The sequence below is a fragment of the Lactuca serriola genome, chromosome 5 (assembly GCF_051521515.1).
Source record: "Lactuca serriola cultivar US96UC23 chromosome 5, Lser_US96UC23_V15, whole genome shotgun sequence".
In the NCBI taxonomy this organism is placed as follows: Eukaryota; Viridiplantae; Streptophyta; class Magnoliopsida; order Asterales; family Asteraceae; genus Lactuca; species Lactuca serriola.
Window position 1 is genome coordinate 323,988,762 of NC_136412.1, and position 144,179 is coordinate 324,132,940.

The window sequence follows — 144,179 nt, forward strand, 5'->3', positions numbered from 1 at the left end:
CAACTAATCTCTACGGGGGTTATCACGGTTGACTGGGTGAAGTCAAAGGATAACATTGCAGATCCACTTACAAAATGCTTGAGTAGAGATGTAGTCTATAAGTCGTCAAGAGGAATGGGACTAAAGCCCATGAATGAATAAATTCATACGAAAGAAACCTTACCCAGAAGACCGGAGATCCTAAGATCTGGGTTCAAAAGGATAACCTAATTGTATGAGTGAGGCAGGTCACTGTGGGGGGAGTTAACATTCTTCCTAGTCCATTCCTTCATGTAGTGACAAAATTAGGCTAAACATATTGTTTTTAATGATTCTTGGAATCACCTATGTGAAAGAGAAGTGGGGTCGCTTCGAAGGGAGTTATAGGGGCAAAAATTCCTAAAGCTCTTGCAGAACCAGGTTAGTGTTCATGACCAAAAACGAACACGTCTATGAGGATATTGTTGGATTAGTGTCTAAGTCCATAACTATTTTGGTATGTACTTGACCCGATGGTGCATGGTCCTTTTGGGTTGCCTTCACCAAAGCAACTTGATAGGATGAATTATGGAGAGAAATGATTAAATATGATTTATTAATATATTAAGGGAATAATATATTAAAGGAGAAATCATATTGTTTAATTAATATTAGTCAAGAATTAATAAGAATTAAGTTTGTGGCTAAAAGACATTAATTAAACTTAAGGGACTGCAACTGTCAATTGTATGATAGTTGAATATTAAGCTAACGGACTCCATATTAAAGGAATGGACGAATTCTATGGGGAAACCCATTAGAAATCGTCTTATGCCTTTAAGGAAGGAGTCCATGGGTTGCTTAGGGCTTAAGCATCCAAATTAGGGTTTCCTTGTTAGTTAACCCTAATAGCCTCTCTATTTAAAGTGCCCTTAAGCCCCAAAAACGTGGGGAAGACTCCTTCTAGGGTTTGTACACGTTTTGGGCAGCCTCCTCTCTCTTCTCTTCTTCATCCTCTTGCTCTTGGTGTTTGTGAACCATTAGAGGAGTGACATTTGTGACTCTAAGCTTTCTAAAGTCATTACAAGGAGGATTTGAGATTGTTATTGCTACATAACAATCAAGGTATGATCTAAACCCTTATTCATATGTTATATTGATTATCATATGCTATATCTAGGGTTTGAAGCATTGGATGAATCGCATGTACAATAGAGAAACCTAGATCTAAGCATTAGGGTTTGTATGAGTACATAGGATGTTCTTATGGCTAAAACCCATCAGTGGTATCAGAGCCTTGATTGGTTTCTATTGTATTGATGCCTTGTATGTTTGTTCAAGTTGTAAAATCGATTTTTGGCCCCCTGCCTGCTGAACTCGGCGAGTTGGCTCCTACTCGGCGAGTCCATAGAGGAACTCGGCGAGTTCGAGCGTCAGAAGGAGGCAGTCTCGGGATTTCTTGCTGTTTTACTCAAAGATACTTGCCTTAACTGTTATGGGTCATTAAAATTCGAATTTTAATCATATTTTGAGTGTATCCTTGATTAGACAAAAGATAATTACCAATTGATTAGATAATAACTTCCTTATTTGATTAAAGTTTGATTATTTGTATTAATTGGGTAACTTATCTTGCAAGAAATTAATTTGAGGTCAAATTAGATAATAATTAGATTAATTGTTTAATTTAAGTTATTTACTATTTGATCCTTGTGTTTTGAAAAGTTTCAAGACTTTCCCTCAGGTTTTGGAATTTAAATTTTGATTAAAAGGTTTGATTTTGAAATATTTAAATTCTAAACCATTTTGAAATGTTTCAAAACTTGCCTTCAAGTTTTTGGAATTTAAAAGTTGATTAAAAGTTTAATTTATGAATGTTAAATTCTAAAACCCTAGTATTGTTTTGAAAAGTTCATATCACACCCTTATGGTTTTATTAATTAATTAAAGTGTATAATTAAAAGAGGTTTAATAAATCCATAAAGTTTTGGTTCACAATTTAATTAAATTTGACCACATAGTATTTTAAAAGTGTAAAATACACCCTATACTATATATAACATTAAAAGTCTAATATTATATATATGTATGACTAAAAGTCAGTCTTACCGTTAGTAGATCTCATTCACGAAGCTGGTCTATAAGGAGTGTTTAAGGAAATTGCCTATAAAATGACGATTGAATGGGTATCCACTCTTACCCACCGCACTCTTGAAAAAAAAATATATGTTATATTAAAATATTCAAGTACTTAAAGGAAACTATTTTATAATTCGTGTCTATTGTATTTCAAATAAGGAACCAATATAACTGATATTTACAATTTTATAAAAGTTGTCCGGTGTGTAATGCTATTTTTTTTTTGATAGTTTAATATTTTATATGATCTAGGGAGTATTTTTAACACTAATGATTTTGTTAAGAAAGGCCTTTTCGGGACGAGAAAGAATTAAGTTAGGAAGATTTGATCGGCCGGTTTCATTTTTTTTTTGAACTGGCAAATAAAATAAATAGATAAACAGACATCTAGCAAGTAACTAGAAGATGCAGAATGAGTACAAGTAGAAGAAATAAAACTGAGAGATTACAAACATGAAAATGGATTACTACACCAATTATGCCACACCATATTAGAGTTTTCCTTCCTATTTTTCATCCACAAGAACAATGTGGACTGAATGATATCAGCACATTTAGCTGGGGGCGTCTTGGAATTATGAAACACCCTATCATTTCTTTGTTTCCAAATACCCCAAAGAGCACCATAACAAATCCCCAAAAGCAACCTCCTTTTGCTTTGATTATTCGACCAATTGTTGGCAAAATACAGCAACTCGACCACGGTTCTTATTGGGGGCATCATCACACCGCACCATTTAAAGATTCAACTCAGTATTTCAGTTGCATATTCACACCCAACCAAAACATGATCCAAATCTTCCTCCCATTCATCACAAAGACTACATTTTATATCTCCCACGGATACCCCACGTTTTACTAGTGCTAACTTTGTTGGAATTTTTCCCAGCCATGCCCTCCATATAAAGCAAACCACTTTTACTGGAATTTCACGAATCCATTCGAATTTCCTCCCGGAAATAGGTAAGCTCCTATCCCAAATTTTTCGTAGCACATTGACAGCAAAGATGCCATCCGAAGTCAGCCTACATGTCCAAGATTCAACTGCAAAATTTGGTTGTTTACATAAAATGTCCTCAGATGCTATGTTCTTTTTTCTCAGCTCTTTACATACCCCGGCAATATTTTTCCAAGTACCTGGTAGTCGATTATTAGCATAATAGTCATCTGGTTTTGAGTTCAAATTATGTATACCCTTAATAACTGTAACGCCCACAAATCCGGGCTAGTCAATTTAGAGGCAATAGGGGTCGAAAACGACTTTTCGACAAAAGATTATTTAGAATAAATAATCTTAACCAAGTTGTAGTATATGTCACGAGGTTTCCGTACATATAAAGAACGCCGAAATCCGAGTTATAACGAAGAAGTTATGGCCCGTCGAAGTTTTACGGCAAAACCGACACGACACCGGGAAGCGTAAATAGTGAATTTACGATAGAGCGAGATTTAGCCTTAACAATCTAAACAAAAGTTGTAGAATATGTTAAACTAAGAGCGTCGGTAAAAAGAACGCCCAAATCTGACTTTGTATGGGGAAGTTATGATTTTTCTAAGATTCGGCTTAGCAATGCACGGCCCGAAACTCGAATTTTAGTTCGAGCGGTTTTTGGCTTACGCGACCTAAATGAGAGTTGAAGATCTCATTAACAGGAACTCAACGGTAAAAATATGGACGAAAACGGAGTTCGTATGAAGGAGTTACGAATTCTTCGCGGTCATTTAACAGTCTAAACGCCTCCTACAGTTAAATTTGAGATCGGTCGAGAATTAGCCGACGGAGTCTAAATGAAAGTTGTAGATCTTGATTTTACCTACGCGTGGATATAAAGAACGTCGAAAACGGAGCTCGTATGCGAAAGTTATGATTTTTCTAAGTTCAGAGGCTGATACGCGATAGGGGGTGACGTGGCACCACCAGAATTGACACGTGGCACCACCAGAAGGCCACCACATGGACCAACTCGGCGAGTCATGACTCAGACTCGACGAGTCCATCAGATTTTACACTATAAATAGAGGTGTCGGGTCTAGCCTTCTCTTCACACCTCCCAAACTCACTTTCTCTCTCTAGTTTCTCTCTCTAGCCTCCCTAACCCCCCTAAAAGCCTAGGTAAACCCCCTAGCACCTGAAGGAAGCCCCGAGGCTCCTAGAGTCCCGAGAAAAGAGCCTTTCGGCTCGGGAACGCTGCTCCAGTGAAGCCCGGTTTTGCGAAAAACTCGCTGTAAGTGAGCTATACCTACCCTATCTTTAGTATAGCTTATGTTTAATATAGTAACATTATTAGGAACTTATAATGAGTATTTGGGCTATTATTATGAGTTATATTGAGTGTTATTTAACGCTTATATAATAATAATAATAGCTAGACTATTAGTTTGTTGCGGTTATCATTAGACTAAACCCTAGTAGTATTGATACTAGGTTTTCTCGAAGGAAATTGTTTTGAGAGTATCGAAGCGCTGTTCGAGTGTTGAGTCACCACCTACTCAGGTGAGTGCATGGTCCCTTTCATCTTACACATAGATATGAAGTATTTTAATATAAATTACGTGCTATGTGCGCATATTGTTTGAATACTTGTTGTCTATGCTGGATGAATGATTTATACATGTTTTAAATGATTTAAACTGTATATTTATTTTATATCTACAAATATGTTGGGATAAAACATGGGTAGATGAAGTAGTTTGTGAGTGATGAAATAAAATTATGAGAGATAGGTGATGATAATTAGGTGAGGATAGATAGGTGATTATGAATCGGTGATGTAGGATACTACGACCTTGTCCGACAATGTGGAGATGTAGTCATCTACCAGACTATAGATGGCAACCACGGACTATTATAGACAACCCCGTGGAAACACCAGCAGGCTAGTAACCTGTAGGTGATGAATTACGAGTTCAGGCGATGTTGCAACTACGTATTCATGCGATGATAGTCTAACCCTTATTATGATGTACGAGTCCAGGCGATGTTGCGGCTACGTATTCATGCGATGATAGACCAACCCTTATCATGATTTACAAGTCCAGGTGATGTTGTGACTACGTAATCATGCGATGATACCCTAACACTTGCTAGACACATATTGAGGGAGTAATCCCCGGATTAGTATTGTCCATGCAATGTAGGCGATGATCCTTAGGTAAAGTTCGTAGGAACAATCACATAAGGAAATACGATGTAAGGAGATGAGAAGTAAATATGATATAGGAGATGACCCTTGAAATAATATCTTTAGGGAAGACTAAAAGAAGATAATGGGGATGGGTAATTGGGTTGATTGTTTGATTGTTTAAACATAATAACTATATTATTGTGGGTTGAAAACCCTATGTACTCACCAGGTTTCCCAACCTGACCCACTCAGTTTATTTACATCACAGGTGATGATATGAAGTGACATTACACTGAGAGATTTAAAGAGATATAGATCACTAGTGTAAATAATTGTAAGTTCTGTTTATGCTTATGTTTCTGTATTAACAATGACATCCCAAACGTTTTAAAATGAAATAGATACGTTTCTTCGAAAATGTTTTAATAACGTATTTATCATGATTTTCTGGGAACAAATTCCGCAACCTTTTTATAAAACGAAGTACTCTGATTTTTATAAAGCATAAACAAAATCGGTCTTTTCTGGCCGTGATAATTGGGGATGTCACAATAACCGCAGCCCAAATTGTTGATGCTCCAGTCCTCAATCTCCACCACCACTTAACCATTAAGGAGATATTCAAAGATTTGATCGTTCCCACGCCTAGCCCCCCAGCCTCTTTAGATGCAGTAACAATATCCCATGCGACCCAGTGGATCTTCTTTTTGTCTCCAGAATTTCCCCACAGAAACTGCCTTCTAATGCTTTCTAGTTTGTCAATCACCCCTTGAGGTGCAACAAATAAAGAAAGAAAATATGTGGGCAAATTCCCCAACACCGATTGCACCAAGGTCAGCCGGCCCCCGAATGAGAGATTTTTGGACTTCCATTTCGATAGTTTCGCATGAAACTTATCAATAACGGGACTCCAATGTTTAATAAGATTCATGTTTGCCCCTACGGGTACCCCCAAATAGTTGAAGGGTAGTTTTGCCGGTTCACACCCGAGAGATCTTGCACGCCTTGTAACCTCTTGCGTGCTTACACTGACTCCAAATACTCGTGATTTGTTGAAATTCACCTTTAAGCCTGATGCAACATGAAAGCAATGAAGAATTCTCGGCAGATTTTTGATATTATCCTCCGACCACTCACCAAGAAATAACGCGTCATCCGCGTATAGTAGATGAGATATGACCGGCCCTCCATTTGGAATTTTAATTCCATTAAAAACACCTCGTTCACAGGCTGCCCTCATAGATACCGATAGTCCCTCCATAACAATGATGAAGAGAAATGGGGATAGCGGGTCTCCTTGTCGGACACCCTTTGTGATGGGGAATTCATCCGTCGGGCAACCATTGATGAGTATTGATGATTTTGCAGATTCCAGACACCCCTTAATCCATCCTCTCCATATGTCTCCAAAGCCCATTGATTTCATATTTGCATCCAAAAACCCCCAATTAATAGAATCAAATGTTTTGTTAAAATCGGCCGGTTTCATATCGCTTTACTTTATTAGTTATAATTTATATATTTATTACCAAACTAGTTTATAACCCGTGAGAGCCACAGTTATAAAATTAATTAAACTTTTGTATTAAAAAATCAAAATTATTAATCAATTATTTTAAATAAATTATTACTTAAGAGATATTTTTTAGTTATATGAAATTATAATCGTTGATTTAAATAAATACGTGGAGTTATATCATTTTATAATTTACATTAATTTTATTTTATTTTTTAATCTAATGTTATTAATTTAATATAATTAAAGAAAGAAATTTTAAAATTTAAAATTTAAAATGAAGAATCAATTATTAATTTAATAAAATTAGAGGAGAAATTTAAAATTTAAAATTTGAAATGAATAATTAATAGGTTGACAAGTGGCATGATAAATGATATATAACATTAATGAGGGATTCTAATTGCATGCCACTTGTCAATATGAGATTAAACCTATTCTTTTATTAAAATAGGGATTGTATGATTGTCATTTTACTCAAAAATAATTTACTTTTGATGTTTGTTTGAATTAAATGTATACGATGAGAAAAAATGACAAAAGAGACAAATAAAGTACTAACCCCTAAATCACCAAATTGACTTTAAAACCTGAAGCTAAATAAAAGCAACGAAAAAGCCTAACAAGACACCCTTACATTTATTTCTAACAATTAGCGAAATGAATAACAATGCACGTATTATAATTTTAGAAAATATATTGAATAAAATAATACCCGAGCTAAGAGAAAGATACAGCCTGATATAAGTTCTCAATTCAGGTTGCAAATTATGAGAGCAGATAGTTTTGAATTTTTAAAAGAGAGGGATCTGAAAAGTAAAAAATAAAACCCATACAAATATATACAGTTATAAGTTTTCACATCTAAGGAGATTTTTATAGTTATAACAAATCAAACAATTCAAAACAGATCTATTATGTGATTGCTGATGTTGAAAAGGATTAAAACAATCATAATTTTATGTTCAAAACCAATGTTATTATGAACTCCTCTAGCAAGGAACTATTATGAAGAACAATGCTACACTAGCACCAATTAAAAAATCAAAATCAGTCTAATTGTTCAGAAGAACCAAATATATCAAAACCAATCTAAACGTTATAATAAGGTGTAACAATTACAATTAAATATCAAAGAACAAAAAAGAATAAATATTCAAAATCAATATGTCAATTTGATTAATCATCGCTCCTTCTATATCTCTCATCTCATATCTTTAATTTCTGATCCATTTAGAGTAAACATTTTGGGCCTGATAATACCAAACTATCGGTCTGTAGGCTATAAAATATACCCCCTCTGTGATTGATCTGTGGTCATGGGCCGGCCCTATACAATGATTATAATCTAGAGGTGCACAAGTACACGTTTTAAACCGGTTACTTTTTATTGAAAATCGGTTTTGGTTATAAGTGGTTCCTTTTTTTTTAAAAGTGGAATTGTGTTAAAAAATCAATTTTTTTGGTTAGAAAAATCGGTTCGGTTTTCTTCTTTTAGAAAAGTTGGGAAGAAAACCGGTTTCCAATATTAGAACAAACAAACATACTAATACCCAACGGTTCGGTTTTAACCAAACCGGTATTGGAAAAATCGGTTTTAGATAACTCGTTTGGTTTTTTTTTTTCAAAATCAGAAGAAATTAAAAAGAAAAAAAAATTGTGGAAGATATGGTGGATAACCTATGGACCCATGTTCAAATCTTGGCACCACTCAGCCTTTGTGGTCATGGAGGTTCGCATGCAGTGACTCCAGGGCATGAGGCAAAGCCTCATGTTTGCAGCAGGGGATTAGTCGGTGCGCGAAAGCTGACCCGAAAACCCTCGTTAGAGAAGTTCATTTTCCAAAAAACAAACAAACAAACAAACAAACAAACTATACAACGATACTAAAACCTACACTAACAAGTTAATATGTACAAGAAATATGTGATCATCGAAGCTCAAATTTTTTTATATAGCTTATTGGTTTTAAGAGTCTCTAGATTTCTTAACCCTCAGAGACTTTAGAAAAATGCAATGTTTTTTATTTTCAAATTATTTTGAAAATTAGACTTTTCATTCAAGAGAGATTTGTTCACAAATTTAGGGCCTGTTTGATTATGGTCTGATTGGGTCCGGTCTGACAAAAATATCTTACCCGGTCTAGTCTACTTGTTTGATATATCTTGATTTCATCTGATCCGGTCAGTATCGATTGACTCAAGTCCCTGACTTGTTTCGCCAAAAAAAATGTTGACTAAAGAAATAGAGTGTTTCCACTTTGCCCCTATCGCTTCTACTCGTCCGCATCCCCATCACACATCTTTTGCGCATCATAGTCATCTCCGTTCATCTGCTTCTTCCCTTATCATCGATTTTTTGAATATCAAATTCCGAAAAGCTTTACATATCTATGGGAGATTTGTTGTCGTTTACATGTTCTCGTTGTTGTGAATCTTAGGGTATATTAAGTATTTGATAAGTAATCAAATATTTTTGTTAAATTGTTTTATCATAAGATTTATGTTTGTTTTATCTCGAGTACAATTCAAACCTAAAACCGAACTGTTTTTTCCCTCAAATTTGAAAGAACTCATATTTATATTTGTATTTTTCAAATTGAAAAGATGAATTGATCATGGTGTAATTGAGATCCAAGAAGTTTTAAACAACTTATAACAAGATTTGGTGCCATTATTTAAACTTCTTGGGTTCGGATCGAAAAGATCTATTTAGCATTAAGGAATTGATATTAAATGTATTCATTTCTATTTAATATTTCTTTTAACCATTGCATAAAACACAAGTATAAAATCATTGCTAACAAGACAGCAGGGGGACTAGGAGTTGGATCGATAAAGGCTTTCAATACTGCTTTGATCATTAAATGGTGGTGGAGGTTCAGATCGGAACCTGAGTTGATTTGGGCAAAAGCAATTTCAAGTATGCATAATCTGGCGGGCAAACCTGACCACATCTTTTCTTTAAAAACTCTGACCGGGGTTTGGAATAATATCGCGTGCTCACAAAAGGATTTGGATAAATACGGAATTACTCTTGGGATGGTGCTTAAAAATCAATCAATGAATGGGGGAGTGGATTGGAGATGTCCTCTCACAACCACAGGAGACTATCAGGTCAAAGCTTTGAGGAAAAAATTGGATAATTGCATTCCAGTTAATATTGGAAGATTTGAATGGGTGAAAGAGGTCCCGATTAAAGTAAATACTTTTATCTGGCGTGCAAAACAGGGTCGGATTCCAACTACAGAAGCTCTAGTGACAAGAGGGGTCAATGTGAATTCTACAACTTGTTGTCAATGCGGTGATGAGGAGGAATCACCGGACCATGTGCTGGTTCAATGCTCGCATGCTCAAACGATATGAAACTGGATTTTAAAATTGTGTAATGTCCAACTGGCAAACTTTTCCTCAATTCATGCTGTTCTTGATTTTGCTTCAAATTGAGGTAATTGTCCGAAAAAAAGAAGGAGGTTGCTAGGCATCTGTGTTATGCAATTGTTTGGAACATTTGGAAATCACGGAATGAACGGGTGTTTAACAACAAAAGGATGCATCCATCTAAAGTGGCAGATCTTATTATTTCTACAATGTACACTTGGGAGAAATGAGGGGCAAAACGGAAGCAATTAGATGGTCTGAATGGTGTTTAAACCCTGTCATTGGGTTGTAGTTCATCTTGTTTTCATTACATCTGTTTCAATTTTCATTGTATGTTTTTCCTAGCATCTTGCAGGGGAGTCCCTCTTTATTAATTTATATATTTCATTTGCTGGTTCAAAAAAATATATAATCTATCACTAGGTTGGGTTAAATGAGGAATAAATGATCGAATGCCAAAATAAAAAGTTGTGCACTAAGAAGGTGGACACACATCACCACCGGTGCATATATAAAAAAGAATCCACCTTTTTTGTTTTAAAATTTTTATGATATATTTATTTATTATTGAAAAAAACGAATATACCAAAATTCATAATTTTTTATCCTCTTTTCCATGAACATTTATATTTATATATAAAAACAAACTTTTTTTCAAAAAAAAAACTTCGTCTTATTTTTTTTTATTTTTATCGAAAAAATAACTAAATATACAAAAAAATAATACTTTTTTTGTCATAATAGACATTTATATAGCAGTAGCAATATGAACCTGACTTACTATTTCAAATTTTGATCATTTACAAATAGAAATAGAAATCAGGACAGATACCAGGTAAATAAATACCATCGGGTTTTATAGGTATACCCATGGGTATCGGGTATCTATTTATGATATTAGCAAGTTAAAATTTACTCATTGAATCTTCCATCGCTCAAAACCCAATCCATAATTATATTAAAAAATGACTTGCTTCTTTTACTAATTCCACTTTTAACAACATCAACAAGTTTACAAATGTTACACAAACTAATCATCACCAAAAAAATATTATAATTTCCGAATTTTGTGATAAACTAATCAAGATCATGAATATTAAAAGCAATATAAATTATATCTATTTTCATAATTAAATAGTAATTACATAAGAAAAACATCTATTTATAATATCTCGTATAATATTTTAATATAACTATGAAATCTTATATATTAATAATAAAAGTATATTTATCATAAAATATAAATGGTTCGTAAATGAGACTCCATATGGGATCTAATAATCGAGCGGGAATAATTCTAATACAACAACCATCTTAAACTCGTACAAAATTGTTTTAGAAAATATCTCATACCCCGTCTCATAACCATTTACCTTTCCCAAAAGTTTTGGGTTCGAGTATTTTTTCTATCCATATTCTCAAATTAATTTAGTGAAATTTATAAGTGAATTAGTTGTTTACACATCTAAATTCGAATAAATATTCATATTCACAAGTGAATCGAAGTATATTGACTTGTAATTTTATTTTACATCAACGTTTTAATAATTCATAAATTAGTTTTATAAGATTAGCAAGTGAATTTATTCATAATGTGAATCTGAATTATATATAATTAAGTTTTTAACATTCGCAATGTGAGTCTAGCTAACTATTTTAACACTTATATCATTCACAAATAATTTTGTGAAATTTACAAGTGAATTACTTGCTTCCAAATCTAAATTCGAGTAAATATTCACATTTACATATAAATCAAAGTCTATTACTTGTAATTTCATACTATTTCAATGTTTTAATTATTCATAAATTAGTTTTGTAAGATTCGTAAGTGAATTTATTCACATTGTTATAAACTGTATATAATTCAGTTTTTAACATTAACAATGTGAATCTGATTAATTATTTCAACACTGTGATCTTTTACAAATTAATTTAGTGAAAATTACAAGTGAATTATTTGCTTCACATCTAAATTTGAATAAATATTCACATTACAGGTAAATCGAAGCATATTACTTGTAAGTTTATATTATTTCAACGTTTTGATTATTCATAAATTAGTTTTGTAAGATTCGAAAATGAATTTATTCACATTATGAATCTAAATTGTATATAATTCAGTTTTTAAATTCTTAAAGTGAATCTTACTTGCTATTTCAATACTTTGATCATTCACAAATTAATTTAGTGAAATTTATAAGTTATTGTTTTCACATCTAAATTCGAATAAATATTCATATTTGCATGTGAATTAAAGTATATCTACTTGTAATCATCATATCATATCATAGTATACTGTAAAAGAAAATATTTTTCCTATCATCATATGCATTTAAAACCTCAATATGCATTTAAAACCTCAATGACCTTTCAATGTCCAACTTAATAATTGGTCTATTAGTTTAAAATATGTTATTAAATGCAAAATATTACTTTTTATTGGTAGACTTTTAAAATGATTATTATAATACACTTAATTGTTAATTTAAGTATTATGTTAAATTCAAAACATAAATCAAAATATGAAATAAGCTTTAAAATGTATTAAAATACTATTCTTCAAAATATTTAAAATGGTTTATGTGTTGTAAATATAGAATGACAAGTCATATTAAATAAAAACATAAAAAAAACTATTTTTTGTTATAATTCATTTTTTTTCCAAATAAGTGGTTTTTAATTAAATAACATATTATAAAGGAATCAGTTTCCTATCACCATATACATTTGAAACCCGCATGACCTTTCAATTTCCAACTTAGTCTATTGATTTAAAATATGATATTAAATGCAAAAAAAATGGTAGACTTCTAAAATGATTATTATAATACAATTTTTTGTTAATTTAAAAATGATGTTAAATCCAAAATATAAAATAAGGTTAAAAATATATTCAAACCAGAGGGGATAAGAATGAAGAAGCATCTGAGATGGTGAATCGGTGGAGGTATTGTAACATCCAGATTTCAAGGTCTGTATTTTCTATTATTTATTTTGAGTATAGGAGAGGAACTCAACGAGTTGACGCCTAGACTCGTCGAGTTGGATCACGACTGATGACTCGGATTAATGAAGGGACTCGACGAGTCGGAAGAGTGGACTCGACGAGTCTGTGCTAAGGTCAGAAACCCTAAATATCCGGGCATGTGCCTTATTTAAGGGACTTTATAGCCCTCATTTGCGGCTACTAGTCCAGAGAGAGAGAAACCCTTGAGAGCTTGAGCGAGTTGTGTGTGAGAGAGAGAGAGAGAGAGAGCTATTTTGATCCTTTTTGGTGTGGCTTTGAAAAGTAGAAGGTGTTTCCAGCAAGAGAAGGTCAAGGGGTTGCTATTCTATGGTTTTTAAGCTTAGGTCTTCATTGTTGAGGTAATAAAACGACCATTTCTTCTATTTTGTATGAGATCATTAAATATAGGGTTTTCTTTACCCCCTTTATTGGCTTGAATTGATGCATATGTTGTCCCTTTGAGTGTTAGACTTTGGATCTGGACCTTTAAAGGTCTAGAGAGCATTATCTATCATGCTTTATGTTGTTCCATGGAGGAAATGAACTTAGGTTGCCATTTTAGAAGCCATTTCACCAAAAGAAGCCTTGGGTGCGTTGCATGAGTGTCAAGATTTAACCTTTACGTGATTATTGGTCATGGGGAGGTCAAATCTATAGGTTAGAGAAGCAAATCTGACCTCAGAAGGTCATTTGATCATTGCTATGAAGGGAACTCGTCGAGTCCATGAGGGAACTTGATGAGTCGAGTCGGGTTGCCCCACGATTCATTTCCAGTGGTAACCCGTCGAGTAGAAGGATCACTCGACGAGTCGAGTGAGGCATTACGAGGATTCAGAGGACACGCATGGACTTACCGAGTCACATGAGTGCACTCGGCGAGTCTGGTCAAAGTTTGACCGTTGACTTAAGTTGACTTTTAGGGTTTTGGTCAACATTTAGACTTTTGGGTCAGGGAGGGGTAAAATGGTATTTTACCCTTCTATGGGATTGTAGATAGAGCAACCTAGTCTTTGGGAGCTGTTATTTATTGAGGAAATTGTTTATGTGGTTAGGCGGAGGCTAGATCAGTAGTTCGAGTGTGAGATTATCCGAGTTACCCGAGGTAAGTCTTCTCACTATACTTTACCTAGAGTGGTATCTATGTGTAGGCCGGAGGGTCTTATGTGTTATGTGTATGTTTGAGATTATGCGCATTATAATATATGTATGCTATGTGTTGTATAGCCCGAACCGGAGGGTCCAACAATATAGACCGGACCGAAGGGTCCAACGAGCTATGACCGGACCAGAAGGTCCAACGAGCTACGGGACTGGAGGGTCCCGCTGAGACACATCGACCGAAGGGTCGTACTGTGATATAGCCTTGAGTGGAGTATGTGTAGGGTCTTATGTGTTATGTGTATGTTTGAGATTATGTGCATTATGATATATGTATGCTATGTGTTGTATAGACCGAACCAGAGGGTCCAACAATATAGACCAGACCGAAGGGTCCAATGAGCTATGACCGGACCAGAAGGTCCAACGAGCTACGAGACTGGAGGGTCCTGCTGAGACACATCGACCGGAGGGTCGTACTATGATATAGCCTTGAGTGGAGTATGTGTTGTATGTGGTATTTTGGGGAACTTACTAAGCATTTATGATTACCGTGTTATGTGATATGTGTTTCAGGTACCAACGAGGATCACGGAAAGGCGTCGGCATGAGTCGTACACACCGAGGGATTTTATGTATTGAGATCTTGGGATTTGTTTTATTCGGATAATATGTGAATCTTTGGATTTTTGGGATTTCTTTATGAATGAAATTATGTGTTTAAAATGAAAAAATGTTTTGAAAATTTACGTTGTTACAAGTTGGTATCAGACTCTTGGTTTGAGGGATTCAGATGCATCTTCGGGCGTATCTGAACTCCAACTGAGGATTTGAGAAATTTTTCACAATAAAACAATATTTCTAAAAGAGTAAAAGGTTTTGAAACGAGCAGAACAGAGCAGTGTGTACGATTAGCCAGCGCCCGTACAGTGATTTCCCAAAATACCCTTACATTATGTGTTATGAGATATGATATGATATGTTATACATGCTAGAGTAGGCTAGGGATTCATATTAGGACTAGAGTGGCCTGATTTGTGATGCCTTAGCCTTAGAGATTACTGCTACTATGAGATGCTTCAGAGTGAGTATGTAGCAGCGAGGAGCTTACGAGAGGTCTGCTGGAGAGTAGCCTATGCATTGCAAGATTAGAGTACATGTGATATAGGATCCTAGGAGGAGGACTTGGGGTGTATACTGATGCGGTGAGGATAGTAGTATTGGGCCCGTACTACTGAAGACACCGATCAGTGCGCATTCCAAGTAAGAATCCTTAGGGTACTATGGAGCAAGTAGGGTTGAGTTATCGAGTGCGAGTACACTCGAGCGAGTCTGTGATATTTCAGAGACATCATTGTTGGGACACGCCACAGACCAGAGACAAGCGGCTTGAGTGACGAGGAGCGTCGTCAGATGATCCACGATGAGGTGGCAGTGACTATCTGCGCAGAGATACCAGAGATGTTTGGATCTATCAAGACCACCTTGATTGAGACGTTTGACGAGAGATATGCAACACTTACTGAGGTTGCGGCCGCTACAGCTACTGCGGCTGTGGCTGCTGCTAGACCTCGGGGGGTGACTCGTTGCGGTTTCGGGAGTTCAGCAACACGAAACCACTAGAGTTTGATGGGACGCAGGATCTGATTGCTGCGATGAGATGGATTTCTGATATTGAGGGATGTTTCTATACCTGCTCGTGTCCGGAGCATTTAAGAGTGTGGTTCACACTAAACCAGCTTCGCTTGGGGACGAAGGACTGGTGAAAGTTTGTGACGGAGGGCTTCTCTACTGCAGAGCTTACTGCGGTGACTTGGGAGAGGTTCACCGTGATGTTTCGAGATGAGTATGTTCCCCCTGTGGAGAGGGAATGTCTAGCCCAGGAGTTCTTATCCCTCAAGCAGGGAACTGAGTCTGTGACAGTGATTACGAGGATGTTTCATGAGAGGGCGTTTTTTTTCCCTGAGCACGTGTCTACTGAGTAGGCATGTATGAGCCGGTACTTGAGCATACTGAGGAGGGATATTCGTGAGTTTGTGGCGAACTTGACATACCAGACATTTGCTGAGCTCCAGGAAAATGCCTGAAAGAGGGAGATTGAGTTGGAGACTCAGGTTAGGGAGGAGGCCGAGTCTCAGAGGAGGGATAGGCGACCGGCGTAGGCTCAGCCGGCAGCCAAGCGGGCAAAGCCCGCTGATTCGAGATCTGGGGGTCCGAAGGGCCGCACTTGTGGGAAGTGCGGCAAGACTCATGAGGGGGTGTGCAGAGCTGGGGTATGCTACAAGTGTGGGAAGGAGGGGCATTTTGCGAGGGATTGCCCCAAGGGATTCTCGGTTTGCTTTCATTGCAACCAGACCGACCATCGGAAGGCCGAGTGCCCACAGCTGCTGCAGGGACCAGTGCAGGGATTTGCACCTGTTGCCAGAGCTACCGAGACCCGAATAGTGAAGGCCGAGGCACCAAAGGCTTGCGGGAGAGCTTTCCTGTTGACAGCGGAGGAGGTCCGCACAACGCCCGATGTTGTGGCTGGTATGTATTCTTTCATCTATTTATTTTGAGTTTGAGATATTGTGCTTATATTATGATATGCATAGGTACTTTTCTTGTGAGTTCTATACCTGCTTTGGTGTTATTTGACTCGGGTGCGAGTCGATCTTTTGTGTCGTTAGCCTTTAGTCAGCACATCAGTATCCGTTAAGAGGCGTTGAGTCGACCTCTACGAGTTTCCATAGCTGAAGAGCAAGCAGTGTATGCCACTGATGTGATTCGAGGATGTGTACACAAGATCTTCGGTGTTTAGTTCCTGATTGAACTGGTCCCGATTGCGATGGGGGGTGTTTGTGTCATCACAGGCATGGACTGGTTGAGCATATTTGGAGCGGTTATCGACTGCAAGCGTCAGCTGGTGACCATACGAGATCCTAGTGGGGGAGTTCTTACGGTGTACGGCAAGGGTACCCGTTCTGGGTCAGCGTTTTGTTTGGATGCTAGAGCGAGGCAGTGTCTACAGCAGGGCTGTAGTGGGTTTGTGGCCTATGTGATGGACACACGAGTGGCCGTGGAGAGGCCGAGTTCGATTGATGATGTACCAATTGTGCAAGAGTTCCCGAATGTTTTCCCCGAGGAGTTGTCGGGTGTGCCTCCCGAGAGGCAAGTGGAGTTTCACATCCATTTAGCTCTGGGAGCGGCGCCTATTGCCAAGGCACCCTATCTCCTTGCGCTGCCAGAGATAAAGGAGTTATCCTTGTAGCTTCAGGAGCTGCTGGGGAAGGGGTTTATTCGACCGAGTAGCCCGCCGTGGGGAGCACCGATCCTTTTTGTCAAGAAAAAAGATTGTTCACACCGGATGTGCATTGATTACCGGGAGTTGAACAAGTTGACGGTCAAGAACCGTTACCCCTTACGAAGGATCGATGATCTGTTCGATCAGTTGTAGGGAGCATCTTGGTTCTCCAAGATTGATTTGAGGTCTGGATATCATCATATGAGAGTGCGGGATGAGGATATCAAGAAGACGGCATTCAGGACTCGTTATGGGCATTACGAGTTCGTGGTGATGCCTTTTGGGCTCACCAATGCACCGACGGCGTTCATGGATCTCATGAACAGGGTGTGCAGGCCGATGTTGGATCGTTCAATGATTGTGTTCATCAATGATATATTGGTGTATTCAAGATCCAGAGAGCAGCATGAGGAGCATTTGAGAGAGATTCTCGGAGTTTTGAGATTGGAGAGGCTTTACGCCAAATTCTCCAAGTGCGATTTTTGGTTACGAGAGGTCCAGTTCTTGGGACATCTCGTCAACCAGAATGGGATTTTGGTCGATCCGGCCAAGATTGAGGCTGGGATGAGATGGGAGGTGCCGAGATCCCCCATCGAAATCACGAGTTTTCTGGGGTTGGCCGGCTATTATCTGAGATTTATCAAGGATTTCTACAAGATTGTCGTTCCTCTCACCAGGTTGACCTGGAAGGGCGTGGCTTTTAGTTGGGGTCCTGAGCAGCAGGCCTCATTCGAGACACTTCGCCAGAGATTATGCGAAGCCCCGGTGTTAGCCCTTCCGGAGGGGATAGAGAATTTTGTGGTGTATTGTGACGCATCGATATCGGGGTTGGGTGCGGTGCTGATGCAGAGAAGGAACCTGATAGCATATGCATCGAGGCAGTTGAAGCCTCATAAGACAAGGTATCCCACCCACGATCTGGAGTTGGAGGCAGTCGTGTTCGCCCTCAAGATCTGGCGTCACTATTTGTATAGGGTTCGGTGTACCATATACACAGACCACAAGAGCTTATAATATTTGATGGATCAGCCCAACCTGAATATGCGCCAGAGGAGATGATTGGATGTGGTAAAGGATTATGATTGTGAGATCATGTACCACCCGGGCAAGGCTAACGTTGTAGCCGATACCCTAAGCTGTAGGGCGGAGAGTGCCCCGATACGAGACGTTTGTATGAGGTTGTCGGTGATGACTCCGGTGTTGGACACCATTCGAGAGGCCCAGGCAGAGGCCGTGAGACCGGAGAACCGCAAGAGAGAGCGGGTGATCGGGTAAGTATCTGAGTTCGTTACCGATAACCGAGGGCTTATGACGTTTCAGGGTCGAATTTGGGTGTCGTTTATGGGCGGGGCACGCACCATTGTGATGGAGGAGGCGCATAGGTCGAGGTTCTCGATCCATCCCGGGGCCACTAAGATGTATTTGGGCCTGAAGAGAGACTATTGGTGGCCCTGTATGAAGAGGGATGTTGCGTGGTTCGTTGAGAGATGCTTGACCTATCGCAGGGTCAAGGCCGAGCACCAGTGTCCGCACGGCAAGTTGCAGCCACTTGAGGTTCCCCAGTGGAAGTGGGAATAAATTTCTATGGACTTTATCACCAAATTGCCAAGGACCGCGAGGGGTGTCGATGCAATTTGGGTGATCGTCGACCGGATGACGAAGATCGCTCACTTCCTTGCTATTAGTGAGAGCTCTTCTATAGAGAGACTGGTAGAGTTGTATGTGAGGGAGGTGGTATCGCGGCAAGGAGTACCGATCTCGATTGTGTCAGATCGACATGTATGTTTCAGTTCCAGATTCTGGAAGAAGTTCCATGAGGAGTTGGGCACGAAGCTGCATTTCAGTACCGCTTACCACCCACAGACGGATGGACAGAGTGAGCGGACAATTCATACGCTCGAGGACATTCTTCGAGCATGTGCGTTGGACTTCGGAGGAAGTTGGGACACGTATTTGCCGTTGGCTGAGTTTTCCTATAACAACAGCCACCATTCGAGCATTGGTATGCCTCCCTTCGAGTTGTTGTATGGGAGGAGGTGTCAGACTCCCATCTACTAAGGAAAGGTAGGGCAGCGAGTGATGGACAACACTGAGATAGAGCTTCAGAAGACATAGCAGATAAATTAGGTCAAGCAGATGTTTTTAACAGCTCAGAGTCGCCAGAAGAGTTATGTGGATAGGCGGCGGTCCGAGCTCGAGTTCCAGGTGGGAGACTTCGTACTCCTAAAGGTATCTCCTTGGAAATGAGTGATCTGATTCCGGAAGAGGGGCAAGCGAGGACCCCGGTACATTGGTCCTTTCAGGGTGACCGCTAGGGTGGGCAGGGTAGCATACCGTTTGGAGCTACCTGCGGAGTTGAGCCAGATACATGATACCTTCCACGTGTCTCAGTTGAGGAAGTGCATTGCCGACGAGACGACAGTTGTACCGCTAGAGGATATTTAGGTGGATGCGAGCTTGAATTATGTTGAGAGACCGATAGCAATCCTGGATCGGAAGATCAAGGTTCTGAGGAACAAGGAGGTACCCCTGGTTTAGGTCCAGTGGCAACATCGGAGAGGGTCCGAGCTGACTTGGGAGCCGTAGTTCGAGATGAGAGAGCAACATCCTGAGTTGTTTGCAGAGCGAGACTTCGAGGGCGAAGTCTGATTCTAGTGAGGGAGAATTGTAACATCCGGATTTCCAGGTCTGTATTTTCTATTATTTATTTTGAGTATAGGAGAGGAACTCGACGAGTTGACGCCTAGACTCGTCGAGTTGGATCGCAATTGATGACTCGGATTAATGAAGGGACTCGACGAGTCCGCCCTGAGGTCAGAAACCCTTAATCTCTGGGCATGTGCCCTATTTAAGAGACTTTATAGCCCTCATTTGCAGTTGCCAGTCCAGAGAGAGAAACCCTAGAGAGCTTGAGCGAGTTGTGTGACAGAGAGAGTTATTTTGATCCTTTTTGGTGTGGATTTGCAAAGTAGAAGGTGTTTCCATCAAGAGAATGTCAAGGGGGTTGCTATTCTGTGGTTTTCAAGCTTGGGTCTTCATTGTTGAGGTAATAAAACGACCCCTTCTTTTGTTTTGTTTGAGATCATTGAATATAGGGTTTTCTCTACCCCTTTATTGGCTTGAATTGATGCATATGTTTTCCCTTTGAGTGTTAGATTCTGGATCTGGACCTATAGAGGTCCAGAGAGCATTATCTATCCTACTTTATATTGTTCCATGGAGGAAATGAACTTAGGTTGCCATTTTAGAAGCCATTTCACCAAAAGAAGCCTTGGGTGCGTTGCATGAGTGTCAAGATTTGACCTTTACGTGATTATTGGCCATGGGGAGGTCGGATCTATAGGTTAGAGAAACAGATCTGATCTCAAAAGGTCATTTGAGTGTTGTTATGAAGGAAACTCACCGAGTCCATGAGGGAACTCAACGAGTCGAGTCGGGTTGCCTCGCGATTCGTTTCCAGTGGTAACCCGTCGAGTGGAAGGATCACTCGACAAGTCGAGTGAGGCATTACGAGGAGTCAGAGGACACGCATGGACTCGCCGAGTCACACGAGTGCACTCGGCGAGTCTGGTCAAAGTTTGGCCGTTGACTTGAGTTGACTTAAGTTGACTTTTAGGGTTTTGGTCAACATTTGGACTTTTGGGTCAGAGAGGGGTAAAATGGTCTTTTACCCTTCTGTGGGATTGTAGAAAGAGCAACCTAGTCTTTGGGAGCCGTTATTTATTGAGGAAATTGTTTATGTAGTTAGGCGGAGGCTAGATCAGTAGTTCGAGTGCGAGATTATCCGAGTTACCCGAGGTGAGTCTTCTCACTATACTTTACCTAGAGTGGTATCTATGTGCAGGACGGAGGGTCTTATGTGTTATGTGTATGTTTGAGATTATGTGCATTGTGATATTTGTATGCTATGTGTTGTATAGACCGGACCGGAGGGTCCAACGATATAGACCGGACCGCAGGGTCCAACGATATAGACCGGACCGGAGGGTCCAACGAGCTATGACCGGACCAGAGGGTCCAACGAGCTACGAGACTGGAGGGTACCGCTGAGACACATCGACCGGAGGGTCGTACTATGATATAGCCTTGAGTGGCGTATGTGTTGTATGTGATATTTTGGAGAACCCACTAAGAATTTATGCTTACCGTGTTATGCGATATGTGTTTCAAGTACCAACGAGGATCGCGGGAAGGCGCCGGCATGAGTCGTACACACTGAGGGATTTTATGTATTGAGATCTTGGGATTTGTTTTATTTTGATAATATGTGAAAAGTTGGATTTTTAGGATTTCTTTATGAATGAAATTATGTGTTTAAAATGAAAAAATGTTTTGAAAATTTACGTTGTTACAGGTATTAACCCCAGAGAAGCACGTGAAGAAGAATAACACTGATAGGAATCTGATTGGGTCGAGAAGCGGTGAAGCTAAGTAGAAACAACAGGTGTCCACCAAGATTATAGAAAATGACAAAATATACCCCTAAAAGAAACATGCCAGGACTTTGAAATCAAACAAAGACAGAGGACGAAATCTGCCAAAAGCTTAGGAACTTCACTGAGCGTTGTCCCTTTTTAATACGAATGTTTATTTAAATAGTACCAAAAAGTATGAATTTTAATATATATTTTTATATTTTTCGATAAGAAATAGACTTATAGATTAAAAAAAACAACAAAGTGAAGTGAGTATTTTTTTTTTTTTTGAAACTTTTTATATATCAAAATGGATGTCAATGGAAAGAGTATAAAAAATTATAAATTTTGGTATATTCGTTTTTTCAATAAAAGATTAGCCATAAAAAATAAAAAAATAAAGAAAAAAAATAAAGAAAAAATAAAATGAACTTTTAATTAGGATTGGTTCATTCAGCTCCACCGTACATTAAGTTTTTATTATTCATCATTTATCAAACTTCTTAATCCGAGGGCGTTCAAAAAAATATTAAGAAAATATATATTTCTTAATCGGAGTTTTAAAACAAAATAAATGAGGATTTTGCATATAATCTTATTAAATATCTAAATATTATATTTAGCCAACTTAAAACCTAAATATAATATTCACCTTAATCGTTTAAAATATCGTATCTGCCTATATATATTTTTTTAATATTTTATATCTATTATTTTATATTTTAAGATAATTTAAATTGATAATAATAATAATAATAATAATAATAATAATAATAATAATAATTAGATGCGTTCCCCCCGCGCTGCGGGGGTTGGAATGTATTGTTTTTGTGTACATGTATAGTAGATTGTCTTAATTGGTAGCCACAGTTAAGTATGTTGCTGTTTTCTGCAATTCGCCCTTTTATAATTTTGATGTTTGAAATAATAAAGATGAAGGACATTTCCCTTTGCGGAAAAAAGTATCCAAATTACATAAAGCTAAACATTAAAATGAGAAGACATTGGCCTATTTTACTATTTTTGTTCTTAGATATGCAAAAAACCCAGTAAACATCAGTCCAATGAAGCGCATTTTGATGAAGCTGGTTATGAAGTCACATAATCTTACCAGATAAAACAACAACAATGGTCTCCTCCTTAGCAAGATTGCATCCAAATATCCCTATGGCTCCTATAAAGGTTATGCAAATCATATTTAAATAGTCCCATAATTAAGATATAAAAATTATTAAACTAAGGAAATTACATCGTATGGTTGTTGCTGTTGGGTTTTGGTCATAAGACATCCTATGTGCTCATACAAACCCTAATGCTTGGATCTAGGTTTCTCTATTGTACATGCTTTAAATCCAAGACTATAAACCCTAATTCTAGCATATGGAAATCAATATTAACATATAATTAGGTTTAAGATATTACCTTGATTGTTATGCAGCAATAACAATCCCAATTCCTCCTTGAATTGACTTTGGAAGGCTTAGAGTCATAAGTGTCACTCCTCTAATGGTTCACAAACACCATAAGCACGAGGATGAAGAGGAGAGAGGATGGAGGCTGCCCAAAACGTGTTCTAACCCTAGAAAAGAAGTTCCCCACGTTTTTGAGCCTTAAGGGTTCTATATATAGTGAGACTATTAGGGTTATCTAACAAGGAAACCCTAATTTGGTTGCTTAAGCCCTAAGCAACCCATAGACTCCTTTAATCAAGCCCTTGGATGATTTCCTTATGGGCTTCCCATAAGAATTCATCCACCTCTTGATTTAAGACAATCCATGGCCCAAATTGCAATTATCTTATAATTACAATTCCAGTCCCTTAAGTTTAATTAATCTCTTTTAGTCACAAAACTAATTACCAATTAATTATTGACTAATATTAATTAAACAATATGATTTCTCCTTTAATATATTATTTCCATAATATATTAATAAATCATATTTAATCCTTTCTCTCCATAATTCATCCTATCAAGTTGCTTTGGTGAAGGCAACCCAAAAGGACCATGCACCATCGGGTCAAGTACATACCAAAATAGTTATGGACTTAGACACTAATCCAACAGTCTCCCACTTGGATAAGTCTAATAACTATTATGCGTATGACTTCAGATCCTGATCTGCAATCGTAGCTTTCCAAAGCCGCTGTCAACTCTGATCCTATCAGATACGCGTGTCCTTAGACAAGGGATCATATATTCCTCCATTCTAGATATCGTATGAGATATGATTTCAAATCATTCTCTTTGTACTATATCTCGATTTCCGATTTATGACGACTGACTAATTGAACAAATCAAATTAGCCCTAGCCCGGCCGAGCATTTACGTTTGTCATCACAAAATCATCGAGGGGCCCAAAGATATCGCTTTTATCCTACCTTGGATAAAAGGAACGGATAAACTTTGATACAATGCTTGCTTGCACTTACTCACCGAATCACACACAACAATATGTTTTATAACACCAAGTTACTAGTGCGTTTACATATTATCAATGTGCAACCGATTTGCAAGATACAACTCATATATCTCGGTTTCAAGAATATAAGATGTTATCGTCTCACTAATCACTCGTGATACAATTTCATGGAGTGATCCAAGTGAGCGTGGGTTTAATCCAATGCTCAAATCATATTCATAAGCACTCATGAACGTTGCAGCAAACATTTGCTTATGTCTAATACTCCTCTAGACAATCCACACACCAATTCACGACAGTCTTCATTCATATCTACTTCCAACATATGAACGACTGTGGCCCGTTTGAATAATTCAATTATTCTGGAAGTCAAAACATGCAAATGTGAAACACAAGAATAATACTAATCCCATATTGCCTCAACCCTTTGAGTATAAATAAAACACCTTTTATTTATCACTATATCGATTACTCATTATTTGTCGTTTCGGGTAATCAACTTCTTACTTGAATTACAACACTTGTCCCATGCTCCTAGCATGCACACAATGTTTACCTATGGTTCTTACTTTGTGAAATAGATCAAATTGAACACATTTCCAATATCTCATTTCACAACTCCAAATCCTTTATCATAAGTGTAAGAATATCAAATTCTTGCCACTTATAGAATATGTTAGATTCTAACATTTTATGCAATGATCCTTTTGTAATGTCACTGCACCAAAGTCACAAAGACTATTGCCAATGATATTACAAAATCTTCTATCGGAGATTGTTACAAGACAATTCCTTAGATATGATGTCTCTCACTCAAAGTACATTCCTTTGAACATCCTTTTGCATAAAAGTTTCTAATGTAGACATAGATTTTTCAATATTCAATTCCCAATATGGATACGCCTCCATATTTTCCATATGACAACTTATTCTTAATAGAATCTTATCTATTCGTAATAATGTCGATATGGTCCATCCAATATGAAAACATTTCCATATTTTCCATATGACAACTTATTCTTAATAGCATATTTTCTATTCATAATAATGTCGATATGGTCCATCCAATACCATGCTTCCAACTACTTACAAGCGACCAATCCTCGTCGAACTTTGGATTGTCCTTTGATAGTTGTTTAATTACTTTAGTCAAAACCGATTCTAGTCCCTTTTCCCTCTAAATGCGCTAGACATTTGGAAAATTTTAGAATGGTCAAACATTAAAGCATTTGCAATCGATCCTATACCCGAAGCGTATGGGACACGACGCATAATGTTTTATTTGCTATGTTCTCAAAATTCAAATTGTGAAGAGGAATGTCGTAATCATAATCGAAATTTTAAAAGCACACTATATACCTTTGACTAAATCTATTAACATTCCACAACCTAAGCCTTTAGATTTGAAATGAAGCATAATATTCTCTCCCTTAATTATAGCAAAACAACCTTTCAACTCTTACAACTTTGCAAAGTATGACTCTTGTTTTCTATAATTAATATTGCTAACCTTGCAATACTTTCCTTAATAATCATACAATCATAACATTTATGCTCCCACTATCATGATGATTATTATAAAACATAACACTTATGCTCCCACTAGCTTTGACATGTATTCAGAAACAGCTTAACTTTCAGAAAAACAATGCTTATTGAATTTCTTAAGTTCATGTTTCTAATACTTAGTGCTTTGATAATCTTTTATCAAGTTTACTTGAACTTATACACCTTTGCCTTAGATAGTTCATATGTGTGTCTAAACAATTAAGACTAATTGCCAAACCTCACAATTCAAATTATGGAAAGGGATACCATAACCATAATCGAATTCGAGAATGCAATTTTACAATCACTATCTTCTTAAAATCTTTCTTAGTGAAAGCATTTCCTCACAATCATTTTCATGAAGGAGGAAATCTTATGACACTTAGATTTAAACGGTGTATTTGTTCCTATCCATGTGAATTTGTCAAAACCAAATTTTACGACAAATTCAAACTCATATGGATCGAACTTTCTTGATCTCGATTTCTTGCCTTTATGGTAGCACAACTGCCCACCATGTCTTCCAAGTAGTTAAGCAGCTCACCTTTTCTTATCAATTTATTTTCCATTGATCAAGGTCCTTGCCTTTTATGCATTCAAATGAGACCTCATAAAACTCATATGCATAATTAACTCAATTGGAACAGCACAGAAACAAAATAATGTCAACACGATAGGTTGTAAACCTCAACTCGTGTGCTAGTGATGATCGATTAAGGTTTATTTGATTTGTTCTTGAAACCTTTCAAGACCATTAAGACTCCCACTGACTCCTTGACATATAAGATTCTCTTGTCAATAACCATTTCTTGACAAACAAATATTCAAGAGTTAGTGTATCTTTTATTAAAACAAAACACTTCATAACTTTGGTCCTAGTTGGTCTTTGTCTTATCCAAGACATCACAACTTTCCACAATTGATGAATGTTATAAACCTTACTTTTTCACTCGATGTCACAATCTTAACTTTAAGACTTGTTATTGGAACGAAGTATGATTGACTTATTGATTTAACTATTTCTTCAATTCTTGATTCCTCTTCTTAGACATACAATTGTACTAAGACTCATTTAGAGGATCAATTTGAGATATGGTTCTTAATCATTAAGACCTATCATAAAGCATATAAGGTACTCTCCCTTCTTCTTAGAATGGAGAAACTTTTATCTTTCTGCCTACTTGATTCTTCTTATTCGTTTTGCTATTGATCTAAACCCTTTAATCAATTTAGAATTACACTTAATCTTGTAAGTATAATCATATTTACTAAACCATTAGTAAATTATGACGAATATCTTTGTTACTCTTATGGTGGACTTGATCAACACGCAACTTTGTGTGCTCGATCTCCTAGTACTTCACTTGACACTTTGTCAACGAACTAGTCTAATTTCCAAATATGAAATTTCTCATTCATCATGCAACCAAGTTGCGTGATTCCAAATTTCTGTCTAATTGAAACTTGGGCGATGAGAAACTCTCCATATTTGGTAAACTCTCGACTTTCCATAAATAACATAATAAGAACCAAATCTATTATAGAAACATTTTAACATCAATTTTTACACACGCCATTGCAAGGATAAATAAATAAAATTTAAAATCAAAATTCATTTTATTGCGGAAAAATTTGTCCTTACAATGCAACTCATTGAAAAACTTATGCTAATACATCTTTCTTAGCAATCTAACTCTAACTCTAAGTAGTAGCTTAAGAATCTAATCTTCGAGAAATGCGATCGAAATCCATTCCTTCATGGTTAGATTCTGCTCACTTCTTCCTTTAAGCTCCATTTCTTTTCTTCGATTCTACAAAACATCAATTGTAATCTTATCACATTATGTATTAAGAATCTAGAACAGAAGCTTAAAAGAGTTAGTTAGTGAATTTTACCTATATTAGAGCCATACGTTTCGACTCTCCCATCTCTTAGATCTCTTAGGTAAATGGGGCAGCTTCGTCTCCAATGCCATTTCTCTTGGCAATAAAAGCAAATTCACTCTTTTGGAACATGACATGGAACTACTTTAGACATTGCCTTTCTCTTATGATCAAACTTTTCGATCATAGCATGTCTTTCGTTGCCATTGTCTATATCCATAGAGGTCTTAAATGCAGATTCACCAATCAACTTTGCTTTTCCATTGCGCCAAACCATTGCTAATTCAACATCAATAAGCATATAGGTGAGATCTATAAGGGTCACGTCGCTGTTCATCATATAGTACTCTCTTACGAACTCACTATATGAGTTAGGAAGTGACTAAAGAACCCAATCAACAGCCATTTCCTCACAGACAACGGATCCCAACATTCTTAACCTATCAATGTGTGACTTCATCCCTAGGATGTGTGCACACACCGACTTTCCTTCTTTATGTTAACTTGCCAAAAGGGCTTGAGTGATCTTGAACTTTTCAAGCCTTTGAACTTGTGGGTTAGGGAGAATAATTGGAGGAGGTAGAGGAAGTGAAACATGATTTCTTGTTCCTCGATCGAATCGTGGAATATCATCTTCATGTGATGCTACTATTTTGAATTAAATGGAATAATAAGATGCTATTGAAAGACTTATTTCTGGAAAAGTATTCATTAAACTGAATTTTACCTTTTGTGTTGTTTCATGAGAATCCTAAACCTGCAACAAAATAAGAAATTGATTGAGAAGGGAACCATTCCAAAACCAGAAACGTACTATAGTTGAGTATATTTATACAAAATATGTGTTACATTTCAATTATGTAATTAAAAAATTTACAATTGCTTTAAGTGATGGAAATTATTGAGCTGCTAACCAATGTTTGTTGTGAAGTTTACTGTCACTTAGGTAAGTTCATTGCAAAATATCAACAAAATATAGTCAAATAAATCAAAATAAAGCAATAGTTTTCCTAAACATGGAAGAGATGACTATGTTTTTCTTACTTGGTGATGAGATGCATGCTATAGAGAACCATGCCTCTTGAATCCCCAAGTGACTATTTTTTAATCATACTGAATAATTAAAAGGAAATATGTAAAAAGTCAAGAAGCATGTAAACCTGTAAATAAACAAATAATTTACCTGTAAAAGACCTTTTACATGGTCCGTATTGGTGATGAGATGAGCGCTATAGAGAACTGATACGTCCCAGGCTGGAGGATCAAGATTTGGCCAGGTTTATCAAAGGCGTGGCAAGAATATCTCAGTTTAGGATAATTTTGGTTATTTATGTTTAGTCTTTATCTTTTTATCTTAGTCTTTATCTAATCTTTATCTTTCTTAGGTGGTGTCGATATCTGTTATTAGTTTTGGAGTCAGATTAGGTTTGATTGTTTGGTTGGTTAGCTGGACATTATAAATATTGTTCCTTGGGATCTTGTTGATTTTGGGATGAAATTAATAAAGACCGAGAGGTATTAGGAGTACCCTATGACTCGAATAACAGGTTGGGTTCTCAGGTTACCTGGGATCATATTAATTGGTATCAGAGCTGTTATCGGTTCTGATGACAGAAAAACTGGAGGGAAAGGGAACCAATGCCGAAAGGCTTGCTGTGCTTGAGGGGGCCCTCAATCAGGTGCTCGATGCATCTGAGGCTCATCGCTTGGAGGTGGCAACGCAGATGCAGGTGCTCACTAAAGCCGTTTCTGAGTTGACTGAAGCAATCAAGGGACCAAAAAAGAAACACAAGAATTCTTACCACAGTTCCTCTTCCGATTCAGGGGGGAGTGACGATGAAGATGACGAGGGGTCTGACAACTCGGATGACAGTGCTGAGACCAAGAAAAAGAAGAAAAAGCGGGATCCATTGCTTGATTGCCAGAAACTGTAGATTCCTGTTTTTGATGGCGCTGATGTTCACGGCTGGGTTTACAAGGTTGAACGATACTTTGAAGCTCATAAATTAGGAAAGAAAGATCGTTTGCGGGCAGTGGCAATCTGCCTTGAGGGTGCACCGTTGTCGTGGTTTCGCTGGAATGATGCCAGGAAACCATTCCGTTCTTGGGGAAAGTTTAAACGAAAGCTTCTTGAAAGATTTCAAGGGTCGCGTGAGGGCAGTGTTCAGGAACAGTTCTTGGCCATCCAACAAACGGGGACGGTACGGGAATACGTGGATAGATTTGAAGGGTTTGCAGGGAAACTACACGACATTTCAGAATCGATTCAGGAGAGCACATTTATTAAAGGTTTGAAAGAAGATGTGCGTGCAGCAGTCAGGATAGCAGAACCTAATTCCTTATCTCAGGCAATCCGAATGGCCATTAAAATTGATGAAAATAGGGTTGGGGGGTTGATCAAAGTGACAAGCAACGCGTCTAGATCCGGTTTTGGCTTCCAGGGCAAGTCTAACAACTCGACCGCTGTTGTAGTAACTAAGAAAGAGGATAACGCATCGGGGGGTTTAAGAGACTAACGGCCACTGAGGTCACTGAAAAACACGCAAGGGGTTTATGTTTTAGGTGCGATGGAAAATTTTCACCGGGACACAAATGTCCTAGTAAAACTCTACAGGTTCTCATTGTGGATGAGGACAATGCTGAAGAGGAAGAGTTGGGAAGTGAGGAGAAGGTTCATTGCGATATGGCGGAGGTGTCTCTTAATTCCGTAAGCGGTCTCACTCCACCGCGAACGATGAAGGTGAGAGGGAAGATCGGGGACAGGGAAGTTGTTGTTTTGATCGATAGCGGGGCAACCCACAATTACGTGTCCACAGATATAGTTGACGAGCTCACCATTATTGTAACAGATTCTGGTCCAGTAGGAGTTAAGTTGGGTAATGGGTTAATAGAACGTAGCCATGGTTGCTGAAAGGATGTTCTTCTCGACTTACCGGAGGTTAGGATTGTGGAAGAATTTTTGCCTTTTGAATTGGGAGGGTTAGATGTCATATTGGGAATAAAATGGTTGCAAACGTTGGGTGACATGACGGTAAATTGGTTGGAGCTTCGTATGCAATACTGGGAAGGGGATCGGCTGGTAACTATCAGGGGTGACCCAAGCTTATCATAAACTATAGCCTCATGTAAGACTCTTCACAAGTTAATACAACGTGAAGAGGAAGGATATTTAGTCCATCTTAAGGCAAAAGGAGTGGTGCACACTCCTGTCATGATGTCGGGGTAGGTTATGAAGGTTTTGGAAGCATTTCAAGATGTTTTTGAAATGCCCAGTGGTTTACCCCCTGTGCGTAGCAAAAATCACGCGATCATTTTAAAAGAGGGTACCCCGGCCATGAGCGTAAGACCTTATCGTTACCCGCAAGCACAGAAGAATGAAATTGAGCACTTAGTCCAGGAAATGCTAGATGCAAGAATTATTCAGCCAAGTACTAGTCCTTTCTCTAGTCCCGTGTTGTTGGTGAAAAAAAAGATGGAAGTTGGCGTTTTTGTGTGGACTATAGAGCACTTAATAAGGCGACGGTTCTTGACAAGTTCCCAATTCCCGTGATAGAAGAGCTTTTGGATGAGTTGCATGGGTTGGTTATTTTTTCAAAGTTAGATTTAAAGTCCGGGTACCATCAAATACGGGTGAAAGAAGAAGATGTTCATAAAACTGCTTTTAGGACTCATGAGGGGCACTATGAATTTCTCGTTATGCCTTTCGGGTTGACCAACGCCCCCGCTACATTCCAGTCACTAATGAATCAGGTATTCCGACCCTTCTTGCGGCGCTTTGTACTCGTTTTCTTCGACGATATTCTCGTCTATAGCAGGTCCCGGGACGAGCATGTGCATCATTTATCTTCGGTACTACTAACATTGCGAGAGCATAAACTTTTTGCAAACCGGAAAAAATGTTCGTTTGCTCAGAATCAAATCGAGTATCTAGGGCATTTGGTTTCAGCTGAGAGTGTATCGGCTGATCCCTCGAAAATTGAGGCTATGTTGGAATGGCCGGTACCGAAAACGCTCCGGGAATTACGTGGGTTTTTAGGGCTAACAGGGTACTACCGCAAGTTTGTCAAGGACTATGGAAAGATTGCAGGACCACTCACGGATCAGCTCAAGAAAGATAATTTTCGTTGGAATGAAGACGCTTTGCAAACTTTTCAACAATTAAAGTCTGTGATGACCCGTGTGCCAGTTTTGGCCTTACCGGATTTTACAAAAACTTTTGTGGTGGAAACTGATGCTTCGGGTGTTGGCGTGGGGGCGGTATTAATGCAGGATTCTCGCCCAATTGCTTATTTTAGTCAAGTTTTGGGTGCTCGGTATCGTCTAAAATCTGTTTATGAGCGCGAATTAATGGCAATTGTTTTTGCTATCCAAAAGTGGCGACCTTACTTGCTGGGGCGGAGGTTCGTGGTTCGTACGGATCAGCGGAGTTTAAAATATTTGTTGGAACAACGGGTCGTGGCTGAAGACCATCAGAAGTAGCTTTCTAAACTCTTGGGGTACAGTTTTGACACCGAGTACCGCCCAGGGCGCGAGAACAACGCAACTGATGCTTTGTCAAGAAAAAATGGGGTTGAATTGTTAGAGTTGGTATCTGGTTGCTCAGTTGATTGGGAAAGGTTGTGACGAGAGGTTGAAAATGACCCTGAATTGGTCAATCTCAGGGAACGCGTCATTTCTGGTCAACAGGTTCCGATTGGGTTTTCGGTAGACAGCAAACGACTGTTGTTTAAGGGTCGTTTAGTGTTAAATCGTAATTCTTCTTGGATTCCACGGTTATTTCATGACTTTCATGGGAGTTCAGTGGGGGGTCACTCGGGAGTTCAAAAAACTTATCGACGGATGGCCCGGGAGCTGTTTTGGACAGGGATGAAGGGTGATATATCGCGCATCGTGGCAGAGTGTGATGTCTGCCAACGGCAGAAATACTCTACCTTGGCACCGAGTGGGTTGTTGCAGCTCCTTGAATTACCTAATAAAGTTTGGTCTGAAGTTACCATGGATTTTATTGATGGCTTACCTAAGTCGGATGGGTTTTCTGTTATATTTGTGATCGTTGATAGGCTGAGTAAATATGCCCATTTTGTTCCTCTGAAACATCCGTATACTGCTCTTACAGTTGCGTCGGCATTTCTAAGGGAGGTGGTCCGGTTGCATGGTATTCCGGACTCCATTGTTTCGGATCGAGATAGAGTTTTCTTAAGCTTGTTTTGGCGGGAGCTTTTTCGGTTGCAGGGCACCAAACTTAAGCGAAGCACGACTTACCACCCGCAAACGGATGGCCAAACCGAGGTGGTAAATAGGTGTTTAGAAACCTATCTTCATTGTTTTGTGTCAGATTCGCCTAAAAAATGGGCAAGGTGGCTGTCTTGGGCGGAGTTCTGGTACAATTCCTCTTTTCACACTTCCACCAACACCGCTCCTTTTCGGATTCTCTATGGTCGGGATCCTCCCCATTTGGTTTATTATGGCAATTAGCGTACTTCTGTGGGTTCTGTGGAGGCGTATTTGGAAGAGCAGGATGCTGTACTGAAAGAGTTGAAGGGGTTTTGTTATGTGCTCAACAACTGATGAAGGATAAGGCGGACAAACATCGCAAGGATGAAGAGTTTGCTGTTGGAGATCGAGTTTTTCTCAAGCTCCAGCCATATAGGCAGCATTCAGTGGCACGAAGGGTGAATGAAAAGTTGTCTCCCCGTTACTTTTGTCCTTTTGAGGTGTTGGAAAGGGTGGGTCGTGTGGCTTATCGTTTGCTACTTCCTGATTCCTCAAAAATTCATGATGTTTTCCACATTTCTCAATTAAAGAAAGCTATCGGGAATCGGATGGTTCTTCCTCAGCTGCCTGCTACCTTGACTGCTGATATGGAAGTTTTGTTGCAACCAGAGCAGGTGGAGGGCCTTCGTGATGGGGTTTTTAATACGGTGGAAGGATTTACCGACTTATGAGGCGACGTGGGAGCTGTTTGACGATATGATGCAACAGTTTCCTGCTTTCCACCTTGAGGACAAGGTGTCTGTTTGGGAGGGGAGTAATGATACATCCCAGGCTGGAGGATCAAGATTTGGTCAGGTTTATCAAAGTCGTGGCAAGAATATCTCAGTTTAGGATAATTTTGGTTATTTATGTTTAGTCTTTATCTTTCTTAGGTGGTGTCGATATCTGTTATTAGTTTTGGAGTCAGATTAGGTTTGATTGTTTGGTTGGTTAGCTGGACATTATAAATATTGTTCCTTGGGATCTTGTTGATTTTGGGATGAAATTAATAAAGACCGAGAGGTATTAGGAGTACCCTGTGACTCGAATAACAGGTTGGGTTCTCAGGTTACCTGGGATCATATTAAGAACTATGCCTCTTAAATCCCCAAGTGACTGCTTTTTGATCCTATTGAAAAATCAAAAGGAATATGTAAAAAGTTATTTACCTGTAAATGACCTATGGTCTGTTTTGGGGTTCTTTTTTCCTATGATGATCGAGTGTTACTTGAAACTCCAAACCAAATAGTTAAAAGTTGAAATTGAATGAAATTAAAAGAAAATGAAACACAAAGGAGTAGTGGGCGTCGACCTCATGGGTCGATTGTCTCTTCAAGTCTCTGAGTATCGCCTTCCTTGTTGGGGTTTTTTTATAGCTTTTTTTACTATGTGAAAGTGTGTACCCTTTATAACCTTTACATACAACAGGCTTTGTCAGCCAGCTAGTGTGTCACTGCTTATGATTTTAGATTAAGTATCGGTGACGACGTACATTTTCGTACCGAATACGCTGCAGCTGAGGTTGAAGAAGGGGTAGAAAATATATGAAAAAGGAAAGCGCTTTCTATCATCATAAATAGAAAGTCATAAAAAAAGAACATTAATAGGTTATCCAAAAATTTAATGGAACTTGTAATGTGTAATACAACGCTCCAATCAACCTTGTAGCTTTTTATAGACAAAAATAACAATACTGACCACATTTTGAAACCTCCAAAAGCAAGGAATACAAAAAAAAGGAGCAATACCGTCTCATTGGTTGCTCTTGCCCTACATTTCTCATCATCTAAACCATAAAATAGGTCTTACATTAGAATATAATCAAACAAAAATATATATGATAATGATGAAACTGAAAAGAAAAAAGAACTTCATCAAATTTGAGTTATCTCTTCATGAACCCAACAGTACAAAATCTCACTTACTGCACACTCCTTTTGCAGTGATGTTTGTCTTCCTATTGAAAGTTAAAGTTGTCAAATTCGAAAGACCTGGAAAAAAATTAAGATAATTGCAACTCTTGTTTCCTTCAAAATAAATAAATAATCAACATCGATAATAATGTAATGATCATTAAAAACTCATATTAGATAGTAGCAGGGGAGGATTTAACTTGTGCGGTGGTGGGAGAAGACCTGAATCACAGACGACACACTATAATCTTCAGGGAGCAAGCGAAACATGTAGATTACACCAATTCACAGGTTGAGTTGGCCCCAACTTCACATATTGCTTCCAAACTCCTGGTTCCTGATCAACATTGCATTTACCACAAATAATATCTCCTCTTCCTTCACAATCTGTCATCCAACCAAGATTGGATTTAAAAAAAAAACCAACACTAAAAACATATAAATCATGATATTTGATGGGTTATTTATCACCTGAGCATTTGTTGATGGATTCTGAATGGGGGATTTGGGCACGGGATTCTTTTTGATGAGTGAATAGAACTGGGAATTCTGACCTTAAATCCAGTTCCCAAACACCAAGTTCAGGGCCTTTATCTTTTCCATCAATGTTGTTGTTTCCATGATATGGTTCTGTTTCAGTGATGACTTCTATTTCTTCAACAAAAGTCTCAAGGGCTCCAACATAGACATTGCAGTCTTCAATAGAATGGATCTTCCATGTTCGAGCAGGCCTGCTTCCCCAACAGCATCGGTGGCTAACATGGTTAATCAGTAACTCACGTATCTCAACCTCATCCAAGATTTGTATGTATACATATAATCTCATAGAATTATGTTTAAAGTTATGTGAATTAAGGATCAAATTATATCACAGAAGCAAACAGGGTAGACTGTATACCTATGAGCTTGATGTTCAGTTTGACCATATTGTCCTCCATAGCCACCCTGGTATGGAAACGGTTGCTCTGCAACAAAAGTGGATAATTTCAAATGTGGGTGTCATTGGTCCTTATTAAGTAAGAGATAGTTGATAAAAATTATGTGGAACAGACTTTAATGATCAACTAAGCAAATAAAGTTCATGTTTTGATACAATCCACATTAATTTCAGGTATGGTAGTAAGAAGCAAGAAAGATAAGGAATTATTCTTGAAAGCAAGGTGGTTTAAATGTTTAATATATCTGAAAAGTTCATAGAAAGCGAACGATGGGTTCCATAAAAGATGATAGAAGAAAAAGTTGGAGTGACATCATAAAAAGAAGTTTAGAAACACTTTTTTAGGTGGACGGTTCATCTCTTAAAAGAGCTTATTTGTGTTCTTTTTGGAAGGATTTAGCTTCTTTTACTGTTGGGTTCCAATTTAGATCCAATCCACATAAATCTTTTTCCTAAATGTTTTAAGTTTGGCTATGAAAAAGGGCATCTCTAACTCAGATACAAAATTACAGCAATATTCAGCTACAAATGATGAGACACAAGTTCCTACGATCATCATATAAGGCAGACACGTATCTGCTTTGACAATCTAAGATAATCATTGAAGTTGAAACACATACATGATGTAAACCGGATAAAATTCTAAAGCATTTGACATATACTGTACCGGGAATATAAGGGGGAGGCTCTGGAGAACTCATCAAGGGGGCATGTAGAGAAGCAGGGTAACGATCAGAACCGGTAGCAGCCGATCAAATTTTGTTCCTCCAAACACTTAAAAAACCCTAGGAGATGAAATGAGACAATGAAATGGAAAATCGAAGAAGCATCCGATAAACAATAACAATGAAGATTAGTAGATTAGTAGCTTACCAATGCAGAAACTCGTAAATCGAATGATGTCGGTGGAGATGAAAGGAGTTGGGGTAATACCCCCAAATTCGCCAGGACCGCGCTTCCGACTACCATCACTGGCAACCGATATTGTGACACCATCACCAGAAACAGTCGAATGACACTTCTTTCTGTCTCCCTCTTCGATGTCCTGCAATCTCTCTATGTCGGTCTATTCCAGTTGCGGGTACAGCAAGATCAAAGCCGTTGGAGGCGGTAGAAAAACTCACAAACTTGATTATTAAGGATAATGTTAATATGTAACATTATCCTTACATATGTTGATTATTAAGGGCTCAAGAGTTCCATGAGCACCGATGTGACTTCCATCAACCTGAGACATGGCCCAAAATCACAATACTTTACAAACAAACGTATATAGATAATTCCAAGAACAATTATTAAAGAAAAATTAAACGAATGGAACCTGCAATTTTCACACAATCTTAAACAACAAACTTACTCACGGTCACCTAAAAACACAGTTAAGTAAAACCCCTATTTCTCTCTTTTTGAATCAACTGGCTTGATAAGAAATTGCAGAAGAGGGGAGCGGTGGTAACATGGCCATCGGTGTTAGAGACAGGGCACCTACCCTCCCTCTCATCCGCCTGGCTACTTCCCCCGCCAATCGACTACTGTGAGGCGGTGTAGATGGGTGTCAATGAAGGATAGAGGAAGCCGATAAGATTAGCTACCGGAATTCCAAAGCACGACAGCGGAAGTGAGATGAAGCGGTGGAGGTCAGAACGGAAGCAAGGAAAAACATACTTGGAGCAAGTTGAAAAACGGATCAGTCTGGATCGGTGGTGAAGATAGAACCGAGAAGCGGTGAATACGAAGAGTGAGAACGGAAGGGTAATTCAAAGTACCAGAAGGATAAGACGATGAAATCAAGGCGGTGACCCTGCTGACATTGTCATATCCTAATATGATTGGGTTACAGGGGCGGTGACTGCAGATAGAAGTTCAAAAATGGTCAAAAAGACCCCCGAAAAAAAGGCATAAGAAAGTCCGAAGATGACAAAACAGCATAAACAGAAGGACCATTTCTGACAAATTAACCAATTCCTACGCAAATAACTGAGGGACCATTTATGTCAATCCACTCTACCATAGCTAAGGGTAGACAATTTTAATAATAATAATAATAATAATAATAATAATTAAATAAATAAATAAATAAATAACTAAATAAAAACTAATTGGACCATATTGCACTTACTTCTTTAATCGTGACACAAAAACTATAAAAATATATAGTGACAGATTACACACCACCCTTATCTTCCACCATCAACATTTTGTTTTGACCACAAACTAAATATTAGTCGCTTAGAGGAAAATTTTATTTTTTACATTTGCATCTTATATATATATATATATATATATATATATATATATATATATATATATATATATATATATATATATATATATATACATTTGCTTCAAAGATGTTTACTATCATCGGTTTTCTAACAAAATGGTAGTGTTTTATGTCCTTAATGTACTTCGATTTTGGTAAGTCTTTAAAAAATTTACAATTTTGCTTATGCATTTTTGAAATGTTTTTTGGATTAAGTATCAGAAATTCTTTGTTTCAATGTTTATGCTCTAAAATAACTATCATTTTTGTTGGTCTACTTGTTATATTACATTGGGTTTAAAAAAAAGTTTATATTTAGAGGGTGTTTGGGATTACTTTTGAGATGATTTTTGGTTTTAACTTTTCTAAAAAATAAAAAGATGGTTGGGAGATAAAGTTCTTTTTAAAATAACTTTTATAAAAAAAAAAGATAGGTTTTCAATAGTCACGAAAATATGACTTTTAGCCTTTTAAAGCTAAATTACACCAAAAAGTTAAGAAATACAACTCAAACACTTTTTAAAAACAACTTTTTTTCTTTTGCCTTCTCAAAAGCTAAATCCAAGAAGAACTTTAAAAAAATAAATAAATAAATAAATAAATAAAATAAAATAAAAAAAAGTTTTAAGCTCAAAAAGTAATCTCAAACACTCCTTGTGCCTCCAAAGTCTACCACTTTAGACATTTGTTTCGAATATGTTCTTCAAATTTTAGATTCCAAAATGTATCATGTCAATATTTCTCCTCCAAAGTAACATCATATATGGTTCTCAACTTGTTAAAAGTCTATTCCTAAAAAAGGGCATGTGTGGGAAGTATGTTCAAACGTTTAATAGAGTTCTTTTTTATAAGTGGAAATGACGATTTTTCCAAATAAAAACACAATATGGGTAGGCATGATAAAGGAGAGTTATGGTCAAAATAGTTGCTTAAATTCACCTATTCGAAGTGGTCATGGTTCCTTGGTGGAGGTGGAAATTCTTAGATCGGCAAACTGCCTTCAGGACCAAGATGGTAATCTTAATTCTTATCATTCAAAGCGCTGTAAACGAACCGAACAAACACGAACGTGGCTTGTTTATATTCGTTTGTTTAAGTTAGCCGAACAAATGAACGAACATGAATGGATAAACGAACGAGTTTTCTTGTTTATGTTCGTTCGTTTAACAAATTGCATTGTTCATTTTTGTTCGTTTATGTTCGTGAACATGCTAAACGAACGATCATAAATGAATAAAGATAAACAAACATAATTCAAACATATATGAACATAAATAAACATATAATATGGTAATGTAATCAAATACAGTTAAATATATATGAATATTATTAAAAGAACTTATATGAACGAACATAAGCAAGTGTAAACGAACAACATAAACAAACGTTTGCGAACATAATTGAACGAACAAGATCATTGTTCATGTTTGTTCGTTTAACTAAATGAACGAGAATTTGTGTTCATATTCGTTCATTTATTAAATAAACGAATATAAACGAACTTCCCGCCGAATGGTTCACGAACAGTTCACTGAACGTTTGGTTCGTTTACAGCCCTATTCAAGAAGGATTGGGGATGGCAAAAAAACTTGGTTTTAGGAAGATATGTGGATCAAAGACAATACTTATCGGTAAACTGCCTTCAGGACCAAGATGATAATCTTAATACTTATCGTTCAAGAAGGATTGGGGATGGCAAAAAAATTCGGTTTTACGAAGATATATGGATCAAAGACAATACTTAAAAAAAAATTTCCCAACGATTTTTAGGTTATAGCTTAACTGCGTGGGTGCCGAAGAGGATCCCAATGGTGATGATAGGTAATTGGTTGTGTCGGGAGCCTTGTGGTGATGATGAGTCATTGTAATGGGTTTCTATGCATTTCTTTAAAAAAATGGAGACGGAGTGTCAAGTTTTTCGATAGATTAAAAGATAAAGAGCACTTATTGCTGGATGTAGGGTTCTTTATGATGGAGGTTAGGTGGAGATGGGAGATTACTCGGTTCCTTCAAATAAGGTATTATTGATAAAGAAAACACTCTAATTGTAGGTGTTAAACCAACCGGATGAACATTTTGATCACGGTTAATGTTTTCCTTTGAAAAATGTTACTCAATAAATTACTAAAAATGTCGAATCTTTTGATCATGGTTAATGTTTTCATTTGAAAAATGTTACTCAATAAATTACCAACAGTGTCGATTCCGGATAAAATAGGTTTAGATGTGGATACGACTCTTTGAGATATTTGCAATGAAAAAAGAGAAAAGTATGAATCACATCTTCAAATAATGCTCGATGACGATATTTGGAGTCAAATTTCTAGGCGGTGGGATTTAGATATAAACATTATATATACCTCCATTAGTTGGATAATCTAAGGGTCTTGAAGCATCTGTGTCGATAATGTCATTAGTACAACTTGTTGGAGAATTTGGAAATTTCTTAACGAAATGATTTTTGGAGTAGTGAAGCCAAAGAAAGTGAGGTTATTTCATTACATTGTCTCTCACTCTTTCTTTTGGTTGTCTACTAAGAATGCTAAATTGAAATTAAATTGGGTAGGTTCTTTACAAGGGTTGTGTTTGACAAAAGTAATTGTTAGCTGAAAGCGGAAAACTGTAACTTTTATTTGTTATATAAATGTTTGGCAAAAATAGCTGGAAACTTTTAAAATATATAAAATTACATAAAAGGACAACTGATTATATATATATATATATATATATATATATATATATATATATATATATATATATATATATATATATATATAAGGGTAATTATGAAAATTGATTTCAAAAGCTCAGTAGCATTTTTCTAAACGCTACATGGAGTAACTTTTAGATTTGGAGTGTTTTGTTTAAACTAAAAGTTAAACGCTCGTACTATCAAACGAAACTTTTTGTTTAAACTAAAACATTTTGTCAAAAGCTAAAATTTAGAAACTCTCAAATGCTTTAAAAAACTCTGTGTCAAACACGCCCAAGATCGTATTAACATTTTTTAATCTTTGCTAGCTCATTGCTTGTATTTTTATAATATAATTTTGTTCCAAGAAACATTATAATCATGAATGATATCATTTTGGAAAACAGTTTTAAAAATCTTCTTGGAATTTCAGAGTTAAAAATCATGCATGTTAACTCGCATGTTCTTTTGTTGTAGTGATACATGCTAGTAATATTCGAAGAAGCAATCTAAAAAAAATCGCCGCTTACAAAGAAATAAAGGCATTAATTACACATTTCCTGCCGATCAATCAATAATTGTTTCGTTAAATTTTTAGTGCAAAATCTAGTTAACGGTTTGTCTTTACTCTTTAAGTATACTATATTTCGTTATATTAAAATGAAATTAATTGTCTTTGTTTTTTCATAGGTACATGTGTCGTATTATGTATTTTTTAAATGACGGGTATGATATCTGAAGTACGATAACAAAAGATAACAAAAACGTAAAATACGCAAACATAAACATTAAATTCGATGATACATATATCTATCCTAATAAATGAAGATCATTTTGTCAAATGTCATCTTCTCATTAAATTTGCCACATGTAATTTTGTAAATTTTTTGATTAAATTTAAATCCACATGTCATTTTGTGGTTTTTTTGAATTAAATCAATTAATATGTCACATAATACTAAATTTATATATGTAAAGTATTAAATATATTTAATGTGATAATAAATGCAAATAATCTTAAAAAATATATAAAATATATTAAAATACATTGAATATGATAATAAATTTAATGAATATGACAACACAATCAATGATATTATGGATAATCTTTTAAATAGTGATTCTATTTATTAATTAGTTGAATATGTCTTTTTATTTTGAAATTTTATTTTAAAAAATTCTTAATATTTAAACTTTGATATGTTTTTTTTAATCAACCCGTGTAATACACAAGTTTCACACCTAGTTTTGTTACATATTGCAATAGATTTTGAATAGATTTGAAAATTTTAGAAAGTTTAACGGAGACAACGATTTTTCACGATCAATAAATATTTTCCTAATTCTGATATCATTTTCAATTTGGTTCACCACTTGAAAAAGTTGAGGTCTTCTTTATATTAGCATTTGATATCCATTTTGTCCATAATCTTTATTTCATTCTTAATATTAATAACTTATTTATTCATTTTGGATCTCTTCTACGAGAGCGGATCTATGTGTCCTAATTTCATAAGGCTTTCTGAGTCCCTTTCTTGGGCTTTTTCACAGCTTTGCATAGCTTCGAATATATAATCAGGCATTATTAGTGGAAGTAGCCCATCATGATAAAAATCCAAATGAACAGGGTCGACAATGTAAAATGCGTTAAATATTGCATTCTTCATCTTTAGAGTGATAACTGCCTTTATCGATAATGCAGGAGCTTGTAATAATTTTCTTTTCTTCTACTTCTAAGATGGCTTAGCAGACATTTTTTTTATAACAAAAAGAGTAAACTAAATTACTATGTTTATATTTCGTGTGAATCATGCTTTAGTTTTAACATATTTATATAGTAGTTTACATAACATGTTAGATGTGAATTCATAAAAAGCTCACTTAGGTGGGGGTTGAGGGGATTCATAAATGTCAATGTTAGGTGGGGTTGAACTGTAACACCCGTAGATCCGAGCTAGTCAATTTAGAGATAATAGGGGTTGAAAACGATTTTTCGACAAAAGATTATTTAGAATAAATAATCTTAACCAAGTTGTAGAATACGTCTCAAGGGTTCCGTACATATAAAGAACGCCGAAATCCGAGTTATAACGAAGAAGTTATGGTTCGTCAAAGTTTTACGGCAAAACCGACACGACACCGGGAGACGTAAATAGTGAATTTACGATGGCAGACTTTTTAGCCTTAGAAATATAAACAAAAGTTTTAGTATACGTTAAACCAAGAACATACAAATAAAGAACGCCTAAATCTTATTTCGTATAAGTAAGTTATGAATTTTCTAAGATTTGGCTTAGCAGTGCACAATCCGAAACTTGAATTTTAGATGGAGCGGTTTGTGGCCTACGCGACCTAAATGAGAATTGAATATCTAATTAATAGGAACTCAACGGTAAAAAGACAGACGAAAACAGAGTCCGTATGTAGAAGTTATGAATTTTATGCGGACATTTAACAGTATAATCTCCTCGTACTGTTAAATTTAAGATCGGTCGAGAACTAGCCGACAGAGTCAAAATGAAAGTTGTAGATCTTATTTTTACCTACGCGTGGATATAAAGAACGTCAAAAACGGATGTCGTATGTGAAAGTTACGGATTTTAGAAGTCAAAAGTGTGCTGTGCGAAAATGGGTGATGTGGCACAATCTTGGCCATTGCTTTCTCACCAAGTCTTTCCACTAGATGGTGACATGTGGCACCAAGTTCAACCATTTTTCACCCTATAAATAGAATCCCTTCCACCCTCATTTTTTCACACCTTTCTCATTCTTTCTTCTCTTTACTCTATCTCTAGAACCTCTCTCTAGCCCTGAAACCCCCCGAAAAGCCTAGGGAACCTCCCTAGCACAAGGCGGAAGCCCCGGAGTGCTCGATGGCTTCAAGAAGAAGAGCTTTTCGGCTTGGGAACGCTGCTCCAAGCAAATCCCGGTTTTCTATAAAACCCGCTGTAAGTGAGCTACGCCTACGCTATTTTTAATATAGCTTTTATTTAACTATAGTAACGTTATTAGGAACTTATAATAAGTACTTGGGCTATTATTATGGGTTATATAAGTATTTTTTAACGCTTATATAATAATAATAATAGCTAGAATATTAATTAGTCTCGACGAATAATAAACTAAACTCTTAGTGGTAATAATACTAGGTTTCGTCGAAGGAAATTATTTTTAAGAAGCGAAGCGCTGTCTGAGTTCGGAATCACCACCTTTTCAAGTGAGTGCATGGTCCCTTTCATCTTACACATAGATATGAAGTATTTTATATAAATTACGTGTTATGTGTGCATATTATCTATATACTTGCTATTTTATGTTGGATGAACGATTTTATACAAGTTTTATATGATTAAAACTGTATATGTATTTATATTTACATAATATGTTGGGTAAAACATGGGTAGATGAAATATGAATTGGATGATGAGTTGATAAATGATATAGACCATGAGGTAAGGGTGAGAGGTGGACGATGTGAGAAGCCTTGTTCCCAAATGTTGGCCCCGTCATCTAGCAGAGTATGCATGACAACCACAAACTATTCTAGACAGTCCAGTGGAACACTAGCAGGCTCGCAACCTGTAGGTGTTGTAAACGATGTGTTCACCGGTGTACTCTAAATACCCATTGACATGTATTGCGAGTGGACTCTCGAAAATGATACTATCAATAAACGAGATAACCCTAGCAGTTGTGCTCGAAGGACAATACTGGCAACTGCGCCTCACATAGAATGTCACAATTCTGGCAGTTGCGCCTAAGTGATAGAACTAGCAGCTGTGCTTGACATTTGTGTCATTGACAACGATGGACTTCGTACCTATTCCTTAGGATAATCCTTAGGAATGAATGAATGAGAAATAGCTGATTCTTAGGGTAGATCCTTAAGAGTAAAGAAGATAATGGGGATGGGTAATTGCGTTAATTGTTTGATGATTAAACATAATAATTATATTATTGTGGGTTGAAAACCCTATGTACTCACCAGGTTTCCCAACCTGACCCACTCAGTTTATTTATATCACAGGTGTTGATATGAAGTCACATTACACTGAGAGATTAAGGAGATATAAATCACTAGTGATAATGAATGTAAGTTCTGTTTATGCTTATGTTTCTGTATTGACGATGACATCCCAAATATTTTAAAATGAATAAAAATACTTTTCTTCAGAAATCCTTTGATAACGTATTTATCATGTTTTACTAGGAACAAATTCCACAACACTTTTATTAAAAGAGGTACTCTGATTTTTATAAAGCATAAACAAAATTGGTGTTTTCTGGCCGTGAAATTGGGAATGTCACATGAACAGATTTATAAATTCCAATGTTAGGTAGGAGAGGTAGGTGGATTCATAAATTCCAATGTTAGGTGGGAGAGGTAGGTGAAGTCATAATAGAGTGTTAGGTGGAAGAGTCATGATGGATTCATAATAACAGTGTTAGCTGTGAGAGTTGAAGTACAAAACGTAAAATCGATAACATAAACATAAAACTCAATCACATAAAAAGTAAATAATCATGATTGTATTGACATATAAAGTATATAATTTGATTAATAAACATAAAATGCAAATGATTTCGTTGGTGTTATTTCAGTGGACTTAATGACCATCACTTCACTTCACTGAGCATTTCCCATTCATACGGAGTTGGAGGAAGATGCATCACTTCAATTATGTATGTAAATTGATAAACCACATACATGAATATAAAATTAACAAAATAGTACAAATGTATAAACCCTAATGATTATAGGACCATTATCACATCACTGCAAGATATACTAGAGCGTTGCCATTTTCAATATGTACTACTGATATCACATAGATTGACAACATAATTATTCATGTAATTATGTACTTAAAACATGTTGTTCTCGATAGGGTATACCTTGTAAGGTCTGTACTTGACCATCTTCCTTCGAACTACCATTTATACATAAAGAGTGATTTCATAATAAAGTCTTGTTGCAAAAGATATTAGGAGTGTCCTCATACAATGCTAAAAGGTAGTTATATGTCGATGTTTATATATTTACCTTTTTCATCACAATCTTGAAAATACCAATATTGCATTAAGAAATAGAAAACCTCAATGAGCATTGTTACATTTCATTTTTCTATTGGTAACGTGTACATGGCATCAACTATATCAAATGTCATTATATTATAAGGATCGCTATGAAAAGACACGATTTCCCTATCATAATCATTTTTGTCAAGCCATTCATGTTGACTTTTAATTACATGCTAAAGCCTAGCCGAAATCTCTTCAAAATAAGACGGTGTATATGTTTTGCACATCTTATGTTGCAAACTTTCCATTGTTCAGTTTTTTCGGTCCTAGCTCGCAAGTTCATAATGAATTTCTGATAACAAGTCTTGTGATATGCATTTGATAAGACATGTATAATGGTCATGTAAGTAAACTTAGCCACATCACATATTATGGTTAGTTCCTCAAACTCCCAAAGGCATTCCTTTACCCTTATTAAAAACTAGTACCACAATTCCTAACTCTCTGTTTTGCCTACTTTATAGGTTGGTGGCAGGATTTAGTGGTGTATGTCGATGGAAATTGTTCAAAACATATTATCTTAGTAGTTACATGTGGGGGTCGATGGCTATGAAGATCAATGATCACATGCAGTTTAGAAACATCTTAATCCATAAATTAATGGATCATCGGTCACAACAATATAAATCAAACTAGTGTTGTATTAAAAATGAATCTTACCACGCAACCTGATGCCACAAATAAGAACTCAACCAATTAAATTCCTCTTTCTTGACATGGTTAGTTGTTCTGGATTGGCGTTTTCTAGAATATAATAATATACTGAGAAGCTAGAAAAAAATTATTCTTGGGTTCGGTTAGATAAAATCATTACAAACAAAAAAAAATTAGTTGGAGTATGGCGCTTGAGAAAATTTTGCCAAAATCTTAACCAGTTAATATGGTTCTGCTTGGTTAAAGTGGTTACAAAAATTCTTATAATAAGGCTTTCTATGGTTCTTCATGATGTCATTGGGATCGAGAAATATGTGTTTCTTAAAGGGAATTATATTTTTGGATGGGCCTTTGATGGTTAACGAGCATGTTTCTTGGTTCAAAAATAAGAAAAGGAAACTCATGATATTTAAAGTGGATTTTGAGAAGGCATATGTGTTGATTAGTTGGGAATATTTGGATAAAGTTATGGGTTCTTAGGTTTTGGAAACATGTGGAGATCTTGGATTAGAGGTATGTTAAAAAAATGCTCCATCTTCAGTTCTTATAAATAGAAATCTGTCTGATGAATTCTAGTTATTTAGAGGGTTGAGGCAAGGAGACCCTGTCTCTCCTTTTCTGTTCATTATTTCTATGGAAGGTCTTCATATAACAATGGAGGATGTTGTGGCTGAGGGCATGTTTTGGGGAATTACTTTGTATTTTAGTAATTTGATGATTTCTCACCTTTTCTATGCGGATGATGCTTAGTTTTTGGGTGATTGGAATAAGCAAAATATTAAGAATCTTATTCGCGTTCTTTGATGCTTTTTTATGGTTTCGGGTTTAGGATTAATCTTCTTAAATTAAATTTTTTGAGTGTTGGGGTGGCTCAGTCTTAGGTTGCCTCTTTGGATTACATTATTAGGTGTTTTATGGACCAGATCTAAGCTTTGGAGCTCTTGAAATCGACGATAACAACTTAATCCCTTAAGCTGTTGGAATCTCAGCTCCCACGGCGTGGCCACAGGTCGCCACGGTGTGGTGACTAGGAATTTTCTGTCTATTTGATCACATGAGGACCACGATGTGGCCATGGAAGGCCACGACATGGCGGTTAACTAAATTCAACATTGGCCGTTGACTTTTAGTATAGGTTGACTTTTGGTTAAATTTCTATTTTTGGAAGGTAGACTTAGGGTTTACCTTGTGTGGATTCTTAGGGGGTGTTTAACACCCATCTTTGGCAGAGAGATCTGTTAGCTGTGGTCGGTGCGACATTGAGTTGGGTTTTAGTTGGCTTTTTGACTAAGGTGAGTTTTCCTCACTGTACTTGTGGGTCGAAGGCACCAATGCCGGGCCACTGGATTATGTATCCCGATATATAGGATGATGCTATGTCGGATATAAGTTAGACTGTTATATCTGTATGATTATCTGTATTTTTTGGCTATTGAATGTTAATGTATATGCTGACATGTTATTGTTATTATTGGGTTGATGCGGTCCTGCTTTGTGTTGAAGGCCAATATACCCATGGCGGTCCAAAAAGACTATAGGCCCTACGAAGCGGTCCAGTCAGGCCGAAGGCCAGGAGAGCCGTCCAGATAGGTTGTAGGCCCAGTGAGGCGGTCCAGTTAGGCTGAAGGCTTGGAGAGCAGTCTAGATAGGTTATAGTGATAGGTTGTATACAAAAGAACAATCTTATGTGCTCATACAAAACCGTAAAGCTTGGATCTAGGCTTCTCTATTGTACATGCAATTCATCCAATACTTGGAAACCCTAATCTAGCATACATTGAAAAATGAAAAACTATAATGAACTAGTTTAGATGATACATTTCAATAGTTGCAAGAATCCTTTGATCTTCAATAAGCTTAGTGTCACAAGTGTAACACCTCTAATGGATCACAAACACCACAAGCAAGAGGATGATGTTTAGGAGAGAGGATGAGAGGCAAAAGTCAGCTCTAAGCTTCCAAGGGATCAAGTGGCTGATTTTGGTAGCCTTAGGGGTCCTTATATACTTGAGCTTCTAGGGTTTCAGTCAAAACCCTAATTGGATGACTTAGGCCCTAAGTAACTTGAGAACCTTCTGGAATAAGGCCTCCTTGGACGAATTTAAGATGGACTCCTCCTTAATTTCATCCATGCCATAATCCCTAAGGATTCACAACCCAATATCAACTATCACACAATTGACAGTTTTAGTCCCCTTTATTTAATTAATCTCTTTTAGCCACATAATTAATTCTTAATTAATTCTTGACTAATATTAATTAAACTATATGATTTCTCTTTTAATATATTATTCATATAGTATATTAATAAACCATAATAACCTCTCTTTCTCCATAAATCATCCTGTCAAGTTACTTTGGTGAAGGCAACCCAAAAGGACCATGCACAACCGGGTCAAGCACATACCAAATATAGTTACGAGCTTAGACACTAATCCGCCAGTATCCCACTTGGATAAGTCTAGTAACAATAGTGCAAGTACAATCGAATTAGTAATCATAGCTCTCAAAGACGCTTTCGAACTCTGATCTTATCAGTAACCCGTCCTTTAGATAAGGGATCGTATAGTCCTCCGTTCTAGATATCGTTCGGACAATTACATGGAACATAGTTATACTTATTGTCCAGTAGTTTGTTTCTCGATCTTTGATTCGCCTGACATAGAACTTAATTGAACACATTAACTCAGTCCTGACCGGGCCCGACACATAAGTCAAACCAAATCATCGAGGGGCCCAGATATCACTTTTACCCTCTTAGGATAAAAGGAACATATAAACTTCGACTTATATGCATTTACCATTTACTCATTAAATCATACACAACAATGTGTTTTATAACATCAAGTTACTGATGCTTTTACGCATTATCAATGCACAACCAACTTGCAAATAATAAACCATATATCTAGATTTTAACAGTATATGATATTATCGTCTTGCGATCACTCGTGATAAATTCCATGAAGTGATACCAGCAAGCGCGGGTTTAATCTAATGCTCAAATCATATTCATAAGCACTCATGAACGTTGTAGCAAACCTTTTCTATGTCTAATACGCTTTAGACAATCTACAAACCAATTCATGACAATCTTCTTTCATACCTACTCCTAAAGTATGAGCGACTGTGGAATGTTCGGATAATCTTATTAGTCAGGAAGTCAAAACATGCAAAGTGAAACAATAGGTAAACAATCAACATAAGACAGTAACTTTACTTATAAATAATACTCCTTTATTTAATCATCAAATGTCAATTACATTTATCTATTACATGTTTCGAAGCTATCTAATCTAAATTAATATTGTCCTTCAGCACGATGCTCCTAGCATGCTACAAGTGCTTAACCCTGCTCAGTCCCTTCGTAAGGGGATCTGTTGGGTTATCCTCCGACGATACCCTCTTCAGTATGAGGAGTCCCTCTTCCACCCGATGTCGAATAACATGATCTCTCCTGTCGATATATCGAGATCTACCACGATCCCTCGGTTCCTTGGTCAAGGCAACCACTCCTTTATTATCACAGAAAATTTCCATGGGCTCCTTTATGGCTGGCACAACTCCAAGGTCTCCGATGAAGTTATTCAACCATATCGCCTCCTTTTACGCTTCGCTCACCGCTATGTACTCTGATTCACACATTCAATCAGCTACAGTCTCCTGCTTGGAACTCTTCCAAGTTACTGCTCCCTTATTAAGGGTAAAGACCCAACCTGACTGCGAACGGTAGTTGTCCCTGTTGGTCTGAAAACTGGCATCACTATACCCTCGCACCCTTAAGTCATCACTCCCACTGAGGACTAAAAACCATTCCTTGGTCCTCCGAAGGTACTTAAGAATATTCTTGACTGCGGTCCAATGTGCTTTGCCAGGGTTCCCTTGATATCTGTTGACCATGCTCAAAGAGAAGGCCCATCAGGGTGAGTACAAGTCATCGCATACATGATTGAGCCAGCTGCGGAAGCGTAAGGTACTCGAATCATCTCTGCTATCTCGACTTCGGTACTCGGATTTTGAGTCTTACTCAACTTGGCATTAATTTGGATTGGTAACTCCCCCTTCTTGGAATTCTCCATACTAAAACGTTTTAGTACCTTGTCCAAGTAAGTATTTTGACTAAGTCCTATCAGCCGTTTACTTCTGTGTCTCACTATCCATATTCCTAGAATATAGGCAGCTTCTCCGAGGTCCTTCATAGTGAAACACTTCCCAAGCCAGGACTTGACTTCCTACAGTATCGGGATGTCGTTTCCTATGAGTAGTATGTATTCGACATACAATACGAAGAAGCTAACTATTGTCCTACTGGCTTTGACATATACACATGATTCATCCTCGCTTCAACGAAAACCAAACTCTTTGACTTTCTCATCAAAACATAGATTCCATCGGCGAGATGCTTGTTTTAATCCAAAAATGGACTTCTCAAGCTTACACACTCTATTGGGGTGCTTTGCATCGACAAAACCCTCTGGATGCCTCATGTAAACATCCTCAGCCAACTTTCCGTTAAGGAAAGCGGTTTTGACATTCATCTGCCATATCTCATAGTCATTAAATGCAGCAATGGCTAACATCACCCTAATAGACTTTATCTTTGCAATTGGTGAGAAAGTCTCATCATAGTCAACTCCGGGAGTCTAAGTAAAGCCCTTCGCAACCAATCGTTCCTTATAAGTGTGTACCTCCCCATCCATGTCGGTCTTCTTCTTGAAGATCCACTTGCACCCGACCGTCTTATGACCTGGCACATTGTCAACCAAATTCCAAACTTGGTTGTCATACATGGACTCAATCTCGTTGTCCATAGCCTCTTTCCATTTCGCATACTCCGGGCCTGCAATGGCTTCATTGTAGCTATTAGGTTCATCTAAATTTATTAGTGTACTATCACTAAGAAAAGTATCACCCTCACTTGTTATATGAAAATCATACAACACAGGCAAAACACTAACTCTACTGGAACGTCTAAGAGGTAAGGATTCGTCAATCGGTTCAACCGAAGTTTCCTTCTCGGGTTGAGCGCCAGTGTTAGAGGTTCCTTCATCGCTCGACTCTTGAAGCTCTTCAAGATTGATTTGCCTCCCACTATCCCTTTAGCTTATGAGTTCTCGCTCTCGGAAAACCCCTCTCCTCGCAACGAAGACAACATTGTCACTTGTCTATAGAAGAGATATCCAAAGGACTTGTGTGGGTAGCCGATGAAAATACACCACTCACTATGAGACTCGAGCTTTACATGAGTCTCTCATCTTATGAAAGCCTCGCAAGCCCAAACCTTGATATGTGCCAACGAGGAAGCTTTCCCTGTCCACATATCGTGAGGTGTTTTGGCAACCTTCTTTGTAGGGACTAAGTTAAGGATATGGGTGGCAGTCTCTAAGGCATACCCCCATAATGAGATAGGTAGCAAAGCACGACTCATCATGGAAAAAATGATGTCTAGTAAGGTTCGATTACGCCTCTCAGCCATACCATTCAACAGTGGTGTCCTAGGTGGCTTTAATTGTGAAACGATCCTGCATTCCTTGAGGTAGTCGTGGAATTCAATACTTAGGTACTCTTCTCCTTGATTGGATCGAAGCATCTTGATTTTCCTGCCCAACTGATTCTCCACTTCTTGTTTAAACTCTTTGAACTTTTCAAAGGTTTCTGACATGTGCTTGATTAAGTAGATAGACCCATATCTGCTATAATCATCAGTGAAAGTCACATAGAAGCGGCTCGAATCCTATGTGGTGGATCTAAAGGGCCCACACACATCGGCATGTATGAGATCCAATAAACACTCACCCCTTTCATAAGTGCCAGTGAAGGGTGACTTGGTCATCTTTCCAAGGAAACAAGACTCACACATGCCATCATCCCTAAGGTCGAATGAATCCAACACTCCATCCTTTTGGAGTTAGGCTATGCATTTCTTGTTGACATGTCCAAGACGACAATGCCACAATCATGCTTTATCCAAACTATTGGAAGAATCAATACACAACACATCATTTCCTACATTGTCTACAACCATCAGAGTTTCATATATTCCATTTCAAGGCAATGCTTCAAAATAGAAAACACCATTAAGATAAGCATTAATAGAACCCTTTTCATTATCAAATGAATATCTAAATCCTTGTTTATACAAACCATGAAAAGAAATGATGTTTCTTGCCATTTCTGGCGAATAGCAACAATTATTCAAATCTAGTCCTAATCCATTACTAAGCACTAAAGAGTAAACTCCAATCTTGTTGCCAGGCGATGATCTTCTGTTCCCCATGATCAAATTTATCTTCCCATGCTCTATATCCCTATTTCTTCTTAGGCCCTGCAAATCAGAACAAATGTGAAAACCACATCCTGTATCAAGAACCCAAGAAATAGCATGTGATGAATCATTATATTGAATAGTATAAATACCTGCGAAGGACGGCTTGATCTTTCCATCCTTGATATCTTGCAGATACTTTGGGCAACTTCGTTTCTAATGCCTTATTTTGTGGCAATGATGGCACTCTGCATCCTTGGGGTTGAGTTGGGTCTAGCAGAACCAGCCTTGGTTCCACTAGAAGATGTGCCATCTTGGGACTTTCCCTTATAGTGGCTCTTTGAGGGAGCCTTCCTCTTCTTACCCTTTCCTTGCCTAATAGCCAAGACCGGGGCAACAGTAGGAGCAGGAGTTTGTGTAACGGACATGTCCTTGAGGTTACTCTCGGCATTCCTTAATAGACCTTGCATCTTGCTCAACGTGACCTCCTCTTTGTTCATGTGGTAGGTCATGCGAAACTGGTTGAAGCAGGGTGGCAGCGAATGAAGAATGATGTCAATCGCCAACTCTTCATCGAAGTTAAAATTTAACTTCAACAGGTGGTCAACATACCTCTGCATCTTTTGCAGATGAGCAGTGACAAACTTTCCGTCTCTCATCTTGGTCGTGATCATCGAAGTGATGATCTCGTACCTCTCTTGCCTCACACTTTGGTGATACCTTTCAACCAAGTCCTGATGCATTTCGTAGGGATAGAAGTCCTCGTAGGACTTTTGGTGTTCAGTAGTCATTGTCGCTAGCATGATGCAATGGAATTTCATGGCATCACGCTCATGAGCCTCGAAGGCAGCGATCTCTTCGGGAGTGGCAGTGTTCATGTCCACCTCTTTCAGCTCCTTGTCGAGGACATATTCTTTGTCCTCGTAGCGGGTGACCATCCTTATGTTGTGGATCCAATCGTTGAAGTTGTTTCTGTCGAAGATCACCCTCCCACATAAGTTCATGAGTGAGAATGAGCCAGAGGCATTTGAGCCGGAAGCGTTGTTGTTCAAGTTCGACATCTGAAAAGGAAAATAGAAAAAGTTTGATTAGATAAGAATCCCCAATTAAACACCCAAATGAAAAATTAGGGCTAGGATCCAATAACATTATTTTCACTCTAGAAAAGGAATGCCTTAATCTAAACAACAGATAATTTGAGGTAAGTGAATTATGATTCACTAATTTCCACCATGGAAAACAAATTAAAACTAAGTTTTAAATGTATTGAAAACTCCTAGATCTTTTGAGATTCATTGAATTTTTCAATGGCATGTTTAAGTCTCGATATGACCCTCAAGTTTGTGACTGGGATACCGAGGATCACAAACTGGATGTGAATAACCATGCAAATGTACATGGTGCCCCCAATGTTACAGTCACCTAATCGTCATTCCAGTTAACCACACACGCTCCATTGATCTATGAAAAACATCTAGTCACCCTTTTCCACCTTTGCTTAGAGCCAAATTAATGTGTCAGTTAACTACACACGCTCCACTAACGTCTTAGCAGGGGTACAAAGCGTAATTTCATGAAATTGCATCAAATTCACTTTTGCCTAAAGTAACTAAGATTGGGAATTTTATAAAAAAAACATTTAGTTACTTTATTAATTCATTATACTTTTAATGAGGAAACGTTTTCCCGATCCTACCCGTTCGGCTAATAACCCTCCACCAATCAAGGAAGCGGTGGGTGAGAGTGGACACCCATTAAACGACCATTTTATAGGCCATAACCTTATACCCCCTTATAGATCGGTTTCGTGAATGAGGCGTACTAATGGTAAGACTAGCATTTAAGTTATAGATATATATTAATTATTCTTATAATATTATAATAGCATAGGGTGAATTTTAAACTTGTAAAATTCTAGGGTTTGGAATTTAATAATTTCAAAATTAAACTTTTAATTCAAAAATTAAATTCCAAAACTTGAGGGCAAGTTTTGAAACATTTCAAAACAAACTAGATCAAAATTCAAATAAATAATTAAACAATTAATTATGGTGATTATCTAATTTTGACCCAATCCATTTTTATGTAAGATAATGATCAAATAAATTCAAATAATTAACTATTATCTTATAAGGAAATAATTATTCAATTAATTTGAAAATATCTTTTATTTTGGCAAGGATAATCATCCAAAATTAATAAAATTCGTATTTTATCAATTAAAAACGATTTGGTAATTATCCCATAGCAAAATAGGCATAAAATCCAGAAAATCCCTCTGTCTAACAACCCGACTCGCCGAGTCCCCTTATAGACTCGTCGAGTTCATCCTACTTGTCGAGCCAACTTTGGGACTCGCCGAGTCTGTCAGGCAGAAGACCAAAAAAAATCGATTTTTCAAGCATGAATGAAACACAAAGCATCAAATACAACAGAAGCCAATCAAGGCTCTGATACCACTGATGTGTTTTATACAAAAAGAACAATCCTATGTGCTCATACAAATCCCTATAGCTTGGATCTAGGCTTCTCTATTATACATGCAATTCATCCAAGACGTGAAAACCCTAATCTAGCTTACATTGAAATCGAAATCTATAATGAACTAGTTTAGATTATACCTTTCAATGGCTGCAAGAATTCTTTGATCTTTAAGAAGCTTAGTGTCACAAGTGTAACACCTCTAATGGCTTACAAACACCACAAGCAAGAGGATGATGTATAGGAGAGAGGATGAGAGGAAAAAGTCGGCTCCAAGCTTCCAAGGGATCAAGTGGCCGATTTTGCTAGCCCTAGGGGTCCTTATATACTTAAGCTTCTAGGGTTTCAGTCAAAACCCTAATTGGATTATATAGGCCCTAAGTAACTTGAGAACCTTCTGGAATAAGGCCTCTATGGCCGAAATTAAGATGGACTCCTCTTAATTTCATCCATGCCATAATCCATAAGGATTCTCAGCCAAATATCAACTATCACACAATTGACAGTTCTAGTCCCCTTTATTTAATTAATATCTTTTAGCCACATAATTAAATCTTAATTAATTCTTGTCTAATATTAATTAAACTATATGATTTCTCTTTTAATATATTATTCATATAATATATTAATAAACCATAATAACCTCTCTCTTCATAAATCATCCTATCTAGTTGCTTTGGTGAATGCAACCCAAAAGGACCATGAACAACCGGGTCAAGTACCTACCAAATATAGTTATAGGCTTAGACACTAATCCAATAGTTTGAGTCGCTCAGTTTGAGTATCGATTGTTGAGGTATTTGTCAGCTTGTTGTATAGATTGATATATATAGACTTGGATGGGCAGTTGCTGATCGGTCAATCAATTTGAGAGTTTGGTATGTTTAGTCGCTCATGGACTTTGTCCAGTAGTGTATTGGATCAATGGCTTAGTTGTCAATGCAATCTCGATTGTCGGTCTTTTTGTTCATCATCAATAGTAGAGAGTTTTTGGAACTTTCAAGCTGTATCAGTTAGAGTTCAATGGATGCGTTAACGTATTGTCAAAATCTATACATTATACATTTTGGTTTCTGGGTATGGGTACCCTCAATGCTTGGTTGTAAAATTATTTTTCATAGCAAGCTCAACTTTGTCAGATGTCCTTAGGGTAATGGAAGTACGGATGTTGTGGCAGCGTTGTTTAGTTTTTCAGGTGTGGCTTTGAATCTGCGCAAAATCCAATTTTGTTGTGTCGCATCGGCACGATTGGTACTTGGATTGACTCGACAAGGGTTTTGATAACATTCTGATGACTATGGAAGTTTTATCGAGCCAGTGGCATATTAGTAGGATTTGTTGATGGGTTTGAGCCATAAGAACATTCCTATGTGCACATACAAACCCTAATGCTTGGATCTAGGTTTCTCTAATTGAACATGCAATGTATCCAAGACTCTGATTGATAGATCTAATGAAAACATTCATATCATAACACATGAAATCAGATCTGAAAGTTTACCTTGAATTGCTTGCTTGAATCTTCTTGTCCTTGAAGCTTAGAGTCACAAATGTCACTCCTCTAATGGCTTACAAACACCACCTTAGCAAGAGGATGATTAGAGAGAGAGGGGAGGGTAAGAAAAGTCGGCCAGGGTTTCTTCAATCACAAGGGTGCCGATTTTCTTAGCCTTAAGGGTCTATTTATATTAGTGAGCCTCTTAGGGTTTCACCCTTAAACCCTAATTGGATAACTTAGGCCCTAAGCAATCCAATCTCCTTTATGAAAAGCCTTGGACAATTTCTAGGCCTTTCCTAACCCTAAAATCGTCCACTCCCTTATACACAAGGAATTATAGCCCAAAGTACAACTATCATACAATTGACAGTTTATGCCCCTTTATTCAATTAATCACTTTAAGTCACCAAATTAATTCCTAATTAATTTATGACCTATATTAATCAAATAACAATATTTTTATTCCTTATATTATTCTCATAATATATTAATAATATTTCTTCTCTCATTATAAATCATCCTGTCAAGTTGCTATGGTGAAGGCAACCCAAAAGGACCATGCACAATCGGGTCAAATACTTGCCAAATATAGTTGCAGCCTTAGACACTATTCCAACAGTCTCCTACTTGGATAAGTCTAGTAACTATATACACAAGCATAATCCGATTAGCAATCGTAGCTCTCAAAGACACTGTCAAACTCTGATCTTATCAGTCATGTCCTTTAGATAAGGGATCGTACAGTCCTCTGTTTAGATATCATGCGGACAATTCTATGGAACCAATTGTCCAACAGTTGGTTTCTCGATCTCAGATTTATTTGACATAGAACTTAATCGAACGCATCAATTTAGTTCTGACCGAGCCCGACATATAAGTCAAATCAAATCATCGAGCGGCCGAGATATCGCTTTTCCCCTCTTAGGATAAAAGTAACAGATAAACTTCGACTTATATGCATTTACTTATTCATTAATCAACTATACACAACAATGCGTTTTAACATCAATTTACTAATGCGGTTTCGCATTATCAATGTACAACCAATTAACAAATAACAAACCATATATCTAGGTTTTAAGACCATATGATATTATCGTCTTGCGATCAACCTTTTCATCACATTCCATAAGGTGATTCCAGCAAGCGCGGGTTTGTTCCAATGCTCAAAACTAGTTCATAAGCACTCATGAACGTTGCAGCAAACTTTTGCTATGTCTAATACCATTTAGACAATCTACACACCAATTCATTACAATCTTCATTCATATCTACTTCCAACATATGAACGATTGTGGACAATTTGAATAATTCGATTATTCTTAATAAACTCAATTATTCTGGAAGTCAAAACATGCAAAGCGAAACAATAGTTAAACGATTAACATATGACAGTAACTTTACTCATAAATAATACTCCTTTATTTATTCATCAAATTTTAGTTACATTTATCTATTACACGTTTCTAATACTATCTAATCCAAACTAATATCATCCTTCAGCCCAATACTCCTAGCATGCTGCAAGTTCTTAACCCTGCTCACTCCCTTCGTAAGCAGATCTGCTGGGTTATCTTCTGACGATATCCTCTTAACCACGAGTTGTCCTTCTTCTACTCGATGTCTAATAAAGTGATATTTTCTGTTGATATGTCGAGATCTACCATGATCCCTTGGTTCCTTGGTCAAGGCAACCGCTCCTTCATTATCACAGAAAATTTCCATAGGCTCCTTTATGGCAGGCACAACTCCAAGATCAGCAATGAAGTTATTCAACCATATTGCCTCATTCGACGCTTCGCTCGCTGCAATGTACTCTGATTCGCACGTTGAATCAGCTACGGTTTCCTGCTTGGAACTTTTCCAAGTTCCTGCTCCTCCATTCAGGGTAAAGGCCCAGCCCGACTGCGAACGGTAGTTGTCCCTGTCGGTCTGAAAGCTGGCGTCACTATACCCTCGCACCTTCAAGTCATCACTCCCTCCGAGGACTAAAAACCATTCCTTGGTCCTCCGAAGGTACTTAAGGATATTCTTGACCGCAATCCAATGGGCTCTGCCAGGGTTCCCTTGATATCTACTAACCATGCTCAAAGCAAAGGCTACATCAGGGCGAGTACAAGTCATAACATACATGATTGAGCCAACTGCGGAAGCGTATGGTACTCGGCTCATTTCTGCTATTTCAGCTTTGGTACTCGGACTTTGAGTCTTATTCAACTTGGCATTACTTTGTATCGGTAATTCTCCCTTCTTCGAATTTTCCATACTAAAACGTTTTAGTACTTTATCTAAGTAAGTGTTCTGACTAAGTCCTATTAGTCTCTTACTTCGTTCTCCCACTATCCTTATTCCCAAAATATAGGAAGCCTCTCCGAGGTCCTTCACAGCGAAGCACTTCCCGAGCCAGGACTTAACCTCCTGCAGTGTTGGGACGTCGTTTCCTGTGACTAGTATGTCATCGACATACAGAACGAGGAAGCTAACTATACTCCCACTGGCTTTGACATATACACATCATTCATCTTCGCTTCGTACAAATCCAAACTCTTTGACTTTCTCATCGAAGCAAAGATTCCATCTGCGAGACGCTTGCTTAAGTCCATAAATGGACTTCTAAGGCTTACACACTCTATTTGGATGCTTCGGATCAACAAAACCCTCTGGCTGAGCCATGTAAACATCCTCAGCCAACTTCCCATTAAGGAAAGCAGTCTTGACATCCATTTGCCAAATTTCATAATCATGAAATGCGGCAATATCTATCATCACTCTAATAGACTTTATCTTCGCAACTGGTGAGAAGGTCTCATCATAGTCAACTCCAGGAGTTTGAGTAAAGCCCTTCGCAACCAATCGCATCTTATATGTGTGTACATTTCCATCCATGTCGGTCTTCTTCTTGAAGATCCATTTGCACCCAACGGTCTTACGTCCGGGCACATTATCAACCAAATTCCAAACTTGGTTGTCATACATGGATTGGATCTCGCTGTCCATTGCCTCCTTCCATTTTGCAGATTCTGGGCCTGCCATGGCTTCCTTATAGCTATTAGGTTCATCTAGATTTATTAGTGTACCATCACTAATATACGTGTCCCCTTCGGTAGTAATATGAAAACCATAAAACTGGGGTTGAACTCTAACTCTTTCGAAACGTATAAGAGGTAAGGACTCGTCAATCGGTTCAACCGGAGTTTCCTCCTCGGGTTGAGCGCCAACGGTAGAGGTTCCTTCATCAATCGATTCTTGAATCTCTTCAAGCTCAATTTGGCTCCCACTGTCTCCTTGGCTTATGAGTTCTCGCTCTCGGAAAACCCCTCTCCTCGCGACGAAGACAACATTGTCATTCGGTTTATAGAAGAGATATCCAAAGGATTTCTGCGGGTAGCCGATGAAAATACATCGCTCACTACGAGGTTCGAGCTTTTCGTGAGTATCTCGTCTTACGAAAGCCTCACAACCCCAAACCTTGATATGTGCTAACGTGGGAGCTTTCCCTGTCCACATCTCGTGAGGTGTTTTGGCAACCTTCTTAGTAGGGACTCGGTTAAGGGTATGGGCGGCAGTCTCTAAGGCATACCCCCAGAATGAGATAGGTAGTGAAGCACGACTCATCATAGAACGAACCATGTCTAACAAGGTTCGATTATGCCTTTCTGCCACACCATTCAACTGTGGTGTCCTAGGTGGCGTCAATTGTGAAACTATTCCACATTCTGTGAGATATTCGTGGAATTCAAGACTTAGGTACTCTCCTCCTCGATCGGATCGATGCATCTTGATTTTCCTGCCCAATTGATTCTCCACTTCATTTTTGAATTCTTTGAACTTTTCAAATGTTTTTGACTTTTGCTTGATTAAGTAAATATACCCATATCGACTATAGTCATCGGTAAAAGTCACATAGAAGCGGTTCCCATCCTTTGTGGTTGATCTAAAGGGTCCACATACATCGGTATGTATGAGGTCCAATAAACCCTCACCCCTTTCACATGTGCTAGTGAAGGGTGACTTGGTCATCTTTCCAAGTAAACAAGATTCGCATGTGTCATCTTCCCTAAGGTCGAATAACTCCAACACTCCATCCTTTTGGATTTGGGCTATGCACTTCTTGTTGACATGTCCAAGACGACAATGCCATAAGGATGCTCTATCCATACTATTGGAAGAATCCATGCATAAAACATCATTTCCTAGGTTATCTACAATCATAACAGTTTCATAAATTCCATTACATGACATTGCTTCAAAATATAAGACACCATTTAGATAAGCATAAATTTAACCATTCTTATTATTAAAAGAAAATCTAAATCCTTGTCTAAACAAACCATGAAACGAAATGATGTTTCTTGCCATTTCTAGCGAGTAGCAACAATTATTCAAATCTAAACATAATCCATTACTAAGCACTAGAGAATACACTCTAATCTTAGTCACAGGCGACGATCTTCTGTTCCCCATGATTAGATTTATTCTTCCACGCTCCACATCCCTATTTCTTCTTAGCCCCTACAATTAAGAACAAATGTGGTAACCACACCCGGTATCGAGGACCCAAGAAATAGCATGAGATGAATCATTAGATTTAATTGTGTAAATACCTGCGAAAGACGGCTTGATCTTTCCTTCCCTGATGGCTTGCATGTATTCTGGGCAGCTTCTCTTCCAATGCCCTATTTTGTGGCAATGGTGGCACTCTGCCTCCTTTGGGTTAGGGTTGGGCTTAGCAGGATCAACTTTGGTCCCACTAGAAAAGGAACCATCGCGGGACTTTACCTTGCGGTGGCTCTTAGATGGAGCCTTCCTCTTCTTGCCCCTTCCTTGCCCAATTGCCAATACAGGAGCAGCGGGTGGATTGGGAGTTGGTGCAACAGACTTGTCCTTGAAATTACTCTCAGCAACCTTTAGGAGACCTTGGAGCTTACTTAGGGTGACCTCTTCCTTGTTCATGTGGTAGGTCATCCTAAATTGATTGTAACACGGAGGCAAGGAATGAAGCACCATGTCGATAGCCAAATCTTCCCCAAAGTCAACATTCAACTTGCGAAGACGATCGACATACCTTTGCATCTTTTGCAGGTGTACGGTTAGAGATTCTCCATGTCCCATTTTAGCGGAGATCATGTTAGTGAAGATCTCGTAACGTTCCTGCCTCGCATTTTGATGGTATCGCTCCAATAAGTCTTGATGCATCTCGTACGGGTACATGTCCTCATAGGACTTTTGGAATTCGGCGTTCATTGTGGCTATCATGATGCAATGAACCTTCGTCGCATCACGTTCATGAGTCTCAAAAGCAGTCATTTCAGCCAGAGTAGCGATTTCTGGATTGATCTTCTCGAGCTTCTCGTCAAGGACATACTCCTTGTCCTCATAGCGAGCAATCGTGCGAATGTATCTTATCCATTCGCTAAAGTTCGTTCCATCGAAAGTCACCTTTTGGCAAAGGCTCATCAATGTGAATGAACTAGCAGCAACGTTGTTCGCGTTCGACATCTAAAATAGAAAGGACAAAGATAGATTAGAATTTGAATCCCTAATTATCACCCAATAAGAAAAATTAGGGCTAGGATCCAACAACAATATTTACATATTAGAAAAGGGATGCCGTAATCCAACATGCAAACAATTTGAAGGTTAGTGAATGACGATTCACTAATTCTCCACCATGAAAACATAACCTTAAGTTCTAAATGTATTGAGAATTCCTAGGTTTCGATGAGATTCATTGAACTTTTCAATGGCATGTTTAAATCTCGATATGCCCCTCTCGTTTGTGACTGGGATACCGAGGATCACAAAGTGGGTGTGAATAACCATGCAAATCTACACAGTGCCTTCATTGTAACAATCACCTATTCGATGTGCCGGTAAACCACACATGCTCCACTAAACTATGATAAACAATGAATCACCCTTTGCCACCTATGCTTAGAACCAATTAGTGTGACGGTAAACCACACACGCTCCACTAACTTCTTAGAAGGGGTGCAAAGTGTAATTTCATGAGATTGCATCAATTCACTTTTCCTAAAGTAACTAGGATTGGGAATTTGAAAAACATGTAGTTACTTTGTATTTCAATATTATACTTTTAATGAGGAGATGAGGTTGCCCTATCCTACCCGTTCGGCTAACGACCCTCCACCGATCAAGCAAGCGGTGGGTGTGAGTGTACACCCATTAAGCGCCATTTTATAGGCCGCAACCTTATACCCACCTTATAGACCGACTTCGTGAATGAGGCCTACTAACGGTAAGACTAGCATTTTAATTATACATATATATATATATATATATATATATATATATATATATATATATATATTAATCTTGTAATATTATATTAGTATAGGGTTGAATTTTAAACTTGTAAAATTCTAGGGTTTGAAATTTAAATTGTCTAAATTAAACTTTTAATCACAAAACATAAATTTCAAAACTTGAGGACAAGTTTTAAACTTTTCAAAACATAAGGGATCAAATAAAAAATAATTCAAATTAACCATTTAATCTCATAATTACCTATATTTGATTTATTTAAATGTTTCTTGCAAAACAATTTACCAATTCAATTAAAATAATCAATCAATTATCACATAAGGAAATTATTATTCAATTAATTGATAAATATCTTTAATTAGGTCAAGGATATACTCAAATATATGTTAAAATCGGATTTATATTGACCCATTAAGATAAAGGCAAGTTTCCATAAGATAAACAACAAGAAATCCCAAAACTAGCTCCTTTTGACGCTCGAACTCGCCGAGTACCACAATGTACTCGCCGAGTTGAGGCGTACTCGCCAAGTACACTATGGTACTTGCCGAGTTCATCAGGCAGAAGGACAAAAAACGATTTTGCAATCAACAATCAAGCAATCAATGCATCAATTCAATAGAAACCAATCAAGGCTCTGATACCACTGATGGGTTTGAGCCATAAGAACATTCCTATGTGCACATACAAACCCCAATGCTTGGATCTAGGTTTCTCTAATTGAACATGCAATGTATCCAAGACTTTGATTGATAGATCTAATGAAAACATTCATATCATAACACATGAAATCAGATCTGAAAGTTTACCTTGAATTGCTTGCTTGAATCTTCTTGTCCTTGAAGCTTAGAGTCACAAATGTCACTCCTCTAATGGCTTACAAACACCACCTTAGCAAGAGGATGATTAGAGAGAGGGGAGGGTAAGAAAAGTCGGCCAGGGTTTCTTCAATCACAAGGGTGCCGATTTTCTTAGCCTTAAGGGTCTATTTATATTAGTGAGCCTCCTAGGGTTTCACCCTTAAACCCTAATTGGATAACTTAGGCCCTAAGCAATCCAATCTCCTTTATGAAAAGCCTTGGACAATTTCTAGGCCTTTCCTAACCCTAAAATCGTCCACTCCCTTATACACAAGGAATTATAGCCCAAAGTACAACTATCATACAATTGACAGTTTATGCTCCTTTATTCAATTAATCACTTTAAGTCACTAAATTAATTCCTAATTAATTTATGACCTATATTAATCAAATAACAATATTTTTATTCCTTATATTATTCTCATAATATATTAATAATATTTCTTCTCTCATTATAAATCATCTTGTCAAGTTGCTATGGTGAAGGCAACCCAAAAGGACCATGCACAATTGGGTCAAATACTTGCCAAATATAGTTGCAGCCTTAGACACTATTCCAACATTTGTTTGGGTTAAATAAAGGTGTGGGATCTTAGTTTTAGCCATTCATGAGGATGTTTCTATTAGCGGTTAAGGTTTTTCATTTCAGTTGGATCTACTGGTACCACACCTTATAGGTAAGATTGTGAGGAAGAAGGAGTGCACTAGATCTAGGGTTGGTTATGTGTTTCCCATGTGGAAATATGTAGGTTGAGTAAGATAGAACGAGAACACTTGGCTCGATTTATTGGCATGGTTCTTAATTGGTTTGTAGCCCTTGAACTAGAATAAGAGTGTAACCGTCTATCTCATTCTCTGGTGGTGTGCGACCATGTTTTCGTCTGATTTTGCATTGGTAGCAGCCTGTACCGTGAAAGGAATTATGCATTATAGAAGGGTATGGCCCATATTGTGTTCGGTTAACATTGAGAGGGATGTTGATTTGGTTCCTTTAAGTAGGTGAATTGATGGTTGGGTATCTTTAGGCCCTTGTGGTGTAGGTCATGAGTCTTCAGGTTAGTGATGGGATGACGGAAAGATCGACATAGTACCGTGAGCTTATCGTTTAGTGGTTAGAAGGTGTCACGATGTATCATGAATGAGTGCTTGTATGATTTATATGGGTAGAACCCGGTAGTCATTTGATTAAGACTCTTAGGTCTCAGATCATTAGTCTTCTTGGCATGTTTCGGTGTTAGTGCATTGTTGGAAGCCGGGAGACTTAGTGGTCAACTGGTTTTGATCATGTGGATAGTTAAAGGTTGTTGGGAGTAATATTTGTTCATCAGAAGTCTTTCATGGAGGGTTTGCATTATGAACCCTATTTGGTTGTGGGTTGTTTACTAGGAGTTTGGTTACCAATGTTGGGTATCAGTTATGGGATTTCGAGTCATGAAGTTCCTTGTGAATGTATCGAGTGATTTGTTAGGTGGATGTACACCTGAACTAATAAGGGATTTGGATGCAACATGAAATTCTTGGATGAACCATCATTATGCTTGTGGGAGAAGTGGGTTGGTGATAACTTGTCAGGAATTTAAGTGTGCATTTAAGTTTTTTGGGAACAATTTCTAGATTTAGGATTGGGTGAAATTCCCGATCGATATGTTTTGAGTATTCTTTCTGCATGTTTTGGTGGTGTTCTTAGTTAGGGACTAGGGGTAGGTACAACGAATGGATGATCATCAGTCTTAGAGTATGGTTTTTGAATTTTAGAATTGATGGGTTCCCGGTTCCGGGAAGTATATTGATGGAGTTGGTTTGTGGTTTTAGTTTTGAGAGTTCCTAGTTGTGTGGTTCTCAATGGAAATTGGGTCTTACAGTTAAGGAGAGAAAGATAGTCGTTGCAATTGAGTATTCTCAAGTTATTGGATTGTTTGTTGGCAACTGTGGGTTTCTGAGTGGTCTCTTAAGTTTTCTTTATAAGATGCCTTGATTTAGAAGTGGTTAAAGGGAGTTTATGGAATATGTTGACGTTATTTGTGTTCGATTACAATGGTTATTTAGCCGAGACTCATGTTAGGAGTCACCTTTGTTTTCGAATGGAGGGTTCAACATTAGTAAACAATCAGAGGTTCTGTTTTTTAGTGGTATCAGCAAGATAATTCGGGGTCGGAAGGGTTTCGTATATTTTGGGTTGCGAAGTGAAGTCATATTGACTGTGTTCCGGGATGGTTTTGCCTGCTTAGGAGTCAAACAAGGTATTAGATATCTGGATTTCGGGCAAAGTAGTGATGGTTATTCTTCATTGGTTAAAGTTAGCGGGTCAAGGATTTATTATTAGTCAGGGTATGTGAGTTTCAATAAGATTGGGTTTTGATTGTAGTATAGTAAGGCAGTCTCTTGTATGAGTTGACTTCTTAGTTCAGATCGGGATTATGGAAGGCGTGTCTGAATAGCCTGGGTGTAGTAGGGAGCGATTTCGAGGAAGAAATCTAATTTAAGTGGAGGAGAATTGCAACACCTGTGTTCCAGATTGGTTAAGCTTACTTTTATTAGGGACCAAAGATTTAGTTTTGGAGAAAATCCTATGCCACGATGTGGCCAAGTAAGGCCACGACGTGGCAATGGTCTAATGGGTCACGTGTTTTATTAGATCGACACGGCGTGGCCAAAGATTGCCAAGACGTGGCATTTGTCCCGACCCAAGCCCATGATTCTTTTAGGTTTTGCTTTGTATTTAAACGCCTTTAAGTCATTTTTAGGGTTCCTTATCGGCCTCTATCACCCTCTAGTTTCAGAAACCCTAACCCTAATTCCTCCTTGAGAGTTATGAGTCCATTTTGTTCCTATTAAAGTTAACTTTTTCTTTTGGCGTCTTGTGTTAGATAGGCTCCCTTTAAGTTCGAATTTGGTTGATAAAGGAGTGGATTTGAAGTCGATTTTGTGTCCTTGTTGTCAGACCGGAATGTAGAATATTTCTCACATGTTCTTTCTTTGTTCTTTGGCGAATCAAGTGTGGAATTGTATTGCTTTGTGGCTTGATTTGTAGATGCCTTCTTGTTCTACGCCTTTGGAGATGTTTGCTTGGATTAATGCACACCTGGTTCGTTGAATTGAGAGAGTGATTGTGTAATTGGTGTTTATGACTACCGTTTGGGTGCTTTGGACGTATAGGAATGCGTTTGTTTTTCAATTTTCAAAGTATCGGAAACAATTTATTTTTGATAATATTGTTGAGTTTTCGTTTCACTGGTTTAATTTCCGTAAATGTAAGGCTAGGATTAATTGGCTTGCTTGGTTGAACAATCCAATCCCGCCTTAATTTTGTATTTGTTAGCTCCTAGTTGGCTTTGGTTGTTTAGTTTATAAAATTTGCTACTGTTCAAAAAAAAAAATATAATCCTGGCAAAAGCCCAAAACATTTTTCATTTTCCTATAATCCAAAAGAAAAAAATCGGTCATTTTTTGCGAATATCCCTTCTTTTTTTAAAACTTGATTTTCTTATTTACAACATATCATTATTACCGGTTATTATAGGCCTAAACGGTTCAATTTGACGCCTTGGATGACATATATGAGGACCATGCACCCGGGCACCTCTAGTGAGTCCAACGGCCCAGCACAATTGCACCTCCATTGAGTCTTATGTCATCTCTCCAATAAATATCAATTTTTAACGACATCCCAATAAAACCTTATTATGTGATTGTTCAACCTTTATTTTATATTTCACGGAAAAATTAAGTAGATTTTATGGAATCCATGTGATTGTTCAACCTCTATATTTTATATGCTTCTTTATGGGAAGAGATACTCATGTCGTCCGCTAAATATATGTGATTTCGTGTACACATACAACATACAAGGAGATCAATGACTAACATATAACTTAAAGCCAAATATAGAAACAATATCATTAAAATTTTTGTTTAACTATATTGAATATTACTGCACAGAGAATATTTCAGAACATCTAGAGAAATAGTTGCAAATACAATCTGGGAAATAATATCTAGAAAAATAAAAAACGTAAAAACCTACATATAGTTTAAATTCTACAAAAAAAAAATACACTTAAAAACAAAAGCTTGATTTACTTGTTCTGAGTTGGGTTTGGGCCGCTATGTGGTTTCTTCCTCATACTCTGATTAAAATGATGGAAATTACCATTGTTATTTACCGGCTTTTGCAACGAGCGTTGATCTTCTGCAACAGATTTCATAAGCAATCTCCTTGAATATATGTTGGTATCTTGATAAGACAGTGTCCGGCTGTTAATGCTCTTGGTGCTACTGATATTGCATCGGACAATATATATTTGAAACAGAATTAAACATGACAAGATTGCCAAAACCCTTCTATGGATCTTCATCATTGTTGACGGCACTTTTTGGAACTGAAACTTGAAACAGATCTCCAAATGGAAAACCATTACTCCAGTTAAATAGATACATCTATAAATCTGCAGATGGGATCATCCTATGCATGTGCAATATATATATATATATATATATATATATATATATATATATATATATATATATATATATATATATATATATATATATATATATATATATATATATATATGGTTAGGTTATATTGTTCTAACTATTTATTATGTGCATGTAGGATTGATTCTGGACCAATCATTTTAGTTATTTTAAGAAAGTAATTAATCAATATTAGATGTTAAAGATATAATGAACATTAATTATAACTTCAACATTTAATATACATTAATTACTTTTTCTTGAAATAACTAAAATGATTGGTCCAGAATAATCCTACAACCACACAATAGATAGTAAAAACATTTGAACCTAATCTCTCTCTCTCTCTCTCTCTCCCCCTCTCTCTCTCTTTATATATATATATATATATATATATATATATATATATATATATATATATTATGTTATTGTGTTCTAACTATATATTGTGTGTATGTATGATTAATCGTAGACCAACTATTTTAGTTATTTTAAAAAAATAATTAATGCATATAAAATGTTGAAAATATAAAAAGTATTAATTAAATATTTTCATCATTTAATATGTATTAATTATTTTTTCTTAAAATAACTAAAATATCGGTCCATAATTAATCTTACATGCACACAATATATAGTAAAAACATTTGAACCTAACTTTTATATCTACTCTAATAAATAAATGTTTTTTTGTCATATGTCACACTCTCATCTAATTTGCCAAATGTTATTTTTTGGTTATTTTGAACTAATTTTTTTTCAACATGTCATTTTATGAGTTTTTCTATTTTAATAAATTTCACATAATACTTTAATGTAATAATTATAATAAATGTAATAATAAATTAATATCAATTTCATTAATGGACTTACCTTCTTATTTCAAAATAACCAATTTAAAGTTCATTAGTTTATTTTGTTTATTTATTTAAATTTACAAGATAAAAAAAATCAATTTTAATAATTCATTATTTTCCTATATTTCTCATAAATCCAAAGTTCTTAAATATTTAGACATTTATATATATTTTTAATTAACTCATGTAATACATGGGTCTTACACCTAGTGTGTGTGTGTGTGTCTATATATATATATATATATATATATATATATATATATATATATATATATATATATATATATATATATATATATATAGTAGATGTGTGCCCAAGCAAAACAGCGACGATAAATAACTTTTTTGACGAATAGTTTCTTACGAGAAAATAATTATTAGATTTTGTTATAAATTATTATGTAATAATAAAAATTACCACTTTTAATTAAAATATTTGTTTTTAGAACTTATATTTATATTGTATGTTTATATATTTGATGTAAATTAATTATTATCAGTATATAGTTTAAGAAATGTAAATTAACTTATATTGATGGATTTAATATTTTAAAATTGTTGTTTTGCTCCAAATTAATTTTCAATAACCTTCTTTAATTCAAGTCTTCAAAATTTTAGCAAATATTAATGGTTTTGTTATGCATAATTGATTTGTACAAAAAGCTTTGTATCTTGTATCTATAAAAATTCAAGATATGACTAATATATATATATATATATATATATATATATATATATATATATATATATATATATATATATATGAGATTTGTTGAAAAACTCATAGTTTCCTGAGACACGAGAACTAAAGATGGAGCGTTAGATTAAAATTCACTTATTAAGGGCGTTATCATCATCTTTCCAATCTCATTTAATGTTTAATTTCTTGTGTTATTAGAAATATTTAAAAAAAATGTCTAAAAATTAACATAATAAATTAATTTTTCGAATTTATTTTAAAATAATAATTTTCAATTTTTTTTTAAAAATGTAGATTTTTAGAATTATTTAGAAAACATGAATTTAAAAAATAAATTGAAAAAAAATATTATTTTAAAAAAACTGCAATTTTTTTAAAAACAGTAAACTTAAAATTAAAAAAAAACTGAAATATTTAAAAACAAAAAACTATAATTTTTTTTCAAGTGCATATATGCATATTTCTTATAGTATAACATTCGTAACTAAATCATCAAAAAAAACTAATTTTTATTAATAATCTATAAACATAGTAATACAATATTTTATTCGATACAAAATAAAATATAAAAAAAATGTTACGAAGTTTCAAAGCATTTTCATGTCTTCGTGTCAAGATTTCCATATTTTCTTCAATTTATCATATTTTACCTCTTCAATATTTTTCACAAATTTTTCCAAAACTACAAGAAAATTAAAACAAAAAATGATTAATGCAAGAACACTCATAAAAATACATATGTATATATCATTTAAGATTTACATGTGATTATATCATGTAAGATTCCCATGTGATTACATAATGTGATATTCACATGTGATTATACCTTTTAATATTCAAATGTGAAATTCAAAAAAAAAAATTTAAAAATAATAATAATAACGAATTAAAGAACACTCACACAAAATGCATGTGTGCATATAGACGTAATTAATATGTGATTCGTTTGTAATTTACATGTGAATCACATGTAATTCATATGTGAGTCACTTGTGATTTATATGTGAATCAAATGTAATTCGTATGTGATTCACTTGTGATTTACATGTGATTCATATGTGAATTACATGTGAATCAAAGGTGAATCACATGCAATTCATTTTCCCACTCACCCTACCTACAGCCAGACAATATACATGACACTTCCTTTTCTAGTAAATTTACAATTTTAATTAATTTTTTCCCATTAGTAACAAACCTAACAATTACTTAAGCAACCTTAATTTTGATAACAATTTCATTTATTTCGGTTTTGTTAAGTGACATTATTAAAAAAATTTAAAAGAAAATAAGCAAACATTTATACAGACCTTGGCAACTCCATTGACAAGAACATATTCGACTAATGGAGCTTGGGCATAAATTCTCATCGTAACCGCTTTACTAAGGAAACTACATGAAAAAAATTAGAAACTAAAAGTAAGGATAACTATTTAACATTATACTATTAAAATAACTAAGTCATAAATTATTCTAGATTTTTTTTATCATAATATTTTTACCAAACATTCAACCGACTACGACTAGTTTCTTAATTATTTTGCAAATATGATTAATTCAACCACATTTGTTAAGATTTCTACCAAACGTGAAGTTGAAAACTAATCAGATTAGGATATGTATACATATGCTTCTAATCCAATCACTTCTCCATTTTCTCTAGCATCACAGCACATCCTATGGCTTGACCTGCTTTTTTCAGATGCCAAGTTTCCCATTTTTTCGGTCTTTTCAGACATATACTTTGAAGTTTCTGTAAACAACTAGATATGATTAATTAATTACATGATATTTACATTTGCATGAATATGTGTATGTATATTTGTAAATAAGATTAATACCAACAACAACATTATTCATTTGAGGTGTACTTCTTGATGCAGCATCACTAGCTTTATCCACTGCATTGTGAGCACCTTCCTTGACACCTTCCTTATTCAAAGAAAGACCCTTAAAATGTTTATAAAAGTTATTTATTAGATTTGGACACAAGTAATCGACATCTCTAATTGTGTAACACCTAGTTCCTGGTACATATTTTTTTAAATTAAGTATTTTGCATTTTGGCCTGGGACTCGGCGAGTTGGTGGCCCAAATCGTCGAGTAGAAGCGCATTAGACACGGGAGTTAAGTGGCTGACTCAGCGAGTCAGAGACCGGACTCAATGAGTCCGTGCTGTCTGGACAAAAACCCTAATATGAGGGTTTGCACCCTATTTAAACGCCTTAACTCAGCCTCCCTTGTCCCTAACACTCTCCTAGAGCTGCATATCGAAACCCTAGCTGTTTGTGTGTGTGTGTGTGTGTTGAGGCCATTTTGGTGCTTTTGTTGACTTGTGAAGCTTGGAAGGAAGAAGAGGAGCTTGAGTATTCGACTTGGGGCTTGTAGATCCAGAAATCTCATTCCATTTTCAGCTTAATCAAGGTAAAATGCTCCTGCTTTGGTCTTTCATTTGGTTGTTCATCTTTAGAATGAGGATCTTGGGTGCATTTAGGACTTTTCAAGCCATTTTCGGATTTAAGGAGTGTTATATGGACTCTAGCTTCAGATCTGGGCCTTAAGAGGGGACTCATGGCATAAAGGTGCCAACTTTAGGTCCATGAGAGCCCCCATGCACATTGTAGGATCCTTTATATGGATTTTTGAGCTAAAAACCCCATGCATGTGCATCAAGTTTGGAACTTTACGTATAAAATGGACATTAGGAGGCCAGATCTATGGTTTTGGTGTGTTAGACCTCATTTAAATCGACTGTATGGAGTTGGTCAAGACTGGAATCGGCGACTTGTTCTTAGCACTCGACGAGTCGGTGACCATTGTGCACCAAATCCTTCTTGTGAATGGGTAAATGATAGGAAGGAAGTCCTTTGTGGGTTTAGACATGAATAGGGACCTGGAAGCCTTGGGACACGGCGAGTGGTATGAGCAGACTCGGCGAGTCCATAGCAATCTCCCAATCTTTGAAGATGGACTCGACGAGTTGTTCATACAACTCGGCGAGTCATAGACTGGACACGTTCTTAAGTTGAAGATGAACTCGGCGAGTCGGATGAAGATGGTCCCGATGATATGATTGAAGGAGAACCCGTCGAGTTTTGCTAGACTCGACGATTGGAGCCAGGGTTTTGTGTGGGATTGGAGAAGCATGGACTCGACAAGTTGGTAGGCCAACTCGGCGAGTCAGGTCAACTGAATGTTGACTTTGACCAATGTTGACTTTGACTGAACTTTGACTGAACCTTTTTAGGGTTGTATGTGATGTGTGTTGACTTGAAGGTTGTCGTGTAGGGATCGAGGAGTCATAGGGATTTGACTTGTGCGCCGAGGATAGTTCAGACACTGCACGACATTGAGGTGAGTTACCTTCCAGTAGGGGTGGGTCTAAGACCACAATGTCGGCCCACCAAAAAGGGGTATTTAGAATATAATGGTCTTTGTGATAATTATCTTGGTCTGGTTATGTGTTGGTAGTATGCTACGTGTATGGTAGGGATTAGTTTCACTGACAGTGTTCCTTAGGACCCAAGGGTAGGTCAGTACCCGGATATGTCTGACTATATGCTTATATCTGTTGATTGTATGTTAGTATCAGGGGGTGAAATAGTCCCCAGTTACCGGTTGAAAGATACCGATGATGGTTACCGGTTGAAAGATACCGATGCGAGTTACCGGTTGAAAGATACCGATGAAGGCTGTAACGCCTGTGTTTCTGGGCTTGTCATTAATGTTGGTATAATAGTCTAGGTTAACCTTTATAACCCGTTTTGAAATAATAGAAGTGTATTATTTGAGTATTATGTGTTATGTGCTTAATTGTGTGTCTTAATTTAATTAAGAATAAAAATAAGCGTCAAAATGAAATGTTAGATAAAGCCGATATCTATGGATAATGTTGTAGTAGTTGAAACGAGGTTTCCGAATATATAAATAATGCCGAAATCCGAGTTATAACGAAGAAGTTATGACCTGTCGAAGTTTCGCGACAGAACCGACACGACCCAGCGCGACCCAGTGCGACGTAAATAGTGAATTTAAGGTAGATAGATATCTATCCTTTGTGATCTAAATGAGAATTGAAGATCTCATCGATATTAGTGCAACGACGGAAAGACGGACGGAAACGGAGTTCAGATGAAGGAGTTATGAATTTCGAACAGAGTTTTCCTGTCCCGGCGTACTAAAAATAATATATAAGTAATATACTTATAATATATTAAAAATCAAGTCAAAATTATCCAATGGAGTCTAAACGAGAGTTGTAGAGCATAATCTCACCTTCGCGGCGATATAAAGAACGTTGAAAACGGAGTTCGTATGCGAAAGTTATGAATTTCTGAAGTTCGGGACGCGAAACCCCAAAACTGTCAGAGACCACGACGTGGCAAGCAGTGCCACGACGTGGCAAATCTCTTGTCACCTCCGGAAGGCCCCCAGATGCAACTTTGGATGACGCATGCAGTGACGAACAAGCCCACGACGTGGAAAAAGGTTGCCATGACGTGGCAAGGGCCAAATTTGCCCTATAAATAGATTTGAAGGGCCAGCCGTTTAGGGTTGCTATTTTCTCTCTTCTCTCTCCCGTTTTACCTCGATTTGCGTGCCAGAAGTACCCCGAAGCCCCGGTATCATTCCCGAGTCCCGAAGCAAGATCCGAAGCCCCGAGAATCCCGAAGAGCGTGATTCCCGAGCCGAAACTCTGCCCGCGAGACGTTCGATTTTTGTGAAGATCTTCCAGATCTGCGGAGAGATACTACTTCTACAAGCCGTAGTGTTGTCTGATCATCTTTTGATCAAGTGAGTGTATACTACCTTTCATAAACACGATAATAATACAAGTATGGTTTGAGTGTATTAAGTATATTGTTGTTTATATGCGTGAGTGTGTAGTTACTTTCTTCTAACGCATAATTATGAAGTATTTTATACGAAATACGTGTTATGTGTATAATTTTGTTGTTATGTGTGTGGATGTATATTCACTCTCTTCTATCTCATAGATCTGATTTACGTTCTATGAAATACGTGTTATGTGGGTGTGCCTCATCTGTTATGTGGAATATGTATTGAATGAAAATGATATACAGGTTTTAAACTATGTATAAAAATATATATTTTTATCTACTAATATGTTGGGTAGAACATGGGTAGATAGTTGGTGTGTAATAAACAGATGAGAGACCTCGATGTTGTTGTTGTTGATCTAGTTATTCAGCGGAGTATGGATAACGACCACAGACTCTTTCTAGACAGTCCAGTGGAACGCTAGCAGGTTCATAACCTGTAGGTGTTGTGAACGATGTGTTCACCGGTGTACTCTATCCCCCTCATGGTTGCCTTTAGGATATCTATTGTTGAGGAAACCCCTTAGCAGTAATGTCCGTCCCGATGAAAATCCTAGATTAGGTCCCTTGAGATAGATGTTGTTTTAGGGACGTAAAGTGAGGATAACGGGAATGGGTAATTGGGATAGTGATTGGTTGGTGAAATTAAATATAATTTATTTATTGTGGGTTGAAAACCCTATATGCTCACCAGGCTCCCAAGCTTGACCCACTAAGTTTTATTTGTATTACAGGAAGTGGCACAAGGGCATAAGATGGATGAATCATCGAGTTGTTTTGTTTACAAGTCTGTATATGTATATATTTGTTGAATGACTTGTAATGTTATCGTTATGCTTTTGGTCTGTTTATCGGAACATAACATCCCGAATATTGTTATATAATGAAAAATGCATCTCTTGATGAAATGCTTTGATAAACTTTATTTTATCATATTTTGTTTTGGGAACAAATTCCGCAACTCTTTTAAATCAAAAGGATTTACTCTGAAAATTATTTTAAAAGCATAATTGAAAACGGTCTTTTCTGGCCGTGATTTTGGGGATGTCACAAAGGCTACCGGTTGAAAGATACTGATGAAGGTTACCGGTTGAAAGATACCGACGATATTGTGTGGTATGTGGTATGATGGGGGAACTCATTAAGCTTTGTGCTTACAATATTGGTTTGGGTTTCAGGTACCTCTTCGTCGAACGGGAAAGAGCCAGCGGCGTAGCAGCGCATTGCACACACACATGTTTCCGCAAGAAGTTTTTGGGACTGTACTCTGATTTTCTATACTTTTAATTAAAATACAACATTATGATTTTGTAATGAATGTTTATTGAAAATGTCTTGGTAAAAATGTTTGCTAAACGCGTTAATTCAAAAACGAAATTTTTGGCCTTGAAAATTGGGTCGTTACAAGTTGGTATTAGAGCCCTGGTTTGAGGGATTCGGACACACCCTCGGGGGTGTCTGGATTCAAACCGAGGGACTAAAGGATCTTTAAAAAAATGGTTTTATAAACGCTAAACTGAGAAATTTTAAGAAAGGCGAAGTGTGTGATGCGTGCGGCCGGCCGGGCTCAAGTAAGTTTTCCCCAAGATACCCATACTTGTTATGTTATGTTATATGGTTTTGATTCAGAGAACTGAATGCTAGAATAGGACTAAGGATCTAGGAGGTAGCCTTGTGTGCCTGATATATGATTCTAAGAATTGCATGCTAGTTAGGGCTAAGGATCTAGGAAGGATGCCTTTTGTGCCTGTTGTATGAGTTGTATGCTAGGACTGTTTAATCAGTAGTAGGATGGCATGTGTAGGTTATGCCTGGTTTGGTTACTCAAAGCACGAATGTTGCTTGCTTTGTGCTATGGGGGTTCTGACCAGCTTCAACTAACTAAGGAGTGGATATGTAACAATATCCGCAAGCTAGTTAGGGGGAGAGGGTGGGGACTCCTAGTGCAGCTGATGGCGGAGAGTAGGTCGGAGAGTGCCCTAGGGAAGCCTAGGATGAGGTCAGTGAAAAGGGTATCGGTAAAAGGGACTTGGCGAAGTCGAAGCAATTATTGAGGAACATATGGATAGATGTGGAAGGTAGTATGAGCCCGTACTACTGGAAGCAGAGGATTCGTACTCGAACCAAGGAGGGCCTAGATGGAACCGGGAAACTTGGAAAGTATATGTGGCCCTGACATTCGTATGTTTATTTTCATAATGGTGGTCATGCGACATGGAGCAGGAGGTTCAGGATCCGGGTCAGGATCGGGCTCGGGGGCAGGATCTGAGCATGTGGATGATGGGTTACGCGAGTTCATTGCATCCGAGATCACGAAGGGTATCCTTGATGCGACACCGGTTATCTTCGGGTCGATCAAGGAGGGGATCATTGAGCTGATGGAGGATCGCCTCAGGGCGTTCCAAAGTGACATGGCGGCTAGCCAGTCAGGACCACGCACGCTGTCCTTTAAGGACTTCAGAGGAAGTGGTGCACTAGATTTCCACAGGGCGAAGGACCCCACTGCTGCCAGACGATGGATTGCGGATATTGAGTCTGCACAGCTGACCAGCTTCTGCCCCAAGGGGGCGAAGGTACGGTTTGCAGCAGGGTGTTTGAGGGACCGGGCTAGGGACTAGTGGGAGTCGGTTGGTGACTCTTTGGGAGCCTCGGCTGTTGAGGCTATGACATGGTCGGATTTTGTGACCCGGTTCAGAGCGGAGTTTGCGCCAGCTGTAGAGCTTCAGCAGCTGGCAAGGGAATTCTTGGATATGAGACAGACTACGGAGACTGTGGCGGAGATCACCGCTAATTTCCGGGAGAAGGCTTTGTTGGTGCCCCAGTATGCGGGTGATGAGGACATGAAGAGGACCCGCTACCATGACATGCTACGAGCTGACATCCGGGAACATGTTAGTTTTTCAGCTTGCCCTACCTTGGATTCCATGATTGTCAGGGCTAGGGAGAGGGAGATTGATCTGGAGCACATCCGGAAGAGGAAGGCAGAGGAGGGGCAGACGACGGGGGCTTCGGGGAGAAGCCAAGGGATCCGATGGTAGGCCAAAGGGCCAGTCAGGGCGGGACCGCTGTGGAAAATGTGGTCGGTCCCACGAGGGAGCTTGTCGCACTGGGTCGGGTTCAGGCTGTTATAAGTGTGGCAAGATTGGGCATTTTGGCAGGGATTGTACTGCCCCTATTCATGCGATTCAGATATCTGACCTGATTTGCTTTCATTGCAATCAGAAGGGCCATAAAAAAGCCAATTGCCCTAGATTGACAGCAGCAGCGGCAGCGGCGCCGACTCCAACGACACCACGAGTGGTGGATGGCCGGAAGGTCAAGTTGGAGGCTCCAGTGGTTCGGAGCCGAGCATTTCAGCTGACAGCCGAGGAGGCACGCGCTACACCCGATGTGGTGACGGGTATGATTTCTTATCTTTATGCTTTTTATATTATGTCGCTGTGATTTTGATATATCATGTGCCTTGTTTAGGATCGTTCCATGTGAACGGAATCCCAGTTCAGGTGTTGTTTGATTCGGGTTCTCGAAAAACTATGAGTTCTCTCTCTCTCTCTCTCTCTCTCTCTATATATATATATATATATATATATATATATATATATATATATATATATATGTATATATATATATATATATATATATATATATATATATATATGTATGTATAACCTTTTTAGGTTGTTTTGTGTCATTAGAACCCGAATTCAAGTTATGATGTTTTTCTTTGATTTTTGAAGGTTTGTTCGAGTAAGTTAGGTTGTTACTTTCCTTACTTAAAATAAGCCAACCTTAGTATTCTTAATAGACAACTTCATTGACTATTATTTTGACTTGTGTTCAGATTGAAAAACTTAAAGCCGGACTTGATGTAGCAGGGACTTTTGAGAAAGCCACGTCATGCGTCATAATTAAACTATGTTATGGTATTGTATTGTTACGCCATCACTATTTTGAACTTTTAAACTTCTCTTGGATTATGGGATCATATGATTTCCCCAAACTTAACTCTAAACTTTTGAGATTTTAAAACAAATGTTTTTAAAAAAGACTATTTTTAATTACCCTAGTGAAGGTGTTTCATCTTTCAACGGTTTCCTATTTGGCTTGAACCCATTTTTTCAACTAAATCGATTTGAAATGAAATACAAAATTAAGGTTGCGATGGAATTGGAGAGGGTTGTGAAGGTTGGTGCGAGTTTGAAGTGGCTAAAAGTGGTTTGCGTAAATAATAAAGCGGTTTAAAAATTATAATTCTAGCTGTTCAACAATGGTCAAAAAAGGAGAGACAAGAGGGACCAACGACTTGGATATTAAATGTGCTGCAAAAATTATTGCCATTTCAGTTTCATAATGTATGTAGAAATTGGTGACAATTATGATTTTCTGATTTTTATGGTATGAAATAAACAATTTTAATTTAGAACTATTTCAACAGACTTAGGGGGTGTTTCGATAGGAAAAAAAGAGCTGCTTATTGCTTATTCTCACAATAAGCTAATTTAAGTGTTTTGATAAAATCCAGCTTATTAGGCTAAATAAGCTAATTTTAATAAACATTCCTCCCCATGCTTATTGCTTATTGCTTATTCCCATCACAAATAAGCTATAAGTAATAAACTAAAAATCTAATCCAAACACCCCCTTAGTTGCTGTCTTTTTAACAGAAAGAAAAGATAAATTACTGAACGATTTCTAATTGTAGTTCCAATTAGATAATAGATTGATCATCTATAACTGTAACTAAAACGGCTACTGTCACAATAATGAAAAGGGAGTTCGAAAATTCATGAAAAATCACTGCAACCTAATGACAGGGGTTAAAGTGTTAGGTACGCATAACGGAAGGTAAACGTTATCATTTTTGATATTATAGGGATCGTTTAAGGGAATTTGCTGTTTTTGAATGATTAAATTGAAATTAATTCCGAATCCGTGAATTGTTTAACTAAAAGGACGTTGGGATTCGCAAGGACCAAGTGATCATGTGCGGATTTGCCGTTCATTTGACTAATCCAATTTCCTGAAAACTATTTCCAAACTAAAATTGACAAAATCCAAAAGTTTTTTTTTTTTTTTTTTTTATTAAATTTTTTTTTTTAACGGCGAGAAAAAAAAAATGCATGACTGCTCTTATTTTATCATATTTTGCTCGGGAGAAATGGTATTTTGACTAAACTGGCCAGTATTTTATCATATGGAGAGCTTCAATTGACGGCATACCGGTGGATGTCTCTTTGTGTAAGAGAGGTGTTCACAACATTAACCAAACATGCTCATTACGCAATAAAGATCAGGAAACAGTAGCTCATCTTCTGCTTCGTTGTGATTTCATCCAACCAATACATCAATGGATCCTTAACTGGTGTAGATTACCAGCTCAAAGTTTTACAAATATCTTTGAATTTCTCTGACTTGGCGAATAAGGGTGACGATAGAAAAAAGAATATCATTAATGCCATTTTATTTTGCACTTTATGAGTTTATGGAACATTTGGTTAACAAGGAATGATAAGGTTTTCAAGAATATAGTCATGAATCCTTTAAAGGTGGTCGATAATATTATTTCCATGTCCTACACGTGGTGTAGTTACAGGAGTCCTCACGGGTGTGGAAGTTGGGCCGATTGGAGTTGTTCGCCTTTTAATCATCTTCCTTGTTATTTTTTTTGTTTTTTACTATACTTTGTTTCTATCGTTTGGCTCTCTTGCCTTGATTTAGCTTCTTGTTAATCTTGTACTTTCATATATATTTATATCTCATTTGCTGTTTCAAAAAAAAAAAAAAAAAAAAAAAAAAAAAAGACTAAACTACTACAAAAGCTAATGCTTCAAGCGTAGGTGCTTCCACTTAATACAAAACCTATTAAATTTGTATATCAAATATGAAAAATGGCGTATAAACTATTAAATTTGTTATATGAAAAAAATTCAACATAAATGATAATGATTTAAGAGGGTAATATATTTTAACTTTTGGTCACATTTGGCACTAAATTATTTTTCATGCTTTATTAGCCTTTGAACTTGTTGAAACATATATATTATACGAGTATGACCGATAATAATGGGTTTTGCCAGTTTCCTACGTGGTTTCTGGTCATCTTCTCCGACGACTTTTCCAACGTTGCTTACCTCCGACCATAGTCTTAATATAAGTTTTATTGAAGGAAATAGACACAAAAATTAGAAAATGAACTCACAAAACACACATAAGTGTGTGTTCTTGGTGTTTATGTTTGAAAATGAACTCACAAAACACACTAATCTAAAACATCAGAATTTAAAGGGATCAACGACAAAAAGAAGAGTTGTAGATTTTTACAATGGACGCACATGCATCAACTTTCTTCTTTTTTTTTCGTTTCATTTTTTTTACGTCATGTATTTTATCGAAAAAAAACGGAATATACAATTGTTCATTATTTTTCGTCCTCTTTCCATAGAGATTCATATTGATATACAAAAAATGATATGTTTTTCAAAAAAACTCACTTCATTGTTTTTTGAAAGTTAAAGCCTATTTTTTATCGAAAAAATTAATAAATATATCAAAATTCATATTTTTTGGTACTTTTTAAACATAAATTCATTAAAAAAAAGAAGAAAAATGATTTTTCAGTTCAAATTTACATTGTCAATTTACTCAGACTCACATTGCGAATCTATTCAGATTTACATTGTGAATCTGCTCAGATTTATAATATGATAATAGTAAGTCAGATTCACATTATGAATTTTGGAAACTAAATTATATACAATTCAGATTCACAATATGAATAAATCTATTTGTTGATTTTACAAAACTAATTTATTAGTAATCAAAATGTTAAAATATTATAAAATTATATGAAAAAATATATTTCGATTCATATATAAATTTCATTAAATTAATTTATGAATGATCAATGAGTTGAAATGTAATTCAGATTTACATTGTGAATGTTAAAATTAAAATATTACAATTCATATTCACAGTGTGAATGTGAATCAATTGATCGATGTTTTCTTTAATCGATGTTGATGTTAATAAATTGAGGACAAAAAATTGAGAATTTTCGTATAATTAGTTTTTTTGGATAAAAATAAACTTAAATATTAAAAAAAACAACAACAAAACGAATTGAATTTTTTTTCTTAAAAAAAGTTGTTTTTTATATATCAACACATATCTCTATGGAAAGAGAACGAAAAATTGAAAACAACGATATATTCGTTTTTTTTTTCAATAAAAAACATGGCCTAAAACAATTAAACGAAAAAAGTGGGTTTTTTTGGTATAAATGTGGGTTTTTTGGTATAATCCAGTACATGTACGTCCATTTTACAAGTGTACATTCATTCCCTTGGCCGTTAATCATTATGATTTCTAACGCTTACGATTAGTTTCTTGGTTCCTTGCTAATAATGGTTATATATATATATATATATATATATATATATATATATATATATATATATATATATATATATATATATATATATGAACAATCTCTATATGAAAAACTTAATTTTGAGATGTATCCACTTCACCCACTTAATTATCACACTTTAGTTAACAAAGAGTTATCAATAAATTGTCTTATACTTTTGTAATTTGGTAAGTGGTTGTTTATGTTACTGCTAACTATGTCATATATATATATATATATATATATATATATATATATATATATATATATATATATATATATATATATATATAGACTTAGGTTATTTTGTTTTTACTAACTATTGTATGCCAAAATGCACAAATATGGACGACCGGATGGAATATAATCAAATGTCATGATTTGATGGTCTATGATATTAGAATAAGATAATATATACCATATAATCACATAAATTTCAGCATAAGGTCATTTTAGTCAATTAACTTATATTAAAAAAGGAAATTTTCTGATTTTTAAGGCTAATTAATTCCTTTATTTTTTAAAATCTGAATATTTTAAATTAATTCAAATTTAAAAATCTGATTTTATTCTGTCAAAATGATAGAATGCTAACCATAAACTAGTAAATATATTTTTCGATTTTATTCTGTCACAATGACAGAATGCCAACCATAAACTAGTAATATATTTTCGATTTTATTTTGTCAGAATGACAGAATGCCAATCATAAACTAGTAAATACATTCTGAAAAAATACACAAAATCGATTCTTGAACTAATAACATAACAAATAATTACATTATATGATTGTGATTCATTGAATAATAAGAACATTCTGAAAGAATAAAAGTGTAATTCTTAAAAATAAAAACATTCTTAAACAATGTGTGTGATCATTCTTTAATTCATTCTTCAAGCCTTTCCCATTAGGTCTTCAAGTCATTTCTATCACAAATTCATTGTCAAATATCTTGTAGTGATACACTTGTAACAACTACACATTAAACATATAAATAATTAACTACAATTCATCAAAATACAACAATAATATTATTACAGAATAAACTATTCATGCAGAATGGTTTTGAATTTTCTTAAAGAATTTGTATTATCAAGAATATACCCAACGAACAAAACATTTGAAATATAAATGCAAAAAAATATCATGTTAACACAATAGGTGACTAAGAAAAAAAACAATTACAATATATCAACCATCTTCGTAAGGGAACAATAAGTAGGAAGAAGACCCTCCAAGGGTAAAATTGTCCAAATAGATACTATCTATCCCGCCAGGTGTAAAAACCACCTTTGTTTGCACCTGCAAGTTGTGTTAAGAGTCTATCTAAGTTAGAACAGAGTGTTAAGAAATGAATCACGAGTCTTTCCAGTAATACATGTTTCCAGTGATGATGGAGGCTACATAGGGATTGCAACTGCAAGACGACACTGCATCCAACTACAATTATAATTACAACAGTTCCCAAACCAAACTTTGATACAACTTAAAATGCGTCATAGATTGAAGCAACTGCAACAGTCTAACTTATTTCTCTGTGCATATAGATAGATGAGAATTAGACCGAGGCATAGCCTAATAACATGGGTCTCTCCATCTCCTATGAAAAATCACACAACCATGATGAATGGAAAGATGTATACTTACAAGGACAGAACACAGCGGGTCACTTGTCTTCCTTTCTCGAGGCATATCTTGGGATTGGGATCGTCCTTCTTGCACTTGAGGAAGGCAACATTTTTACCTCTGCATCTGGTCGATATGTGCATTGACACTGACATTAGCATCGCTGATGTCGGAATAGGTTCTCTCGCCGCGTCTATCGAACTTGCCATCACAAATTGATCTAAATTGCAATCCCTAAGCCAACAACAAAATCAGCGTCGTTACCTTCCAGATTCCAACAACCCTAACCTTAACCCTAGGTTGAAACAGAAACAGAGTGGTCGTTCGATGCAGACAAAAAAGAGGGTGATATCTAGGTTTTAAACTGATTTCCATTATTTAAAGGAGGCATTAAATGATTTATTATTTTTTACCATAATTAGATATACTTAGTTTACTATTGTACCCTTTTTTAATTTATTTAATGATTTATAATTTCCTGAATTCTCATTCGTGCATACATGCCCACAAATAGTTGCTAGAAACATTTGAACCTAACTTTCTCTCTCTCTCTCTCTCTCTCTCTCTCTCTCTCTATATATATATATATATATATATATATATATATATATATATATACATCCTCCCTAATAAATCAAAATCTTTTTGCCACATATCCTCTTCTCCTTTATTTGGACACGTGTCATTTTATAGGATTTTTGAATTTCTATTTTCCACTTGTCATTTTATTGTATTTTTCATTTTATTAAATTAAAATTTCACATTTAATATGTAAGGTAATATATATATATATATATATATATAGGTATTTATTAGAAAGAGTTTATATATGTAATGTATTCAATGTATTAAAGTATCATTAATTTTAATAATTTAAAATTTTTCTTATTTTTTTCTTATAAATTCAAACTTCTCAAATTGTTAAAATTTCATATGTAATTTTTTTTAAAAATAAACCCATATATATATATATATATATATATATATATATATATATATATATATATATATATATATATATATATACTGAACATAGTTAGTAGTAACACGAACAAGCACTTACCAAATTATAAAAGTATAAGACAATTTATTGGTAAGTCTTTGTTAACCAAACTATGATAATTAAATGGGTGAAGTGAATACCTTTTAAAATTAACGATTTCATATAGAGATTGTTCAAATATAATATTCAGACTCTTCGTAAGTTGGTTATTCGTGGGATTAATGTTTCTTCTAGTACTTGTTCGTTTTATCATTCTACTGAGACACAATTGATCATTGTTTTTCTTGTGGTTATGCTTCGGACATTTAGAAGTGGTTGATTCATAGATCTTCGTTATTCTTGTTCGCGTCTGGTGGAGATACTCAATTCCAGAGCAGATAACAATTTTGTCCTTTGTCTACTCAACTTTATGGTCTATCTGGAAGGTGTGCAATGGCATCATTTACAAAAACAACGAGAGGCGGACAAATTCGTTGTGGTGGATAACATCAGTTTAAACACGTTTAATTGGATTAAAAGTAGGTCTAAGTTTAAGAATCTTGATTGATTTGTTTGATGTATGTCGTCTTTTGAGAACTTTTATTGTAATTGACTTGAGCTTCTTGCTTAAGTTCTTATTTGTTTTCTAATATATTTGTTGGTTGTTCCAAAAAAAAAGTGTATTAACCAAAATAAATAACAATAACTTCTATAACCATAATGGATAAATGTTATTTTGAATGCTCATAACTCATGACTAAACTTGTAGTTGTATGGAACACATGGACGGAATATTGTAAGTAACAGTTAAAAACAGTAGTGTTACTATCCAGTGTAGTGCGTGTTTACGACACAATTAATATACATAGTTGATAAACTATTTGACTTTTAAATATAGTTATTCCCTTTTATCATGTATTTAAATGTATAAAATATGTTTACTTTTATATTTAGAATTACAATAAGTATTTATAGTTTTATCAAAACTTAAAAAAAAAAAAAGCATAAAAATAGGTTAATAATCTTAACATTGCAATATAATTTTTATATATATGTTATATATCAAGTTTTAGGGTTGGGGTCGGAAACCATAGGTATCCCTATCTAATCCACATCCCCGGTCAATTCAAGAATTCTCAAGTCAAATCGAGCTTGGGTATCAGATCTGTTGGTTCTGTTTGTATCCTTAATTCATTTAAAGATTTAAAATAAAGTGAGCCTTAGTTTCAAATTCTATAAACTTCAAGCATAAGATGGTGGACCGCTTAAAAACATTTAGTATTTAAGTCACAGTCACTAATAAGATTACGTATATCCAAATTCCAAATGTCCACTTCGTTTTTTAAGCGGAGAAAAATGATTGTATAGGTAAGGCTATATGGAATGGTCAAAAAAAGTCACACCTAATCCTATTTGGCACCCACAATCACGCGTAGGTTCTCATCAAACACCACCTCTATTGTTTGTAATGTGACTTCTCATAGCCACAGTCACGCCTTTCTACAATCTCTTTCCTCCCCCCCGGCTTCCTCTCTATCTCTATTTTCTTTTCCTTTCCCCACTTCATCCCTACCATTTCCGAAGGCTTGTAAGAAACTAGTGGAGGTGATAAATGGCTGATGTGGCCATCTTTAATTCATAAAAACCTCATGCCCACTGCGTATAGCCTAATAAGCTCACTTTTGTATATATTTAATTATCATTTTTTGCATAATTTATCACTAGTCATTTGAGTAGTTAAAAATCTACAATTTTAACCGAGTGTTTTAGGAGTTAAAAATCTACAAATTTAACCAAGTGTTTTAGGTTAATGATTTTTACATACAATTACAATTAAACTTTTTTATACGCTATTTACTATTAAACTATGTCATTCTCATCTTTTTAGGCCAACAACATCCATACCTACCGCCACTATCCACATCCCACCAATATCATCCATCTCCAACAACAAACACCACCTTCTATAACCACTATTCAACACCACAACCACTCATCTCCGTCGTTTACCACCACCACAACAAAAACTAATATAAAAAATTAATGGATGTGGTTATTGGTGTCACACAAGATGTGAGGGTTGTACGGTTTTCTTAAAGTATGAGGAAAGGGATATGAGAACAGAATGTGTGAGCGGCGACAAGAGTAATTGGAAGGGTCGGGGTGAGTTTACTCTATAGAAGATTGAGGAGGTTGTGCGGGTTGCAGTGTTTTTAAAAAATAAACATGTAAAAGGATGTTATCTTTATTTTTTGGAAATTTATTGTGCATATAAAGTCATTTTCTCATAAAGAAAAACTATAATTTTTATATAATAATTTAGCGGGAAAAATAATAATACTAAACCATAAATACCTACGACTCTGATTTGAAAAATATGCATAAAAGTCCCTATATTTTAACTATGTTGAAAAAAAAATCACCACTTTTTATAATTTCACCATTGGAAACCGACTATTATTTGTAATTGAACTCAATTTTCAGGTAACCGCATACAATAGTAGGTTCTGATTGTTAAATTGCAAACAAAATATCAAATGTGGTTTTTTTTCAATATGTCAAAATATAGGTACTTTTTTTAAATGCATAATAATTTTTAACCTCAAGTCTTATTTATTTTAAGATTAATAATCTATTTTTGTTGAAACAACAATTATAACTTGTTTGATTTTTAATATATGATAATAAATAGATATATTTTTTAGTTATACTTCTATTTAATAAAATATAAAAGCCGATTAAAATGTAAAAATATATTGTTACGAGATGTATCGCCAGTTTTTGATGATAAAACTAAATCAAAATTTGATACGAAATACATCTACATAACAAGTACTTGGTTGAAAAATCTTCATGTGGGTTGGTGTATATCAAAACACGATTAAAAGAAAGATGATATGTAGATGAAAAGTTCTTGCCAGTTGCATAAATAAGGTTTTAGACAATTATGAAACCATTGTTGACATTGGTAACCATTATGAAGATCCAAGATAGAAAGAACATTGTATGGCGTTTGTTGTTTGGATTTTTAAAATCGTTGGCATATTGGTATCAATGTGGAATATTGTAATCCATCTTCTATATAAATTAAGAATAGTTATTGATGAGTTGTCTCAAGAATAGAGCTTTTATGTCATGCGGACAAGAGTATTTTGCATCTTCTCCAACGATCTATGGATGAATTACATGCATTGTTTTCAACCAAGTAGTTGGTATATGGATGTATATTTCGTATCCAATTTTGATTTAGTTTCATCATCAAAAAGTGATAAACACATTTCATAGCAATATATTTTTACATGTTAATTGTTTTTTTATATTTTATTAAATAGAAGTATAATTAAAAAAATTATATTTATATATTATTATATTAAAAATGGGAAATAGACTTATTAAGGTAATTAATTTTTCAGTTTGTGCACATCTGGGTAATTATATTTTTTTTGTACACATCTAGGTAACGAACATTTTGGAAGTGTTCACATACGACCATTTTGACCGGCTATAGTAGGTTACATCCGGTCATAATGGTCATATGTGAAGACTTCGAAAAAGTTCGTTACCTAGATGTGTATAAAAAAAAGATAGTTACCCAGATATAAACAAATCGAAAAGGTAAGAGTAAATTACACGAATGGTCCTTGTGGTTTGGGTAATTTGTACGTTTGGTCTCTAACTTATTTTTTTTAGTTCGGATGATCCCTGTCTTACCTCAAAAGACTATTGTGCTCTTTTTAATGTATTTTTTAATTAATTTTCTTATTTATGTATTTATTTTTTATATATTTAAAAAATTAATAAACCACACATATCTGTGTCTCCTCACCCACAACTCACTGTCTCTTTATTGAATTTTCCATCAGCAAAGCCCAATAGAAGTGTTGTTGTGTTGGTTCGTCGGAGTTGAACGACCGAAAAAAAAAGGATGATAAAGACGTCGATGTCACTAAAAATGAAAATAAAATAGAAGTTGAGGAGAATGAGAGATAGGATGGTGACTGGTGGGACCCAACTTAAAATTTTCAAATGTGGTTTTAGATTTAGGGTGAGGAGATACATTATGTGGGGTCTATTATTTTTTTTAAATATATAAAAAATTAATACATAAATAAAAAATTTAATTAAAAAGTAAATTAAAAAGAGCACAATAGTCTTTTGTGCTAAGACAGAGACCAAGTGCATAACAAAATAAACAGTAGGGATCATCCGATTTAAAAAATAAGTTAGGGACCAAACGCACAAATTACCCAAACCATAGGGACCATTCCTATAATTTACTCTAACCTTTTCGGTTTGTGCATATCCGGGTAACTATCTCTTTTTTTTTTAACACATATAGGTAACGAACTTTTTGAAAGTGTTCACATATGACCATTATGACCGGTTATGACCGAATGTAACCTGTTACAGCCGGTCATAATGGTCATGTGTGAACACTTCCAAAAAATTTGTTACCTAAATGTGTAAAAAAAAGATAGTTACCCAGATATGAACAAACTGAAAAGTTAATTACCTTAATAAGTTTATTTCCCATTAAAAATCAAACAAATTATAATGGTTGTTTCAGCAAAAATTGATTATAACTTAAAGGGTGTTTGGGATTTAATTTAAAAACAAATTGTAATGGTTGTCTCATCACCATAAATCAATAAGTCATTTTGCCTAAAAGTCATTTTAAGGTTCAAAATGAAACCTCAAACACCCTCTTAATCTTAAAATAGATAAGACTTGAGGTTAAAAATTATGTGTTGAAAAAAAACTACATATATTTTGGCATATTAACAAAAAAAAATCATCATTGATATTTTATTTACAATTTAACCATCAAAACCTATTATTATATACGTTTACCTAAAAATTGAGTCCATTTGCAGGTAATACCCTATTTCAGGGGTTAAATTGTAAAAAATCCAAAATATAAGTACTTTTAGACATAGTTCTCTTATTATTATCGAGAAAATCACAAAAATACTAAAACTGAGATATCATTTAATAAAGAGTAAATTATTGAAATCATCCCTATGGTTTGGTCAAAATTACACATTTGGTCCTTGATTTTTTTTTCACTCGGATCGTCCCTGTTCTTTGATTTGTTGCATTTTTCGTCCCTTACATACATAAAATTAGGGACCACAAGTGCAATTTTTACCAAACCATAGGGACGATCCGAGTGCAAAAAAAAATTAGGGACTAAATGTGAAATTTTGACCAAACCATAAGACGATTTTAGTAATTTACTCTTTAATAAAATGATTATCATTTTCATGTTTTATAAAGATGATCGTCAAGCAGTGTGATCTATCGTGAAAATCGAAACAACAAAAAAAATGGCCTTCAAATTGAAGTCAATTTTCAAGAAATTTTCTCATTTGAACCACACAACAAAATTTTACAATCTAGGAAATTTCTTTTTGCTATGAACAAGTTTTTAAAGATTTTTGCAACAACAAAAAAAGACAAAATTGCAAGAATAGTCCCTGTGGTTAGGTCGAAATTGCCACTTTGGACCAAACAGGTTTGGACTATCACTCATGGTCCAAAGGTTTTCATTTTCTTGCCATTTTGGTCCAATTTACTTTAAATTTTTTAATAGTGACCATTTTGCCCTTTCTTTTTATTTTTTTCAGTTTTTTTTTATTATTTATTCAAATACTTTTATTAAAAGAAAAAAGAAAAATACATTTCTCTCTTCTCTCTATTTCTCTCTGCTGAAGATTTTCAGGAATTACGCTCTCTTCAATTTTCTCTTCATTTTTACAAGATTCTTCATCTTCCTCATTGTTTTTCTCCATATTTGGTTCCTAGAATCGATTCGTGAGAGCTTCCATCTTCATAGGATCATATCTACACCTCATCAATAACAAAGCATTTTTAGGTGGTACATAAGTGCTCACCCTAGCTTAATCGATTGTCCCAAAGACGATGTCGTTTACAATCTCCAAGTCTTGAAATACATGTCTTCTTGAATTCATAATACCCGTCTCATCAATTTCCTCATTCTCATCATCATCGTCTCCGGCAATTAACTCAACCACTCTCTCACCACCACCACCACCACCACTGGCATCTCTTCCACTTCCATCACCTCCCTGCAATGCCACCAACCACCGTGCAAACATCGCACCACAAGACCCCTGTCTATTTTCCCCAACCATTTTTTCCTCTTTCTCTATCGCCGTCATTGAAGAACACGAAGACCGGTAAGGAAACAAACGGCTTACCTCAGACCCCAAACGCTCTTAAACCTTCACAAATCGTCAATGGTAAATGAACCCATCTCTGATTATTCCTCTGCAATGGTAAACACTTGATTAGAACCAAGATTTTGACTTTGACTACCGAACCCATTATCGGAATGCTCGAATCTCCTGAAACGAACTTCGTCAGCGCTCTGTCGTCTCGATAAACTCAGATTTTTCGTGTGCTTCTTCTTGCTCTTCATCCTAACCTGACAAATGCAGGTAGCTTTAGGGGAAGACGGTTCAGGGTTTTCGAAACTGCTTCCTATTTTTTTACCGATGGTAGGGAACATTGCGGGAGACGCGCCGCCTTTGATGCTACGACTATTTCTGAGCCTACGGTTGTGCGAGTTTGAGAGGAAAAGCGGCGGTGGGTCACGAGCAGCCCCAGCCCTGGCTGGACTGAGGAATGATCTGGATGAGATTTTCATAGAAGATGAAGATGTGTGAAGCAGACGAAGTGTTGGATAGATTTAGCAGCGATGGTAGTGGTCTACCAATAGGGGGAGAGAGAGAGAGAGAGAGAGAGAGAGAGAGAGAGAGAGAGAGAGAGAGAGAAATGCATTTTCTTTTTTCTTTTTCTTTTAATAAAAGTATTTGAATAAATAATAAAAAAACCGAAAAAATAAAAAGAAAGGGCAATATGGTCATTATTAAAAAATTTAAAGTAAATTGGACCAAAGTGACAAGAAAATGAAAATTTTTGGACCATGAGTGCTAGTCCAAACCTGTTTAGCCAAAAATGACAATTTCGACCTAACCACAGGGACCATTCTTGCAATTTTGTCAAAAAAAACTCTGGTAAAAGTTTATAAAAATTCTTCCCCTATTTTGATGATTTTTTTTAATTTTATTTTTGGTTGCACTAAAATTTTGGATTTTAACATTAAGAAAAGGAAATACGAAAGAGCATGTTGTAGTCACGTGATTCAAGTTTTGTGGGGATAGCATGAGATGATCAACATCAAAAATAAAAAATTAATAAATAATAAAAGATACTTAGATTCAAAGATGGCTACACAATTTGGCAGAAATCTCTTACACACTTAGCTGTTCTTATTTTTAATGTAAAGTCTTTACCTAAAGGCAAATTACACAAATTGTGTTCTCGTTTACCAGAAGTTATTATGGGTTTAATCCTTTTTTTTTTTTTTGGTTTTTTTAAATGGTCTACTATGATCTTAATTTCTTGTGAGATTGGTTGTGACCTTTTTAATATATATATATATATATATATATATATATATATATATATATATATATATATATATATATATATAATTATAATTTTTTAATCATATTTTGTTTAATTACAATTTATATTAAATATTCATTTACAAGGCTCCCATCCCATATCTCCCCTTCCTTTAATTGTCTGCCTCCGTCGTCTCCACCACTACCACCCACATTACACATGAATTGATGAATAACCGACAAAGAAGATGATCTTGAACCAAGTTCACTATCTATGTATGAAAAACCAAGGTTCTAAAAGATGTAAGGTGTAGTGTAACGTCAAGGTCGAGCCTCAAATTTTACGAAATATGGAAAAACCATGACGTTTTTCAAGACGTGATGTAAGGTGACAATTTTGTATTAATTTTATAATTATGTGATCATATAAGTATAGATTTATATAAATATATCAAGTTTTATAAGTGTTATATCAACAACTTAGAGTAAAAAGTTAACAAAAATTAACAAAAACTCAATGGTTGTATGCTCGATAAAAAAAAACATATCTTAAGGAAAAAAAAACTAGCATCATAGCGCGCCATGGCACACATTGCCATGCGGCATGCCTAACAGAACCATCATGAGACTTTTCGAAACAGCGGAGTCGCGTCTCATGTCTTGGCTGTAACAGTCCAAAAATTATAAGGTAAAATTTTCATTTTTAATTCAACTATAAATATCATTTATCATTTTCAATAATTCAAAAACTTATCAAAGTAAAAATATTTATCAAAGTACATTCTCAAAATCAAAAAGTGTGGAAACATGGGTGGATGCGCTGCAATCAAGCCGAACCCTCCCCTTTCGAACCGGAAGTACTTGAAACCATAACCATAATACTGTAAGCACAAAGTTTAACGAGTTCCCCAAAATACCTCATAACATACATACATACATACATACATACATACATCGAGCCCCACCCGACATCGGGCCTTGCCCGATATTCATCGGTCCCCGCTCGACATCAGGCCTTGCCCGGTACAGATCTATTAGTAACATGTGATGGGCCATTCCCAACACACTCATCAGGCCTCGCCTGGCATAGGGCCTACCTAGCATACATATGAACACATACAATACATGAAAGAGTCCCACAGATAACTAACATTCTAGTAATAATAATCCATGGGTTGCCATTGGTGCCTTTGACCCACCAAACACAATGAAGAGACTCTCCTCAATCCAAGATTATCGAAACACACGCGATGCTGCTACCGGGTTCCTCACACTGATCACAACCAAATTATCCCTATTCAATAATTAAGATAATTCCCATAATCCAAGGTCCAATTCATTTCTATCATTACAATGGGTAAATTAAAGACCATTTTACCCTTCCCATATCCGACCCAACAGCTTATGGCCCGACTTCCAAAAGAAACAAGGCCTAAAAGCCCCAAAAAGGAAGTATCACGAGTATGCCCTACGTACGAGACTCATACGCCCCGTGTACTTCCTACTGATGCTCAACGTATAGTTTGTCAAAGCAAGGAATCAAGGAAACTGTGCATTACGTTGAGCGTACGCATACGTATTCCTAACGTACTTTCTAGGTAACCAAATGTCACTTTAAACACTTAATGGTTAAGACCAAAACGTCCAAACTCAGATCTAATCTCTAAGGGATGTCTTAAGTCATAAAGTTCCTGACTTTATGACTTTGCATGACTTAATGGGGTCCTAACCAAAATCCAAGCTTCATAACTTCATCAAAGGTCACTAATTCTTGCATGAAAGGATAATACTCCTCAAGATCTAATTTTTATGACTTATTAACCTCAACAAGGACCAATCATGAGGCTCAAAGGTTGTGAAGTAACTTCTACTCACAAGAACCACAATTATGGGACCAAAACATAACAGATTACAACCCTAACTAGATCTATATGAGAAAGCTATCAAGATTAACACTTTTTACCTCCAGAAGCTAGATCAAGTTGAACAAGGCCTGGATCTACAAGCTTCAAGACAACCAACACTTCTCCAAAGAGTTCTTCTTCTTGAAAAGGCACCAAAAATCCACCAAAATCACTCCAAATGGGGACTAAGGTTAGAGGGGTGGAGGCTGAAGATAAGGAGGGTTAGAAATGAGTTAAGGCCTTTAAATAGGGTCAAAGACCCTAATTTTGGGTTTAAGTCTGGGCCGCGTAAACCCAATGTACATCTGGTATGCCCAGCGTATGCGAAGGAATCTTCGTGATAGCTCTAGTGAAGTACGCCCAACATACATCCCTAGTACGCCTAGCGTACTTGGCAAGCCCTTAACCATTCTAACTTCCGAAAACCATAACTTCTTCATTTCAACTCCGATTTCGACGATCTTTATATCCACAGAAATGTATTAAAGAGATCTACAACCCTATCAAATTACTTATGACTTAAAACAACTAGAACAAAAATCCTTAATTCATGAAAGGCCTTAACCATCTTTTTTACCATTATACCCTTGGGCTCCAAAACACAACCTGAAATCTTATATCAACTAATATACATTACCCTCATATAAATGGGTCTAAACCTCTCTTTCCCCAATTCTCGAATCCTTAATATAACTGATCTTCGGGTCACGACCCCGAATTATGAAACGACTCGAAACAAGGTATTACAACTTTCATGTAACATCCATAAAATTCATGAACTTTAAAACTTTTTTAAGCATCCAAAAACCATTATTTATTACAAAATGATTTCAAAATAGTTTCATATCAGAGTATCCCAGAAATCAAAATCTTAAAATGTGAGGAGGTGCACGATCACGCCTTTGCCTTCCCACAATCATCTGAAGTACCTGAAACAAAATCCAAAACTGTAAGCCTGAAGCTTAGTGAGTTCCCCCAAAATACCAACGCCATAAAAACCATAACCATATCATAACAAACAACATGCATATAGAGTGTGCAGTATGACTGGACCGCCGTAACCGGTCCTTCAGTCTATTTAGCCCACTCTCAGAACCTTCAGCATGTCTGGTCCGCCCTACCGAGCCTTCAGCCTGTCTGGACCATTCTTCGGGCCTTTAGCCTGACTGATATTCCACATTGGGCCTGCAGTCTATCCGGGCCGCCTTGGGTATGTTGGCCTTCAGCACAAAGCAGGTCCGCCCCAACCCAACCCAAACATACAAATCAATACACACACACACACACACACATATATATATATATATATATATATATATATGTATTATGAAACGCTAGCTAGCATGTATAAACATACAAACCGATCTAACAAATCACTAATCATAGCATCATCCTATATACCAGGATACCGACCTAACATGTCATTAACATAACATCATCCTATATACCAGGATACCGACCTAATAGGTCACTAAGCATATCATCATGCAATAACCAAGATAACAATCCAATAAGGGCCATCATTGGTGCCTTCGACCCTGTTGATATAGTGAGAAGAACACACCTCACAATGTTGGAACTAAAATATCAAACTCCCGAAACATGGCTCCAAACACCAGCACCTACAACCACCATTGATCCAATTCCATAAATTCCCAAATTACCAAAATACCCTCAAAAGTCAAACTGGTCAACCCTTTGTCAAAGTCAAAGTCAACGGTCAAGGTGAATAGTCCATTTTAAATCAACTCGTCAAGTGAAGCTTATAGACTCGTCGAGTTCCTTCAGAACTCAGAAAGTCGTGAAAACCCCAGCCAACTCGTCGAGTTACCAAGTAACTCGTTGAGTCCATGCATTATCCAGAATATCGGGAAAAACCCTAACCAACTCGTCGAGTCATCTCGTTAACTCGCCGAGTGTTGGGTAACACATGCATTAAATACACTCTATAACTAGGCAGCGGAAGAATCGAAACAACAAAACGATTTGCCTAAGTGTACATGCACCCTATGGATCTATGGCTTCATACTATTACTTATACCCTATGAAATCCGAAAATACAGGGAAGAATACTAACCTCTTTAGCAGCTAATAATCTTCAAGCTTGACTCCCTGTGTGTGCCACCTTGTTTGGATGATGAGGATCCAAACTCAAGTCCCTATCTTGGTTCACACACAATGAACTCAAAAGAGTAGAAAGAAATATTAAACTAGGAGGGATGAACTAAAAGAAAGTTCTTCCACAATGAGGGAGAAAGAAGATGGAGAATACTCAAGCCAAAATGAGCAAGGAGGAATGAATCCCTAAGGCCCTATTTATAGCCTTGGATACCTCCTAGGGTTTTATCCTTCCACCCATGTGGGATGTGATAGGCTATGAACGAAATTCCCTTTATCCAAAGGGAATTTTTGTCCAACCCCCTTCATTTTAGGGTTCTGGAATGTTCCCTGATCAACCAACTATTGATTAATTCACATTCAACCCTTCTATTAATTAAATTGTTAATTAATTCCCAATTTATTTTCCAATTAGTTTCTAATTATTTATTAAACAACAATAATTAATAAACTAATCACTTCTATTATTTATTCTACTCAATTTTGAGTCTTGAGGGCAACCCAAGAGGACCCTGCTATTATTAGAAATATCACCAATTAGTTAATGACCTTGGACACACTTCCAACACCGAGTTCATGTAGAATCCATAAAGCGGGAAACCCTCATCCAACTCGTCGAGTTGGTTATGCAACTCTTCGAGTTCCTTCAGTCCTTTTCTCATTCAGACGCTTTTAAGCGAAGCCAAGGCTTCAAACTGTAGATCTAGGCTCCTAGGGTGTAGTTATCATGTAAATTTTCTAACTTTACATGCATGCAAGGCTTCAAGAAGCTAAAAGACTCAAAACTAGCCTTAGGAAGAGATTTTGGACATAAAAAAGGGCTAGGGCTTGATAAAGTCGAGAATTATGTTCATGAGGGCCTAGAGGAGTCCAGATCTGAGACCACGTTCTCATGACAAGCTCAAACCCGAGAATGACCCCCTTTTGCACCAAAAATGCCCATATACTAACATAAGAAGAGATCTAAGAAATGGAAAGCCAAGGTAAAGACTTTTTACCTTCAACTGGATGCCAACATGATGTAGATACTGGATCTACAAGCTTCTTCTCATTCTAAGCCTCTAAATCTTTAGGCCTCTTCAAGAAATGCACCAAACACACACTTTTAGCCTCACACACACTCAAAATAGGGTTAGATCGATTAGGGTTCCTCTCTGGACGTGAATGTGGAAAGGGTGGCTGGGGGAAAGGACTTAAGGTCCTTTAAATAGGGTGAAAACACTAAAAATTAGGGTTTTCATGCACAGCCTCTACTCGTCGAGTTGGGGTCCTCCAACTCGTCGAGTAGGTTCCATAAACCATGCGGCCTGATCGGTCTCTAAACGACGAGTTGGGACAGCCAAATCATCGAGTAGGTCTATAATTATGAATATAAAAGGTTTAAAATTTATACCTGGGAGTCGGGGCATTACAATTCTCCCCCACTTGGACTAGACTTCGTTCTCCGGCTCCCAAGTCCACTCAGATCCCCTCTGATGATCTTATTGTACCTTTACCAAAGGTACCTTGTTGTTCCGTAGAACCTTCACTTTCCTCTCCAGAATGCCCACTGGCCTCTCCACGTAATTCAGGCGCTCATCGACCTGATTGTTATCTAATGACACCACCGCCTCCTTATCTAGTATGCACTTACGCAATTGCGAGATGTGAAAAGTGTTGTGAATCTGACTGAGCTCCTCCGGGAGGTCCAGTCTATATGCCACCTTGCCAACCATGGAAATAACCCTAAAGGGTCCAATGTATCGGGGACCCAACATCCCCCTCTTTCTAAAGCGAATCACTCCTTTCCAGGGTGAGACCTTTAGTAGTACCATGTCGCCAACCTGAAACTCCAACTCAGATCGGTGTCGGTCGACGTAACTCTTATGCCGACTATGAGCGGTCTACATCCATAGCTTGATCTGCTGAATCCTCTCAGTAGTCTACAGAACTACCTCGGTACGTCCCATCACCTTGTGACCAATCTTACCCCAACAAACTGGGTGCGACATCTCTGTCTATACAACAACTCATATGGTAGAGCACCAATACTGGAATGAAAGATGTTGTTGTAGGAGAACTCTGCAAGGAGTAAGTAAGAGTCCCAACTCCCACCAAAGTCAATAATGTAGGCTCTCAGCATTTCCTCGAGAGTCTGTATAGTCCGCTCACTCTGGCCGTTTGTCTGCGGATGATAGGTTGTACTGAAATACAGCCGTGTGCCCAGTTCCTCGTGGAACTTCTTCCAGAAACGGGAAGTGAATCGAACATCCCGGTCTGAGACAATAGAGACCGTTACCACGTGACGAGAAAAGATTGATGGGTTTTAGCCATAAGAACTTTCCTATGTGCGCATGCAAAACCCTAATGCTTGGATCTAGGCTTTCTAATTAAACATGCTTTGAATCCAAGACTTCTAATGACTAATTAGGTATAAAACAATACAAAATCAGATCTAGAAGTTTACCTTTGAATCTCTTGTTTTGATCTTGTTGTCTTGGAGCTCTAGAGTCACAATTGTCACTCCTCTAATGGCATACAAAAACCAAACAACAATGAAGATGATTTGAGAGAGAGAGAGAGAGGGGAGGAGGAAATCGTCCAGGGTTTTCTTACTTGAGAAGAGGTGCCGATTTCCCTTTGCCATAGGGTCTATTTATACTTGTAGACTCCTTAAGGGTTTCACCTTAAACCCTAATTGGATAATCCTTTCCTTAAAGCAATCCAAATCCATACCATAGATAAGCCTTGGACGATTTTGAGCTATCCCAAGCTCTAGAATCCGTCCAATCTCTATCTCTTAAGGATTTACAGTCTAAAGTGTAACTATCAAACAATTGACAGTTTATACCCTCTTATTTAATTAATCTCTTTAAGTCACCAAATTAATACTAATTAATTTATGACTTATATTAATCAAATACCAATATTATTATTCCTTATATTATTCTCATAATATATTAATAATATTTATTCTCTCATTAATAAATCATCCTACCAAGTTGCTATGGTGAAGGCAACCCAATAGGACCATGCACAATCGGGTCAAATACTTGTCTAATATAGTTGCAGCCTTAGACACTATTCCAACAGTCTCCCACTTGGATAAGTCTAGTAACTATATGCACAAGTACAATTCGATTTGCAATCATAGCTCTCAAAGACGCTGTCAAACTCTGATCTAATCAATCTTGTCCTTTAGATAAGGGATCGTACAGTCCTCTGTTAGATATCATGCTGACAATTCTATGGAATGATTCGTCTAGCATTTTGGTTTCTTGATCTCCGATTTATTTGACATAGAACTTAATCGAACACATCAATTCAGTTCTGACCGGGCCCGACACATAAGTCAAATCAAATCATCGAGCGGCCGAGATATCGCTTTTACCTTCTTAGGATAAAAGTTACAGATAAACTTCGACTTATATGCACTTACTTATTTATTAATCAACTATACACAACAATGCGCTTTATAACACCAAGTTACTGATGCGTTTTCGCATTATCAATGTACAACCAATTAACAAATAACAAACCATATATCTAGGTTTTAAGACTATATGATATTATCGTCTTGCGATCACCCTTTTATATCATATTCCATAAGGTGATTCCAGCAAGCACGGGTTTGTTCCAATGCTCAAAACCAGTTCATAAGCACTCATGAACGTCACAACAATCTTTTGCGATGTCTAATACCATTTAGACAATCTATGCACCAATTCACGACAATCTTCATTCATATCTACTTCCAACATATGAACGATTGTGGACAATTTGAATAATTCGATTATTCTTAACAAATTCAATTATTCTGGAAGTCAAAACATGCAAAATGAAACAATAGTTAAACAATTAACATAAGACAGTAACATTACTCATAAATAAAACTCCTTTATTTAATCATCAAATGTTAATTACATTTATCTATTACACGTTTCTACTACTACTATCTAATCTATGCTAATATCATCCTTTATCCCAATACTCCTAGCATGCTGCAAGTGCTTAACCCTGCTCAGTCCCTTCGTAAGCGGATTTGCTGGGTTATCTTCTGATGATATCCTCTTCACTACGAGTTGTCCTTCTACACGATGTCTAATAAAGTGATATTTTATGTCGATGTGTCGTGATCTACCATGATCTCTCGGTTCCTTGGTCAAGGCAACCGCTCCTTCATTATCACAAAAAATCTCCATGGGCTCCTTTATGGCGGGTACAACTCCAAGATCACCGATGAAGTTCTTCAGCCATATTGCCTCCTTCGACGCTTCGCTCGCTGCAATGTACTCTGATTCGCACGTTGAATCAGCTACGGTTTCCTGTTTGGAACTTTTCCAAGTCACTGCTCCTCCATTCCGGGTAAAGACCCAGCCCGACTGCGAATGGTAGTTTTCCCTGTCGGTCTGAAAGCTAGCGTCACTATACCCTCGCACCTTCAAGTCATCACTCCCTCCGAGGACTAAGAACCATTCCTTCGTCCTCCGAAGGTACTTAAGGGTATTCTTCACCGCAATCCAATGGGCTCTGCCAGGGTTCCCTTGATATCTACTAACCATGCTCAAAGCAAAGGCTACATCAAGGCGAGTACAAGTCATAGCGTACATGATTGAGCCAACTGCGGAAGCGTATGGTACTCGGCTCATTTCTTCTATCTCAGCTTCGGTACTCGGACTTTGAGTCTTACTCAACTTGGCATTACTTTGTATCGGTAATTCTCCCTTCTTCGAGTTTTCCATACTAAAACGTTTTAGTACCTTCTCTAAGTAAGTGTTCTGACTAAGTCCTATTAGTCTCTTACTTCTCTCTCTTACTATCCTTATTCCCAAAATATAAGAAGCCTCTCCGAGGTCCTTCATAGCGAAACACTTCCCGAGCCAGGACTTAACTTCCTGCAGAGTCGGGATGTTGTTTCCTATGAGTAATATGTGATCGACATATAGAACGAGGAAGCTTACTATACTCCCACTGGCTTTGACATATACACACAATTCATCTTCACTTCGTACAAATCCATACTCTTTGACTTTCTCATCGAAGCAAAGATTCCATCTGCGAGACGCTTGCTTAAGTCCATAAATGGACTTCTCAAGCTTACACACTCTATTCGGATGCTTCGGATCCACAAACCCCTCTGGCTCAGCCATGTAAACATCCTCAACCAACTTTCCGTTAAGGAAAGCGGTCTTGACATCCATTTGCCAAATCTCATAATCATGAAATGCGGCAATAGCTAGCATCACTCTAATAGACTTTATCTTCGCAACTGGTGAGAAGGTCTCATCATAGTCAACTCCGGGAGTTTGAGTAAAGCCCTTCGCGACCAATCGTGCTTTATATGTGTGTACGTTTCCATCCACGTCGGTCTTCTTCTTGAAGATCCATTTGCACCCAACGATCTTACGTCCGGGCACATAATTAACCAAATTCCAAACTTGGTTATCATACATGGATTGGATCTCGCTATCCATTGCCACTTTCCGTTTCGCAGACTGCGGGCCTGCCATGGCTTCCTTATAGCTATTAGGTTCATCAAGATTTATTAGTGTACCATCACTAATATACGTATCCCCTTCGGTAGTAATATGAAAACCATAAAACTGGGGTTGAACTCTAACTCTATCGGAACGTCTAAGAGGTAAGGACTCGTCAATCGGTTCAACCGGAGTTTCCTCCTCGGGTTGAGTGCCAGCGGTAGAGGTTCCTTCATCTATCGACTCTTGAATCTCTTCAAGCTCGATTTGCCTCCCACTGTCTCCTTGGCTTATGAGTTCTCGCTCTCGGAAAACCCCTCTCCTCGCAACAAAGACAACATTGTCCTTCGGTCTATAGAAGAGATATCCAAAGGATTTCTGCGGGTAGCCGATGAAAATACATCGCTCACTTCGAGGTTCTAGCTTGTCGTGAGTATCTCGTCTTACGAAAGTCTCGCAACCCCAAACCTTGATATGTGCCAACGAGGGAGCTTTCCCTGTCCACATCTCGTGAGGTGTTTTGGCAACCTTCTTAGTAGGGACTCGGTTAAGGATATGGGCGGCAGTCTCTAAGGCATACCCCCAAAAAGAGATTGATAGTGAAGCACGACTCATCATAGAGCGAACCATATCCAATAAGGTTCGATTATGCCTTTCTGCCACACCATTCAATTGTGGTGTCCTAGGTGGCGTCAATTGTGAAACTGTTCCACACTCCTTGAGATAATCGTGGAATTCAAGACTTATTTACTCTCCTCCTCGATCGGATCGAAGCATCTTGATTTTCCTGCCGAATTGATTCTCCACTTCATTCTTGAACTCTTTGAACTTTTCAAAAGTTTCTGACTTTTGCTTGATCAAATAGATATACCCATATCTACTATAGTCATCGGTAAAAGCCACGTAGAAGCGGTTCCCATCCTTCGTGGTTGATCTAAACGGTCCACATACATCGGTATGTATTAGGTCCAACAGACCCTCACCCCTTTCACACGTACTTGTGAAGGGTGACTTAGTCATCTTTCCAAGTAAACAAGACTCGCACGTGTCATCTTCCCTAAGGTCGAATGACTCCAACACTCCATCCTTTTGGAGTTGGGCTATGCGTTTCTTGTTGACATGTCCAAGACGACAATGCCACAAGGATGCTCTATCCATACTATTGGAAGCATCTATGTTCAAAACATCATTTCCTAAGTTATCAACAATCATAACAGTTTCATATATTCCATTACATGGTATAGCTTCAAAATAAAAGACACCATTTAGATAAGCTAAAATAGAACCATTCTCATTATTAAAAGAAAATCTAAAACCTTGTCTAAACAAACCATGAAATGAAATGATGTTTCTAGCCATTTCTGGCGAATAGCAACAATTGTTCAAATCTAAACATAAACTATTCCTAAGCACTAAAGAATACACTCCAATCTTGGTCACAGGCGACGGTCTTCTGTTCCCCATGATTAGATTGATCCTTCCTTGCTCCACATCCCTACTTCTACTTAGTCCCTGCACATTAGAGCAAATGTGGTAACCACAACCGGTATCAAGAACCCAAGAAATAGCATGATTAGAATCGTTAGATTTAATTGTGTATATACCTACGAAAGATGGCTTGATCTTTCCTTCCTTGATGGCTTGCAGGTACTCTAGGCAACTTCTCTTCCAATGCCCTATCTTGTTGCAGTGGTGGCACTCCGCCTCCTTCGGGTTAGGGCAGGGTTTAGCAGGATCAACTTTGGTCCCACTAGAAGAGGCACCATCTCGGGCTTTAACCTTACGATAGTTCTTAGACGAAGCCTTCCTCTTCTTTCCCTTTCCTTGTCCAATAGCCAAGACAGGAGCAGCGGGTGGATTGGGAGTTGGTGCAACAGACTTGTCCTTGAAGTTGCTCTCAGCGACCCTCAAGAGGGCTTGGAGTTTGCTTAGGGTGACCGCCTCTTTGTTCATGTGGTAGGTCATCCTAAATTGATTGTAGCTCGGAGGCAAAGAGTGAAGCACCATGTCGATCGCCAAGTCTTCCCCAAAGTCAACATTTAACTTGCGAAGGCGGTCGACATACCTTTGCATCTTTTGCAGGTGCACGGTAAGAGACTCTCCATGACCCATCTTAGCGGAAATCATGTTAGTGAAAATCTCATAACGCTCTTGTCTCGCGTTTTGGTGGTATCTCTCCAATAAGTCTTGATGCATCTCGTACGGGTACATGTCCTCATAGGACTTTTGGAATTCGGAGTTCATGGTGGCTATCATGATGCAATGTACCTTCGTTGCATCGCGCTCATGAGTTTCAAAAGCGGTCATTTCAGCCGGAGTAGCGATTTCAGGGTTAATTTTCTCGAGCTTCTCATCGAGGACATACTCCTTATCCTCAGAGCGAGCAATGGTGCGAATGTATCTTATCCATTCACTAAAGTTCGTCCCATCGAAGGTGACCTTTTGACAAAGGCTCATCAATGTGAAAGAACTAGCAACAACGTTGTATGCGTTCGACATCTACAAATAGAAAGGACAAAGATAGATTAGAATATGAATCCCTAATTATCACCCAATAAGAAAAATTAGGGCTAGGATCCAACAACAATATTTACATATTAGAAAAGGGATGCCGTAATCTAACATGCAAATAATATGAAGGTAAGTGAATGACGATTCACTAATTCTCCACCATAAAAACATAACTTTAAGTCCAAAATGTATTGAGAATTCCTAGGTTCGGATGAGATTCATTGAAACTATTCAATGGCATGTTTAAATCTCGATATGCCCCTCTTGTTTGTGACTGGGATACCGAGGATCACAAAGCGGGTGTGAATTACCATGCAAATTCACATGGTGCCTTCATTGTAACGATCACCTATTCGATGTGCCGGTAAACCACACACGCTCCATCGAACTATGATAAACAATGAATCACCCTTTGCCACCTTTTCTTAGAACCAATTAGTGTGCCGGTAAACCACACACGCTCCACTAACTTCTTAGCAAGGGTGCAAAGTGTAATTTCATGAGATTGCATCAATTCACTTTTCCTAAAGTAACTAAGATTGGGAAATTTTAAAAAATATGTAGTTACTTTGTATTTCATATTATACTTTTAATGATAGGATGAGGTTGCCCTATCATACCCGTTCGGCTAACGACCCTCCACCGATCAAGCAAGCGGTGGGTGTGAGTGTACACCCATTAAGCGCCATTTTATAGGCCGCAACCTTATACCCACCTTATAGATCGGCTTCGTGAATGAGGCCTACTAACGGTAAGACTAGCATTTAGTTATACATATATATATATATATATATATATATATATATATATATTATTAATCTTGTAATATTATATTAGTATAGGGTTGTATTTTAAACTTTTTAAAAATCTAGGGTTTGAAATTTAAATTGTCTAAATTAAAACTTTTTTAATCACAAAACATAAATTTCAAAACTTGAGGACAAGTTTTTAACATTTAAAACATGGAGGATCAAATAACAAAATAATATCAATTAACATTTAATTCCATAATTATCCATATTTGATTTATTTAATTATTTCTTGCAAGATAATTACCAATTTAATCAAAATAATTAATTAATTATCACATAAGGAAATTAAATATTTAATTAGTTGATAAATATCTTTAATTAGATCAAGATTATAGTCAGATATATATATATATATATATATATATATATATATATATATATATATATATATATATATATCAGAAAATCGGATTAAGATTGATCTAATATGATAAAGGTAAGTTTCCATAAGATAAGTATGGATAAATCCCGAATCTGGCCTTTCCTGACGCTTGAACTCGTCGAGTTCCCAACTGGGCTCGTCGAGTTAGGCCAACTCGTCGAGTCCACCATGGGACTCGTCGAGTTTACGACTCAGAAACACAAAATTCGAATTTTGCACACAAGTTTCAAACAAACAAGCAACAATTTAATAGAAACCAATCTAGGCTCTGATACCACTGATGGGTTTTAGCCATAAGAACTTTCCTATGTGCGCATGCAAAACCCTAATGCTTGGATATAGGCTTTCTAATTAAACATGCTTTGAATCCAAGACTTCTAATGTAATGACCCAAAAATCACGACTAAAAATTTCTTTTAAAACATTACTAAAACCATATTTACAAAACTGTATCATAAGTCATAGCATAATTTTTAGAGTATTAATTCAAAACATAATCTCATTATCAGAGTCAAACGTCCCCAAGCTAACTGACTATGGTGTGTGCTCTGCAATCTTCCCCAGCTCCTCTTTTGAAAACCGAGTACCTGAAACCAAAATTGAAAACCGTAAGCACGAAGCTTAGTGAGCTCCCCCAATTTACCACATACCACGCAATAACATAATAAGCACATACTGGGCCTTGCCCACTGCATCGGACCGAAGTCCGGACTAACTGAGGCCTTGCCCCCTACATCGGACCGAAGTCCGAAGCTGACTGGGACCTTGTCCCCTACATCGGACCGAAGTCCGAAGCTGACATCGGACCGAAGTCCGAAGCTGACTGGGACCTTGTCCCCTACATCGGACCAAAGTCCGAAGCTGACATCGGACCGAAGTCCGAAGCTGACATCGGACCGAAGTCCGAAGCTGACTGGGACCTTGTCCCCTACATCGGACCGAAGTCCGAAGCTGGCTGAACATAGCATAAACATATCAACTAGCATAACCACATAAACCCTGTCTGAATCACGAAGGCATCAAACATACTAACTACTACATCGGACCGTAGTCCGAAAACCACTGCTAGCTGAACGGGCCGGCATTGTGGCCTTAGACCCGTTCCTACTGAAGGGAAACTCACCTGAACTGCTGAGCTCTGCTGATAAACCTCTGGCTGCTACCCGACAATCTCCCGAACCACTGCTCCTCTAGCTCTCCGAGCTATCAATATCCATAAAACACTTAGTCCAACTGACCTCCAAAGGTCAACTAGGTCAACTCTGGTCAAGGTCAAAATCCTGGTCAAAGTCAACCTTCCAGGTCAACCCTACTCGCCGAGTCCCCCTAATGACTCGCCGAGTTCATATGCTCAGGTCTTTCTATTCGCGACTCGACTCGCCGAGTCAGTCTATGACTCGCCGAGTCCAACTAGTTCCAAGTCCTGTCCTGTCCAACTCGCTGAGTCACCACTCGACTCACTGATTCGAGTCCCAACTCGAAGGGTTTGGGGTTTCGCGACCTGACTCGCCGAGTCCACTAATAGACTCACCGAGTCCAAGGCAATCTTCAACCAACTCGTCGAGTTGTTCTTCCAACTCGCCGAGTTCATGCTTAACTTCATCCGACTCGACGAGCTGTTCATCCCACTCGTCGAGTTCCTCCTCATCTTCAAGCCACTCGCCGAGTCCACTCGAAGGACTCGCCGAGTCCATTCAGATCTACATACATGCAGAGGACTTTTGAGTCATGCATGGGCTCCAAACTGTAGATCCATCCTTCTAAAGCCTATTCCTTACGTAAAGTGGCAAAATTTACGTGTAGCTAACGAGATCTAGGCTCAAATCACTATAAACTAGGGTTTGAGACAAAAGGGCTCAACAATCAACCCATAGACTGATGCTTTATGATTCTCTAGGCCAAGATACACATAGATCTGAAGTAGCAACTTCAGATCTGGGCTTCTAACTCGAAATGGTTCAAGAACTTGTCCTAAAAGCCCCAAATTCCATGATAAAGGTTGATCTATATGCAAAAGAGGGAAGGTAACGACTCATTACCTTCAAATGCTCTGGAAGACCTCACAAACTCTGGATCTACTGCCAATTCTTGAATCCCCAATGTGTGCCTTCTTACTTCTTCCTTCAAAACACCCAAAAAGGCAAGAAGGCTTGAATGAGCAACAATGGAGGCTTAGGGTTTCTGGTTCTGGACTATAGGGCCGCAACTGAGCCCTAGGAAAGAGAATAAGATGCTTAAATAGGGTACCAAGTCCCGAAATTAGGGTTTCCAAACCCAGACCTGACTCGCCGAGTCCACTTGCCGACTCGCCGAGTCGGTCAATTACTTTACACCCGGATCCCGCTCCGACTCGCCGAGTTCCTCCCTGGACTCGACGAGTCAACCCTCTTCAACTTAGGGTTTTTCCTTTCTTTTCTTGACCTTTCTGATCTCTGGTGTTACATCTAATGACTAATTAGGTATAAAACAATACAAAATCAGATCTAGAAGTTTACCTTTGAATCTCTTGTTTTGATCTTGTTGTCTTGGAGCTCTAGAGTCACAATTGTCACTCCTCTAATGGCATACAAACACCAAACAGCAATGAAGATGATTTGAGAGAGAGAGGGGAGGAGGAAATCGGCCAGGTTTTTCTTACTTGAGAAGAGATGCCGATTTCCCTTTGCCATAGGGTCTATTTATACTTGTAGACTCCTTAAGGATTTCACCTTAAACCCTAATTGGATAATCCTTTCCTTAAAGCAATCCAAATCCTTACCATAGATAAGCCTTGGACGATTTTGAGCTATCCCAAGCTCTAGAATCCGTCCAATCTCTATCTCTTAAGGATTTACAGTCTAAAGTGTAACTATCAAACAATTGACAGTTTATACCCTCTTATTTAATTAATATTTTTAAGTCACCAAATTAATACTAACTAATTTATGACTTATATTAATCAAATACCAATATTATTATTCCTTATATTATTCTCATAATATATTAGTAATATTTATTCTCTCATTAATAAATCATCCTACCAAGTTGCTATGGTGAAGGCAACCCAAAAGGACCATGCACAATCGGGTCAAATACTTGCCTAATATAGTTGCAGCCTTAGACACTATTCCAACAAAGATATCGTAGATATACATATCGGCCAGCTTCTTGGCCGATGAGATCTCTCGAATGGGCAGAAAATGGGCACTATTGGTCAATTGATCCAAGATGACCCAAAGAGCATCGAAGCCCCTAGCCGTCTTCGGTAGCTTGGTGATAAAGTCCATCGTGATTTTCTCCTATTTCCACATGGGAATCTCCAGAGGCTGCAGTTGGCCATGCGGCCTTTGATGCTCGGCCTTGACCATCCGGCAGGTCAAGAACCTATCAACGTACCATGCAATATCCCTCTTCATGCATGGCCACCAGTAACTCAGTCGTAGATCTAGTTACATCTTGGTGGCCCCCGGGGGAATAGAGAAGCAAGTCTTATGAGCCTCCTCCAGTACAATCTGTCTGGCCCCACCAGACATCGGAACCCATACCCGACCGCAACGGGTCAACAACCCGCGACTATCCTGCACAAATCAGATGTTCTCGCCCCTGATCCTCTCAAGCTTCCAGTTCTCCTGTCTCATACCCTCATCTTGAGCTTCCCTAATCAAGCTCACGAGTGGAGAATCCACAAATATCCTCATACATGCAACTGGAACAGAAGATCTAGCTGACTTGCGGCTCAGGGCATCCGCAACCACATTCACTTTACCTGGATGGTAAAGGATCTCACAATCATAATCATTGACTACGTCTAGCTACCTGCGTTGTCGCTTTTTCAGGTTCAGCTGATCCATGATACGCCCTAGACTCTTGTGGTCCGTGCATATGGTACAACGGACCCCATAGAGGTAATGTCTCTAGATCTTAAGAGCGAACACTACTGCTCCACACTCAAGATCGTGTGTGGGATATCTCGTCATGTGCAGCTTCAACTGCTGCGATGCATAAGCTATAACCTGTCCCTTCTGCATTAGGACTGCTCCCAACATGGTGATCGATGCATCACAAAATACTACAAAATCCTCAACTCCCTGTGGGTGTGCTAACACTGGCGCCTCACAGAGTCGCTGTCTCAGAGTCTCGAATGCAGTCTACTGCTCAGGACCCCACCATAAATCCACCCCTTCCACGTCAGACGAGTGAGGGGTACCACAATCTTGGAGAAATCTTGTATGAATCTCCGGTAGTACCCTGTTAATCCCAAATAGCTCCTGATATCCAAGGGAGACCTGAACCTCCCACTGCGTAGCCGCCTCAATCTTGGCCGGGTCGACCAAGATCCCCTCCTGGTTAATGAGGTGTCCAAGGAACTGAACCTCTCATAACCAAAACTCGCACTTCGAGAACTTGGCATACAACCGTTCTCGCCTCAGAACTCCCAATAGCTCACAAATATGCTCCTCATGCTGCTCCTTGGTCTTGGAATACACCAAGATGTCGTCTATAAACACAATGACTGAGTGGCCGAGCATCGGTCTACACACCCGATTCATCAGGTCCATAAACAATGTTGGCACGTAGGTGAGCCCAAACGGCATCACCACGAACTCGTAATGACCAAAACAAGTCTGAAACGTGGTATTCTCCACGTCGTCCTCCCTAACCCTGACCTGATGGTATCCGGACCTCAGGTCTATCTTGGAGAACCAAGATGCTCCCTACAACTGATCAAAAAGATCATCTATCCTCGGGAGTGGGTAAGGTTCTTCACTGTTAACTTGTTCAACTCTCGGTAATCAATGCATATCCGGTGTGAACCATCTTTCTTCCTAGCGAAGAGTATCGGTGCTCCCCACGGAGAAATGCTCAGACGGATGAACTGCTTGCCCAACAGTTCCTACAACTAAGATGACAGCTCTTGCATCTCGGGTGGTGCCAATTGGTATGGTGCCTTGGCGATAGGAGCCGCACCTGGCACTAGGTCGATCCTGAAGTAGACCTGCCTCTCCGGAGGCACTCCGGCTAACTCCTCCAGAAACACATCGACGAACTCTCTGAAAACCGGAGCATCCGAAACCGAAATCTAATCCCTGACCTGTATATCCACCACATACGCTTAATAACCCGCACACCCGTGCTGAATGTACTATCGTGCCCTGGCAGCTGAGCAAAACCTTGAACCCAATCTGTTGCCCTCGCCATAGATAACTGGTTCTCCCCCACTTAGGGTTCAAACTACCAGCCGCTGACCCTCGCAGTCGACCATGGCACCGATGTAACGCTCGTGTTTCTGAGTATAGCACTAATAGTGATGTAATAGTGAGGTTCAACCATTGTAACTTGTTTTAAAGTAATAAAGATGAATTACTTGAATATTATGTGAATTATGTGCTTTTGTGTGCTTATTACTCGTTTATAATAATATAATAAATAAAGGATAAAAATAAACGTCAAAAATAAAATGTTAGATAAACCCGATATCTATGAAGAAAGTTGTAGTGGTCATGACGAGGATTCCGGAGATATAAAGAACGCCGAAATCCAAGTTATAACGAAGAAGTTATGGCCTATAGAAGTTTCACGACAGAACTGGCATGCCGCTACATGGCGTAAATAGTGAATTTACGATAGAAGACTTTTTTAGCCCTAACAACTTGAACAAAAGTCGTAATATTCGTTAAACCGAGAGCGTGCATGAAAAGAACGCCCAGATCTGACTTCATATAAGGAAGTTATGATGTTTATAAATTTCGGATCAGTAGTGCACAACCTGAAGTTCGAATCTTTAGATGATACAACCTAAACGAGAATTGAAGATCTCGTTAACAGTAACATAACGATAAAAAGACAGACGAAAACGAACGTCAGATGAAGAAGTTATGGGTTTTTATCAGACTAATCTTGTCTCGATCTGTTAAAGAATAAAAAATTAAAAATCGGTCAAGAATTTGCCAACGAAGTCTAAACAAAAGCTGTAGAGTACGGTCTCACCTACACGTGCATATAAAGAACGTGAAAATGGAGTTTGTATGTGAAAGATATGAATTTTAGAAGTCGGAGGTGCAAATTGCGAAGCTGGATACGAGGCTACGCCCAACATAGACTTCGGACACCTCGCGTACCAAGTACGCCCCATGTACGAGAACCCTACGCCCCGCGTATTGACTTTTTTTGCGGTTCCGGATCTTTCCACGTCGTTCCACCGAAGATTCGACACGTATGTACGAACCTCGGTACACCCAACGTACGTCCAAGGCCTCGGCATATAAATAGGTGCGAGGGCTACCGAGATTTTTGCTCATTTTCTTCATATCTTTCACTCTCTACTCTCTTTCAAGCCTTCTAAAACCCTCCTAAATCATAGGAAAATCCCCTAGCCCCCCTGAGGGAAGCCCCGGAGAGCCCGGAGTCTCCGAGAAAAAGATTTTTTCGTTTTGAAACTATGCCCGCGCGGAGCCCGATTTTAAGCAAACTTCCCGGTTTTATCAAGGAATATTATTTTTAAGAAGCGAAGTGATATCCGAATCAGTCCTTATCAAGTGAGTGTATAGTCACTTTCATCTTACACGTAGATATGAAGTATTTTATGTTCTATGTGTATATGTATATTTTAGCTGATTACTTAAGATGTTGCTGAGTGAAAGATCTATGCTTCTTTCTTTCAGATCTGAAACTTTTTCCTTCAGATCTACACTTTATCTTTCAGATCTAAGGCTTTTCTTTTAGATTTGAAACTTTTTCCTTCAGATCTACACTTTCTTATCTCAGATCTAACCTTTTTTTTTTCAGATCTAGGCTGTATATGTATTTTATGCTTTTAAAGTTATCCTGGATGAAAGATGTAAGCTTTGTTTTTCAGACCTATACTGTGTATGAATATTATATCTACAAATATGTTGGGTAGGACATGGGTAGATGAAATAGATGACGTGTGATAAAATGATGAGAGGCCTCGATGTTACGGTGTTTAAGATGATCCAGTCATCTAGCGGAGTATAGATGACGATCACGGACTTTTCTAGGTAGTCTAGTGGAACGTTGGCATGCTCGCAACCTGTAGGTGTTTTTGAAGATGTACTCCATCCCCCCCCCCCTTATGGTTTCCTTATTTGACATGTATTGCTGAGGAATCCCCCAAGCAATGTTGTGACCCCGAAGAAAAATCCTTAGGATAGGTCCCTTATAATAGATGCTTTAGGGACGTAAAATTAGGATAACGGGAACGGGTAATCGGGGTAATGATTTGATGAATATAAATAATGAACTTCTTATTGTGGGTTGATTTCGTTTTATTCAAGTATGTCATTACCATTGTTTCGGTAATGACTAAGAATATTGTTGTTATCCCGACCCTAGTGGTCATATCCCATTGAGTCCGACTACGATGAGTAGGTTACGTGGTTCAGAGAACCAAGTTTGATGAAGCGTCCGACTTAAACCAAACGATTGAAATCAAAGAGATCAATAGAAGTATCACGCTCGTTGTTCAAGAAGTTGGTAGCCAGAAATGCCTAATGTTAAAGTGTGATTATATCACATTAGAACATGAAGGAAGGCATAGTCTGTTTTAGAATTTAACTCTAAGAGACCTAAGTCTAAGTGTTGCAACATACGATGATAGGTCATTAGAATATGACACATCAATCCATAGTAGTAATAAAAGAAATCATCTCAAGTTCGTATCCATTAAGGATCGAGATTGTGACTTGAAGGTCATAATTGGGAGTCTAGCCTGAGGTAGAGAGCAGGTGCACGATCGAGTACTCCATATAGTCAATATGTCTGAGAGATAGACTTGAAGGAATGTAGAAGTTATAATTATTACCTAGGATGAAGAGATGATGTATGGAGTCATTATACGACCATGTTTCGTTGATGATTCCAGGACGTAATCATCCTAAGGGGGAGATAATTGTAACGCCCGCAAATCCGGGCTAGTCAATTTAGAGGAAATAGGGGTCGAAAACGACTTTTCGACAAAAGATTATTTAGAATAAATAATCTTAACCAAGTTTTGGAATATGTCTCAAGGTTTTCGTACATATGAAGAACGCCGAAATCCGAGTTATAACGAAGAAGTTATGGCCCGTCGAAGTTTTACGGCAAAACCGGCACGGCACCGGGAAGCATAAATAGTGAATTTACGATAGAGCGAGATTTAGCCTTAGCAATCTAAATGAAAGTTGTAGAATATTTTAAACTAAGCGCGTCGATACAAAGAACGCCCAAATCTGACTTCGTATGAGGAAGTTATGATTTTTCTAAGATTCGGCTTAGCAGTGTACAACCCGAAACTCGAATTTTAGTTCGAGCGGTTTTTGGCTTACGCGACCTAAATGAGAGTTGAAGATCTCATTAATAGGAACTCAATGGTAAAAAGATGGACAAAAACGGAGTTCGTATGAAGGAGTTACGAATTCTTCGCGGTCATTTAATAGTCTAAACGCCTCCTACTGTTAAATTTGAGATCGGTCGAGAATTAGCCGACGAAGTCTAAACGAAAGTTGTAGATCTTGATTTTACCTACGCGTGGATATAAAGAACGTCAAAAACGGAGCTCGTATGCGAGAGTTATGATTTTTCTAAGTCGGGAGGCTGGTGTGCGAAATCGGGTGACGTGGCGCAATCTTGGTCGTTGCTTCCTCCCTAAGGCTAGCCACCAGATGGTGACACCTGGCCTGGAACTCGACGAGTTTTTGGCTTTTCCATCCTATAAAAAGGGTGCCGGGGCATCCTCATTTCTCACACCTTCCAACTTCTCTTTCTCTCTCTACAATCTCTCTCTAAGCCTCCCTAACCCCCTAAAGCCTAGGGTAAACCCCCTAGCACCCAAAGGAAGCCCCGAGGCGCCCGGAGCCTCGAGAAAAGAGCCTTTCGGCTCTGGAACGCTGCTCCAGCGAAGCCCGGTTTTCGAGAAAACCCGCTGTAAGTGAGCTACGCCTAACCTATCTTTAGTTTAGCTTACGTTTTAATATAGTAATGTTATTAGGACCTTATGATAAGTACTTGGGCTATTATTATGGGTTATATAAGTATCGTTTAACGCTTATATAATAATAATAATAGCTAGACTATTAATTAATCGCGGTTATCGTTAGACTAAACCCTAGTGGTATTGGTACTAGGTTTTATCGAAGGAAAATCGTTTTAAGAGTACCGAAGCGCTGTCCGAGTGCTGAGTCACCACCTTTCAGGTGAGTGCATAGTCCCTTTCATCTTACACATAGATATGAAGTATTTTATATAAACTACGTGCTATGTGTACATATTATCTGAATACTTGCTGTCTATGTTGGATGAACGTTTTATACAGGTTTTAAATAATTTAAACTATATACGTATTTTATACGAATATGTTGGGTGTGACATGGGTAGATGAACGATGAGAGATATAAGATGATGAGAGTATACGTTGGCAACTATAGACTTAGTGCCTATTGGACAAACACCGGTAGCTATGGACTTAGTACCTGTTAGACGCTGGTAGCTATGGATTTAGTACCTGTTAGGAATTGGTAGCTATGGACTTAGTACCTATTAGATGAACACTGGTAGCTATGGATTTAGTACCCGATGAGTAGACTATAGCAGCTATGGAATTAGTGCTTTACGAATGAACATTGGCAGCTATGGATTTAGTGCCAGTCCTATAACCATGGAAGTAAGAGACTTCGGAATAAACGAATGCAGGATAGATGACTCTTAGGTTAAATTCTTAAGAGTAAAGAAGATAATGGGGATGGGTAATTGGGTGGATTATTTGATTGTTTAACATAATAATTATATTATTGTGGGTTGAAAACCCTATGTACTCACCAGGTTTCCCAACCTGACCCACTCAGTTTATTTATATCACAGGTGTTGATATGAAGTCACTTTACACTGAGAGATTTAAAAAGATGTAGATCACTAGTGTAAACAATTGTAAGTTCTGTTTATGCTTATGTTTATGTATTAACGATGACATCCCAAACGTTTTAAAATGAAATAAATATGTTTCTTCGAAAATGTTGTAATAACGTATTCACCATGTTTTTCTGGGAACAAATTCCGCAACACTTTTATAAAATGAAGTACTCTGATTTTTACAAAGCATAAACAAACCGGTCTTTTCTGGCCGTGATTTTGGGGATGTCACAGATGCCTGTTGAGCAACCAGAACTAAATGACGGACAATCAAAGGAAGGAAATTACAGCCGCACTGTCAGTCAAGTGGAACCCCCAATGATCAGGAGGAACAACGATGATGAAGGAGTCGAGAGGAACGAATGCAAGTATAAGGACTTCACAACTTGCAAGCCTTCAACTTTCATGGGGAAGGAGGATCCAATTGGAGTCATGGACTAGATATCGGAGATGGAATTGGCTTTCATAACATGTGGTTGCAAAGGCAAGCTACAGACCACATTTGTAGTGCGTCAATTCATAGGTGGCGCTATTCGCTGGTGGAACACTCTGGGGAAGACCCTCAGCCCCAATGAGCCACTGCAACTAACTTGGGCAGAATTTTTGGTACACTTCAAGCGCAAGTAATGCTCAGTCCAAAATCTGTTTGAACTAGAGAACCAATTCCTAACATTAAAGAAGGGAAACATGTCCATTGATTAATACACCAATGCCTTCACTGACAAAATGGAACTTTCTTTGCGCATCGTTCCAGACGAGCTGACGAAAGTTGATAAGTATGCGAAGGGACTTCCATGGGAGTACGTTGTGCCAATCCGCCAGGCACCTATTCTGGAGGCAACAAAAGCCAGAGCTTTCCAGTTGACCCTGGAAGCCGCAATGGAAGGAGCGGACGTCGCTTCAGGTACCTTTCCTGTAAATTGATTTCTTGCCAATATATTGTTTGATTTTGGAGCAAATTACTCCTGTATATCACATAAATTTGGTGGAGGACTAGCATTTCCTATAGAAAAACTTAATGATGATCTAGTTGTAGAAGTTGCCAGTGGCCAATTCATACCTATTAGCGATTGCATTAGGAATATCGTCATCGACTTGAACGGAAACGAATTCCACGAGGAGTTGTTGCCTATTGAGCTAAATGGTTTCGATATCGTACTGGGAATGGGTTGGCTTGGTGCCAATGATGTTGAGATACTGTGCAAGAAGAATATAGTAAGAGCGAAACCGCCTCGGAAGAAGTCATTTGTGGTCTATGGGGACAAACGTAGAGTGAATTCTGGAATTATTTCCCTAGTGAAAGCCAGAAAATGTTTGTCCAAAGGATGCACATCCTACTTGGTATTTGTGATCGATGCTAAGAAAGAGAAGAAGGAGATGGAAAATATACCAATGGTGTGTGACTATCCGAAACTCTTTCCCGAAGATCTTCCTGGATTGCCCCCTGATCGAAAAGTGGAGTTTCGAATAGACTTATTACCAGGAACAACACCAATAGCAAAAGCACCATACCGATTAGCACCGACGGAGATGAAGGAGCTTATGACGCAACTTCAGGAGTTGTTGGACAACGGTTTCATTAGACCTAGTTCATCACCCTGGGGAGCTCCGGTGTTATTTGTAAAGAAGAAAGATGGGAGAATGAGGATATGCATAGATTACAGAGAGCTGAACAAGGCAACAGTGAAGAACAATTACCTATTGCCGAGGATTGATGACCTTTTTGATCAGCTGCAAGGTTCGAGTTATTTCTCCAAGATCGATCTTAGGTTAGGGTATCATCAACTGAAGGTGCGAGAACAAGATATTGAGAAAACCGCGTTTAGAACAAGATATGGGCACTATGAATTCTTGGTTATGTCGTTTGGACTAACCAATGCTCCAGCAACATTCATGGATTTGGTGAACAAGGTTTGTAAACCATTCCTCGATAAATCTGTGATAGTGTTCATAAATGACATTCTGGTTTACTCAAAAAGCGAACAGGAGCATGGAAAGGTCCTACGAGAAGTGTTAGAAGTTCTGAAGACGGAGAAGTTGTATGCAAAGTTCTCCAAATGCGATTTTTGGATTCGAGAAGTCCAATTCTTGGATCCTATGGTTAACCAAGAAGGGATCATGGTTGACCAAGCAAAGATTGAAGCTATAATGAAGTGGGAACGACCAAAAAGTCCCACAGAGATCCGAAGCTTTCTAGGATTAGCTGGATATTACCGAAGGTTTATCCTAGGCTTTTCTTCGATAGCTGCTCCATTGACAGCTTTGGCCCATAAAGGAGCCACTTAGACTTGGAATGAGAAACACGAGGAAGCATTTGAGAAGCTAAAGAAGGAGTTATGTGAAGCACCGATTCTTTCTCTGCCCGAGGGAGTTGAAGACTTTGCAGTCTATAGCGATGCATCCGGAGTTAGGTTAGGGTGCGTTCTGGACCAAAGGGATAAGGTGGTAGCTTATGCATCAAGACAATTGAAAGAACACGAAAATAACTACCCCACTTACGATCTGGAGTTAGCAACGGTGGTATTTGCACTAAAGATATGGAGGCATTATCTTTACGGCACGAAGTGCAAGCTTTTCACTGATCATAAGAGTCTTTAGTATCTCTTTGATCAACAAGAGTTGAATATGAGGCAACGAAGCTGGCTAGAGTTGCTTAAGGATTACGATTGCGAGATATTTTACCAACCTGGTAAAGCAAATGTCATAGCCGATGCTTTAAGCTAAAAAGTGAGCCTTGAAAGGAGAAGGCCAAGAGCGTTAAGAAATGAAGTTGTCTCAACGATCATGGAAAGTATCAAGAAAGCTCAAGAAGAAGCTTCAGAGAAGAATGACCAAAAAGAAGAGCGTTTGGGCAAAACGCTGGTGTTCGGTATGAACAATCAAGGGTTAAAGGTATTCCAAGATAGGATTCAGGTACCTAAGACGGGAGGAATAAGAGATCTTCTGATGGAAGAAGCTCACAAGACCAAGTACTCGATTCATCCCAACAGTACAAAACTGTATAGGGATCTGAAACCCCATTACAGGTGGCTGACGATGAAGCTCGATGTTGCGAAGTATGTGGCAGAGTGTGTAACCTTTGCAAGAGTTAAGGCGCAACAGCAGAAACCATATGGGAGTTTAGAACCTTTACCTATACTCATGGGTAAATGGGAAGACATCACCATGGATTTTGTCACTAAACTGCCCAGAACGAAGGATGCTCATGACATGAGTTGGGTGGTCGTTGATCGGTTCACTAAGAGTGCACACTTCATAGCAGCTAATGAAAGATGATCGATGGATAAGCTCGCAAATGCTTACGTGAAGGAGGTGGTAAGACTTCATGGTATTCCTTTAACGATTGTATCAGATGGTGATATTCATTTCACGTCAAGGTTTTGGAGGAGTCTACAAGAGGAATTGGGCACGAAATTGTGTTTAAGCACAACTTATCATCCGCAAACCGATGGTCAGAGCGAAAGAACGATTCAAATGTTGGAGGATATGCTAAGAGAGTGTACCCTAGAGTTCCAAGGTAACTGGGATGAACATTTACTTCTATTAGAGTTTTCCTACAACAATAGTTACCATTCGAGCATTAAGATGGCACCATATCAAGCCTTATACGAACAGAAGTGTCGTACGCCGTCATGTTGGCTTGAGGCTGGAGAAAAACAGTTTATGGGCCCGGAAATAGTCCATCAGACTGCTGAAAAGTTGAAGGTAATTAGGGAAAGGATGTTAGCAGCTTAGAATCATCAAAAGAGCTATGCTGACAAGAAGAGACGAATGGTGACATTCGAAGTTGGAGATTCGGTTTTACATAAAGTCTCACCGTGGAAGGGACTTATAAGATTTGGGAAAAGGGGAAAGTTGAGTCCAAGGTTCATTGGACCGTTCAAAGTTCTACAGAAGATTAGGAACCAAGCTTACAATCTAGAACTACCAGAAGAACTAGATGGTATTCATAACACATTCCATGTGTGTTATTTGAGGAAGTTCACGGGAGAAGTTCCCGACATAATTCCAATTTCAGAATTAAGGATGGATGATAATAAGAGGCTAATCTAAGAGCCCGAGGTGATTGTTGACCATAAGATGAAGAAGTTGTGACACAAGATGGTCGACTTAGTGCTTGTGCGATGGAAACATTCGAATGGGCCAAATCTCACTTGGGAAACGGAAAGTGACATGATGAGTTACTATCCGCATTTGTTTACTGATGCATGATTTTGAGGACGGAATCATCCTAAGGGGGAGAGAATTGTAACACCCGTGTTTCAGGGTATAGCACTAATAGTGATGCAATAGTTAGAGTTAACCATTGTAACTCGTTTAAAAGTAATAAAGATGAATTACTTGAATATTATGTGAATTATGTGCTTTTGTGTGCTTAGTACTTGTTTATAATAATATAGTAAATAAAGGATAAAAATAAGCACCAAGAATAAAATGTTAGATAAACCCGATATCTATGAAGAAAGTTGTAGTGGTCATGACAAGGATTCCGAAGATATAAAGAACGTCAAAATCCGAGTTATAATGAAGAACTTATGGTCTGTCGAAGTTTTGCGACAGAACCGGCACGACATTGCGTGACGTAAATAGTGAATTTACGATAGAAGAGTTTTTTAGCCCTAACAATCTGAACGAAATTTGTAGTGTTCGTTAAACCGAGAGCGTGCATGAAAAGAACGCTCAAATCTGACTTCATATGAGGAAGTTATGATGTTTCTAAATTTCGGATCAAGAATGCACAACCCAATGTTCGAATATTAGATTGGTTGATTTTTAGCCAACACAACCTAAACGAGAATCGAAGACCTCGTTAATAGTATCATAACGATAAAAAGACAGATGAAAACAGACGTCGGATGAAGAAGTTATGGGTTTTTATAAGACTAATCTTGTCTCGGTCTGATAAAGAACATAAAATTTATAACCGGTCAAGAATTAGCCGACGTAGTCTAAACGAAAGTTGTAGATTACGGTATCACCTATGCATGGATATAACGAACATCAAAAACGGACTTCGTATGCAAAAGATATGAATTTTAGAAGTCAGAGGTGCAAATTGCAAAACTGGATGGAAGGCTACGCCCAACGTAGACTTCGGACGCCTCGCGTACCAAGTATGCCCCGCACATTGACTTTTTCCGCGGTTTCGGAGCTTGCCACGTCGTTCCACCAAAGATCCGACACGTATGTACGAACCTCGGTACGCCCCGCGTCCGAGCTGCAGTACGCCCCGTGTATTGACTTTTTTTGCGGTTCCGGAGCTTTCCACGTCGTTCCAAAGAAGATTCGACACGTATGTACAAACCTCGGTACGCCCAGCGTATGTCCGAGGCCTCGGCGTATAAATAGGTGCGAGGGCTGCCGAGATTTTTGCTCATTTTCTTCATATCTTTCACTCTCTACTCTCTTTCAAGCCTTCTAAAACCTTCCTAAAGCCTAGGAAAACCCCCCTCCCCCCCCCCCCCCCCCGAGGGAAGCCCCATAGAGCCCGGAGTCTCCGAGAAAAAGAGTTTTTCGATTTTAAACTTTGCCCGCGCGGAGCCTGATTTTCAAGCAAACTTCCCGGTTTCGTCAAGGAAGATTATTTTTAAGAAGCGAAGTGTTGTCCGAAATTATATAGTCACTTTCATCTTACACATTGATGTGAAGTATTTTATGTGCTATGTGTATATGTATATGTTAGCTGATTACTTGAGATGTTGCTGAGTGAAAGATGTATGCTTCTTTCCTTCAGATCTGAAACTTTTTCCTTCAGATCTAAAACTTTTTCCTTCAGATCTACCGTTTATCTTTTAGATCTAAGACTTTTCTTTCTGATCTGAAACTTTTTCCTTCAGATCTACACTTTCTCATCTCAGATCTAAACTTTTTTTTTTCTTCAGATCTAGGCTGTATATGTATTTTATGCTTTGAAAGTTATGTTGGATAAAAGATGTAAACTTTGTTCTTCAGATCTGGACTATGTATGTATATTATATCTACAAATATGTTGGGTAGGACATGGGTAAATGAAATAGGTGATGTGTGATAAAATGATGAGAGGCCTCGATGTTTAAGATAGTCCAGTCATCTAGCGGAGTATAGATGACAACCACGGAGTTTTCTAGGCAGTCCATTGGAACACTGGCATGCTCGCAACCTGTAGGTGTTTTTGAATATGTACTCCATCCCCCCATGGTTGCCTTATTTGACATGTATTGTTGAGGAATCCCCCAAGGAGTGTTGTCATCCCGAAGAAAAATCCTTAGCATAGGTCCCTTATAATAGATGCTTTAGGGACGTAAAGTGAGGATAACGGGAATGGGTAATCGGGTTAATGATTTGATGAAAATAAATAATGAACTTATTATTGTGGGCTGAAAACCCTATATGCTCACCAGGCTCCCCAGCCTGACGCACTCAGTTTTCTTGTATTATAGGTAGTGGCAAAAGCTTAGTTGGATGACTTGAGAGATTATGGATTTGAGGCTAGATTGTGTTTTGTGGCCTAAGATGTTTAATTCTTTTTGGTTTATGCTTATGGTCTGTATCGATGATTGACATCCTGAGTTTTTGTAATGTAATGAAAATAAATTTATTTAATAAATGCTTTGATAAATTTATATCATATTTTGTTTTGGGAACAAATTCCGCAATACTTTTCTTAAGAAGTTACTCAGATTTTTATTAAAAAGCATAAACGAAATCGGTCTTTTCTGGCCGTAAAAATGGGGATGTCACAACCGAAGTGACTCAACCAGTCCATACCCACAATCACACATACATACCCCTTGATAATCGGTATCAAGTCTATCGGGAAGGATACCTTGAAGATCTCCAAAACGCAACCCCGATAGACCAAAGAAGCAAAAATCACGTGTTCGTTGGCGATAGAGACTCGCAACAGACACTCTAGCTCTCCTACAGGCAAACCGAACTCCCTACTGAACGATTAAGATACAAACGACCGACTCGTCCCCGAGTCAAATAATACCAAAGGAGGTAAGGAGTTCACTAAAATATACCTAATCATTGGTACAAATACATATAAGCATAAAACAAACATAATCAACAAGATAAGGGATAGAAACATACCAGCAACCACATCTAGTGTTGTCCTGGCCTCGTCGGCGGTAAGATGAAAGACGCGTCCCCGAGTCCTCGGAGGCTCAGCTCCAGCATCGGCCTGGCAACGAGCAATGGACAGTTGGTCCTCACGTGACCAACCTGATCGTAGTGGTAAAAGATCCTAATATCCTGAACCAGGGCTGGGTGGCGACAATCCCTCGCAAAGTGCCCTTCCTTTCCGCATTTGTGGCACGCACTACCCTATTTACAAACTCCCAAATGACCCTTCCTGCACTTCCCACAAGTGCGGTCGTACTGGCCCCCCTGACCTAGAATCAACGGTCTTGGACCGCTTTCGCGCAGGCTGCGACTGCGTCGGGGCCTTCCTCTACTCCTTTAGCTGTAACTCAATCTCCAGCTCATGCCGCCTAGTGGCCTCTTGTAACTCCAACAATCTATCACAACTTTGGGTAGCAACAAACTGTCGGATTTCGGTCTTGAGCATGCTCAGATAACGTGTCATCTGAGCTTGGTCAGCAAACTCCGGGAAAAACATCGCCCTCTCAGTGAACATACGAGTGATATCCGTCACCAACTAAACACACCGTCTCAAATGCAAAAACTCTTGTGCCTGTCGCTCACGCTCGACCCGTGGAATGTAGCGAGCGTAGAATATCTCCCTGAAATAATCCCAAGTACCCGCAACTCTCTGATCATTAGCATACGACCCTGTCATCAACCTCCACCAGTCCTTGGCTCCGGACCTCAGCAGGTTCAGAGCACACCTGACTTTCTGGTCAGGAGGGCATAAGCATGTGAAGAAACATCCCTCCACACTAGATAGCCACCTCATGGCTATGATCGGGTCCTGAATCCCATCAAAAGTAGGGGGCTTCATGTTATCGAAGTCCCAGTACTGAAAAAACCCGACTGGTCCCACTACCATCGGCCACTACAGCTGCGGAGGCTGAGAGGACACTCGTCTCAGCAAGAGCTGCATGGCGCTCATCAAAATACTCCACCATAGTGGTCTTGATAGACCCAAACATCTCTGGCAATTGTGCCCAGAACAGTGTAGCAACCTCATCATGCAGGATCTCTCGAATCCTAATGTCCAACTCATCCAACCTCATCTGACCAATGACCTTGGGCACCACTGGTCCATCCTGACCGCCATCTGCTAATCCTAATCTGGATCTAGTCACAAATCGTCTAGTAACCACTATACTGAAAAAATACTAGGAAGATATTAGACATTCCATATAATAACGAGGAACCAACTCCCAATAAATCCCTAAGGGTTGTGACTTCCTTGCTACACGTATGGGTCATGTGCTTTCAGTAGTACGGGCCCAAACTACCTTCCACACCTACCCATATTTGTCTCAAGTATCATCACAACGCCCTAACAATATACATATGCATGGAGAGCGCTCAATCCTCACTCCTAGAAGAAGGCTAAATATCTCATAATTGGCCGACTGACCCCGCACAACTCACCCATGAAACTTCCACCAACCCTATAGCACTCGTGTATGCTAGTTATACTTAACATTGGACCCTATAGACATTCGAATATCTGATTCTAACCTAATCCCTTCATCAAATAAGAACACGAAATAAGGCCAAACCAAACATTCTTAGGCTATAAGATCCTAATTATGTACCACTATGATGTATACACTAAGCAACTACAATAATGATGTCAATTTCATATAAGGAAACCCTGAATATCCCTAGCTTAGAACTAACATGATGTTCTAACATATCATAATATCAAATATTCGTATGGAATTTTGGGGTCTACTTCCTGGCTTCGGCTGATCGTACACCCTGCATCCTCCTTTAGTATTTTGAAAACCATTTGAAAATCATTTTGAAAACCTTTTCCTTAGTTTGAGGTTGGATTCACACGAGTGTTCCTCCAATTCACTCAAACTAAGGCTCTCATACCAACTTGTAACATCCATAAAATTCATGAAAATTTAAAACTTTTTCAAGCATCCAAAAACCAATATTTATTACAAAATGTTTTCAAAATAGTTTCATATCAGAGTATCCTAGAAATCAAACTCATAAAATGTGAGGAGGTGCACGATCATGCCTTCGCCTTCCCGCATTCATCTGAAGTACCTAAAACAAAATCAAAAACTATGAGCCTGAAGCTTAGTGAGTTCCCCCAAAATACCAACGCCATAAAAAACTATAACCATATATATCATAACACATAGCATGCATATAGAGTCTACAATATGACTAGACCGCCCTCACCGAGCCTTCAGTCTATCTGGCCCACTCTCAGAACGTTAAGCATGTCTGTTTCGCCCTACCTGGCCTTCAACCTGTCTGGACCATTCTCCGGGCCTTTGGCCTGACTGATATGCCCCATTGGACCTGCAGTCTATCAGGGCCACCATGGGTATGTTGGCCTTCAGCACAAAGCAGGTCCGCCTCAACCCACCCCAAACATTTAATCAAGACATATATATATATATATATATATATATATATATATATATCAAACGATGACTAGCATGTACAAACAGTCAAATCAATCTAACAGATCACAAATCATAGCATCATCCTATATACCAGGATATCGACCTAACATGTCACTAACATAACATCATCCTATATACCAAGATACCGACCTAATAGGTCACTAAGCATATCATCATGCAATAACCAGGATAACAATACAATAACGGTCGACATTGATGCCTTCGACCCTGTTGATATAGTGAGAAGAACTCATATCACAATGTCGATCGGAACTGAAATATCAAACTCCCAAAACATGGCTCCAAACATCAACACCTACAACCACCATTGACCCAATTCCATAAATTACCAAATTACCAAAATACCTTCAAAGTCAAATTGGTCAACCCTTGGTCAAAGTCAAAGTGAACGCTCAAGGTCAACAGTCTGTGCTGACCTAACTCGTCGAGTGCAGCTTACAGACTCGTCGAGTACCTTCAGAACTCAGAAAGTCATGAAAACCCCATTCAACTCGCCGAGTTACCAAGTAACTCGTCGAGTCCATGCATTATCCAGAATAGCGGGAAAAACCCTAACCAACTCATCGAGTCATCTCATTAACTCGTTGAGTTCCTTCAGTCCTTTCCTCATATAGACGATTTTACGTGAAACCAAGGCTCCAAACTGTAGATCTAGGCTCCTAGAGTGTAGTTACCATGTAATGTTGCTAACTTTACATGCATGCAAGGCTTCAAGAAGCTAAAACACTCAAAACTAGCCTTAGGAAGAGGTTTATGACATGGAAAAGGGCTAGGGATAGATAAAGTCTAGAACTTTATGTTCATGAGGGCCTAGAGGAGTCCATATCTGATACCACGTTCTCATGACAAGCTCAAACCAGAGAATGACCACCTTTTGCACCAAAAATGCCCATATACTATCATAAGAAGAGATATAAGAAACGGAAAGCTAAGGTAAAGGCTTTTTACCTTCAATTGGATGCCAGCACGATGTAGATACTAGATCTACAAGCTTCTTCTCGTTCCAAGCGTCTAAATCTTCAAGCCTCTTCAAGAAATGCACCAAACACACACTTTTAGCCTTACACACACTCAAAATAGGTGTAGATCGATTAGGTTTTCTCTATGGACGTGAAAGTGGAAAGGGTGGCTAGGGGAAACGACTTAAGGTCATTTAAATAGGGTGCAAACCCTAAAAATTAGCATTTTTTTGCACAACCTCTACTCGTCGAGTTGGGGTCCTCTAACTCGTCGAGTTGGTTATATAAACCGTGCGGCCTGATCGGTCTCTACACGACGAGTTGGGGCAGCCAACTCGTCAAGTAGGTCTATAATTATGAATATAAAAGATTTAAAATTTATACCTGGGAGTCTGGGCGTTACATCTACCCCACTTAAATTATATTTCATCCTCGAAGTCACTCCTTACCACCTTCCAGGCAATCAGAATATCTATCCAATTTCTCTCGAACTCCGCTTCAGCGAGTAGTTGACTCATACTCATAAAGACCTTCTAATGCTACCATCGAAACCCAATCATAGCAGTACTCATACACCCTGATGGGGAATGAATTATTGATCCACTAACTTATACAATATGAAAATAACTAGCACTTCGCTTATAAAGTTTGAAAACCCCAAAACTTTACCTGACCTCCTCACAGGCAGAACCATTTCGAAACACAACCAATAGGTCCTCTCTCTGCAATCTAGACCGGAAGACATCCTTCCGATCCTAAATTTTCCAACCGATACCCTTAGCAGGCAGAATCCTTGACCATACCTTGTCGTTGAAAAGATCTTTCATAAAGAAAAAGGTGACTCCCAATGCAAGTCCCAACCCCTTGGTTCCAACCCAAAACATGACTCACATTCCGAAATCTAAAGACTCACACTTGCATCTATTCGAAATCATCTAATTTCCTAGTGACCTCCCACTGAACTGAGATATAAACTCCCCAATCAACCGCGAAGACTGACAGTCTCACACCTGGTCCCACTACAAGGATCCGACTAGGAGTCTAACCGATAAGGGCTACCCTGGCCTAACCACTACACGGATTCCAACCATTGACCACAAAGTCATTCTAATCTAAACATGATCTAATACCTCACTCAAGCTAATTTCTACCGGGTCTCACCCACTCTATCATAACCATAAGGGCCTCGCCCATAGGTCTCACCGAATCTGCACAATCAAACGGGTATCGCCCATGCGTCTCACCCAAATGAGTGGTGCACAAGCCTAACCTTGCCTCCAATCCAATGATCCCCATACCAAAACAAGAGAAATCATCCAACGCAAGTCGATCTTAGACACATGGTACACACATGCATGCACACAAATATACAATGTAAACATCTCACTAAAGTCGATCTAACACGGTATAAAAACAAAACATACAAACAATAGCTGAAACCCAAATCTAAAAAATCACATATCTAAATACAAATCGGAAAAATATGATGGTCCCAAACCTTTTGTAGATTCGTAGATCAAATATAAACAAGAAACAACAAAGAATAACACAGAAGTATCAAGAATATATCTTTCACTATAAAAGGTGTTCTCACCAAGAGAACAAGTCAGAAAGTCGAATGGAACAAATCTGTCACAAAGACACACTTAGGGTTTTACTCTAATACATGGATATATACTAATATATTATAGTGAATTCCTTTAATGAAGGGATTCTATCTAATCAATATATAAAGTAATCTATTATATAAGGAATAGATTAGATCAAATCTTCTCCATATTCAAATATTAACACCAACACATCATATGCTAATCAAAGAATCAACTTCAAGAATCTCGTTGATCAGGGCATTAGTGTTAGCGTCAGGGAGATCAACTTTAACTTCAACATTAACATCAGGGTGTTACGCTTATCAACTTCTGCTTTAACAAATAGTACTATTAGGGAGTGTCATGAGCGTATCACTTTATCGGCGTGTCATCAGTGTATAACCATCAACGTCTGGACACACTGATCAGTCTTCAGTAGATGATGTCTTCATGTCTTCATGTCTTTGGTATCGATAGAGTCTTCAGGATCTTTCAGTCATCAGGGAAGTCTTTGACATATGAACTTCCATCAACATATCTTCATATTAACTAACTAACTATAACTATAGTGTATTTTTTGCATCATCAAATCTATACAATTGAGTGACCCAACAATCCCCCCCCCCTATTTGATGATGTCAAAACCAAACCAATAAAGAATGAAATAATGAATAAATAACTACATCTAAAGTAGAATGTTGATTTCAGCTCCACTTTAGATTTAGCTCCCCCTTGGATAAATGACATCTGAGTTTTGCTCTCCCTTAGATGTACAATCTTCTTCTTTCAAGAGCGTCTACTTTTCAATGAATGATTAAGTAACAATGTAGCAGAATTAGACTTTTCAATGAATGATTAAGTAACAATGTAATAGAAGAAGCAGACGACAGTGGTCGGTGTGCGAGGGGGGAGAAGAAACGATGGTAAGTGTGGGGAGGGTTAAGGAAGTAAAGTCGATGATGTTTGTTGTGGAGAAAGAAGATGTAACATCCTATTCCAGATTGTTTTGTGATTTACGGCCCGTGGGACTTAAAGCAAGTATGAGAAGGTTTGGAGGCTTTGAAGGATAAAGGTTTAGGTCTTTTTGGGACAAGGTTAAGGTAGGTTATGTGATAAAAGAGTTCAGTTTGGGCTTTAGAGCCCAAATGTGTTGTTAAAGGCACTGGTGTTGGCTTTTCATGAATTTTGGGATCTGAGTTCAGTGGGCTTCAGGAGGAATAAAGTTGATAGAGGTGTAGAGCTTATCGGATATAAAGTCCGTCGGAATCGGACCTAGAGCGAAAAAGTGATAGCACCTTAAAGTTTTTGGCAATATTGGCCCCTAATATAAATGGTTGACAAATGGTTGACAAGTGAGTCGTATGCATGCATGGAATGCATGTGTGTGAGCAGCTGGGTACGCCCAACGTATGATGGGAAATGATCGCGGAAGCTTTTTGGCGTACGTCCAGAGTCCAGAAACCCTAAATTTAGGGTGTTCCACTATAAATAGAACATTATGGTTTGAACCCTAGCCTCCATGTTTGTTCCCCAACCTCAGAGAAGCCCTAGAACGCCTTATATCTTCATCCTTGGGGAGATTTGGTCTTCAAGAGGTTCATTTGGTGGTGTAAGCTTGGAATTTTCAAAAGAAGAAGTTGGACAGGAAGAACTTGGGAGTTTGGAGCTCATAGATATGGAATAACATCATCATTTTGAACTCTTTTGAGTTATAAAGTTCATAACTTTATTTAAGAAGGCATAAATCTAGTGTAGTGAAGTTTTGGAGTTATTTTGGGTGCCAAGATTGGACCTTTCTGATGAAAACTCGTCTTTGAGCTTAGGGTTGCCACCCTCAGAGCTAAAGGGGTACCATAAGCATTAAAGTTTCAATCTTTATGGTCCTAATGAGTTCATGCATGATATTTAGCCTTCTTATCGAAGTATGTTGTTACTCACCGAGTTTTAGCTTATTTGGTGGATTGCAAGTCACCAAGTTAATGACTTTATGGATTAAGAGGATAAAAAGGACCTATATCTGTAACTGTAGACTTTGGTTTGGGGTATTAAGAACTAATTGGGAAAGTGGCTTATGGGGGTTATACGTTGGGCGTACAAGGAGGTATGCACGGCGTACAAGCCACTAGCCAGTACGCTTAGCATACGCAAATGTACGCCCCGCATACTCTGTCAGTATGGGCTTTGTGTCCTTGGGCCACGGTTGGGCCATGCCTTGGGTCTTTGGGCCTTTTGGGCCATCATAAGTCAGATACTATGGGCCATAGATATTTTTGGGCTTGGTGTAAGGCCCATTGGAGGGTTTGGGCCCAATTTAGCAAATTGGGCTATTAGTGGGCTTAGGGAGTTCGTCTAGTGTTGGGCTTGCCTTCGAGAATTGAGATTTGGGCCTCTGGAGAGCCCACTTATCGTTGGACCTTGGTGGGCCCGATGGGTCTTAGGTCATTGATGGGATGATTAGTGGTCTGTCTTGGACCTTCGGAGTGAGAGTTGGACTTATTTCTTAACATGGATAATTGTGGATTGGCACACAGTTAGTAGTCGATGCGTAGCTGTAGCATTATGAGGGGCTGATCGTCATCGGAGGTGAGTCTTCTGACTATACCTTACCTGGAATGGTAATTATGTGTGACCGGAAGGTCTCATTTGCTTATAAGTGTTATGTGATATATGTTCTATGTGATATGTATATGTTATATCTTGAGTTTGCATGGTTTGGACCGGAAGATCAACAGGGTTTGGACCGGAAGGTCAACAGGGTATGATTCTATGCAAGTTAATAAATAAGGACGTAATAAAGAACACAAGAATAGAGCTGAATATGTCGAATGATTAATGCTTTAACACCTCAGAGGAGCTCGATAAAGAACTTCGATTGTAGAGGTGTTTAGGGATACAATATAAAAACGTAAAAACAACTTCATATCATGCATACATGCATGCATATTTATAGTAAAACCCTATTAGCTAATCTAGATAATCACAGACTTAATCTAGATAATCACGGATGGACAGGCCCAATCCGGATACAAAACTTAAGGCCCAAGACGCAACACAAACGGACTCAACAATCTCCCCCTTTGCGTCTTTGGAGCCGAAACCTCAACTTAGTTTAACAACCGAAGACTTCTTCACAATCTTGAATATCCTCGGGATGATAGCCAAAAGATGGTACCGAAAAGTAATATACCAACGAAGCATATCAGTGAAATTTTTCTTGTCAGCTTCCGAGTTCTGCTTGCACCGATGTATCAAGTTGATAATGTGCTCCAAGCAGTCAGTAGAAAACATATGTTTATCTACCAAAGCAAACAAAAACTTATGAGCTTCGCCTTTTGTGAACATCACAGTAAGATTCGTTGAATCTATCTATCCCATCCTCATCTTGTTCACATCCCCTAGTTTCGGTGTAGTCTTCACAATTGGCTTCTTGTTCATCACCTTTGCTATCTCCTGATCCATAGTAGCAACTTCATGGATATAGGAGGCCAACATTCTCTTCAGATGTTCTAAAATAGGCTCATATTCCATAGGATTAGTGAGCAGAATGTTGTATAGCAGAATCCAATCATATGGGTTGAGATTGGGAAGGTCTGCAAGAGAGATAGTAGACACCGTGTTTGCTGAACCATGAGTGCTCTTGAAATTGATGTTGATAAATCTCCCTGCAAGCGAAGGTTTGAGTACCTTGACAGTAATGATCTTCTGTGCGCTCCAAGTCAAGTACTGCGGTTGCCCATACTTTAAGTAAAAGTCTATCAGCTCATGATCAACCTTCGGGTGAGGGAAAGGAACCTCAGCAGTTGAATCAAAACAATGGAAAGTGAAAGCCTTCCTTGTAATTGGCATGTCGAACTGCGAGTCCTTGGAGTTATCACAATCAAACGAAGCAACTGGTTCCAACCAATAGACAGAAGGAAACTCAATCGCCTGATTGATAAGTGTCTCTTTTGTCCACAAGGGACACAAAACCTTCTTGCAGTTTAGGGCATCTTCTTCTTTGTTTCTCCTTTCCTTCTCCTCTGCTTCCTCTGCTACTTTCAAATTTTCATCCAGCTCTCTGTCTTTTTTTTCGTTTGAGAGCTTCAGCAATGGTTTCTTCTACATCACTTTCACTTTCATCAATGGTCTCCTTTGACTTTGCTAGTGAACCAGAACCTGAAGCTACATTATCCTTCAGTTCGGTTGTGACTCTTGGTTGAGCATCTTCTGTTTTCACAATTATTCTCGGTTAAACAACACGAGCACTACTTTCTCCCCCTTGTTTTGGAGGTACGAACCCCTCCGAAACACCCTTCATTTCATGTAGCATTGCAAGGGCAGGAAGGATTTTGGATGTGAGATGATTACGAATTGTAAGAGTTAAAATAGGATCATGAGCACCAAGTAAATTGGTTAACAAGTCCTTCACCTCACGCGCACAACTCTTATACACAGCCCGTTGGGTCTTCAACAAAGAAATTTCTTTCTCAGCTTGAGCTAGCTGCACCTTCTGGACGTCAATAGTGGCTTTGTGTTTGGTCAGATCCTCCTTCAAGGCGCTTTCGGTTGCCAGGTTAGCATGAAGAGAGTCAAAACGAGAATCCACTGATCTTAAAAAAGAAGTGATCTTGGTTTGGAGCGATGAGCGTACAACATCGAACTTAGTGCTTTCTTCTTGAAGGGACTTAGAAAAGGAGTCCACAGAGGATTGTACTTTTGTTGCATTGGTGTCAGCATGAGCTTTCAAAGAGTCAAGGAAGATCTGAGTTGTGTGAACAACCTCAGTAACCTCTGTTGTTGCCTTTTTACAAGAAGATGTAGACGCATCAACTGCGTGAGTAGATTTTCAATGGCCTTTATGTATTGATCAATGGCAGGCTCGAGGAAGGCTTTAAGAACAACACCAATGTAAGCTTTATTGTCGTCAAGTAAGCGATCGAGCTTCTCATGAATTTCCTATAAATGTTGAGTTGTGACTGGAGCATCAATATCATCATCAGTCGGAAGCCGGTATGGACTGAAATAAGTAGAGTCATATTCATCATTTTCTCCACCAAGGGTAGCACCAGAATCAGTGGAGTTAACAGGGGAAAGAGATTTAGTGATGATAGGAGTTTATGTTACAGTAGTTGCCCCCGTATCAGATACGTTGACATTCACTGTGGGGTTAGGAATGGTAGTGGTTGTGGATTCTGTAAGGATTGGAGATGATAAAGGAGTTGTGGAAATGGGAATGGAAGTAATGGGAGGTGGTGGTGGTAAAGTTGTTTCTTGAGATGTGACTGGTGGAGTAATAATAGGAACAGAGAGAGGTATGGTCTGTTTCGGTGATTGAGGTGGTGTTGGAACTCTGTTGTGATTGGGAGATTCGGTTGGAGTAGGTAAACGAGGAGGAGTGTTCCCTCTTGGTGACTCATGATGACTTTCCTCTTCTTCATTGTCATCATCATGTTCTGAGCGTGGAGGAGTGGGACTCTTAGACCTTCGTGCCATCTTCTTTATCTTCTTTTTCTTTTGCTAAGAAGAATCCCCTTCACCAGTCTTGCGTTTCGTGGACTTGGAGGACTTAGACTTTCCTTCCTCAGTGGGTTCTTTCTTGAAAATCCTCTTCCCTCGGTTGTTAGGCTTGTCTAAGGCATCCAGGGCATCCTGCTGTTCTGGAGAAAGAACTCTTGGTCCATTGGGAGGAAGTTTCCGATAGTCAACTATAACATTACTTTGGTCTGAAACACCCCTATACATGGACTCAGGAATTGATCCATTGTGAGGAAACTTAAGGGGATCCAAAAGAATGATCTTCTTCGTGTGGAAGGTAGCGATAGAGGCAAGCAGAGCATCCTTCATAACTGGAATCTCCAAAGAATTGATTGCTTTCCTCGTAATTAGAGTCCAAAATCTTCCATGAGATACTTCAGAATACCTCGTTGATGTGTTGAGGCTTTGCACCACCTGAGACCAAATTATTGACCCATAATCAAGATTGATCCCATTGTAAAGTCCATAAAAAAGGGTAAGGAAACCCTTGCTGGTACCGTCTGAGCCACCACTTCGTTCTGCTAGACCCTTAATGAGTAGAGTGAGCAATCCATTCCATTGAGACGGTAAACATGACTTCTTGACTTTGGTGATGGTGGTTAGCACATCGGTATACCCCATCTTATAAAGCATCAAGAACAGTTGAGTCGTCGTAATAAAATCCGGCGAGATAACAGAGGAATCGACAGCAAGATTCAAAATCGAACAAAACTTCACCTTCCAAATAGATGCCTTCTTATCGTGGATGACAAAGTAGATGCGTTCTTTGTTTTTGTCATATGTTGCAGTGGAATAAACTTGAGATAAGAGCGACATTGGGACAACTTCAACCTGTGTGAGGGCTAACACTAGCGGTGAGTACTTCAAACATTCTACTACTTGCAACATATATGAATCATATAAAAATGGATTAAGTTCGATGATCATATTTTGATTGGGTTTGATTGAAAGCAATGTTGACGAAGCAGTCTGATCATGAACGGATGAAGAAGTCGCCATTGTTGATCGAAGAAGGAAGATGAACAGTGTATACTTGTCTTGTATGTTTGAAAGAATTTGTTGCTGGTAAAAGACAAATAAAACGAGAAACCCTTTATATACCATTTCCAGGAGAGAGAAAAATCATGATGATAATGACGTGATCTCTGAAACGTCGCCTGAAAAAGCGCGATGTGACAATTTGGTTACTCCCAGGTATACGTCAGCACGCATTGGTATAGAGACCGTTCAAATTCATGCGCCTAAAGCTTATCTTCAATCGTCGTTTGAAATTCCATGATAACCCCTTATTTGGCTCCAATAGAGAAAACAAAATTCAAACCGATCAGTAACCAGAATGTGGGAAAATTGAAATTTTCGTGCATTAGTGTGACAAAGATAAAGAAATAAAGCAAATGTGTATGGGATGTGAGTGATGTCTCATCATAAGACAGAAAGCAAGGGATTCCAGGCAAGAATCACTTCCTTCAAAGTCAAGAGAGACTTGAAGTGCTTGTGTGGTTTCCCGAAAAATATGATCAACTGTTTGTTAATAAACATTGAAAGGCTGCTTTTAATTATAAGGCTTAGGGTAGCTTATCTTCAACCGAACTTTGAGTCTTAACATAAGACCGAACGTTGGAAGAAGTACTTGTGAGACCGATGTGGTCTGTTGAACAAGTAGGTGGGATATAAGTTTGAGTGACAAATAAAGTAATATAAATCTCAAAAACAAAATAAAGTGGGTCTTTTGGGGAAGAAAAGCCTTGGTGTTAGACAATTTCAGAAAAGACCACGCAAAAATAAAACGAGATTTCATTAGGTAACCGGTAAGTTCTTGAATAATTAATTCACCGTCAATTCATTATTGGTGTTGGGTATTGGGTTTCACTCAGCACATGGTATATGTATCTAAGATCACAAACACAGATGTTGTGTAACCATAAATCTCAGTGGTAAAGACCGAGAGTCTCAAGGGTTACAATGGTGAACCGAAAGTAGATGGAGAATATAAGGGAGGTGGCTATAGAACCGAAAGTACCTTATGCTAGATAGACGTGACAAAGCAGAAAAAATCTTATCTCATATGAGAAGAGTAAGGTAGCTCTAGACCGAGTAGATGTGATCAGCTTGATTGGCAAGAAACGATAGGTATAGATTGAATCATTAAGGCTTGCTCAAAGTCGTAGAGACATAGGTCAACATGCAGCAGCATGCTACTAGGGACCCTTAACTAGTTCATATTGAAATGAAATATACCTGCCTTAGATCCACATTCTGTTATACTGGTACTTTTATCACCTAAGAAGAACAAAGAAACACACCACACAAACCAAACAAACAAACAAACAAAAAATATTTTTGAATTTTTGGAATTTTCTAAAAAAGAATAAAAACAGAAAGATAAAATATTTTTGGATTTTTGAAATTTTCTTAAAAAGAATTAAAAACAGAAAAATAAAATATTTTTGGATTTTTGAAATTTTCTGAAAAAGAATAAAAACAGAAAGATAAAATATTTTTGGATTTTTGAAATTTTTTGAAAAACAATAAAAACAGAAAGAAAAAAATATTTTTGGATTTTTGAAAATTTCTGAAAAAGAATAAAAATAGAAAGATAAAATATTTTTGGATTTTTAAAATTTTCTGAAAAAGAATAAAAACAGAAAGATAAAATATTTTTGGATTTTTGAAATTTTCTGAAAAAGAATAACAACAGAAAGAAAAAAAACAATTAAATTTAAATCGAATTAAAGATGAAAGAAAATAATGTACAGGATATACAACCGAAACCTGATCTTAGATGAGTGAAGCGAAATAGACCGAGCGATCGGTTCATTTCGGTTCCTTAAAATTCTAAAGCCGAAATAGACCGAGCGTTCAGTTCATTTCGGTTCCCTAAAATTCCAGAGCCGAAATAGACCGAGCGTTCAGTTCATTTCGGTTCCCGAAAATTATGGAGCCGAAATAGATCGAGCGTTCGCTCCATTTCGCTTGTCTAATTTTTAGTGAGAGATTTGAGGATTCGGTACCGACTCTCCTTCCATCATGCCTAAGCCTTGTAAAATATTGTTAAAGGTAGCTTCAGGTAAGGCTTTAGTAAAGATGTCAGCCAGTTGATCAGCAGATCGAACAAAGTGTACTTCCACATTCCCATCTTCTACATGATCCTTGATGAAATGATATCTAAGTGCAATGTGCTTGGTTTTTGAATGTTGCACTGGATTGTGACAAATCCTAATTGCACTTTCGGAGTCGCAATCGAGAGGGATCTTCTTCATACTTAGCCCATAGTCTCTTAGTTGACTTTGAATCCATACCACTTGAGAAGTGCAAGATGTTGCAGCTATATACTCAGCTTCGGCTGTGGACAGTGAAACACATGTTTGTTTCTTGGACTGCCAGCTAACAAGTTTCCCATCAAGAAATTGACATCCACCTATAATACTCTTTCTGTCCAGTCCACATGCTCCTAGATCAACATCAGAAAAGGCTTGAATGAAGAATCCAGATCTTGCAGGATACCAGAGACCGAGAGATGAGGTTCGCTTCAGATAACGAAAAATATTCTTTACTGCCACCATGTGAGCTTCTCTTGGATTGGCTTGAAACCTAGCACAATAACAAATAGAAAACATAATGTCTGGTCTACTAGTTGTTAGATACATAAGGGACCTTATCATTTGACGATATATTGCTATGTCCACAGGGAGTTAACTTTGTGCCAAATGCCATACGAACCTTCACTTTTGAATCACCCTACATTCCGAATTTCGTCAGTAAGTTCTTTGTATAGGCCTCCTGGTTGATAAATATACCTTCTGATCCCTGTCTAATATTTAAACCAAGGAAAAAATTAATTGGACCCATTACGCTCATTTCAAATTTAGTCTCCATCAACTTCTTGAATTTAGTTGTTAAGCTAGGATTCGTGGAGCCGAAGATAATATCATCAACATAAATCTGAACAATCATCAGATGTTTGCCTTCCTTCTTACGAAAGAAGGTTGTGTCAACCGAACCTTGCTTAAATTTTGACATTTTCAAAAAGCGAGTTAGTGTTTCATACCAGACCCTCGGTGCTTGCTTTAATCCATAGACAGCTTTATCTAGCACATAGCAATGATCAGAGTATTTTTCGTTCACAAAACCCGGCGGTTGCTCAACATAGACTGTTTCTTCTAATTCTCCATTCAAGAAAGCGCATTTAACATCCATTTGGAAAACTTCAAAGTTTTTATGAGCAGCATATGCCAAGAAGATTCTAACTGATTCCAACATAGCTACTAGAGCGAAGGTTTCCTCATAATCTATCCCTTCCTCTTGGCAGTATCCTTTCACCACCAACCGAGCCTTGTTGCGAATGATGTTTCCTTCTTTGTCCAATTTATTTCTAAATACCCATTTCAAGCCAACTACATAAGCATCTTTTGGTGTAGGAATCAACCTCCAAATGCGTTCGAACTCATGGAGCTCATCCTACATTGCCTGAACCCAATCAGAATGATCAAGTGCAGCATTTACAATTTTCGGCTCAATTTTGGAAATAAACGAGTTAAACATACAAAATTCAACTTTAGAGAATAATGCAGTTTGTTTCGCTTTCAGTTGAGAACGAGTAAGAACTTTTTCAAAAGATTCACCAATGATTTGTGCCTTGGGATGGTCCTTTGTCCATTTTACTAACGGAGGATAGTTTGGATCATATTTTGGATTCAATTCAGCTTCAACCTCTTCTTCAAATTCTGATTGACCATCCTCGTCTTCGTCAGTTGCATTCTCTTTCTCTTTCTCCCCCTCGACTGGCGAAGTGTAATCTCTGTCAGCATCAGAGTCTGCAGTTCCTGTGGAAGTTGGTTTCTCCCCCTTGATTGAACTACTACTTGTTGGTTTTGGATTAGTACTTTCCCCTTCATCTAGACCTTTATGTATTGGGGAGGGAATAGGATTCTCCCCTTAAACGGAGACTTTGGTTGTCTTTGGTGCTGTGGAGCTTCCCCCCTTGAACTTTGAATCTTTGTTTGGAGAGCCAGTTGATGACGTAGCTCCTTTAGGTTCACTTTCCATCTCTTTAGCAGCTTCGTCAATGACCTTTTTGAGATTATCAATTGTGTTATCTGCTGCTTTCGCCTCTAAATGAATCGCTTTCTCTGGTTCATCAAATAGCCGAATGTATTCCTCGAACAAGTTGGATATTGGAACCGAGACTTGTCCGGATTCTAGGAATATGTCACCTAGGTCACCTTCAGTCCTCCGAACCTTCTTCATATAATTGTCATCAAAGGTGACATAATAAGTCTCTTCAATTCTTTTGGAGCATTTATTCAACACTCTGTATGCTTTTGATGACAGAGAATAACCCAGAAATATTCCCTCATCGGCTTTGACGTCAAACTTATTTCGGTTCTCTTTAGAGTTGAAAATATAGCACCTTGAACCGAATATGTGGAAAAATTTGACATTAGGCTTCCTATTATTTAAGATCTCATATGGAGTAATTGAGAATCTTTTGTTGAGCAAGGACCGATTCTGAGTGTAGCAAGCAGCGGCAATTGCATCAGCCCAGAAGTATAATGGTAGTGAGGCGAAACTAAGCATTGGTCTGGCTGCTTCACATAGAGAACGGTTTTGTACTTCAAAAATCCCATTCTGTTGTGGTGTATAAGGGGCCGAAAAGTTGTGAGTTATTCCCTTATCAGTCAGAAAGTCCTCAAAATCCTTGTTCTTGAATTTTAGACCATTGTCACTTCTGATGTTCCTCACCGTCTTCCTCAGTTGTACTTCCACTTGTTTGATAAATGTATTCAATTTAGGGGTTGCATCTGATTTCTGCTTAAGAAAGAAAACCCAGGTGACGCGTGAAAAATCATCTACAATGACAAGAATGTACTTAATACCACTGATACTGTCGATAGCCGAAGGTCCACACAAGTCAACGTACAATAGTTCAAGTGCTTCAACTATCTTCGTATTTATGCGTGTAGGGTGGCTCTTTCTGCTCTGTTTAGCCATCTCACATGCAGCACATAGATGCTCCTTATTGAACTTGAGAAGAGGGAGGCCTCGAACGTGGTCACCAAGCACCAATTTGTTGATATCTTTGAAGTTCAGATGCGATAGGCGTCGATGCCATAACAAGCTTTCATCGGTATTTGCCTTTGACAGCAGACAAATGGCTGGTGTACCTCGAATTGGGTTTAGATTCAAAGGGTACGTTTCTCCCTTACGTTCAGATTTCAGCAGAACCTTTTTGGATTGTTTTTCAATTATCTCAGACCCCTCATCATCAAATGATACCTTCAAACTTGTGCCCATAACTAATTGTGACATGCTGATGAGGTTGTGTTGCAATCCTTCTACATACGCCACTTTCCTAATCGAGAAGTCTCCATTGGTTATCATGCCATATCCCTTGATTGTTCCGTAGGAATTATTTCCATACTTTACACACCCACCATCTTTCACGGACCGAAACTCCCTCAGCTCTTGCTTCCTTCCTGTCATGTGACGCGAGCAGCCACTATCTATGTACCATTCATCATCGAACTGCTCGTCACTGATTACCTGCAAATTTAAGCAGATTTAGGAACCCAAAGTTTCTTGGGTCCTGGTGAGTCTTTCACAAAAAAAGGAATTACAGCAGAAATATCAACCAAATAAGTTCGTTTAATTAGAGTGGTTTGACCTTTTCTTTTAATTGTATATACCTTAATTTTGGTTTTATCTTGTTTAAATTTGAATTCGTTGGCTAGTTTGTTTGATGGCATGTGGCACCTAGGATTAGCTGATGATTGCTTATTATGGATCCTAGTATCAAAAGTTAGCTTTCCTTTTCCCTTGATATTTGTTTTGAAATTTGTTTTGCTTTGAGGTTTGTTGTAACAGAAATTTGACTGGGGACCGAAACTAGGTTTATAACTAGTAGGAGGACCGAAACTTGACTTAGGACCGAAACCAGTCTGCGGACCGAAACATGACTGTCAGTTCTTAGACTTGGAATAGTAAGAACTTGGGCTGAAATTTTCTTTTACTATTTCCTTTCCCTTGTCCTTTGAGATTTTCTTGGGAGGAACATAATTAAAATTTTGTGAATTCCAGTAACTCTTTCGCTCATTTAGATTCTTTGCATATCTTTGATTTCTTAAGCGTTTTTGCTTAGCCAGTTCTTTCTGTGATTTGTGCATGTTGAAGCTTGCCTTTTGCTTGTCTCTTTGAGTTTCAGTTGTTTTGACTCGAGCTTTCGGTTCTATAGGAATATCTTTGGTTCCACTCGTGCTTGGTTTGTCAGAACTTGAGGGTTTATTTAAGGGTCCAGCTACGTATCTTCCTTTAACTCTCCAAGAGGTCTGCTCAGATAAGCCTACTATTTCGTCTGCATTATCTATGGGAGCAGACCAAAAGAAATCTTCGCACCCTTCTGCATTGTCTTTTTCCACCAAGACTCTTAGTTCTGCTGTTTGTCTAGGAGTAACTCCTTTAGCTGCATATACCTGATTCGGCACAGTTTGAACCTTTTGAAAAACCACAGCTTTTTCTTTGAGTTTCTTTTCCTTATCTGTTCCTAGACGAGCAAATTCCACTGAGTTTTCTGAGATTAATGGTTTCTTAGTCTCAGTTTCGCTCTTCATAAACTCAGAGCAATCAACTACATCATTGATAGATATCTCACTCATCTCACTTTCTTCATCAAATTCAGACGTATTTTCTAAGTTTATTTTATTTTCAGAAGCTAGTTTGGCATTAGATTGGTCAAATGAGTGAATTGTGACCGACTTAATTTTCAACTTATCATTTTCATCTAAAATGTCTTTTAACATACATTTGTGTTCCTTTGAATCGATGAAGGTTTCTATTTTGTCCAGACCAATTTTCTATGACATGGACGTCTCTTCGGATGATACTTCTGATTCACATTCTGCTATTACCTCGTCCTCCTTAAATTCAAGAAATGGCAAAATCATCTTATGAATTTTCTTTCCTATCTCACAACTTAAATGTAATTGAGCTATATTAGTATATAAACGCTTAGCAATTAAAAAGAAAACTTTTCTTTGTTTTAAAAACTTTAAATTGTCTCATTGCAAATAAATACTTTCGTCCCTAGCTCTAACTAACTCCGCTTCCTTCAGCTCAATCCACATTCTTCTTTCCTCACTTTTTGAAGACACCCTGCTGAGTTGGTCGGTTAGGTTAGAATTCGCTAAGCGATTTTGCATGAGGCTACTACTTAGGTTAGAAAATTTAAAGTTTAATTCAGTTAATTCTTCTTCATAATTTGTTTTTGGAATTTTAAGAGATTCAAGAATAGATTGTACCTTTTTGATCAGCCAATCGCAGTCGTTGATCTTCTCACTCACTGGCTTGGCTGCAAAACACTTGTTCTCGGTCAGGTTCAGTTCCTTATCTGCACTTTTGGTTGATGGGCCAGCAGTGACAATTAAACACTTTCCAGCCGAACCTTCTTCCTTTTCCACATAAGCCTTTCCATGAGTGGGCCTTCTAACCTCTTCATCATCAGAGTCGGTTGACCACACTTCAACGCCACCGAACTCATCTTCCCCAGAATTCTCCAGTACAATCAAGACATTCATTGAGTTGTTAGTCGCCTTCTTCTAACTTGTGCATATAGTACGCCTCATCATCTTCACCCTCTCTCTTCTCAGCCATTTTCCTTAACATGCAATCTTTGGCAAAATGGTTCTTGTCGTGATAGTAATTGCAGTCGTATCCAGAGTCTCCTGCAAGCTTGATCTCCTTCTTTTCATCATCCTTTTGAGAGGAGTTCTTCGCTTCATCTTTTACCTTCTCAGAGCTGTAACTTCCCTGCCAGTTTCGGTTCTTGTTGACAGGAAATTTTCTTCTTGCAAACTTCTTCGGATTGGATATCATCAAAGCATATTCCTCGCTAGTCAAATCACACTCAGACATATCAGTCTCTTCTTCATCTTCTGGGATACTTTTTCCTTTTGAGACAAGAGCCAGAGATCCCACACCAGAAACTACTTTCGCTTCTTTGGTTACCACGTTTTCATGGGACTTGAGTATTCCCACCAGTTTCGCTAGAGAGTAGGATTTGAACTGTTCATGTGCTTTCACAGTTGATACAACGGCCATCCATTCTGGTCTCAGCCCGTTCATAAAAGTTACTTTCTACTCGATCAATTTCCTTTCTATTCCATGCTTGATCATCTTACTCAGGAGATTATTGAATCGATAGAAAGTCTGTATGAGTTTTTCTTCTGGTTTCTGTTCGAAAACTCCAAATTCAGATAGCAGCAAGGTTTGTATAGAGTGTTCCAAATCTTCATTGGTCGAATAGAGTTCTTTCAATCTATCCCAGATTTCATTAGCTGTTGTGCATGAACTAACCAACCGAAAGGTGTCAGATTGCAAGGCGAATCTGATCATCCTCATAGCATTTACATTACAAAGCAATTTGTCTTTCTCGTCCTGCGGCATCTTGTCTACGTCCGCCACCAGCTTGTTGTACTCCTTTTGGGATTTGACAGTAGTGTTCGTTCCTGAGTGAACAAATGGCCCAAGCATGATCGCTTCCCAGATGAGATATCCATTGTCTTCAGAACCAACTACGTAGTCTTCGAAGTGATGTGCCCATACTTCATAGTCTTGAGTGTAGAGTATGGGTATTCTGGTTGTTGATCAATTGTTGTTTGAGATGTTGATGGGGTTTGTTTGCGAATCTTCGTGAGACATGGTGAGCTACTAGAATCAAACCTGTAAACTTGAGATTAGGGTTTTATCAGAAACAGAGTTACCGTCAATATGAAGAAGACAACTTCTATTTATACGATAAAAGCGGAAACCCTAAAGTATTCTGAATATAGAAGGAATGTGTATTGATCACACAATCTCCTGCTCTGATACCAATTGTTAGAACAATGTTCTATTAGCATCGTATGATTCTATGCAAGTTAATAAATAAGGACGTAATAAAGAACACAAGAATAGAGCTGAATATGTCGAATGATTAATGCCTTAACACCTCAGAAGAGCTCGATAAAGAACTTCGACTGTAGAGGTGTTTAGGGTTACAATATAAAAACGTAAAAACAACTTCATATCATGCATACATGCATGCATGTTTATAGTAAAACCCTATTAGCTAATCTAGATAATCACAGAATTAATCTAGATAATCATGGATGGACAGGCCCAATCCGGATACAAAACTTAAGGCCCAAGACGCAACACAAACAGACTCAACAAGAACGATTTTGAGGGCAGAATCTAATTTAAGTGGGGGAGAATTGTAACATCATGTTTGAGATTGTTTTGTGATTTACGGCCCGTGGGCCTTAAACCGAGTATGAGAAGGCTTTAAGACTTTGAAGGATAAAGGTTTAGGCCGTTTTAGGACAAGGGTAAGGTAGGTTGTATGATAAAAGAGTTAAGTTTGGGCTTTAGAGCCCAAATGTGTTGTTAAACGCACTGGCGCGGGCTTTTCATGAATTTTGGGATCTGAGTTCGAGTGGGCTTCAGGAGGAATAAGGTTCATAGAGGTGTAGAGCTTCTCGGATATAAAGTCCGTCAAAATCGGACATAGAGCAAAAAAGTGATGGCACTTTAAAGTTGTTGGCAATATTGGCCCCTAATATAAATGCCTGACAAATGGTTGACAAATGAGTCCTATTGTCACACCCCGAAAACCAAAGGCGGAAACATTTCCGGGGTTGACTCCACGTTGAGTATCAAATCCAATGCACATAGTAATCAAAGTAAACAACCATTACATTACATTACATATATATGAAAGTTTACATTTGTTTCAAAAGTAAATTGTACATGTGTGATACATATTATATGAACAAAACGAGACGAATCTTCTAGACGCTCCGTCTTCACCAAAAAAAAAGATCACTGGGTACCTGTCTAACGCGGACCTGAGAATACAAGCAGTTTGAAAATCAGCATAAAGCTGGTGAGTTCATAAGATGTTTGTTTTCTGAAAATGTACGAGTTTCCTTTAGTTTTCCGAAAAGGTTTGTTATCCAAGAAAATCCCATATTTTCTTATGTAAAGTTAGTTTAGTTAACCCTTGTTACCAATTCGATTATGAGTTGTATTTTTACCCCAGGAAAATCCCATATTTTCCTAATTGCAAGACCGGTTGAATATCACGGAGTATAGTTTAATACATAAAACTATATATCGAAAATCATGGGATTACTACCCCGAATTAGATATAGATTACTTTGATAT

At 37.8% G+C, this 144,179-nt stretch overlaps 1 protein-coding gene across 1 annotated transcript; it reads right to left on the reverse strand.

Moving 5' to 3' along the window:
* Positions 1 to 34,703: 34,703 nt before the first annotated feature.
* Positions 34,704 to 37,662, reverse strand: LOC145051935 (uncharacterized). Its single transcript, XM_078999763.1, has 6 exons — positions 37,202 to 37,662; positions 36,754 to 37,108; positions 36,548 to 36,665; positions 35,415 to 35,908; positions 35,144 to 35,330; positions 34,704 to 35,021 (listed from the first exon to the last, which is right to left on the reverse strand). Exons 4-5 carry the CDS (start codon positions 35,767 to 35,769, stop codon positions 35,194 to 35,196), a joined length of 492 nt encoding a protein of 163 aa, XP_078855889.1. The 5' UTR covers positions 35,770 to 35,908; positions 36,548 to 36,665; positions 36,754 to 37,108; positions 37,202 to 37,662; the 3' UTR covers positions 34,704 to 35,021; positions 35,144 to 35,193.
* Between the last annotated feature and the right edge of the window lie 106,517 nt (positions 37,663 to 144,179).

Bases quoted from the DNA above. Each gene is read 5' to 3' on its own strand.
- LOC145051935 (XM_078999763.1), bottom strand. From the start codon at position 35,769: ATGAGATTATATGTATACATACAAATCTTGGATGAGGTTGAGATACGT. The intron at 35,331-35,414 runs GTGATAAATAAC...GTTGGATGACAG, and splicing joins ATCCATCAACAAATGCTCAG to ATTGTGAAGGAAGAGGAGAT.